The sequence below is a fragment of the Larus michahellis genome, chromosome W (genome assembly GCF_964199755.1).
Source record: "Larus michahellis chromosome W, bLarMic1.1, whole genome shotgun sequence".
Taxonomy (NCBI): Eukaryota; Metazoa; Chordata; class Aves; order Charadriiformes; family Laridae; genus Larus; species Larus michahellis.
The window spans coordinates 21,685,030-21,829,208 of NC_133929.1; the positions used below are offsets into that span (position 1 = coordinate 21,685,030).

Below are 144,179 nucleotides of genomic sequence, written 5' to 3' on the forward strand. Positions count from 1 at the left end.
GCTAGGGAAACTAGTTGTGAAGGTATGCCATGTAGATGCCCACGTCCCCATGAGTTGGGCCACTGAGGAACATCAAAACAATCAGCAAGGTCTTCAGGCAGCTAAGATTTTCCAGATAGATTTGGACTGTGAACATAAAGGTGAACTGTTTTTAGCTCGGTGGACACATGACACTTCAGGTCATCAAGGAAGGGATGCAACATATAAGTGGGCCCATGACCGATGGGTGGATTTAACCATGGATGCTATTGCGCAAGTATCGTGGTTTAGCCTCAGATGGCAACAAAGAACCACGTGCCGCTCGCTCGGGCTTTCCCAATACGGGAAGAATCAGAAGAAAAAGGCAAAACTCTGGGGTTGAGACAAAGGCAGTTTAACAGAACAGCAAAAGGAACAAGAAAAACAACAACAGTAACACGGACAGAGGAATATACAAACACGATTACGGAACTGCCGCTCACCGACCGGACCGAGACGCCCCCCGCCACCTCCAAGCAGCGACTTCCTGCCCCCTCCCCTGGCAGCTCAGGGTGGGCATGGCTGACATGGCATGGAATACCTGTGTCCCTGCCGGAGCCTGGGGAGAATTAACCCTATTCCCACCGGAACCAGGACATTATCCACCCCTTATTCCATACCATCTATGCCATGCCCAGATCTTACAGGTTCCAATCAACTGCCACCACTTTCCCCTGTCATATATATATATTCATGCAGATATAATGCCCTTAGTTTATGGGCCATCCCTCCAAAGTGTCTGGTGAGTTCATTTAGTCCATGGCTTTGGGCTCCATCTGTTAGAACAGTCTCTCAGGGCAGGTGAGATGCTGTGTGGTGCTGGCCTTGTTGCATGCTATATTTTTCGGAGCTTGTGGCTGGTGTACCCAGTGTGGCTCATGCCCACAGTCCATGGGCTGAGATGTAGATCTTGAGGAAGTTGCTGGGCGCCAGCTGCTGAGGTCAGTTCTGATCCCAGCATTGCTGTGCTTTACTCAGTTTGTCATCAAAGTCCATCTGTCCTTAATTTGGGTGATTCTTACTGAAGTACAGCTGATAGCAATTATAGTAACGAGGACATACAGTGACAGTGTTACTTAGCAATCAACAACACACAATTTGATTCATTGGCTATTCTCACCCAGAATCAGATCCCCATGAAGTACACATCGGACCTCCCCATCCTTCCGCATCACCCACCAAGTGCACCCAGGTCCTTGGGCAAAAGCAATCCCATGGATGGGTTTGCCTTTGCCTGAGGCCAACTGCCAGGCCTCCCCATATTTATATTTCAGCCATCGCCCTCCATACCAAAGAGGCTTCAAACGCTTGGCTTGCTTGATTGCAGCGCATGTCTCACATTCATGGATGACCTGTGCATTAGTGTCCATGGTCAAGTCCACCCCTCAGTCACGAGCCCATCTATGTGTCACATCTCTTCCTTGATGGCCTGAGGTGTCATGGGCCCATCGAGCTATGAATAGTTCACCCCTGTGTTGCCAGTCCAGATCCACCTGAGCCACTGCAATCCTAGCAGCCCAATCCACCTGCTGGTTGTTCTGATGTTCCTCCGTGGCCCGATTCTTTGGTACGTGGGCATCTACATGGCCTACTTTCACAACCAGATTCTCTATCCGGGCAGCAATATCTTGCCATAGGTCAGCAGCCCAGATGGGTTTGCCTCTGCGCTGCCAGTTGCCCTGCTTCCACTGCTGTAGCCACCCCCACAGAGCATTTGCCACCATCCATGAGTCAGTGTAGAGATAAAGTACTGGCCATTTTTCTCCCTCGGCAATGTCCAAAGCCAGCTGAATGGCTTTCACCTCTGCAAACTGGCTCGATTCACCTTGTCCTTCATTGGCTTCTGCAACTTGTAGGACTCCACACAGCAGCCTTCCACTTTCGATGCTTTCCCACAATCTGGCAGGACCCATCAGTGAACAGGGCATATTTCTTCTCATTTGCTGGCAGTTTACTATATGGTGGTGCCTCTTCTGCACGTGTCACCTCCTCCTCTGGTGACTTTCTGAAATCCTTGCCTTCTGGCCAGTCCATGATCACTTCCAGAATTCCTGGGCGACTGGGGTTTCCCATTCGAGTTCGCTGTGTGATCAGTGCAATCCACTTACTCCATGTAGCATCAGTTGCATGATGTGTGGTGGGGACCCTTTCTTTGAACATCCAACCCAGCACCGGCAGTCGAGGTGCTAAGAGGAGCTGTGCTTCTGTACCAACCGCTTCCGAAGCAGCTCGAACCCCTTCATATGCTGCCAATATGCTCCGCAGGGACACAGGTATTCCGTGCCACGTGAGCCATGCCCACCCTGAGCTGCCAGGGGAGGGGGCAGGATGTCACTGCTTGGAGGTGGCGGGGGCGTCCCGGTCCAGCCACTGGGGTTGGAGTAGCTGCAGTGGCTGCCACCGTGGTTGCAGTAGCTGCAGTGCCTGTCGCAGGGGTTGCAGTAGCCGCAGTGCCTGTCACAGGGGTTGCAGTAGCTGCAGTCTCTGTCAGTCTGGTCTCCATCTCTTTCCCCTGAGGGTGCTGCGTAACACTGAGCAGTGCCTGGTAGATAGTGGCCAGGGCCCAGCACAGTGCAGGGAGTTGTGCCTCTCTGGAATAGCCACAGCATTTTCCCTTCAGATATTCTACGACTCTGTCAGGGTCCTGTAATTGTTCAGGGGTGAAGTCCCAGGCCATGGGAGGTGAGAAGTTCTCTGGGTACCTGCCCATGTTCTCCCACATGCCATGCCACCCCTGACTATCCAGACTCAGAGCAGATCTCTGGGTGGTAGTCTTAAATAGCTGTTTAACCCTAAACAGGACCTGGAACACATTCGGGAGACATAACAATAGGACCAGGCTGGTTTGAGCATCCCAAGGATATTCAGAATTCTCAAAAGCTGTCATACCTGATAGAAGAATATAGAAACACAATTACGGAACCGCTGCTCACCAACCGGACCGAGAGGCGCCCCAGCCTGCTCCAAGCGGTGACTTCCTGCCCCCTCCCCTGGCAGCTCAGGGTGGGCATGGCTGACATGGCATGGAATACCTGTGTCCCTGCTGGAGCCTGGGGAGAATTAACCCTATCCCCGCTGGAACCAGGACAGCAGGTTATTCACGATTGTGAAGCATGCGCCGAAATCAAGCAAGCTAACAGGTTAAAACCTTTGTGCTATGGGGGATGATGGCCGAAATATAAGTATGGGGAGGCTTGGCAAATTGACTACATCACACTCCCTCAAACCCGCCAAGGGTAAGCACTACGAGCTTACTATGGTGGAAGCTGCACCGGATGGTTGGAAACCTATGCTGTGCCCCATGCCACTGCCTGAAATACCATCCTGGGCCTTGAAAGGCAAGTCTTGTGGTGACATGGTGCTCCAGAAAGAATTGAGTCAGACAATGGGACTCATTTCAAAAACAGTCTTATAAGCAATTGGGCAAAAGAGCATGTCATTGAGCGTGTATATCATACCCCATATCATGCACCAGCTTCTGGGAAAATTGAGCAATACAATGGATTGTTAAAAACTACCCTGAAAGCAATGAGTGGTGGATCCTTTAAAAATTGGGACAAGCATTTAGCACAAGCTACCTGGTTAGTTAACACCAGGGGATCCATCAATGGAGCTGGTCCTGCTCAATCAGACCTTTTACATAATATAGAAGGGGATAAAGTCCCTGTGGTGCATGAAAGGAATATGTTAGGGAAAACTGTTTTGGTTTTTCCTGCCCCAGGCAAAGGCAAACCCATTCATGGGACTGTTTTTGCTCAAGGCCCAGGATGTACTTGGTGGATGATGCTGGAGAATGGAGAAGTTCAATGTGTACCTCAAGGAAATTTGACCCTGGGTGAGAATACTCAATCTTGAGTCTGCTATAATAGCTGAAATTCTATGATTATGAACTAAATGGGCTTAACGAACTTCTATGTCTAAAGATAAATCATAAATGACTGATCTGTTTATATATATATATCTGTATATGTATACAGTTGATGGGTAAGATGTATTAGTTTCTCTTCTTCCTCTCAGAGCGAGAGGTGGGGGAGAGCATCTGTTGTCTTGGTATTGGCCAAACCATCTGAAACCACAACAGATTTATTGGCGGCCAGCGTGGGGCATGAGCCTATGACCTTGAGATTAAGGGTCTCATGCTCTACTGACTGAGCTAGCTGGGCGCTTGGTGCCAGAAGTGAGAGCGCCTACTAGGGCTCCTCCTCCCCCCCCCCCAGCCTCACTGGGTAAGTGAAAAACCGATCAGAGTATTAGAGTAGTGGTATTTCACCGATGGCTGGGATGCTGGTGGGCAGGTCGCACCGCACTGCAGAGCATGTGCCCAGCCTCCCACTTATTCTACACCTCTCATGTCTCTTCACAGTGCCAAACTAGAGTCAAGCTCAACAGAGCCTTCTTTCCCCACTGATTCTGCCAAGCCCATTCCCTTGGCTGTGGTTTTGCTGGATAGTAGGTAGGGACAGTGGGAAACTCATTCATCCATTCATGTGCCAGTTCTAAGCTAGCTGCTAGGCGCTGGCTGAGGCAGGGCGTTGGCCTGGGACCCCCCCCCCCAGGGACCCTCCACCACGGAACTGCTGTGTTGCCTTTCCAGCAAATATCAGTATCATGAGAACCAGGGCCTGTGATAGTGAGGCTGTTTTCATCTGTCTGTAGAAGGCCTCATTGACTTCCTCTTCCTTATCAGGTGGCCTGTAATAAATACCCACAACAGTGTCTCCCATATTAGCCTGCCCTTTAATTCTTACCCGTAAACCCTCGACTTGTTCTCCATCCACCCCTAGTCAGAGCTCGATACATTCCAGTTGCTCTCTCACATGAAGAGCAACTCTATCACCTCACCTTGCTGGCCTGTCTTTCCTAAAAGGTACGTAGCCATCCATGACAGCATTCCAGTCATGTGAGCTGTCCCACCACATCTCAGTAATTGCAATGAAACCGTGTCCCTGTGACCACACACAGATCTCTAGTTCTTCCTGTTTATTCCCCACGCCGCATGCTTTGGTGTATAAGCATTTCAGAGAGGCAGTCAAACGTGCAGGTTTCCCTGGAGGGGAGCAAGAGGATCCGCCACAGCCATACACACCCTTGAGGTGGTTGACCTTCTGACTCTCGTCTTGGGAGGCAGCTAAGGAAAAAATTTTTGCTGCTCTGGTTGGCCTGGCTTATTCCCCAGTTGGGTGTGATGGCATGAGCATTGACATCTTGGACCCCACCCCCTGAGTCCTTCAGTTTAAAGCCTGCTTCACCAAGTTGGCCAGCCTGCTGCCAAAGATTCCCTTGCCTCTTCTAGACAGGTGTATTCCATCCCTCCCTAACAGGTTATAGTCATCAAAGAATGTCCTGTTGTCATAAAAGCCAAAATCCTCACGACAGCACCAGCCACAAAGCCAGAAGTTGATATGCATTATACATCTATTTCTGGCTGCCCCCTTTCCCTCAACTGGTAAAATGGAGGAAAAGGTAACTTGGGCACCAATATTTTTCACTTGCACCCCTAGGGCCTTGTAGTCTTCCTTAATTCTGCTGCCCAGGTTCTGGCTTGCGGTGTCATTCATGCCCACATGAAAGAGTAACAGTAGATAGTATTCCATATTCTTGACAAGTTGTGGCACCCTCTTGGCAATGTTTTGAATCTTAGCTCCCAGAAGACAGCATACCTCTCGTGACTCCCTGTCATATTACTGCGATGACTGTCTGGGATACCACAATCTGATCGCTACTCTTGTGAAGACTTGTATGCAACCTGAAATTGCATCACTGTTAGCCTGATCCAGAAAAGACTGATATTAAGGTAGACCTTTTTCCAGCTGATGTCACAGACCTTTGGCTTGGGAATTGTGAACAGCCTTGTTGCCTTGGTTTTGTGAGTAGGGATTCTTTCACTGTATGAACTTAAATCATGAAGGTTATGACAGCACCACCTACCTGGGATATGTTGGGATATGTCAGCCAAAAGCATTACCAAGGAATTAATACAAGGGTGCTTTTTTTTTCTTGAAATATTCTCTTAATTTCTAATGTTTGCTGACATTTAATCTTACATCAACAAGAAACTTTAAATAAAGACAAACTGTCTATTTGGTCTTGTCTTCACTATTCAGAAATTTCTTAAGTTTTTCATGGGAAAAAAATAAACAAATCTGACATCTCAAACTTCTAAAGCAACCCATAAGCCTAGATGTGTCCATTTATTTTCTTTCTTTTTTTATTTTTCCACCAAAATGAAGCAAGTATGTTTTTCTGAAGGAAATAGCATATGAAAAATTTGTCACCATAAGATCTGATTCACCATAACATCATCTTTTTCCATTCTGACTAACATAAAGACCAGTGATGTAGAAATGTAAGCCCTCAATTTATATGACATTAATATTTTCCGCAGCTTTGATACTCAAAGACAAAAATTACAACAGAATCAGTTCTGCTATCTTTAGGTTTAATGAAGAAAAAGTTCAGTATTCTATATGATTCAAAACTTTTTTTTCTTTCGTAAGAGCTAAAAGCTAATTTGCCATGGCACAAACAGGAAAGAGAGAGAAAATTTATTTCTGAATGCATCTGTTGGTTATGAGCACAAATTAAGCTGAGTTTTTGTTCTTTTTAACTGATGGAAAAATTTTAAATCTCAAAAATACAGTAAGAGCAGAAAATAAAATATGTCAGTTTCTTCAATATTTCATCCAAAAATAAATGTCCTGAACTTAAACACTAATTGCTTCACTTTTATATAACTGGAACATCTTTTCATTGTTTCAGTTTTGATTTTTTGGTGGTAAGGCTATTGTATAGATTCATGAATTTCTAGTCCCTAAGCCAACAGATGTCATACTTGGGGCTTGTTCCTCCTCACACTGATGACTAGCATCTACTGTTGGAGGCTTCTGGAAAGTTACTTTTAACCACAAGTTACTATACTAGCTGCAGGAATTGTGTGGTAGATAGATATGTTGGATCTGATAGCCATAATAGTTATTCCTGTCTCTAACGTTTGTGAAAATAAAACAGTCTTTATCAAAACAGATGTAAATTTTATTCCATATTTTAAAGAAAGCCTATCATGTACTAAGCTACAGAGATACAAAGCTGGCAGCAGTTTAAAAAGAAAAGCAAGATGTAATTGAGAAATAGAGAAGCAAATTCAATCATTTATTTCTTAAAATTTTAAACTACATCACATGAGCAAAATAGCAAATGAAAAAAATAAGTAGAGTAGCAAAATCTTATTTTGTCAGCTATTTTACAATCCAAGGTAAGTGGACAGACACTACATGGGAAGAAAGAATTTGCTGCATAGATGGAGTAGCAGACTAGGATTCTGGAGATTTGTCTCTTGCATCTTCTACTGGCCTTCTGGGTTGTCTTCAGCAAGCCACTTCCATAGCTTGTACCTTTGTTTCCTAGTATGTAATGTGGATTTCCTCTGTAAAGCATTCTATGATCTTTTGTTAATGCTCTCATCGTTAAATTGTACTGTTTTCATATTATAGAATCATTTAAAATCCCAAGTTGAAAGGGACCCATAAGGATCAACTCCAACTCCCTGCTCCTTGCAGGACTACCTAAAACTAAACCATATGACTAAGAGCGTTGTACAGATGTTCCTTGAATTATGACAGGCTCGGTGCCGTGACCACTTCCTTGGGGAGCCTGTTCCAGTGACTGACCACCCTCTCAGTGAAGAACCTTTTCCTAATGTCCAGTCTGAACTTCCCCTGATGCAGCTTCATTCCATTTCCTCGCGTCCTATCAGTGGTCACCAGATAGAGGACATCAGCACCTCCCCTTCCACTGCTCCCCTTGAGGAAGTTGTAGACTGTGATGAGGTCACCCCTCAGCCTTCTCTTCTCTAAGGTGAACAAATCAAGTGACCTCAGCCACTCCTCATAAGTCTTGCCCTTGAGACCTTTCACCATCTTGGTCACCCTCCTCTGGAAACACTCTAATAGTTTGATGGCCTTCTTATATTGAGGCACCCAAAACTGCACACAGTATTCGAGGTGGGGCTGCACCAGTGCAGTGTAGAGTGGGACAGTCACTTCCCTTGACTGGCTAGCTATGCTGTGCTTGATGCACCCCAGGACATGGTTGGCTCTTTTGGCTGCCAGGGCACACTGTTGACTCATATTCAACTTGCCATCAACCCAAACCCCCAGATCTCTTTCCGCGGGGCTGCTCTCCAGCCTTTGTCCCCCAATTTGTATGTATAAACAGGATTACCCTGTCCCAGGTGGAGAATCTGGCAATTCCTCTTGTTAAATTTCATATGGTTGGTGCTTGCCCAGCTCTCTATCTATCCAGATCTCTCTGTAAGGCCTCTCTACCCTTGAGAGAGTCCACAGTTCCTCCTAATTTAGTATCATCAGCAAACTTAGTGTACATTTGACTCCTGCATCCAGATCATTTATAAAAACATTAAAGATCACTGGCCCTAAAACTGAGCCCTTACTGTGAGCCCTTACTCCTTTTTGAAGGCAAAAAGTAGTTTGGGCATGTGGGATATAATTTATCCCACAGCACTACCCTTGGGCAAATATTAACCGAGGGTTATTTGAAGTATCAAAAAAGGGGTTTAAGGCAGACTTATACATCTGATCAACTGAGCTTTTGAAAACATTTGCTCTGAGATTGTTTCAAGTTCATATAGGCCTCAGGCTTCAACAAAGGTGCACTGGCACCTACTTCTTGTGTGTACAAAAGCACCTAAGAACCTAAAACTGGACAGGACCAAGCAAGTCAGCACACCAGTGCATTACATATATATCATGTGTGAGCATATGTCCTGCTGGAATCCTGAAACTAAATCTACTTGTTTCCATGAGGGATTCAATCCAGTTAGCATTAACAATCATACCTATGAGAAGAGAGACTTGAATTACAGTGCCTGTTTGAACTACTGCTTATTTGTTTTGCATTAGGCAGTCATAAAATGCATAAACAGACCATGGAGCAGTGACTAGAACCCACATCTTTATTTTAAGAGGAATACTTTAACCCTAAGCTACTGTGTTACAGTTGGTGTTTTTCTGGACACTAGTCCACGCAAAGTGGAAAAGTGACATTAGAATTGAGTAAGAAGAAAAAGAGAGAAGATTATTTCACCTAACATGGCTCAAGCACTTTGTTGGACTGGAGACGTGGACCTAAATCCTCTTCAGGCAGAGAGATTTGAAGCAAAAAGTCCTATCACATTAGTAAGAACCCGTGGATGAAAGGCAATCTCCACTTGTGTTTTCACCCCTGTTTCACAGTACTGATTCCTACTTCATCTGAATGAAGTTTTACCTTAAGTGTCTATAAATTTGTGGAATAAGTACTAAATTGGATAAAAAATACAAAAGTACAGCATTGTTCACACATTAAGGAAAAGTATAAAATCAAGAGGCTTCTGAGGTAGAAAATAGCCGCAGCTGGCATCAAGGACACAACATCTGTGGTTCCCTGATAAGCTACATAAGGTACGGGACGGGATGCAATTATTCCGCGGCTTTACCTTATGATGTATAGCGGATACGGGAATGGGATGATACCATGAAACAGATAAGCTGCCAATTAGCTGCCCGCTAGATGCTCAGAGCCAACATTTTGTCAAATTTTGATGAAATGCTGTCCTTTGTGCGAACGTTGCTCATTATAATGTCATTATAATACCAAAACACACCTCCATCCCGAAGGCTACCTGCCTCCAAGGTGCGACCACTCCTTCTTGAGTCTGCGCCCTGAATTTCTCGTAAACTATACCTTTAATTGTGAAGCGAGAGAATTTTACACCAATCATGATAAAAGTATGTATGACTAAAGTCACTCAAACTCCACCTGGAAGATAACAAATAGTATAAAAATAGCCCGAGAGAGGGGGGATACCCAGGGAAGACACCATCGCAAAGAATTCCATCACTGATTTCCAGGATCAGTCGACGGGCTGAGCCTCTCTTCCCCCCCGATAGGGACGCCTTTGGGTAAGACTTAGATGATACCGAGTGCTTCCTCGGGAAACTTAGAAATTTCTCTAGAGACTCTCTTTCCTACATTTAGAGCCAGGCTGTATCGTTTATAACTTTGTCGCGCGTTTTGGATATGTAACAATACTTTCATTTGCACGTGCTTTGCAGACAGTGTATTTATCACCGGCAATCCTAAGAACCTATATATCTGTTGTTTAAATAAACTGCACTTTTTTTTGTAGCTAGTCATTTTGGTTTCTCACTGAACGCGACCAAAGACTGGAGAGTGGCCGTTCTAGTTCATGAGCACGACTAGACTGAAGGTGCAGTCCACTATTAGTGTATCCAAATCGTGATAGTTTAATACATATTAAACACGACTGGACTGATATAGTGCTGTATTGGGCATCACTCAGAATTTAAACCTAGCCGCACCTAGCCTCCCACCTCGGTGAGGAGTGTTAGAACGCAAGGGGGTTTATTTTCTGCCAAAACCGCTTTGCCCCTTTTCACGCAACAAAATTCAGAGGAGGAGAAAGCATCTTCCTCTAGTATGGAAACAGCACTTAAGTCTCCAACAGAGTGATAACCAGGTCAGAATGTTTTCTCTTAGATATACAGACAACAATCTAGATGCAACAGGCTGCAGCTTCTTCTAGAGGAGTCAAGCATCTGATACTTGGGGACCGTGATGATGAACTACACAGTGCCAAATTCCTTTATTATGAAAAGATTCTCATGGTAGTTATATTGCACCGAAACAGGAGCTCATTTGTAGACATAATTTTGTCTCCAAATACCCAGCAATTTCTGGCAGTTCTGACTGATTCAGTTTTGATTCCAACTTTGTAATGTGTACATTTTCTCATAAAAATATGTAGGAAGAATCTTTTAGACATCTTGCACTTACCAGTAAGAAACAACATTCTGACAGTCACATAAAGGCATAATCAGTAACTATTCTGACATGAGTAAAATGCTGTTCATGTCTAGTTTAGGTCCTTAGTACCTTAACCTGCTGTCATATTTATTACAGGTAATTTCAAGAATGTTGCAAAATACTGTCAGTGAAGTGGGGGGCGGGTAGTATGCACATACATTTCTGAAGAGGTTGATTCAGTCATGATTTGTGGCAGTATAAATTAAAACTTCCTGAGTTTTTATTATTGAATTATCTGTTTGAATGCCAACTATCTGAGGACATGATTCTTGGTAGAGTTCCCTGGTTCTCACATCTTTTATCTATACAGAAAATACCACAAAATCTGGTTCAATAAAAGACAAAGACAAGACTACTTGAAACTAATGGAGTGTTTACCTTTTTGACACAATTTAAAGCCAGCAGGAGCTCTACAAGTAAACAGGCTGCAGAATTGGTCCAGGACCATTTAGAGGACATGGATTGTTAACATAGCCTTGAGTGACAAATAAACAGCATCATGACAGAAGCCCTTTTGAGTCACAGAGCCTCTACTGACTTTTTTTTCTCCCCTTTTCTATAAAGATTGATAATATCACCAGAAAAAGATCCCTTCCTCTAACTCGGCACCAGAGGAATATGAGGACCTTAGTCTACCTATTCCATTACCACCATCCCCAGCTAAATACCTTGGTGAGTCAAGCACATGCACACATAGCTCCTACTTACCGCTGCCACGGCAGACCAATGTCCAAGACACCAGAATAAGAATAGCTGAAGAGGTCCTCTTTTTCTCAGCTGCAAGGATGCATTCTTCAGACTAATTGGTTACAAATGTTCACTTAAAAAGCAAAGTTATTCATATGTTACAGTAAAGCAATAGTGAATCTTGAAGACTTTAAATGTTGTTCACTTGTCTTTCCAAATCAAAATCACCCAGCAATTATTATGGAAAAAAACCCAAACATCCAGTACTTAAAGCAAATGTAATTTTTAATCTAGGGGAAATTTGCATCCCAGAATTTAATGGAGCTAGCATTCTTTTGATGGCCGCACCCAAAGAGTGGCTGTCGATGGATCCATGTCCAAGTGGAGGCCAGTGACAAGTGGAGTCCCTCAAGGATCAGTACTGGAACCGGTCTTGTTTAACATCTTCATCAGCGACATGGACAGTGGCATAGACTGCACCCTCAGCAAGTCTGCCGACGACACCAAGCTGTGTGGGGCATCTGACATGCTGGAGGGAAGGGATGCCATCCAGAGGGACCTTGACAGGTTGGAGAGGTGGGCCCATGCCAACCTCATGAAGTTCAACAAGGCCAAGTGCAAGGTCCTCCATCTGGGTCAGGGCAATCCCAAGCGCCAATATAGGCTGGGCAGCGACTGGCTTGAGAGCAGCCCTGAAGAAAAGGATTTGGGGGTGCTGGTGGACGAGAGGCTTAACATGAGCTGTCAGTGTGCACTTGCAGCCCAGAAAGCCAATCGTATCCTGGGCTGCATCAGGAGAAGCATGGCCAGCAGGTCGAGGGAGGTGATTCTCTCCCTCTACTCCACTCTCGTGAGACCCCACCTGGAGTACTGTGTCCAGCTCTGGAGCCCCCACTACAAGAGAGATATGGACGTGCTGGAACGTGTCCAGAGAAGGGCCACGAGGATGATCAGAGGGCTGGAGCACCTCTCCTATGAGGACAGGCTGAGAGAGCTGGGGTTGTTCAGTCTGGAGAAAAGAAGGCTCTGAGGAGACCTTATAGTGGCCTGCCAGTATCTTAAGGGGGCCTACAAGAAAGCTGGTGAGGGACTTTTTAGGATTTCAGGTAATGGTAGGACTAGAGGGAATGGATTAAAACTAGAGATGGGTCGATTCAGACTGGACGTCAGGAAGAAGTTCTTCACCGTGAGGGTGGTGAGACACTGGAACAGGTTGTCCAGAGAGGTGGTGGAAGCCCCATCCCTGGAAGTTTTTAAGGCCAGGCTGGATGGGGCTCTGAGCAACCTGATCTAGTGGGAGATGTCCCTGCTCATGGCAGGGGGGTTGGAGCTAGATGATCTTTAAGGTCCCTTCCAACCCTAACAATTCTATGATTCTATGATTTTATTTTTTATTTTTATTTTTTTTACCAGAGAGCAAATCCTCTGTATGAATGCACAGCACAGCTAAAAAAAATCAAGGCTTAGAAATAAAAGTAGAAGCCTTTTGCTGCGATGCTATTGATTTTTTCACTCAGTTTTGATCAAATAGTCATACTGTCTGACAGGTATTTGGTGCACTGTTGTCCTGGTTTCAGCTGGAATAGAGTTAATTTTCTTTCTAGTGGTTGCTGTGTTTTCAGATTTGGTATGAAAGGAATGTAAATAACGCATATTGTTTTAGTTGTTGCTAGGTGATGTTTATATTATTCAAGGACTTTTTTCAGCTTCCCATAGAAGCTGAGAAGGAGCATAGACAGAACAATGGAATGGCCAATGGAATATTCCATACCATAGACGTCATGCTCAGTATATAAATGGGGGTTGGCCGGGGGCGGCGGGAATCCACGATCACTGCTTGGGTCGGGCTGGGCAACCAATTCACCAGGCAGTGAGAGTGACTTGTGTCTTATATATTCCTTTACCAGTATTATTATTATTATTATTATTATTTTCCTTTTCCATTATTGTTCTATTAAACTGTCTTTATCTCAACCCACAAGTTTTTTTTCTCTTTCCCCTCCTTTTCTCCCTCTTCTCACAACCCTTCTGGTGGGGGAAGGGGGAGTGAGTTAGCAGCTGCATGGTCCTAGTTGCTGTCTGGGGTTAAACCACGACAGTCCTTTTTGGTGCCCAACGTGGGGCCCAACAGGTTGAGATAACGACACACCTGATCAGAGCGTGTTAGAACAAATTTATCATAAGCATTTATTGAATTGGGTTAATGGTCACAATGTTGATTTATTTGCTCTCAAAGTTGTTGTGCTTGCTGTCGGGGTTGTGTTTTGCAATACTTGATCTGCTGTATGTGCTCCCTGATGTGCTGTTTATCATCCCTGGGAAATGGTTTAAGATTATCATTTTGCTGTGCTTTGTAGTGCAGGCTTATGATATGATGAAATCATGTGTGCTGTGGTTGTACTCATTAATGATTAAGAGCAATGAACAAGGCAAAATGGCAGTGGCAGTTTCATCTCCGTACTTCAGGAACCTAGTGGAAACTTTTAGTAATTACACTTTTTACTTTTTTCCCTCAGAGAACCAATCTGTGGGCAAGAAACTTTCTTTCACCTCCCCCTTCTCCTCCAGGCTAATTGCAACGGCATTCGAGAATTTTGGGATGCTCAAACTAGCATGCTTCTATTGCATGCTTCTATTGAATATGTTTCAGGTCTTGCTTAGGGTTAAACGTCGGTGCATATGCAGGCACACTACTCCAACCCCCACAACGAGCACAGCGGCTACTCCAACCCCCGCGACAGGCACTGCGGCTACTCAAACCCTGGTGACAGGCACTGCGGCTACTGAACCAGAGAACCAACCCATGCCAGTATCAGTCACCCCTATACAGAAGAAGAAATACACGAAGAAATCAGTTCAGTTAGTAAGGGATGAATATGAACCAGGGTCATCATGAGAGCAGGAGGAAGAACCAGAGGTAATCACCATATCCTTATCCCTGGGCAAGCTGCAAGATATTCAAGACTTCAGTCATCGTCCAGACAAGCACATTGTAACCTGGCTGCTCCGATGCTGGGTTAATGGGGCCAATACCATAGACTTAGAAGGTAGAGGAGCTAGGCAGTTGGGAAACCTGGCCAGAGATGGAGGTATTGATAAAGCGATTGAGAGAAAGTCACACACTCTCAGTCTCTGGAGGTGACTTGTGTCAGCCGCAAAGGACAGGTATCCCTTTAAGGATGATATCAAATGCCGTCCAAGCAAATGGACCAGCATGGAGAAAGGTATTAAGTACCCGAGAGAACTGGCTGTGTGAGATGTGATTTATGGTGACTGGCGAGTGAATGTAGACCCTGATGAAATGCCATGCAAACGATCTATGTTGCGGAAGTTTGTGCAGAGTGCACCATCAATGTTTTCCCACACGTTGTCAACAATGGTCTGGGGAGGATCTGATGCTGACACACCAACTGCAAATGAAGTGGCTAACAGGGTACAAGAGTATGAAGGCAGTCTCTCTCATCCCCTCACTGTGGCAGCCATGGAAAAACTGGCTGAGAAAACCGAGAAAATGACCAAGAAAATGGCTGAGCAAAATGAAAAAATGATTGAGAAAATGTCTAAGAAAAATGAGAAACTGTTTGATAAACTGTTTCATAAACTGTCCAGGAGGGAGGAAAGATCCCACTCTTCCCCTGCATGGACCCACATCGCAGCTGTTAGGAGAAGATGCCCTCCTATGAGACCGGCTCAAGAGAAACAGAACACGCTACGAGATATCCTGTGGTTTTGACTCTGACTATGGAGAAGACATGTGGAAGTGGGATGGACAACCTACTTCAGCCCTACAAGTGCGAGTACATGAGTTGCAAGGTAAAACAGATGGAAGAAAGAATTTCTGCAGGAGGATGGCTGCTCCGGTCTATGGTGAGCAATTCTCCGGTCCAGGTAGGAATTCATCTACTAATTGTAGCCACTATGCTCAAGATTGGAGGGGCCCTGCCTCCATCCAGGAGGAGGAGAGGGATAACCGAGTGTGTTGGGCTGTGTGGATTCGATGGCCTGGCATGTTAGAGCCACAGAAGTATAAAGCCCTGGTGGACACTGATGCACAGTGTACCCTATTGCCATCAAATCTGTTGGGCAGAATCTGTTACTGTTTCTGGAGTGACAGGCAGGTCTCAAGAACTGACTGTACTGGAGGCCGAAGTGAGCCTGAGTGGGAATAAATAGGAGAAGCACCCTATTGTGACTGGCCCAGATGCTCTGTGCATCCTTGGCATAGACTACCTTAAGAGATGGTATTTCAAAGACCCACAGGGGTATCGGTGGGCTTTTGGTATAGCAGCTGTAGAGACTGAGGACGTTACACAGCTGCCTACCTTACCTGGCCTTTCAGATGACCCTTCTGTGGTGGGGTTGCCGAGGGTTAAAGAACAGCAGATGCCAATTGCTACTGCCATGGTGCGTCGACGACAATATTGCACCAATGAAGACTCCCTGATTCCCATCCAGAACCTGATTCATTGGCTAGAGACCCAAGGAGTGATCAGCAAGACTCGCTCACCCTTTGATAGTCCCATATGGCCAGTGCAAAAGTCTGATGGAGACTGGAGATTAACAGTAGACTATCATGGCCTGAATGAAGTCACACCCCCACTGAGTGCTGCTGTGCCAGACATGCTAGAACTGCAATATGAACTGGAGTCAAAGGCAGCCAAATGGTATGCCACAATTGACATTGTTAATGCATTTTTCTCAATCCCTTTAGCATCAGAGTGCAGGCCACAGTTTGCTTTCACCTGGAGAGGCATCCAGTACACCTGGAATCAACTGCCCCAGGGGTGGAAACACAGCCCTGCTATTTGCCATGGACTGATCCAGACTGCACTGGAGAAGGCTGAAGCTCCAGGACACCTACAATACATTGATGATATCATCGTATGGGGTAATACAGCAGAAGAATTTTTTGAGAAAGGAACATAGACAGAACAATGGAATGACCAATGGAATATTCTGTACCATAGACATCATGCTCAGTTTATAGTTGAAGTTTGGCTGGAGGACAGGAGTCCACAATTGGGCAACCAGTTCACTGGGTGGTGAGAGTGACTTGTGTCTTGTATATTCTTTAAACATTGTTATTATTGTTATTTTCTTTTTCCATTATTGTTCTATTAAACTATCTTTATTTCAGCCCATGAGTTTTCTTTTTTTCCCTTTCCCCTCCTTTTCTGCCTCTTCTCCCTACCCTTTTGGGCGGGGGGGAAGGGGGAATGAGTGAGTGGCTGCATGGTGCTAGTTGCTGGCTGGGGTTAAACCACAACTGTGTAAAACAAACTGCTAAGTCAAGCTCTTAGTGGATGTGCACATGTGACACAAATTTAGTACACCGGAAAAACTATAGGCAGAATGAAAAAAATCAGTACACATTGAATGAGCATTAATTACTGTCTTCCTTAGTCTGCACTTGGAATTCCCAGGGAATTTCTAGAATTGGCACGCCCTGATGTATTTTCTGCAATTTGGTCAGCGCAGGAAAACCACATAGAATCTGTTGAAGTCAGCTGCCCAGAATCAACTGAAATTTGAGTCCTGTTTATTCTCTAATTTTTGCAGAATTAAAGTTTTAGAGAGAAAGGGTCCTCATAAAAAGAAATGGAAAATAAAGTAATGTGAAAGGACAAGAGAGCTTGCTCTGTTCTTTCTTATGCTGTAGTTTCCAGATGTCACTTAGTAATGCAAGCATTTTGTTAAGCTTTTAATTGAGATTTATTTGGTTTCTTCAAAATAATAAAAACTATAGAAAAAGTATCCAGTAATCATCTAAATTGATCCCTGCCTCCGATCAGGTCCACCTAGAACAACCCAACTAATTAATGTCTTTCAAACTTGCTTTTGAAACTTCCAATGAAAATGATCATACAACCTACCGGTTCCTTGTAATGCTCATCAAAAGCACCAAACATTGTGTCCATAATAATGATCTTCTCTTGGGAGGATATATAACAGCTACTTTGGTACCATTCTTTCCAGTTATTAAAATGTTAGTATCTTTCAGACTTGAAAAAGTGCCATGCAAAAATATTTTTTCTTCTATCATTTTGCGTAGTTTTTAATCCCTTAAAAGTCTTTATAATCTCATTCCTGATACCCAGATTTCCAGAAGAGGATTTCCACACCTGAGGAACTTTTTATAAGCCTGCTGAAAGTCTAAGTAGGAAAAGCTGAATAATCCTGCCCTAAGAGTACTTAAACACACATGTAGCTTTAAATATATGTACGGTCATATTGAAATGTATTGGAATATTCAGATGCTTAAACACATGCATAAGAAATTGTCTGGTTGGCTGGCAAAGGGCTCAATGCTTTGTAGGGCCAAGCCCAGTTTTTCTTGAAGACTTCTAATAGATTAGAGGGTCTTATTTATGGATAGTGTTTTCTATGTCATTTTACTTAGCAGAATACATTATGTTTTGGTGAGTTGACTTGCATTTATTTCCCTGACATTAACCTCAATAATTATCTCTTCATAGATACGACTTGCACATTTGCTCCTGTTGCAGAGAACAATACTTTTTACACATTAGCTGATATTCATTGATTTGCTTTTGTCAGAAATCCAGGCTGGACATAGTAATTCTTGGTGCTAGGCCACTCCCTACCCCCAAATCTGTTCAGTGTTCAGAAAGGAGATCAACACGTGTCAGCCATCAATCTAAAAACTGAGGAGAGGACATCCCAGCCATCACTTCTCTGCAGATGCTCCGTGTTGGGAATAGGATAGACTGTTTTCAGGGTCCACAGAACTGTGCATTTCTGAACAGACCTTCAAGGTCAAGTTTACATTTTGGAGGAGGTATGGCTTTTCCCTAGCGCTCATTTGAGGATACTAAGAAATTACAAGAGAATGGAAGGATACTTCTGAAAGCCACCAGGGAGCAACTTGTCCAGTGGAGCTGTGCATGAGCTCCCAGTTTTAGATTTCTGGAGGAGCACCTTTTACTGCAAACTGTAGAGAAAAAAGAGCTTTATTCCCCTCACACACACACACACACAGCTCAGAGCCTAATGTTTTTCCTTTCAGCAGTGAGAGGAGAGAGAGATGACTTCTGGTGGCTTATCTGATGATGTGATTTGTTGACAAATTTGAATGCATGTCCATAGGGAACCAGGACAAAAAAGACTGTTTGGTAATTAAATTGTATGGTCTGAGATAATATATTATTTGTAAATGTTTTTTTAATTTTTCTGAGTAATTGCCATTCAGTTACCATGAATCTAACTAGCTGACTCTCATGCCTAGAGTTTTTTGTAGGAAGCATTTTCTTGCCACTTTAAAAACAAACTAATTAAATTATAAAATTGTTAATTAATTGAAGAGTTTTGCTGCCTTTTTGTGTATGCCTGACACAAGCACCAACAAGCCAAGCTGACATGGGGCAGGCTGAAGCAAGGGTCACTACTGTTTTGTTAAATCGTTTGTACAACAGACTCACAGAACTTCAGAAAGCATTAAAAGCACTAGTGTTGAATGCCTCAGAAATTAAGCAAATATTTTTATCCCTGTATTATCTGTGGAACTTGTAGGTTGGCCTATCTATTCAGCCCTTCCATATGCTCCCCTCTGTTTAGATGACATTTTGTATTAAGTAGTGCTTTTCCACAGACAACAGTCAACATTTGCCATGACTAAGTAACTTGCTCTTTGCTGTTTATATTTCTATCATTCAGATGCACAAAAAAGGGTCCAAAATTATATTATTTTCCTGATAATCACATGAATAGGATAACGTGATGATTCAGGGCTGGAAAGAATAACAGAGGCAAGGCAGCATCACAAGCAGAGTAGGAGAGAAAGAAATGGAGGTGCCTTTCCTTTTTTTGCCTCCTCCCTCCATTCTTTAGGTGCAAGACGCTCTTGTATGCTTTTGAAAACTGCTCAGAATGAGCTTATATCATATATAGAGACTTCTACTGCTTGTTATGATCAGTAACATCTCTTGGTTTGGCAGATTCCAGCCTGGTTTAGGGGCTACGTATTCCTGAGCTGCACTGAAAAAATGCAGCAGTATTTTTTAATATTTAGAAATATCCAAGGAAGGTATTTTACTAATTATGCAAAAAACAATGTGTGTCATTTTCAAAGTTTCTTGCATGTAGGGTACATGAAACATGATGTCAAGTTTAGGGAATCTGGCATTTAGGAGCTAATTATTATCATCAGTAACTGGCAACATGGTTAAAAATTGTAATAATTTGAATCTATGTGGCCAGTTGTTACCCCCATGCTGTAAAGAAAAATAATCTTTTTAAACCTACCAGAACAGATGACTGTTCTTCAGAGAGCTGCTTAAATATTTAACATGCTCTAAACATTTTAAATAATGCTAGAAAGAAGAGACCATATTGTTATCCTTTGTCTCTGTGTTTTGATCTTAATAAATATAGAACTACTTAAGCTGCATTTCCAAAACCATAATCAGCAGCTGGAGAGTATTTTCTAACAGAAGAAAATCATCTTTAAAAAGATCACAATTCAGCAACAAACTGACTTTGAGGGACTTGTTCTTTGATACAGAGCTTAGCACAGCAGTAGAGCCTGGCTATTCTTTCTGAAATCCAGGACTAAACAATAAGAGTGTATCTAGCTGGGCAATTATAGCTGAGTCATGGCGTTCTTACTAATAACATTAAGGGTACTAGTATGCCCTAAGCTATGAAGTGCTAAGGAAAAAATCCCACACATTTCAGCTGACTCCATTCACATTTATTTTTTGTCTTCATGGTATCTTCAATGAAACATATTTGTCACATATATGCCAAAAGGTATGGTTAAAGTCTTATGAAAGGTGGTATCCAACCCTGCACAGCACTTCTGTGGAAACACAGGTGGAATGTACCCTATAAGATATACTGCACTACATATCTCCCAAATTATGCCATATGTAGGAAGGCTGACAGGTGCCCAGTCTAGCTTGCAGCAGCTTCAGCACTGCCCACTCAGCAGGAGGCATGGCGAACTGTCCCTTACTTCCCATCCCTGCCCCACACTTCTCAGCTAGCAAAGGACTCACTTCCATCACCCTTCCTCATGCTGAGAGGCGCTTACTCACAGAAATAATTCCAAATTAACTACAAATTAACTGACAAAAAAGAGGCAATGTGTGAGCTATTAACTAGCTCAGAGGGAGCCCAGCTGGCTACCCTGGTTGCCTGTGGTGAGGCAAGCATGTTCAGCTGTTGGGCTGATGTTCCTAGCTGTCAGCTCTGTTTCAAATAGCTCCACAAGCAATGCCTAGAAGTGACTTCGCTCCCTTCCAGTAGCACTCAAGGAGGATGGAGCCTAGTAGAGCTGCAGAGTTTTGGTTTGGCTTTGTTGCCTTTGTAAAAGGGATCTTGGTTGGATCCAGAAAGGGTACTGGATGATTATCACCTTTCAGGGTACACATCCTTGTTCATAAAAAAGCTTGTATAACTTTTTTTGGTTTTGTCTCAGTTACATCCCATACAAAGACCTTTTCCAGTACATTAATAGATATAATTCAAAGATGATCTTACATATTTAAGTACCAAATTATCTCTATTTCCGGAAAGCTTCCTCCAGGGAACAGGAACTTCAATGTCACAAATAAGCCAACACCTTGTTTCAGCTGAAAGTCTGTATCCCAGGAACGATTAGTGAAAATGTTTATAGTGTATCTTCAGAAGAAGAGAAGTTGTTATATAAACAGTTAGAATAACCGGGGGGGGGGGGAATTAATTACCATCAGCATTATCCATTACAAGGAAAACCCACAGGTGTATTACTTTATGTGGAGGGAACATATATCAGAATGCACAAAGTATTTCCTCAGAGCCTTGATAGATTTCCCCATGGTAAATGCAGGCTTAGATGAGATTGGGGGAGGGGAAGAATTCTGTGTAGACCTGACTAATATTTGACTCTTCCTGACAGTTTTGTTCTCAATCGTTCACATTTATAGGAGTATTTAAGTGCTCTGCATTCATGGTAGTTCTGTATGAAATGAGAAAGAAAAACAAATCCTCTAATATTAAAGTAACTCCTTGAAAATATAACCTCTTTAATTATGTTTGTGCTGCAGAGTATGCAAAATGCTGCCAGCAGACCATTACTAAACACAGTCAGTATCCAACCCATGCACACTGCTATTTATGGCACTGCAGCTCAGTATCTGGGGGTTTGTAGTCGCCTCTAGCTGACCTCTGTAGAATGCATTTTTTTTTACTTATTTCTTCTTTTTTTAATAGCTGCGTTTATCAAACAAAAATCACACAGATATTTTCAAAGTTGTCATACATACATTATTCACAAATCTCTCTGTAATTTCTTTGTCAGGCATAGCATAACCATAAACATATTCTAAGATAATAGCTGTAATTAGCATTTTAAGAATAATAAACTTAATAATAATAAATAATAATAAATAATAATAAACTTAATTGTCTGCTTGAAGCGCAGCATTCAGACAGCTTTGCCAGTACATCCATGATAGAGAAACACATCCTACTAATCTAACAGGGCAAATCCCAATGACCAAATCCTGCCTGGTCCCACAATTTATATGTCTGTTCACAAGATGACCTGTGTGGTCCTAAGAGTTGCCATATTCTGATTCTGTTTCTTAAAAGAAAAACATAAAACATGGTATATTTCAGGTAATCATTACTTATTGCCAGCGGCAGTGCAAGCCCAGACAATCCTTCATTCTTCCACCAGATCTCAGAGAGTGAGGATCATCTTACTCTTCCTGAGGACTAGCCTCAAACTAGCACTTGGCCATTCTCACTAGCGATTCTGTAGGCTGGGTGGAACCAGGTCTGTCTGAACTAAATTTTGCTTATCTCGGACTCATTTTGCACATGTCTGTTGTTATATCTGACCTAGAAACACAAGTGGGTTTGAAATAAAAAATAAATGCTGAAACAAGCATTTTATAGCTGTCTATCTCTCCTAAACTCTGCTTGAGTTCTTTTTCAGTTTTGGATGCTTAGTTGGAGAGGAGTGTGCACAGAGGAGCTAAGGACTATGTTCCATACACTACCGAATCCCACTACAGGCAGCTAAAACAGTATTCTGGCTTTATATGTCTTATTCCAGCTACATATGGCACACGGATGAGTTACACCTCCTTCAGTCTTGATCTTTGACAACTTAAGAGCTTGTTTTATACCTCATTCTATACATAAAATTAGAATAGTATTAGTATTTAGACACTTTTTAAATTACATGGAGGTACATGAAAAGGTGAAAAATAAAGACAAATACAACAATGTTGATTTTGCAGATTTCTCAGAAGAAAAAAATTGTAATGATGATTTTTTTTTTCAAGCTTTAAGATGCACTTAATTCAGGTAAAATGCAATGGCCTTCAGTCCCTGTGGTTGGTGGGAATGAACTCCACAGTGTAAAGATTTCGGCAAGTAGCACTGCATCTTGAATCAAATGGCTTGTCTCATTGCTGGTTGGTGATTGTGGACATTATGTGCCACTGCCTTTTCTTTATAACTGAGATTAGTGTTTTACAACACTGCCAAGTTCTACAGTTCAGAACTGACATATAGACAGAGGCATCTGAGCCATCACTGACATTTGGCATTCCTTGCCTCATTTCTGGCAGAGCTGCCTCTCTGGCAGTGACATTCCTGGCCCAAATCTCTCTCAATGAAATCACTGGCAAATTTCCCAACACCTTGAATAAGAACAGAATTGGGTCCCATAACCAGAAGATGCACGTGCATCTCTCATCATACTGTAAGCAGCAAATGGTCATGATTGCTATCTATCTAGCAATCCAAACTGAGGGGCTGGTGACATCTGAGAGTGAGTTGATTATATTAACACTCAAAGGCAGAGACAGAACTTATTTACAACACCAGAAAAGATAATGCCTTGCCTAAAGGAAATCATACAAGGCAAAATCTATTCTACCTACCTTAAAATATTCCTTCTCTGATTCAAGTCATCTACTTACCAAAGAAAAAAAAAGGCAACTTGAAATCATCCCTTCTTGCTGATCAAAAGACAAAAACATGACGTAAGCGATTACTAAAAGTATAAAAAATTTTTTTGTTTAGACTATTTTTTATTAAAATCCACCTGTGTGATTCATTTCCCTGAACATTCTTTGAAAAGAAAACAGCCCAAAAAGAAAACAGCCCAAAAAGAAAACAGCCCAAAAAGAAAACCTGTTTTCTTTATTTCATTCTGGATGAGTCAATGTAATTCAGCATTTATAAAACTGTAGTGCAGGAAACTTTTCACAAAATCTTAGAGCAGTAAGAGGCAAAACAAAAACATTGTTTTAGAAGCAGCAGGTACCATTTCTAATCTAGGACCTGTACTGAAGGTCAAAACTTTGCAATAGAACAATTAATAAAGGAACCCATTAAGGTCTGATTGTTGCTGCTAAAAAGGAAGGTTGAATTTCAGTACTTTGAAGTAACTGAGAATGATTCAGGCCTCATTACAGAGATATAATCTACATTCATACATTTATGTTAGTGATTCAAATCTATTGGGACAGATTGAATTCCATTTAATAGTGCATCTTTCCTGTGGTACTTTTCTCAGGCTAACCTAAGAGGTGACCTGACAATACAAAGTAGTGGGGTATTTAGGGACTCAACTGTGCTATAAAATAAAGGCTATACAGAAAGTAGAAAAAAGAATAAGATATAATCTAAAAAGCTATGTCAGCTTTTCATTTGGACTGTTTTGTAAATGCCCTCCCTGTCATCACACGGGACTGAAAAGGACTCTACGCGTTGTAGTAGCTTTAAGTACTGCACTGAATATTGCACCTGCCAGAAGCAGATTTAATATGAAATTCTGGATATGTGGGTTTTGTTCTTAACCACAAGATCTTACAACCAACATACAGCCAATCACAAATTAGAAATAGGTCTAAGCAGAACTCTTCTTGAGAAGAGTAAATTCAAGATGGTACCTATTTTTTTAAAGGATTAAGGGTTAAATATATCTGTTTGACCCCCACACTGCTATTTTCTCCTGCCACCAGAGATCCTAAAATGCCAATTCATTGTATTTTCCAGCATTTGACAGGAAAAAAGCAAAAAAATGAAAGGTTTCTTCAAATGCATAGTTTTAAGACATTATGGTAATTATTTATGATTTAAGCTGTTGGGATCAAAAGAACTTCAATTTTAGAAATAACGTGTTGTACCTTTCCTGACCTAGACAGCAAGCAAACACTGGCATCAGCTTTGTAGATGTACATGTAAACAGTCAGGCATTCATCGAAGAGCAGACTTTTGCTTTTCATTTTGGTTTTTTTTTTAATTATTATTATTAGTTGCCACAAAAGGAAAGCCTAAATCAGATTCACCAAAAATTTTCTGAAATGCTTTGCACTCAGTGTAAATACATGCAGAATAAATACTCTGAAGCACCATAAACAATATCATAAAACATATTGATTCTAACATTAAATGGTTTCGTATTTAAGGCTGTTTAAATGTCACCCACCAGAAGCTGAACACATACATTTAGGAGATAATGCTCTCCAGAATAAACACCATAGTTGGAGAAAATAATTTCTAATTTCTGTTGTGAAGTTATTTATATTTATATTTTATATTCTAAATATATTTAACACCCTAATCTAATGAATCAGTCTAATTTTAGAACTATTTGTTCTTTTCTGCATTTTCTGTTGTTTAAATTAAGATTGACTCCAAATGCCAAATGTAATTGCATAGGCTGTTTTCCATTGCATTCCACTGATTTGTGTTATTAAACTGCCTCTACTTCAAAAAAGTTCTGGTTTTATGTATTAATTCACTGTGTTTCTGTACCGCTTCACTTCTCTGCTACTCCATTCTCTTAGTGAATGTTCCACCTACTTGCATTTCAAAAGTTATTTTACAATACTAGATACTGAACCAAAATTTAATGTCTTGCATGCTGCCCTTATCCTGTCGGTCCCCGATCCCTTATTCTGGTGTTAAAAAATAGTAAGTACATCATATGGAAGATGCCTGTTAATTACTGGGAAAGTTGATAGTTCAGTGATAGGCTAGAAATATGAATCTGTCATAACATTCAGTATGTGAAATGACAAATCCATTAGGAGAGATGGAATCAAAGGAAAAATCCCTCCAGGAAAATACCACCTTGAAAAATCGCTTTAAAATAGCCTTAAAATGGAAAATTTGTTTCTTTCTGGCAAAGGAAACTGCATTAGTTAAAAAAAAAACAACACAGCAAAACATTCAGACAGATTTTATGGGGAAACCTTTGCAATCCCAATAAAGCCCCTTTGCTTTGAAGTCAGACGTGTGATTCAGTAAATGACTCATGTTAGCAATTAGAAAATGGTCATTTAGGGCCCTGATTTCTTTTGAGACAAGGAGGGTGAGGAGACACAATAAATCTTGAGAGGCTTAAAAGGAAGAGCAGGCTAAAGTATGAACTTTTTATTTCAGCAACGGAAGCAAGAAAACAGTGATTCATTAAAGGAGGGAGAAAGACCTCCATGGAAGTTAGTAAAGAAGGGAAATGAGCTAATTACCTCTCTTCCCTTTTCTGACCAGCATATAATCTGCTTTTCCAGGGTCTGCCTGTAGTATATACTTCTTTCCAACCTCTCCACCCAACCACTCCTCCAGCGAGGGGGGAGGAGGGGGAGATCTAGCAGGCAACAAGCTTCAGGTTGCTTTCTCAAGCATTTCACTGCCGAAAAAATCCTCTGCTAGAAAACAAGTTTCTCTTGCGGGGACGGTTGGTGAACAGGGGGAGAGAAACCTCCTCAGAGGGGATTGGTTCAGCCTGGAAAAAAGGGAAAGTAGGAAAGCATGAGTCTCCAAGCCATGCTGGTAGTCGGCGCTCTGAAGAGAAGAACGCTTTAGGAGCAATTAACAGCAAGCTGGCGGCGGCGGCAAGCAACTCCTAAGACTCCCTCTGCAGCAGCAGGCACCACTTGCTCTAACTGTAAAAGGATTTCAAATGTCCCACCCCTGCTTGACCCCCTGCAAATAAGGGTTGATCACCAGAGCTACATCCCACCTCTGACTTGTAATCGCTGATATTTAGGCTACAGCTTCCAACTTGTTTATAACCAAAGGGGGAGAGACAAGTTGAGATTTCTATTTCTCTTAATATTTTTTTTAATACTGTTCTGGAGAATTCAAAGCAAAACAAAGAAACTGTCTCCTCTAGGGTCGTCAGTGAGAAAGGACAAGTTGTGCAACTGGTTTGGGATTTGCAAAAAGGCGAGGGGGTGGGAATCAGAAGAAGGTGCAAAACCACAAAGTGTGGGTGCGTGTCGGTAAAGGGGTGTGTGTTTGAAAAATCCCTTCCAGCACCCTTTTCTGCTGGTTATTATTTATTTTTGTTGTTGTTGTTCACTTTGCTGTCATCTGTTTTTCAGACCTTTCTGTATCTAAGATGGTGAAGAAAGGAGCGAGGAAGAGAACAAAATAACTACTGGGAAATCTCAAACCAGGTTGGGGAGTGTGTGTGTATGTTGGGGGGGTGGGGAAGGGAAAAAGGAAAGAGGATTAAACACAACAACCCCCCCTCCCCAAAAAAACCCAACAGCTCTTTTTTCTGAGGGAGGACTCAAAGGATTAAAAGGCAGCAACTTCTGAGGTGATTTGTCCCCTGAGTTATGGATGTTGGTACACTTACTTCAGGCCAGATCAGAGCTCAGAGGGATCTAACCAGAAGCAGCAACCACCGGCTCTCCACTTGCCTTTTACCGGGTTTTACCCTTCCAGTATGTTCCATTTGATAAGACATTTTCCAGCGCCCAGAGTTTCAGTACAATGTGCAAATGGATACTGACAAATGGTGTCTCAGCCTTTTCCCACCTGCCTTGTTACTGCTTGCTGCTTCTCTTCTTGGTGTCTTCTGTGCCTGTCACCTGCCATGACCTCAGCCAGGACATGATGGCCCCAGAGGCCAACAACTCTTCTTCTTCATCCTCCTCCTTTCCCTCGTCCTTCTCCTCTCCTTCTAGTGCGGGGAGACACGTGCGGAGCTACAATCACCTCCAAGGAGACGTGCGCAAGAGGAAGCTCTACTCTTACAACGAGTACTTTCTCAAGATCGAGAAGAACGGCAAAGTCAGCGGCACCAAGAAGGAGAACTGCCCCTTTAGTAAGTACGCTGCCGGGCAGCGGTTGCTGCCCCCCACCCCGAGCGCCCCGGTCACGGTGGCGCGGCAGCCCCGGGCCCGGACCGCCCGAGTACCCTCCCTGGGGAGGGAAGGGGAAGGTGACGCCTCGGCGGGGAGGGGGCGCGGGGCAGAAATGAGATGGGGTGGGGTCGGCTCGTCCGGGACGCCGCTCCCTGAGAGCCCGTATCTGCAAATCTCTCCGGTTACATTTGTTTTGCAAATGGCTTCGCCGAGCAGTTTGTTTCTTTGCCTGGCAGAAGAGCAAATTAGAAAGATTTGTAAGGATGTGGCGGGGAGGAAGGGGGTGGGGCAAGAAGGCCAACAGCATCCTAGCCTGTATCAGGAATAGTGTGGTGAGCCGGACTAGGGAAGTGATCATCCCCCTGTACTCGGCACTGGTGAGGCCCCACCTCGAGTACTGCATTCAGTTTTGGGCCCCTCGCTACAAGAGGGACATTGAGGTGTTGGAGCGTGTCCAGAGAAGGGCTACAAAGCTGGTGAGGGGCCTGGAGGACAAACCTTATGAAGAACGACTGAGGGAGCTGGGGTTGTTTAGCCTGGAGAAGAGGAGGCTGAGGGGAGACCTTATCACCCTCTACAACTACCTGAAAGGAGGTTGTAGAGAGATGGGGGCTGACCTCTTCTCCCTGGTGACAAGCGATAGGACGAGAGGAAACGGGTTCAAGTTATGTCAGGGGAGGTTTAGATTAGATATTAGGAGACATTTTTTCACTGAAAGGGTTATTAAACATTGGAATAGGCTGCCCAGGGAGGTGGTGGATTCACCATCCCTGGAGGTGTTTAAAAAAAGGGTAGATGGGGCACTGAGGGACATGGTTTAGAAGTGGCTTTTGTCAGGGTAGGCTAAAGGTTGGACTCGATGATCTTAAAGGTCCCTTCCAACCTCAACAATTCTATGATTCTATTCTATGATTCTATGGGGGGTGGCATTGTCTCCGGAATCTGAAAATCATTATCCCCTGTCATTAAAGTGCCTTGACAAGAACGCTATAGTGAAACAATGCATCCATTTCTCCCACACACACTCTTCCCCCCGAGCCGCACAAGAGCTGTATGCTCCGCACTCCCTCCTCCCCGAGCCCGGAAAACGGGGTTTTCCTTCGGGCTGGGATTTTGCCTGGGTTTGCTCTAGGAGCCAGTGCGCGGCCGCCGGTGGTAAGGCGATGCTCGTGCCTGCCGCGTCCCTGGCATGCGCGCTGCGCCCTGGCGCTCCCGAACTACTTATTACTCACTCCGTTGTAAACATCTGGGGCTGGATTCGCACAGACCTCACACACATTTCATTGTCTCTCGGGTTGTTTTTTTTTGTTGTTTTGTGTTTTTTTTTTTATTATTTCAAATTAAAAGTCATATGGCCGTTTCCATGGCTGCAGTTTCAAGCTTTCCTGTAGGCTTTTAGTAATAGCATGCTTCTAGTAATGTATTTTTGGCTGTCAGTGCTAGAAATGTACTTTTTTTTTTTTAAAGTTTTCCTGCCTGTGCAATCTCAAATTGAAGTAACTGTAGTAAATCACAATATATTGCACTGTAATTTAAGTGACTGCATCCCACTATAGGAGCATGTTGAAAAAGCTCTGTTATGCAAGTGTTGGAGGAAACTCTCTAACTTGCTGCGCTGGTGGAGAGCTGCATTTTGGTTCTTGGACTGTCTTACATAAATCTAGATAAACCTGGGGATAAATCTTCTGTTAAATTAAAACAACTTAAAGTAACTTAAGTAGATCCCTTGTTAGCTAATGCGTAAAGTATGGAGTACTTGAGCAGGTTGCCATGCTGTAAGATAGACATTGCTGTTAATCCCACTGTATTTTTATTAAATACCCATAATATAGGCTTGCAAACAGGGAGGAGAGGGCTGCTGTATCGTATTGTCGCTACTTCACTTGCTCCACCTTGCAACTTCATACTTTATCATGCAGTTAATATTTGTAAAAGCTTCAGATGTCAAAGCAACTTGTAATAAATAGCCAGATCCCTTAAACAGAAATGGCACTTATTTTATTATAGGGACAAAGCCAATAAAGCAAAAGCACAGCGCTGGGTGCATGACTCAAGTCAGAGGCACACCAGCTAACACTTCAACCGTGTCTTATATACATTCAATATTGCATACGTATTCACTGTTTTAGGCAGAGTAATTGTTTATGATGATTGATTATCATTAGTCCTTTTTCTCTTCTATTTGTGTGTTTCCTTCTGACAATTGTTTCTGAGGATCGATGATCTTCAGTTCCCTTTTCCCATGCATGTGTTTCCTTCTGGTAGGATCAGCTCCCTTTTCCCATGCATCTGTTTCCTTCTGGTAGGATCGATTATCATCAACTCCCTTCTCCTATGCATCCGTTTCCTTCTGTTAATCACTTGTGGGGTCTTTTGGAGTTGTTCTCTTTTGTTTCTCTCGGATGTTTTTCTTCATAGCTGCTGTTAGTTGTTATCTTTGAGGTTTCTCTGTTTCCTAATTTACTAAAGGTTAGTTATCCTTATAAGTCAAAGATTTATAGCCTTGTTATTATGGCGAAAGCCAACAATACCTTCACTATTTTTCACAAACTGAATCCTACTACCTCTCTTTATATATTTCATAGAAAGCCAAATTCTTGAAAAGAAGAGCTATATGATGAAGGCTTCACTTTGATGAATTTGTGTGGAACTAGGTCCTAGCACTGTATTTCTTAGATTACTTTTATTTGTGGAGGAGGACAGCATCATTCCCCTAAAATGGGATTCTTAAAGCTTTGTGTGCATCTCTGAACACCAAGCCATTCTATACAGAGTATCACTGCCAAAAAGGCTTTAAGGGGCCCAATAGTGTACTCAGAGAAATAACTACTCATCTGAGCAGTCCCACTTAACCAGCAGAACTGTTCAGTGAGTAAAGTTGCAAACATGCATGAGCTTCTGCAAGATCTTGCCAAGAAGAGGTAGAATACACTGAAATGCACATATACATCTTTCTACTCTTTCAGTCTACATGCAAGAACAACCCCCTGTAACTATAGGGTGTTATTTTTATTTTTTTTTTTTAAATTTCCCTAGTTTTCCAGGCAGTGCATCAGAAAGAGAATTTGCATTCTTGGTGATGTGATGGTTATTGTCACATCTGCAGAGTATCTACTGAGAGAGAGAGAAAAATGTAATTTTTTTTTCATATAAATGCAAACCAATGCCCTTATTATACGTAGCTGTATCCTGTCCCTCAGGTTTATGTCCATGAAGAAAAGACTCACGTTGTCTTAAAACTTGCAACTTGCTAACCACACATCACGAAGTCAGATGTAGTGTACAACTTCTTTAAATACAAAACAATTAGGATCTTGTAGCAGAAGACAGGTCAAACAGTTGTATGTTCTCCTTTAATAGTCATTATAATTTGCACTGGGAAATTGTATTTTCTGTAAAAGCACATAGGCTGAGACCATTTAAGTAAATATTTACTGTGCTTTAATTTCAAGGGTGTCTGTGTAGCAAAATGTTGCAAGTGATTCACAAAATCTGCGCTTTTCATAACCTCACATGTAGCTGTGCAATCAGAATGCCACTATAATTCCCAGCTGGACTGATTCCATGCAAATATGTGGTATCATTAAGGTAGTCTAAAATATGCAATTACATGCAAATAAATTTCTGCCATACATAAAGGGTTAGCCAGCCAGCCCACTAAACTGTAGCCTGTTTAACATTAAAGGCTATTTAATCTCTAAATTTCTCTTTCAAAACCATACTTTCCTAAACAAATAATAGTGACTATTGACACACAAGACTTTGAAATATTCTAATTTGGGGGCTAATTTTCTTTTTCTCATATGCTAATGTTTAAAATTCACTTATGCTGCAGTGGCGCCTTATCCGTAGTGCTGTAAGATCATGATATGTTGTGTAATTAGACAATAGCTTTCATGGCTGGCTGCCAATTAAACCCTGTCAAGTAAGAACAACAATTGGAGAAAGTCAGAATAAACATTCAGAAAACAATTTAGTCCATGGTCTTCAAAATGGCTCAAGTAGCATTCATAGATTTGCTCTATAAATATTGCATTGAATGTACTAAATGAGTTTACTTTGGCAGATGTTTTCCAACTTGATCACTTGGAACTATTCCATCAGCCTTTCTCTACCTATAGGGTAATGGGAACAAAGGTGTCTTCTGACTGCTCTGTCAGGAGGCTGGGGGAACTTGCAGCATTTGGCATAGATGGAGGATGTCTGTCACTAGATAGAAGTAGGACACTTTTTAGGTCTTGTTTTATTGCTCCTTACATCTGGAGTTTTCTCCTCAAAATGAGACTAGCTCATCCCTCAGTACCAGAGCTGTGAAGTCCCTTGCTCCTGTTCTTGATAGGGCCATTTGCATTCATGAATAAGGACAGCTGTACTGCTTTCTGGTGACTTAGGTATTTGTGGGGGGAAAACAAAACCAAAAAACCTCCAAAGAGTAATTACAAAAGCTTTTGCTCCAACTTGGGATCTGGGCTGACCAAGAGGAGCTTAAACCGTATGTAAAAATGGAGAGAAAACTGCACATGTGCAGATTCTGACTTTACTTGCACCCAGAAAGCTTTCTTGAAGCTAGTGAAACTCTTTGGGTTTAATGAACAGCATGCATTGGGCTACATGATATATGATAAACTGGTTCAGGAAAACTTGAACATGTTTTTTTCAATTTTTAATTGACTTTTAAGGCAATTGTTAAGTGTTATGAAGAACACACTTCAAATTTACAGGACAGATCTTAGTAGCTGAAAAACAGTAACACAATATGCGATGCTTAATTAGCAGCAGCTAACCTGCAGTCTGTAGGGGAAGTTCTGTCTGAGCAAGGATTGCAGGGTCAGGCCATTATTTAGGTATGCATTTAGGGAGTGGAGTCTGTGTCATTGAGTCTGGATATTAGTGGGAAGAATTGTTGGAGTGATTCGTGCGGGCTTTGGACTAAGCAGTGCTGTGCAAAACCTACAGTAGATGGCGGCACAGCCACCGTCTGGTGTCACCTGCTCGAAGTAGGTGGACAAGAAGGGGATGGATCCTCAGCTGCGTGAGCTAATTTAGCTGAAGCAAAGCTAAAAGGGCTTACACCAGCTTAGAAGCTATTAATTTGCCTTCTGAGCATCCACAGTGGATTAATCCAAACAGTGCAAAGGCACTGCAGTTGCAGAATAAGAGTGTTTACTGGAGGAGCTAGCATGAAGTAATTAGCTACTTCTCACAGACTAACCTATTCCAGGCTTTTCCCTGAGTATGCGATTACCTTTTATGCATAACTTCAGGATCTGCTGAAGTCTCTGATAGTCTTTGGATTTGCTTTAGTTAATATGGGATCAGATTAGCAACATAGTGACTAATAGCAAGAAAGTTTTGAGCCTCATTCTGTAGCCCAAAAGATTGTAAACCACCACTCTAATTGCTAGAAATGCTGAACATTACTACTGTTTTAAGCATGTGCTTATGTGTGACATATAAATACAGATTTATACTATATATTGGGTTATATACATAACAATAGCATTAAAAGTATGCTCAGTTTGATACTCAGTTTTTTGATTATACCTCAGGTGTAATAAAATCATAAAGCTCGATAGGTACGCTAACCTCAGATGTACAGCTCAAACCAGATTAGAATACTTGGTAAAATATATTTTTCACTACTGAACATTTTTAAGCTAGCTCTTTGGGGTTATCAGCTCTTCAGAAGCTGGTGTTTGTAAATTAATTAGACCTTTTCTCCATTTTTCTAAAGACTGATTAGTGGGTGTATGTGTTTTGTTGTTCTACTCTCCATAGAGATCTGGTTTAATTTTTTTACTGATTAAAAGAGACTTAAAGTAGGAAATAATACTGTCTTAGTGAAGTAATTTGATCTTAGGTTCTATAATATGAAATTTATATGTTCTTATGGAGATAATTTCTCACTTTAAGTCATTTTTTTTTCCCCCTGCAGAACTCAGTTACATACTTTATAATCAGCAGTATACAACCTTAGGTACTTAGGATTTATGAACATGGAAAGAATCATACTATTTAATGTCTACATGACACTCCCCTATTACCCTTAATGCATTCCTGCTTTGTGGACCCTCCATGCTGATACTGTAGCCCTGTCATAAAACTATTCAAAATATACAGTTGTAAGAAGTCTTTTTGTCTTCATAAATCTAACTTATAGCCACTTGCAAAAAAGAAAGAGTTAGGGGCAATTGGAAGTTTGTTCTTAAAACCTCAGAAGGATGAGACCAAGGGGGGCATATAGGCTTATAGATGCTGTGCTGCTTTTTTAATGGGAAGGTTCTCAGGTAGTGGCTTAGTCAAAGTTTCCCTTGAAGATGGCATTAACTGAGTGAACACTATAGAATGTCATAGGATAAAACCCTGTTTTGAAATAAGGCTTTTTAAGATGACTTTCAGATGTCTTTGAGCTGTGTGATGCATTTTCACTTCAAATGTGAGTCAGATTAGATCCTACAGTAGGGGAGTTTTCTTCCACAGAGCCTTTTATTTTGGAAAAAGAAAAACCCTCCTATGAGCAAATCTTGTTAATCTATGTGTCTTAAGTTAAAAATATTAGGTACCTGTATGAACATAGGACAACCTCTCCTCTCATGGAGGATTCCTGACTTTTCCTCTGAGCAAGTAATATAATCACAGAAGAAAGGTTCTAAATAGGGAAAAACCTTCATAAACAATAATGTATTTTTAATCTTAAGCTTAATATTTGGGATAATAGAAATAGTGTCAGCAAAGCAGAGAAATAATTCAGTCAACTTGGGATTTGTTATAATACTCCTTTCATGGGCTGATTGTTTGTTCTCTCAGTTTCCTGAAGAGCTTTCTGAATCAAGCACTTACAGTCCCTTCTTCCCCAAAATAGCCCTGAGTTGAAACTTCAGTTTGCACATTTTGAACACTTGGTACCATTGCATGCAGTCACCATAAGACACTCAACTACCTTATCCTAGTAATCTGAGGTTTACCATCTAATTACCTCTGACATCTTGAGCAGCATAAGTAGTTTGAATATTTATCAGCATTACCAACCAACATCAGTGTCACAGTTTGGGCCAGATTAGCCCATGACAAGACAACAGATGCTCTCCCCTACCTCTCACTCCAAGGAGAGGAAGAAGAGAGATAGAGTTATAAGTTTAGAAAAAATCTAAACTAATAAAATATTAACAATCAAATAAAGAAAATAATAAAATAAATACAATACACACAAATACATATAAAACCATTTCAAGCTCCCAAGGAGATATCACTTGCAGCCACTGGGAAAGTTCCAGGCTTAACTCAATGACAAATGGTAACTGGAATACACTTACCAGGATCAAAGAGCTGACAGAAGCACACACCACTAAAAAAAAAACAACCAACCTGACCCCTTTGATCCCTCAGCTTTTATACTGAGCATGGCACATGGGATGGAATACCTTATTGGTCAGTTTGGGTCACCTGACCTGTCCACTCCTCCCCACAGGTGTGACCCCTCCACAGGGTAAGCAACCAAGTCAGCTGACCCTGGTTGCCACAGCAACAAGTAAGAGCAAGAGCCTCTCTCACTGAACAGAAAGTTGGCTCTGTTCTACCTCAAACCAGGACAATCAGCTTGATAAGACTGCATGAAGTAAGCTTTGCTTGCTTTAGGCTATGAAAACCAAATTATCAGATCAGAAATGGGGTTGTCAATATGAGCATATGTATGTTTCTTGGTCGGTAGGTATACTAGTACTGCTAGTTTAACTGTGTGTACTTCTCAAACAATTTTTCCTTCTTTTGCTTCAACAACTTATTTTGATGCATTATTTTAATATCTTGTAGCCTTTCATCGTTCAGATACTTCAACTGCAAAAAAGTAGTCAATTGTACTTGCAACCATTAGTTCTGTTAACTGGAAAGATCTTTTCCTAGCAGTATTAATTGCTTTTGTTGCTAGCGCCAGTTTGTTGAAAAAACGTCTCTGTTATAACATGGTAAAAAGGAGACAGGAAATGCTGTTATATGAAGTTTTGAAAAGTCAGCCTGGGAAAGCTCTCTGTCATTATGAATAAAATGAAAATATTCAAGGGGAGAAGTGAGGAGGAAGTGGTTTACACTTTCATCATTGAATGGATATTAAAATTGAATTCATTAGCCAAGTGGATTAATAAAACTGATTATGCTACTTTGTGAGTACAGTGCAACAAATGGAAGTTGTAGGGGAAAGAAATAGTTACAAGTGAGCCAGGTCATATGCTAAATAATGGCTTTAAAGACACTCTTTGCTTTTAAATTAGGTCACTCATGTTCTTTCTTTGAACATTCAGTTTTAATTGCAACAGTAAATCAAAGAATACATTCAAAGGAAGTTCCCATGTAAAGTGGACAACCGGACAGTGCCTTTTTACTGCTACTAACACGTGCATCCGATTACTGGGTTGATATACTCACAGTGTCAGCTGTAAAGCATTCCCCTATTTTATAGTTAGCCTAAAGAATTATTAGCCTGTCCCCTTTCACATTTACTTCTAATCTGTCAGTAGTGTATATCTTCTATAGTTAAAGAGGAATTTTCACACACATCGAAGCTGACTTTCAAAAGAAAAAAAAAAAAAGGAAATGTTGAAACTACACCAAAAAGTTTCATTCCTTTTCCCCCTCCCCCCTTTCACAATTTCTAATGTGAAAAGGCTACAGATTCTAGAAACACAAATATTCATGAATTTTATATAAAAACAAAGATCAGATCTTTCATAAACCTTGATTTAGTAAAGCAATATGATGCCTACTCCTTTCATGGTGGAAAACATATGTGAAGGACGATAAACTTAGTTGGTTTTTGCAGCACCTGATGACTCCTCCTACATGGAGAGCAGAGGTGAAAATGGGGGGCCTGAGGAGGAGTCTAGTTGCTCTTCCTTCTTCTGCCACTGATATTAGAGGTTCAAAATATTGCCTAGAAATAAAGGAAATATAAGTTTTCTTTCAGGTTTCTGGTACACATCTGTGCAGCTATAGTCAGTGCATGTGTGGGACTTGGGGAGGGAATGCTGAAGCATTCAGGATGTTGTTTAATTTGAATTAAGGCATGGTGCTAAGTGGAAGTTGGGTGTAAATCAATGATATCGTGCCCGCATTAGAGGAAGGAGATGGGAAGTGTGACAAGTGCCAGAGCAACACTAGAAAGGATGATAAGAAAGAAATAGGGTCATGAATAGGAGAGAAGTGGAGAGGGGCAGTAATGAACTGCTGGTGATATCGAATTGTCCTGTCTCATCTCACTGCATCATCAGTTTGCTCACAGCCTGAACTTATGAAGCCATTAAGGTGCCTGTTGAATTTGTCTAAAAGTCTGTAATTGGTGTTGGGATATAAACTCTTCCCACTCCCACCCTCAACTTGATTGTATCTTCTCTGACCCTATTCTAGAGATATTATTTGGTAGGTGCGCTGGCATTCTCTTCTTCAGATTATCCTCTTTAAGAGGATTAACAACCTGCTTTATTCCTAATGTCAAAGTCAGTATGGACTACTTGCAAGCAGAAAGGTGGGCAAACTTGCCTTTGGAAGTAATAAGCTAGTTACAAGCTCATGTATTCAGTAACTGTTACTACAGTGAGCAAGGGAATATATGCTCTAGAATAAGATACAGGATGACTATTTAATATGAATTGGATTTTATAAGACTGCAGTTTTAGTGCTGCCCTTTCATACATTTTTATGACATTTTAGGAGATGCTACAGCTCTTGATGTTCACTGAAACAGTCTTTTGACTTGAACAGAACAAAGTTTGTTCTCTGTTTAGTTCCCAGATACTTATTTTTATCGTATGGTAGTATAAACCGTGTTGATTTGGAAATATCTCTCCCATCCACATGAAGTATCTTAGTACATGTGGCACCTGTCCCTTGGAGTCAAGGAAGGTAACAAAAACCTTGCCCGAACTTTAACCTTAGCTGACTTCACTGTGTCCTTCTCCCCTGCCTCAGGGGAAGGAGAGCAGTGCACATGGCCTGTGTTTTGATGACAGGACACCTTTCCTTTGTCAAAACTCTAGTGCTAATAACTGCAATACAGAAATTGCATGCTCACTGAGGATCCGTAGCTGCAAAATTAAATGGTAACATGAAAAGAAGCAGTAGAAAGTCTAGAGCTAACAGCATGAGCTGAGCTGTGTCTGCTTTTTGCTAGTCTGCTTCGAGGTCTAGTCCTGGTTGCTCAGCTAACTCTTTAGATGCTGAAAAGATAACCTCCTCCCGTAAGAGATACATGTGTGGTTTTCGTGCTACCCTTACCAGGTATCTGGGTCAGCAATAGATAATTTGGCCAAAGGGCTGTGCTAAGGCACCACCATGTGTAAACTGGAGCAGAAAGTTAGTACGAGCTGAGTTTCACCAGATAGTACAACCAGACATCCAAACCATTGCAAGCTCTTTAAATTATCAGTTTTCCTGATTCTGACAGAAATAGCTTGGAAAGTGAGTCGCATGTAAGAAATGGAAGGAAAATGTGATTGTTTCAGCTTTTTTCTTACAGGTGAAGATAGTGCATGAAGGCACGTGTTGCGCAAGTATGTTGATTATTACAAACAGTAATAATGTTAGCTTTTATTCACAGACCAGCATCACCTCTGCTTCCAAAGACCCGTGAGCCCACACAAGCAATGACTCACTTCTTAGGGCAATGCATAGTTTAAACCACTTAAGCAGCCAAAACAAAATTTACTAAAGTTAGCAGTGGGAGGTGCAAATGATGCCCTTTCTGAGCCCCAAAAGTGGATTCAATTCAAGCAGTTTTGATGCTTCTTCTTGGGTTTTGCTGCTTCCCTTGGCTTTTGCTTTGTGGGCAGCCCTAGTCCTAGGCCAAGAAGGATGAAGGGAGATGCTGAGATCATGTAGACTGGCAATTCTATCCATCCTGGCAATGATGTTTCCTATTGCCAACATACTGTGGGAGATGCTGCAGGACAGGGGAAGGGGGACAATACTAAAAAAACCTCTCTGCTTCTAGTACTATATAGAGAAATGGACCATTTCTCTCACAGCTTCACGTGCCCAAGTAACCTGAGGAGTGGTAATTGGAACCCAATCTGTACATCCCATGGCATTTAGATTATGTAACAGCTCTATATTACTTAGTTATTCCTTGGTATTTCCTTTTCTCATATGGCATAAACCAGTCAAGAACAGTGACTGCCGATTGCTTCAAAGCTGATGATAATTGTGTATTAAGGAGCTACAAGACTGCCATTGCTAAAAACATTTTAAGACCACTGTATGGAAGACACAGAAAGATTACTATTAGTAGTAAATGCAGTGTGTAAAATACCTTGCTGTGTAGGGCTTTGGATGAGAAAATGCATTTCAGCAGGATGGTATACCTTACAGAACAACCTTTAAGGCTGCAACTAAATTGGTGGGAAAGAAAAGGTCCAATACCAGCATTCTTTGTTGGAGAGTTTGGGGATTTTTTGAACTTTAGAAAGGTTCTTAATGACCATGATGGATTTTTTTATCAAAACAAGACTGAAACACATAAGGGCTGGAATAATGACCTGGGACTGTAGGAAACTAAAAGCTCATGTCCTTCACCACAAGCTGTGAAGATATGGGCATAAAGGGAGCTGGGGGACTCTTCTGAGTTCTCCATACTCCTCCTGGTGATGGTCAAGCAACACAGAGGAGGAATTTACTTAAAGGGAAAAAGACTGAACAATTTGGCGTAAGGATAGTCTGTGGGAACTAAACTTTGAGTATAGGAAGTGCCATAAAGTGTTAGGTATTATGAAATATCAGATCCTATATATGTTTGTTATCTGTTGTACCCCAAAATTTATAAATGTATTTGACTCTAATCTCTCTCTGACTCTTTGCTGCTTATAAAATGAGGATAGTAATACTTCCTACGTGAACACAGGTGTTATGAAAGCAAATTATTTGTGAAACACACCAGTAACGCTGTGATGAATGCCAGAAAAAAAGCCCACCAGGAGAATAATAATTCTCTTTTTACAGAAAGGTTTGGATATAAGGAATAGCAAGGGTAGTTTTGTCCTCTTTATAGAATGGGAGAGTAAGATACTCCTTAAATATAGCAGAGGTAGTTTTTTCTAGTCAAAGGACAAATACCTTAAGATCCACATCCCCCCCCCCAAACGTATTCTATAGCTTCTCTTGCAAGCGCTCTGTCAAGGTTACTCAACAAATTTGTTGCATAGCATGATACAAAAGTTAATAGTAAAATAGCTCCTAAAGAAACAGCATGGGTGTAGGTGCAAATTGGATCTGTCCTTCTGTCAAGCTGAGCTCTAGATCTGGTTTTGCTGCTTGACCATTATAGTTGAGAGATGTCAAAACTGACTTTGCTTCAAAGGTCTGAACATTAGGATGTTTCAGCTCAAGGATTTATATAATTTCCATGATTAAACAGTTAAAATATAATTGCAACTTCACTCTTTTCTCTTTACTGTCAGGCTCAAAGAAATTTGAGCATGATCCCCGCCTAATATTTATAGTATTTGGCCTTATTATACATTTTTGTGACTGCCTTAATTTCCCTGAAATGCTATCTGTGTTGGAGTTAAGCTACTGGAATTATTTGTTTGGGTTTTATTTCTTTTCCTATCTTTTTTATTATTGATACTTCACTTTAGTGTCACGGACATTATTCTTTCAGTTTAATTTATTACAGTTACTTTTACATGTCACAACTTCTCATTGAAATGAAAGCCATCCCGGTTACAGTCTTTTCAACTTTAGTGAGAACACATATAATGAGGCTGACACTTGGTTCATGGTATTAATCTGGTCTCTTGGTCATTTCTATGTCTCCTACTGCAGTCTGCTCTGAAAAAGACATATCTGCAGCTGGGGAGTACATAAGATTAACTTCCGCCTCTCTGTGGCTTCTTGCCTCAGACCACACACCAAATAATTTCTCAAAGCATTATCCAGATTTGCTCAAAATTCACCATGCTTGGTTCATTCCTTCAGTTCTGCCACGCATGCATTTGTGGACTCTGCTTGCAGCTGATTCTGCTTATGAAACAGGAAACATTTTGCAAAGATGAGGATTTTGGAGACAAACACTATTGTAAAATATCTATAATAATTTTCCTGTGGAACTCTTCCCTCTTTGGTTTTGCTGATTTTGTAAATGTACACAGTATACCATAAAAGTCAGCAAGATGTAACCTTTTTGTTTTCAACTATACTCGGGGCATAACAAAGCCTGATCTAGCTTTTCAGTACAGACTTAATTATAGTAACTCCTGTGTCCAAAGTGAAATAAATAAAAAAAGCAAACTACAGTGTTTATATCCAGGAAGATCTTTAGTGCTGTCTGCACTATTAAATTCAATAATACTACAAAAAAATTACCGCTGTGCAGATGGAGGAAATGTTAGTCAACGCTCTTATCCAGGGACCTCCAAACCTTAATCACAGTTTAAAATCCTTAAAAAGGGAGCCACAGGTGTGAGTGGTACAAGTATTTGTGCTCACACACCAATGCAGATTCAGGAAATATCTGTAATGATGAGCAGGAAAACCAGTACATAAAAACATCTAACTACTTTCTATTACCTTGTTCTTAATACAAGAAGTTATAGCTGAGCTTACCAGACACTTCTCAATAAATCCATAATGGGGATGGGAACGTATTTTTGGTGTTTGAGTAAACTGCAGTCTGTCATTTTCTAATATTCGTATGTTGGCTTTTCAACTAAATATTTTGTAGTGTTAGTTTCAGAATCTTTCTCCCAGTGCATGAGACCTAATAATTTTCAGAAATATTTCATTGGAAAACCACCAGCCAGATCACGCTTTCTGCTTTTCACAGTAGTCAGTCATAAATATATATAACCTCTTCATTTATAGATGTGTTTTGTGTGCCAAGCTATGGAAGTTCTAAGTGCAAAACTCCTGTTACACACTTACAGATGTACTGATAATGCAAGAGTAGATTGCATGACGATGCAACTAATGTACCACATAAGATGAAGTTTCCAAAGAATCTGTAAGGGCCCTAACAACTAAAGAGCACACTTATATTTTCAGGTGTAATCCTTGTGTAGCTATTGCTGTAAGCACCTCTGAGAGCTCTCTCTATCAAGTGTATGATGTAAAACCTCTCACAATGTGAAACATCTTGAGAATAATTAGAAATCTGTATTGTTATTGCAGAATTTGGACACATTAGATTAATGCTTTTAGGAGGACCATAGTATATGCTTTACCCAGCAAAAGATGACAAACGTTAGAGACTTCTAAATATCTAATAATAATCTCAGAGTTTACTCAGTTAAAGAACTTATCTCATTCTCCTGTTCCAATAAATATGTTGCTAATGAAGTCTAGTTAACATGACCTTGTAGCAGAGTTTGTTGTTGTTACTTTTTTTTTTTGCATTCCTCATCCAAATGGTAGATTCGTATTATGATTTTGAAGGAGAGCTGATGTTCGTAAGTCATATGTCACAAGCCACTAAAAGGCTCAAAATCTTACGGCAGGCCCTTGGTGGCTTGTTAATCTCTCTTTTTTTCCCCCCCTTTTTTTTTAAAGGAAACAGACTAATTCGCTTAAATATAATGAGAGCCATGCCTGCCATAGCCTACTTTTTAAACAGTGTAACTCCATGTTTACTTTTGATAAGTAGTGTCAGAAAGTTTGTTGAGTTGCAGCAAAAAATGAAAGTAACAAGTAGTCAAAATTCTCACTTGTTAAAGAAAATCTAGAAATACTGTGCTACAGATCTTAGGTTTTCTGTTCAGTGTTAGACTTTTTCATCTCTACAGACATTAGCTAACCAAACCTTGAAATATGGCTGGGTTATTTTCCCCTCTTTCAGAGACAGGGACTAAGGCAGAGAGTTTAAAGACCTGGATTTTCTCTCTTTTATCGTTATTCAAGCTTATTCCACCATAAATCCCTGGACTGATGATTCTACTCTGTTCCTTATTTTGTGTTCACAACACAAAGGATGACATTCATGTTCTTAACAGAAATGGGAATCAAAGGGTAAAGTGTAATTCTGTTTATTTTGTATAGTAGAGTATGTCTCCAACATAGATGTATATGTATGATAGATTAAATGATGACTTTAACACTAGTTAAAGATACAGAAAGTAGAAGAAAAGTTAACAGAAGTGATTGAAAATAGACAATATGCAATTCTGTCAAAATACAGAGGTATTAGAATGTGTCTCCTCTTGGTAAGATGCCTTTCAGCCAGTGGAGTCGAGAAAATTAACAACATTTGAAAATTAATTGTTCTTAATAAGCAAAGCTAGGAGCTGCTGGTAACCCATAAGCTATCCTTTGGAAGAGTTTGGGAACTGAGTTTGTTTTATCATAAAAGATAAATGTTTTAAGTGCTGTTAATGTATTCATCACTGATACCAGCTGGAAAGAGTCTGTCCTTTAGGGAATGCACAGTCTGAAAGCTAGCAGATTTTGCATATAGATTCTAAATTCATAATTTTAATTGCTTGCTTCTCACATTGTTAAGCTTTTATGGAGGAGTTAGTGTTTAGGAGAGTTTTAACTGAAGAAAAGGTATTCACTCAGGAACAAAAGAAAATTGCCTACAGAAAAGCATGAGAAACAGGTCTGACATTTAAAAAAATGAAGAGACTATTGCAATCAGGGATTCAGGGATTCGAGTAGTTATTTGCAAAGACACTGAGAAATCTAAGACTGTGAATGCCTCACCAGAAGCAATGCCTCTACCAGTACCTCTGCTGGAGATTACTAAATCTCATCAGCTCATGTGAGCATTCCATGCAAAATCACCCAGGTTAGCTTTACTAGCTTAAATACAAGATTTCAGCCATCCTGGTTGATATTATCTAAAGCAAGCGTACACTGTAGTGTTTGGAGAGAAGCTAAGCTCCATCTGGGGCCAGTGACGAGTGAAAGGAGGCTTTTCTGCCAGTACAGGAAAGAACGTCTTCATTCCTACTGAAATCAGGGATATTTGAATATCTGGATTTCTCAGCAGTTGAGATCTAAAAGTTTCTAGGGACACTGAGATCAGACTTCATCAAGGTGTAGCCAGGAAGAATTTTACAGCAGAATTTTTCAGGCCTTTGAAATATCTGGTACTGCCATTGAGAGAGGTAGGACATGAAGTCACATAAAGACTGGCTGGTATAGATTTTTTTTCCCTTTAGTCATGATTCATAACAGATAGAGGATGTTTTAGAAGGAAAAAAGTAAAGTGAGTGTTAAAAGGAGTGACATTTGATATAAAATCACCAAAATCATTTAGACTTTGAACAGAGAGGATGGAGTTTTGACCCCATACCTAAGTGCAGCAGTCCAGGATCTGTTATGTATTCCTTGTATTTCTCTCAAATTGACAATGTAAAGTAGCCAATTCATTCACACTGTGATTTCAATTTCTATCAAGAGTATAATTTCAGCACCTCATAAAAGTAATAATACCACCTTAGAACCTAGTCCAGGAGAAAATACCTATTGATTTTATGGGTTGTGCCAATCCTGGAAAAAATTGCAGATATCAGCTCTACTGAAGGCTGAAACAACCAAAGGAAAAAGTCAGTTGTGGGATAAAGAGGAAAATAAAATTAAAAAATAATTCTTTGTACTGCAAGCTGCAGTGGGGAGGCAGGAGCACTCTGAATTCACACAATAAGCTCCTCATCTTCTGTGCCCTGCAACTACCTTATAAACTCTGTTTTCTCTTTATCTGCATAAAGTTCAAATCTAAAACACTAGTATTGGAACCATTCCTACTGGCTAGCTTCAGCAGACAGTTTCTGTGGAACAGCAGTCTATGCATGGTATCTGACATCTTTACTACACTCCCAGAATGCTCCCTCTTCCAAAAGATGGGCACTTCCAGACGGCCTCTCTCACCTACAGACATTCAATCTGTGGCAGTTTGAGAGCTGTAGGTAGGCGGGGAGTGGTCTGTGGTTCTTGGCCTAGAACAGGGAAGTCCTACAAAGCCACGTCATATGTAACCAGTGAACTTATGGTACCACAAAAAAGTCTCATCTTTCTCTGGCGGTTTCTATTAACATCTCCTTTTGGTGGATCACTTCAAAGTGGTTGAGCAGGCCATGTGTCCCAGGGTCAGCAAGCAGCCAGCATTGCTGTGTGGCTTATGACTGGGGAGCTCTGCTGCACGCACAGCCTCGCCACGGGCATTTGTTACACTTGGTTGGTGTGTGCCTGTTAATTAAAAATGTGTCAAGGCACAGGAAAGCAGGACCAAATAAGACCTTCTGGGAATCCTAATATAGCCCCTGTTATCACCAGTGCTTGTCATATAGATTTGTTCAGAAGTTTATCAACTTCAGTTAAAACCAGGTTGGGCTGAAGGCTATTCCACAATCTCACTCCTCTAAGGGCTACAAATAGTTCTTATTTTCAGTCAGAATGCATTCATAGTCAGTGCTACTCTTCCTGCTCTTTTGCCAGTAGCGTCCTTCACTGCCCCATAGCTTTTCTTCTTTAGAGTTCACCACCACAATGTATGTGTGGGGAACAGTTATATTCGCTTCCTTTTCTTTTCTTCTGATAAACTTAATATGCCAAGTTCATTGCTAAACAGAGAACAGTGTGGGGAGATGTAGCTCACCATCTTCCTGCTGGTTACGGACATGAAGCAATGTAGCTATATCCACGTAGGCTAATAAGCTATACATCTTGTTGGAGCATATTAATTCCTGTGTGACACCCTGGAAACATAGCTATCTCAATTTCGAAACCCAAGTTTAATATCTTTTGGGGGGCAGTTTAATTTGAAGTATTTTTTTGTGGGTTTTCTGGTTGGTTCTGTGTAGACATGCCCTTTTCTTGTAAGATAATGCTTTCATTCTCCTGCTTTTCTAGAACTGCTTCTAGGTGCCTGGTCTTAAACCAGAATTGCACACTGTCCCAGGCCTAATAAGAAGAATTCTAAGATTGCCAAAACTAACAAATCCCCCCAAAAAGTCTTACATGTGCCACTTGGCAAAGGCTACCCTCCGCCTAGTAAGTAAAAGAAATGTGGAGTATAGAAATGGGCCTGGTTTACAGTGTGTTTGACAGAGCAGAGTGTTGGAAAGGTTGAAGTAATCTGTTAAGAGCGATGGTCAGAATATACCTGATGTAGACAAAGGTGAATTGAAACAATTTATCACGTAATGTTTTACTCTCATTGATTTGCATATGAGGCTTCTCTTTAAATTTGAAAGGAGAGTATTGGTTTATGGGCATTTTTTGGAAGGAACTAATTTTTCTCACTTTCTGAAAGATGTTGAAATGTCAAAGCATTTTCCAGAGTGAATATGAAATACTGAAACAGACTTTCCTACAAAATCAAAGTCCAAAATAATGTCAGTTTAGATTAAGCAGGGCATTTTGTGGGAATTAATTAGAAATATATAATGAAAAGTGTCAAAACTGAAATATTTCTTTACTATATTAAGCTTAACAAGATGTTTGTCTTTTTCTTTTAAAAGTATAAAAAATAAATTTTATTATAATTTTTAGAAAGTTAAATTGAAAAATTGGTTGAAACCCATTATTTTTATAGGAAAATGAAATTTAGTGATATTTTCAAATGAAATAATGTTTGGTCTTAAAAGTTCTATATATAGCTTACTAATTTCAAAATGAGAAAGGAATTGGAGAGTGAGCAGATAAATGCTCAGAAGAGAGTTGTACTATTTGCCAAAATAATCAGACTCTTCACTGACATGATGCTAAACACAGAGAACAACTATGTTTTCTTTTGCACAGGCCTATGTCCAAGTCCTTGGTCCAGGCAAGCAGTTTGACCGTCAGTAAAATGTCTGTTAATACTTGAGGCTCAATGGACTGATGTCTATACAACTGAAGGAATAGACAGTTCCAGACAGTCCTTAGGTAGCTTCAGTGCCTAAGAGTTACTGAATTATTGAATTAGAAATACCAGAGGATTAGGGGGCGTACCTGTAATGGCTTAACACTTCACACAGAACTGTTGCTTTCCATGAAGAAACCTACCCATGGGTCATTATCTCTCTGTCCCACACGTAGAAGGGAACAGGCAGTGCTCTACATTCACTTCCTTGGTTTCATTCCCCAGTATTATCAAAGGTTTTAGGGTAAACATGCTTGTTTTCTCCTCCCCAGGCAAAGCATTGCTTCCTTTTTTTTCAGGAGTAGCAAGACAACTGCCATTTGTTCTGGATACAGTGCAAGCTGAGGAACCAGGACTTTTATTAATGACGTTGTATCTTTTTTTATGCTAAACACACATTTGTATTTAGAAAAGCAATTTAGGAAACTGTGTTTTATGTGGCTGTGTATTTGCATTTAATATAATCCTCACTGGTCTCCTGCTTCTGTGTTGAGGAGGGGTGAAAAGAATGTGTTGACAAGTATTTTTTTTCCAATTGTGACAGATCTTTTCACTATAATATTTCCTGATGCCTTTAGGTATAATTTCACTTTTTCCTGCCATTTTAAGATAGATATATCAACCAAAGCTATTCTTAGCGCTCCCTTGATGCATCAAGATGTCATAGAAGTGTGGACCATTGCAGCTGATATATGGAGATAATGGTCACCACATGACAATTTTTTTTTTTCCTGTTTTCCTTTTCTTTTACTGTCTGTATGCCTGGCTTTAATCAGCGACTTCTCTGTGAAATGTTGCAATTGGGCCTGAACAAGCTCTTTGCTCTTCTCTGATATGGACCTGTGGATTATAGGGGAAACTGCATTAAGAGGCTACAAGAGGTTAATTATGCCTGAAAGTTTCCAGTACTATCTGTAATAAATAGCCAGATCCCTTAAACAGAAATGGCACTTATTTTATTATAGGGACAAAGTCAATAAAGCAAAAGCACAGCGCTGGGTGCATGACTCAAGTCAGAGGCACACCAGCTAACACTTCAACCGTGTCTTATATACATTCAATATTGCATACGTATTCACTCTTTTAGACAGAGTAATTGTTGATAATGATTGATTATTATTAGTCCTTTTTCTCTTCTATTTGTGTGTTTCCTTCTGAATTGTTTCTGAGGATCGATGATCTTCAGTTCCCTTTTCCCATGCATGTGTTTCCTTCTGGTAGGATCAGCTCCCTTTTCCCATGCATCTGTTTCCTTCTGGTAGGATCAACTCCCTTCTCCTATGCATCTGTTTCCTTCTGTTAATCACTTGTGGGGTCTTTTGGAGAAGTTCTTTTTTGTTTCTCTCGGATGTTTTTCTTCATGATGTTTTTCTTCATAGTTGCTGTTAGTTGTTATCTTTGAGGTTTCTCATGTTTCCTAATTTACTAAAGGTTAGTTATCCTTATAAGTCTAAGATTTATAGCCTTGTTATTATGGCAAAAGCCAACAATACCTTCACTATTTTTCACACTATCCACATCAGTTGAGACTCTCAGCACACTACATAAACAATCTGGGAGAAGCTATCATTAGCAAAGCAGGAGAGCTGCGCTTGCCCAGCCCCTGCACTATCTGCTTGCATTTTGAAGCCTTCACACATGGCTGTGTATTTTGGATGAGTCATTTATGCATTCAGATAAGTTTGTTGGTCAGCTACACATCTTGTGTGTGGTATTTCTTTCATATATACAAGAAAAAAGATTCCTACTTATCCTCAAAAAATTGAACACCAAAATTGACCTTTCTAAAACCTTTCTTTTTATTGAAAGTACCTAATCTTTCTTTTTTAATAATAACTGGAAGTAATTTTAGTAGAACACCTGCATGTATTGTACTTGTCAAGAACTTTTGAGGTTCTGTGATCACATTTTGCTAGTTTAAAAACCATTTTTTCTGTTGTTCTGTGAAAATTTCATATTGACCCGGAAGCTAACTTTCATTGGGAAAATAATAAAACTGATTAAAGAGAGGTGTTGTCAAGAGTGCACTGTAAACATACTGATAAATCATGGCTCTCTTTTTAATAGAAACCTTGTAGTTGTTAGGTTAAAACCAGAAAGCATAAGGTTTTCAAACAAAAATCAGGCAATCGGGTCTCATTTAAGATTTTTATTTCAACTCAAACTCCAGTGAAATTGGTTATCTCCTATGCAAAACAGAGAAGTGAATGTGCAAGTACCTGCTTCCCTCCATCTCCTTACGATGTTTTCTTACATTCCAACACCATTTTCTTTACTCTTTTTGAAGAGAAGAGGCAGCTTTTATGCTTTGGAGTGTGCAGAAACAAGTTGAGGAGGGGTTGGAAGGTCAGCCATTGAGCTTAAAGAGTGGCAATTCACTTCTGTCTCACCTCATTTCTGCTTCTTCAGAGCAGCAGCACAATAATCTTTTAAATCTGTTTGATATGGCTCTTATGCTTGAAGCAACTTGGACACTGCATAGGAGCTGTCTTGATTTGCCTATATGAGATAACAGCAAAAAAAATCATAGGACACTAAAGGAATTTTCCTGGTTGCTAGATTTAATTACCAGAATTTCTAAGGAATTATTTTGTACCAAAAATAATTGGATCATCTTTTTTTTTTAAGTGTATTAGATACAAAAATATAATGTAAACAGCCATTACATTGAGATATCATGCGAGACATTTTTAGCTGTCAAAATGTGCTTAGAAAAGTGTAACAAATACCAGCATAATACTGTGAATTGTGAAAAAGGCAAGACATAAGTTCTGCTGTTTGTTGTTGCCAGTAAATGTCTACTTTTGCTTAGACATTATGACTACAAAAACCAAGATAAGATTGTCATTTGCCAAATGTTGCATTATACTGTCCAACTTGGGTTTTGAATTAAAATACACGTATGCCAAAAATTATGTTTATATAACACGTTCATCTAGTTCATTCTATATTCATCTAGTATGTTGTGTAATAAAAGAGTGTTAGGTAGTCCAGTTAATGAAATTATTAAATTTTGTCAGAGTGTTGTTAAATTTAGTTTATATTTAATATTGTCTTGGGGGAGAGTGGGTGGAAGGAGAGTTGAATTTACTTCATATTCATTGAAACAGACTAAGCTGTTGTTGATATAATAATGCCTGTAAATAGCAATTAACTGCTATGCAATGGTTGTTTTTTCTAAGAAGATAACTTGGAAATAGTTTGCTTTAGAACAGAACAATCTAAAGTGGGGGGTTTATTCCCTGTAAGCAAGAGTCTGTGTAGCTGACTTCTCTTTTGGACAGATGACATGTTGCTGGGCCCAGGACAACCATGCACTGGGAAAAGGGTCTTTTAGCTCATAGTGCAAGTCAAAAAATGAGAGTTAAATATTCTGTGGTAGAAGTTGGCCCATGGGAATTAGCACACCTTATTATCTTCTTTCAAATGAGATCTTGGTTCTCAAAACAAGTGTGGCCTTTTCCATTTTTTGTAAATTAGAATCATAGAATGGTTTGGCTGGAAGGGACCTTTAAAGGTCATCTAGTCCAACCCCCGGCAATGAGCAGGGACATCTTCAACTAGACCAGGTTGCTCAGAGCCCTGTCCAACCTGACCTTGAATGTTTCCAGGGATGGGGCATCTACCACCTCTCTGGGCAACGTGTTCCAGTGTCTCACCACCCACATTGTAAAAAAATTCTTCCTTATATCTAGTCTGAATCTGCCCTCCTTTAGTTTAAAACCATTACCCCTTGTCCTATCGCTACAGGCCCTGTTAAAAATTCTGTCCCCATCTTTCTTATAAGCCCCCTTTAAGTACTGGAAGGCTGCAATGAGGTCTCCCCGGAGCCTTCTCTTCTCCAGGCTGAACAACCCCAACTCTCTCAGCTTGTCCTCATAGCATAGGTGCTCCAGCCCTCTGATCATCTTTGTGGCCCTCCTCTGGAGCTGCTCCAACAGGTCCATGTCTTTCCTGTGTTGAGGACTCCAGAGCTGGATACAGTACTCCAGATGGGGTCTCAGAAGAGCAGAGTAGAGGGGCAGAATCACTTCTCTTGACCTGCTGGCTATGCTTCTTTTGATGCAGCCCAGGATGTGGTTGGCTTTCTGGGCTGCAAGCGCACATTGCCAGCTCATGTTGAGCTTTTCATCCACCAGCACCCTCAAGTCCTTCTCCTCAGGGCTGCTCTCAATTCCTTCATCCCCCAGCCTGTATTAATACTGGGGGTTGCCCCAACCCACGTGCAGGACCTTGCACTTGGCCTTGTTGAACCTCATGAGGTTCACATGGGCCCACTTCTTTAGCCTGTCCAGGTCCCTCTGGATGGCATCCCGTTCCTCAGGCGTCAACTGTACCACTCAGCTTTGTGTCATCTGCGAATTTGCTGAGTGTGCACTCAATCCCACATGTATGTGTACAGTTTAAAAGATCTTATTCTTTATATCAAAACTCTATTGTTATCACTTGGATAATTTTCTCGTGGATAAATATCACTTGGATGGGGAGTTTCCAGGATCAGTTTTGGTCTCCTTGCAAGTTGCCCAGGCACTTTCAGTTGGACAAAATCTGCACATCCTAGCTTTTATGAATTATGTTTATTTTTTATTTTTCCATTATCAAGATGAACAGTCATATATTTCATAAGTAGTTTTTTGATTAAGAGTGTGGCAAACAAGCTCCATTCATCCCTTGTTTGGTTTTGACACCCTTCCTGGATGCTAACACTTAATTAGTCATTGTCCAATCTGAGGAATTTGAGTAGCTTGTTGGTTTTGTTTGTTTATTCCATCCCATCAGTAAGTAGAGCAGTATAAGATGTATCTTGAAACAGAACATGATGTGAAATGTCCATGTTGTAAAATTGCTCGTTATGGGTAACAGAAGTTAAACTATTGCGCCATTCTTAAATTCATGTTGATTGTGCAATGAGAGACAACACTCTTCTAAATTACATATCAGAAAAAGAGAGGGGCAGATTGAAAATGTAGCTAGGAATATCTCTGAAGATTGAAGGGCAAATTAAACTCTTTTCTAGGAAAAAAGAAAGTAGGAAAAAATTTGAAAATGCAGTGTATTTAAGCCAGTTTCAAATAAAGCTGTCTGAAAATCAACAACTGCAGTTGTAAAGGGCTTATGTAACTGTTGTCCTGTCAGCCTAGACAAATACTACTCATTCTTCCAAGCATTAGTTTTCTAGTTTGGGTTTCACTGAATAAAAACATTAAAAGAAAATTCATATTCTAGAAAGGTTTCTACGTAGACAAAAATACCAGGCCTGTTCCCTTTTGAATAATTTATATAAACGCTTGCAACAACTCAATCCTAAAATGTTCATTAAAGTCAACGTCTGCTAAGCTTCACAATTCCTGCTTTTACTGTGAATATTTCCAGTTATTGCAAACTAGGCAATGGGTTTTTTTCACACTTTTATTTAGCATATTTTGCTGTAGCAATAAGCAAAGAGGCAGGTAAAGATGTTTTAAAGTATTATTTTGTTTGGATCAATTCAAGCCAAACCTTGACAGCTTGTATTTGTATGAAATCTTTCCCTTGATATGTTTTTAAAATTAAAATAACTTTAAAATATTTGATGGCAGTTAAACCTTTGGGTATCCACTGATAGTGTCCAAATGTGCATAGTTTTTTGCACATTCAAGTATTTATAGATGCAGTCCAGAAAAATATGCCAAATAATTTCACTCTGCTCACATATATTGCAACAAAATAGCTAGGAGTAGATAAGAAAGGCGAGACAAGGCCCAGAACTATAAGATAAGAGAGATGTGGTTATTTAAAATTATATAAAAAAAATCATTGTTGGCATGCATCTCATGAGTATTTTCTTAGGAGAAATATTTATATAAGATGACCAGATCTAACTGCCCAGCTGTAGGAGAGTATTAGGTGTCTTGTAGCGCTACAGGTGTAGTGCAACCATGAGAATTAAAAAGAGTAGGTGACTATGTGTGAGTGTGTGTATGTATTTACAAATAATACATTAAATAACAGGTCTTATCTTACTCAAGGTGGTTTACTGCAAAATAACTTCTTTTTTTTATTAAATAATCATTTGGCTTGTTATTTAGCTGCATGGTTTTATTGTCATGGCTACAGTTGTTTTGCACATGCATGAACATACATTGTAGGGGATTTGGAGGAAGGATTTAGAGTAATTTACAGAATTTAGCCACATGAAATGAAAGTGGGGGCATTCCTGTTAGAAACCTGGCTTCAGCTAGCATCTGCCTAACCACTGTTGAGTCTAATGAATAACAATGGAGTCTGGTATGAAGAAGTGCAGGGAATCATCAAAGGCAATAAAATTGAGATTAGACCAAAGTAGAATCTGGAAGTGACATTTTAAGTAGCAGACAGGAATGTGTACTAATTATTGCATTGTTAATATGTTGCATGTGTTAGTTGAGTAGAGATGGTGTGACTAAGGGCAGGTAGTAGCATGGACAGTAGCCCTGGATTTTATCCATCACAGATTCTGTATTAAATCTCCAGCTGCTTTATAACTTTTCCAATATGAGATATTCCCATGCAAAACCTGTTTGTCCAACTGAGCACACCACTTCTTTCAGATGTCACCAAATTTATGTAACAGCCTAGGACCATTTTTCTTCCCATTAAACTGGATTGAAAGCTTAGAAGAGACAGCTGGACAATGTTTCACTGCTACTAAAATATTTGCATTGTATATATCAGACACTCAAGTTCATCAGTGTGCTTTGATGGTTTCTTTTCTATATATACAGGAGGAACATTTAGTTGAGATGATGTTGCAGTGTTGCCTTTAAACACAGCATTCCAAGGTGTCTTTTATCCTTAGAGAAGACTGTTCTTCAATCTGTTCTTCCTTTTTATAGATCAGGAGGCTTTGGAGAAAGTATTGTTTTGTTTTCTTTACAAGATGTGCCAAAGAAATACAGACCAAGCACACTTCACCAGCCAAAAAAACCTCTTCATCCTGAATTTAACATGTATATTATCTGAAGTGTCAAAGTTGTGAAATTAAGTGTAATACTAATCAGCATGTTGAACAGAATAATATTTAGTGTTTGTACCTCAGGTTTTCAAAGCTATAGCGACAAGCTAATTAATGTTCTTGCAGCACAGGAAGCAATAAAATTCCTGTAGTGCTTTGAACGTGATGTAGCAGGATAACATAATCAGCTTACATGTCTGCATGAGAAATAGTCTTGAATATTAGCTGGAGTAATAGTGTAGTAAGTGAAGCCATCATTTTTCTCTATGAAGTCTTCCAAATTTGATGCTTTTGCCATCAATATCTTTTTAAAATGCAGAAAATTCACCTGTTACCATCATTGCTGTTTGCATCGTTCTCAGTTTATGTCCTATTCTTCCCCCAAACTTCCTCTGGCTATCTGCTATCAATGAAAAACCATAGGGTTATGCCAAATGTCAAGGGAATTTGCCTCTCACACCTAGTAGTCTTGTGAAGCTCTTATGGAAAACTTTTATTTCTCATGTCAGTCTGAATGCTGCCTTCATGTTAGGGAAATATTTTAATTGCTTTTAAGTTGTATCAAATACTTCATGGACAGTCTGCTAATGTAGTTGTCAATCCACGATGAAAACATTTGATTAGAGTGAGTGAAAAGTAGGGAGTCACTGAAGGACCTCACATCACCATCCCTTTGACCTGGGAATGGAATTGGATTTATGATTTGATCAAGAGCATATCGTTGTGGCTCCTGTCACAGGGCCATTGAGAAAGAAGGCAGCAGGGTGCAGGCCACCAGCTTGATTATAGTGGTCTGGATGTGCCCTATGATATTCAGGATTTCTTCACCCCAGTCTTAAGCTATCCAATGACCAGATGCTACCACACTAAAGAATTTACATTTGAAAAGAGAAAGGGTAAGTGTGCTGTAGCTCTTCTGGGCTCCTGTACATTATTTTTGCTAGGCTACTGTGACTATGATTAGGTTCTTCCTATTCTCGTTTTGCTCTCAGACTCTAGTAGTAAGAAAGTGTGATTTCTTTTCCCCAACTCTGTGGATTTTGAAACATATCTTGTCACTATCTGTTTTCCTTTGTAACATATTTTACTTTGGATACAAATACTCACCCATCTGATTCCAGTGGTAGCAGTGGCTTGGTCAGCCTCCTTGGTGCAGAGTGGGAACGCTTTTGAAATCTTGAAATGTTTCCTGAGCTAGAGCGATGGTTTCCCACCCAGCTCTCGCTATCAGTCACATATTTATCCATGGAATCCCCATATGGCTTTGTGGGTGGTGATGTGTAGAGGGCAGCTTTCCCACCACAGCAGTTTTCCCCAATACAGATTTATTTCTCTCTTGCTCTGCAGAATTTTCAGTCTTAATCACTGCTAAAATTATGCCTGGTGTTCGTATTAACTGTATGAGGAAATAGCCTATGTTGAACCTTACAGCTCCGTGGATACACATTTGTTACTTTTTGTCTTTAAAACTGGATAATTATTTTGAAAATTTCCTCATCCTGACTAGAGGCAGAACAGAACGTACAAAATCCTGGCACCAAAACTTTCATTACAAACTCCGGCCTGGAGGCAAATTGGTGACTCTCTGAGGGTTGAAAGCCTCATCCATGCAGAAAGCAGAGAAGAACCAACAAAAGCAGAGTCCTCTGGCTGTCTCCTGTAGATGAGAGCACTGCAGTGCTCTGTGTACATAGCAGGGGGCAGACAGCAGTCAACTTTTGGCATCTTTGTCAGCTCTGAAATAAGCACTCCTCAGAAATTCATGGCACAAAAGTATGAGAGCAACAGGGTCACCCTGAAATTGATAAATACCAGTTTGAAAATATCTTACATTATGTAAAGATTGTCCAGAACCAGACCGGGTGTCACATATCTTGCCCTGTTAACTTGTGAGCTGAATCCAGGAATTTGAGATGTGCACCTGTCTTTTGTTATTAATATGCTCCAAGGAGCTGAGAAGTCTTTTGGTACCAGTCCAGTAGATACAGATCTTAGCTCAGTTAGAAGATGCCTCTCTGGCAAATACCGTTTATTCTCTTACTTTGAGGAAATATTGTTCTTATATTGTGGGGGGAAAGGGAAAGAATAAGGCATGGTTTGTATATCCCGTCCTCACTTGATACCTAGGGTGTGAGAGGCATTTAATGCACACTGTGGCCTTCCACTGCAGCCTGGTCCAAAAGCAAATGTTGTGGCTGGAGATAGCAGGCACTCACCTCTCCTTCTCTTGTAAAGTGCATGGAGTGGTACTCCGAGTTTTTCTTCATTTCATGGTGTTCATTGGAGGCTTCATCCCCACAGAACAAAATTCTTTTTAAACCAGTAGTTTTTAACAATATTATATGATGATCTCATATGAAATGTAAAAGCTGTTAGAGGTGTGGGTGTCCATGGAAAAACCTCACAATGGCACGCCAATGCATATCATCTGTCTCAAGTCTGGATTTTTGTTTTTAATTTTAGGATTGCCTTCAAAGTATTTTCCTCCTTTAACTGCTTAAAAATACATGATCATATACCTTTTAGTTGGACTTTAATTGGCATCTCACCATGTTTTGTTATTTCATAAATGCTACTGCCTAGCATAATGAAAGTACAAACAAAACAGGAGGAAAGATTGGTTGAGTCTAAACTATACGGGAGTGCTAAACGCTGCCATTCAACTTTCTCTGATGGATACCATTTAAGCAAAAAAAGTAAATAAATAGGACCAGTTACTAAAGTACATGAAAGCAAATCAATCAGTTGTAATTCATAATTTTATTTTGGGTCACGTCAATAAGTTATCCCTACATTCACAACCATTAGAAAACCAAAGTTGTGAATTAAAACTAGGTGCAAGTGTGTGTGTAAGCAAGCACCTAGTGAATGCAACTTCCTTTTCCCTAATAAAACAGCCCATCCAGTAAAAGAATTTTATCTGCTGCTGCCACAAAAGATTACCCTAAATTCTGTATGTTGTTTGCAAGCTAGAGACGTTAGATAGGTTCTCCTCTATAGTAACGTTATCCTGATTTAATCTTATCATAAAAAGAAGTACTGAATATTTTTGAAAGTACATCTAAAAGAAGTGAGGCTGTTCTTTCATTGTTTCTAGTTGTTTGGTGGGGTTTTTTTATTTTCTTTGTATGAAGAATTTGGATTCTGGGACCACAAGGGCCACTTTGAGAGGTGCTGTGCGAGCACTTAAGCAAGCATAATCTCATCACCGTGACATTGGGAAATCTTGAAAACATAAAGCAGTAGTAGTATATGGGAAGTATTTTATGAGATTGGTGAGTGGAGAGGTGGGAGGAAATTTGATAGTATAAAGAGCAAGACACTGTTATGGGCTAGTAACAAGAATATATATTATAGGCAACTATTGATTAATCTGTAAGCAGCATTTCAGCATACAGCTTCATCACAGAATGAATAAGAATTTCTAATGTGATGCAGCCATGGAAAATATAAAGACAAGACTCTTGTGTTCTGCACTAGAGATTTCCTGTAGAGGTAGGAGTAATTATGGGTCCATTCTACAAAGCACTGTTAAGAGCTCATCTGAAATAAAATGCACGATTCTAGTCAAGAAAAAATGGAAATGGGAGCTGAGGCAGACAAGAATCTGTGGATAGCTCTGCAATGGAGAGGCACAGTTTAACCAGGGAGTCTGAAAAAAATGGGGTTGTTTAACCAAGTAAAAGAAAGGCTGAAAGAGGTTGTAAGACTTCTCTGTTAATATATCTAAGCAGGAAGATAAAGAGGAGTGTCGTGGTTTAGGCCAAATCAGCCAATGACGAGGCAACAGATGCTCTCCCCCCACCTCTCGCACCAAGGAGAGGAGGAAGAAAGATAAAGAGATTGATGAGTTTAGAAGGAACTAAACTACTTTAATGAAATATTAATAATAAAATAAAAAGGAAAACAATGAAATAGATACAGTATATACAAAACCATATTAAGCTCCCAGGATGATGTCACCGGCAGGCACTGGGGAAGTCCCAGGCTGAACGAGTGAGAACTGGGTTCCAGAGTTGGAGTCAGGAACACACGGATCAGGATCAAAGGCAGATGAGCAGACAGAGTCCTCCTCGGACGTCGGCCATTGAAGAAAAGGAGGCCTGACCCTTTGATCCCTCAGCTTTTATACTGAGCATGGGGCAGATGGGATGGAATACCCCTGTTGGTCACTTTGGGATCACCTGTCCTGTCTGCTCCTCCCTGCAGGTGGGACCCCTCTACGCTTTTCCCTTTCCGACCCTCCAACGGGGCAAATAACGAAATTAGCTGACCTTGGTTGTTATAGCTATAAGTATAAGTAAGAGCCTCTCTGCGTACCACTTCTTGGCATTAACTATAAACACAGGTCTTACCACTCTGAGAACGAACAGTTTTCTGCACAATATGCTGTTAATTTCAGAGAGTTAGAAGAGGCCTAGCTAAGAAGTAAAATTACTGAACAGAAAGTTAGTTCTGTTCTACCTCAAGCTAGGACAAGGAGTAACCCTACAGATATGGAAAGAGACAAGATGATTGCTTACAATAAAAGAGACTAATGATACAGAAGAAAATAGGTAAAAACTGATCCTTTAACATTTTTGCTGGAATTTATATTTTTTAACTGTAAATATATGAGATTTTTGAGCTGCACTTCCAGCAAAAGTCTAAGCAGGAATCAAGGTTTATCAGTTTATGAACTGAATATATGATGCAGTTGCTTCACATGGTGTCCTGGTTTAGCCTCAGACAGCAACAAAGAACCACGTGCCGCTCGCTCGGGCTTTCCCAATACGGGAAGAATCAGAAGAAAAAGGCAAAACTCTTGGGTTGAGACAAAGGCAGTTTAACAGAACAGCAAAGGGAACAAGAAAACAACAATAACATGGACAGAGGAATATACAAACACGATTATGGAACTGCCGCTCCCCACTGCTCACCGACCAGACCCGGGACGCCCCAACCTGCTCCAAGCTGTGACTTCATGCCCCCTCCCCTGGCAGCTCAGAGTGAGCATGGCTGACATGGCATGGAATACCTGTGTCCCTGCCAGAGCCCGGGGAGAATTAACCCTGTCCCCGCCGGAACCAGGACACATGGGAAGTAGCTTAACTCAGTTTTACTACCCCATTCTATATTATCATGATTTAAACCATCCAACAGGAATATTTAATTTAAAAACAATAATTTTTCATTTTTTTCGTTTAGTCATTTTGTTAGTTCTCACTGCATGGTACTGTTTAACACTTCTTGCTTACCACAAAGTATCTGCAGATTTGTATATACATAGTTATGGCTTAATGAACAATTTTTCAGATTCTTAGTTTTTCCTTTTTCATTTTGCTAGAAAATGGTGGAGGATAAATTATTTACAATATAATTATTTACATATGGCTTTTGTCAAGCCACATTTGGAAAGAAATTAGTGTGTAACTAAAGAAACTTAAAACCTGGCAATTTAACATTGTTTTGTTAGTTAAATTATATTAAATGACATTATGTTGGAAACATAAAGAGTAATTTGTTAAAACATGCTTCATGCTTTGCATTTAGTATGAACTAATTTATTAAGCAAAAGAAGTGTATGCAATTAGTGTACTAAACTGTCTGTTTCTGGTTACTGTTTCCTTTGAGTTTTTAAAAGTAGTATAACTCATCTTCTGACACCTTATTTTTAATAATTTATTTATTTCCTGATACAAATTTTACTTTCTTTCAAAATCCCAACCACTTCTTAACTTCGAATGGATGACTTACTGACATGAATAAGTTGAACAAATCATAATGAAGTTATTTTCTCTGCTAAAACTTTGATGCAAGATATTTCATCCATGTCCTTTATTACTCAAATGTTTGACACCTAATTTCATTAGCAAATGTACTGTTTCATTTAATATCGTTATTTTAGTGATAGCCTTAATATGTTGTCATACAGCTGAACATTCTCATTAAATAATATTTATTAAATGAAAAAGAAACTAGATAAGTAAATATGTTTAAATAACATCTTAATATTGATTCTTTTTTAATTAAAACAAATCTAGTGCTACAGATTTGCTTTTTTCCAATTATACAAAAGAGAGACATGGTGGACATTTTAATAATGGGGAGTGCTGTAACATTGCCTATAATAATTACTTAAGCAACTTAAATGATTCAAAACTGTCATGGTTTAACCCTGGTAGGCAGCTAAGCACCACACAGCTGCTTGCTCAGAATTGGAGAGGGTAAAAGTGACAAAACTCATGGGCTGAGATAAAGACAGTTTAATAATTAAAAAACAAAACAATCAAGAGGAAAAGAAACAAAACCAAGAAAAGCAAGTGATGAAAAAGCCAATTGCTCACTACCAACCGACTGATGCCCAGACAGTCTCCGAGCAACAGCAGCCCCAGCCAATCTCCCTTATTTGCTGAGCATGACATCATATGGTATGGAATATCCCTTTGGTCAGTTAGAGTCAGCTGTCCCAGCTGTGTCCCCTCCCAATTTCTTGTGCACCCCCAGCCTACTCACTGGTGGGGCAATGTGAGGAGCAGAAAAGGCCTTGACTCTGAGTAAGCACTGCTCAGCAATAACTAAAATATCCATGTTATCAACGCTATTTTCAGCACAAATCCAAAACACAGCCCCATACAAGCTACTATGAAGAAATTTAACTCTATCCCAGCCAAAACTAGTACAAAAACCAATATTGTATTCAGATTTTTGTACAACCCACTGCAATCAAAGAAATATCTGTTTATGTATCTAAGAGATCCATAGTGCATGGCTTGGATGTCCAAGAAGCTTGCAGGCATTTGAATCTCTTGATAAAGCCATATTTGAGGGGCAGCTGCTCCCATCATCAGCTCCCAGCATTTTGAGCTTACACAGAGATGAGATGCTGGCAGCAAGGTGAGCTGGAGCTATGAGTCCCTGTCTTACATCAGTAAAAACCAGCGTCTGCTGGTTCTTACTGATGGCATGCTTAGCCCCTAATCTAGAGGAGTGAGGTGACTATAAGCCACCCTTGAAAAGTTACTCTGCACCTGATACACTCAGTGAGTCCTTCAAAGCTAAATGCTCAGGGATAGAGGGATGCAGGGTTGAAAGACATTCAATGTTGATTTTGATGGAAGCAGATTTAGCATGAATGAACTTTTTAGATTTAGGCCAATCTTAAATGTCACTGTGTGTTTATCTTATTTGCCCACTCTACTGGCAAAAATAAAATATTACTACAATAAACAAGGCAAAATAATGTTGCCTTGGAAGTTGTATGATGAACTGTAAATGTTCTTGTGTACTATAATATCTACAAATTCTGCATTATTCACTAAACTCTGATTTTTATTATTCATGATGTTTTCAGGGATCTGAGCCTTTTTTTCAAGCAGTAGATTGTTTCCAGTGTTGGCAAGACTTCAAGGCTGTAAAGTGAAAATATTTTATGTGGAGAAGTCAGAGAGCAAACTTGAGATTTTACTATAGCTGACACATCTCTACTAAAACTGCTGTCTCCATTGTGTTTGCCAGCCCTGCTTATGGCTCACAGGAAGAAAAACTATAATCTCCAGCCATTTCGTACACCCATTTTCAGATGCTGCATTTCATAATTACATTACATAATTACATTTCACAATTCCTTTTCAGCAAAGCCAGCCAAATGTTTAATCGCGATCTCTTCTTTATTAATGAAGTGTCCCTATACAGACCAATTTTTGGGTGATATATCTGTGGTCAGTCTGTGAGCACACTGCGTGAATACATTTCAGCCCTGTGCTGAAGCACACACTGCAATGTAGTCCATCAATTTCAGTTTTCATTATTTATTCTCTTTCATGTCACTTGACGGTGTTTCTGCTTACTTATAGGATTAGTGAAAAATCATGCATTGGGATATGTGTCAGAAAATTTCTGTGGCATGGAGAGTGATGCAAACACCTGCGTTAATGAGTGTAAAATTAATCAATTAGATTATTAGTAGTAGGTATTATTATCTTTAGGGATATATGGATGTAAACATGTGTTATCTGACATCACCCCCAAAAAATCGTGTTTTTCATAGATGTTTCCTAAAAGTTGGCTAAACACAGCTGAGCTGAAAAGATACTCATAATTAGTGAAAAGCTTTGAATACTTTCTGAAAGACATCCTTCTCTGGTTCTAGCTGTTATTTCTTTTGTTTTGCCTGCCTCCAGATGGGAAATAGCTTAGACCAGATCTATCCATTAGATAACATTGACATCTGTCTTGTAGGTAGAAATATGAGAAGGGAAGATGAATGATGTTTCATGCCTGTGCTGAAATATATAAAAATTTAAGAGAAGCAAATTCACCCTTTGATCCTTGGACTACATGAAATATTTACAAGAGGTCACTATAATTTTGCCTGCATGTATGATCCTGGTTTTTTTCTACATCATTTTACGTATCAGAAATATTCATTATCAGCTAGTGTGCTTTATAAATGTTCAATATAATCTGAGAGTATGAACAATTTGATAGATATGCAACAATTTGACTTCTGATGGGAAATATACCAGGGATCTCGCATCCAGTTAGATGTACTTCAGAGTTTAGGAATACATTGCTAAATTATATGTGAAATGCTCAATATATATAAGAAGCCTTCATAAACAGTATTTTAGTAGCTAACATTCATATGGTTGAATCTATATTCTTACATCACAGACATAGTGAGGTACATATATATACAATGATATATATATATGTTTAGTACATATGGATAAATATACATGTATATACATGTGAAAAAAACTTTTTCCGACACACACTTTAATGTTATGAACAAGATAAATGTAGATACTTGCAAAGTTAGATAAAGATTTCACCTCTATCAGCTTAGTAGTTTTGTTGCTAAACCTAAAAGTAATTTGTTTTTCTGGTGTCTTTTAAGTAAAGGGACATGTAAAACTGTTCATGGCAAATTAGTCTTTACAACCAGATGCCAGTTCATAAATACTATCTGAAGACATAGGAACAAAAGTGGAAAGATCATTGGTCAGCTGGACCACAAAAAGATAGCATCTAATGCAGGAGAGTGACTAAGCACAGAGAATCAGAATGAGTCAAACAGAAAGGGTGAGGTTTATTCTGGAGAAGAGACAATGTATTTCTTCACCATAGTATTACAGAGCTGTTCAAACTAGCTCTAAACTAGCTGCCTGAGTACCAGCAGCAGTCAAGTCACTAGGCTGAATCCCTCTGCAGAGCTAACACATTGCGTGCTGAGCACCTAGAAATCTGTGGTGCTAATCCCGTTATGCTAAGTACAGTACAAATGCAAAATAGTTCAGTTCCTCTGAACAGTGTGATGGCATTAAACATATTTGCCTGGGTTTTATTTTTGATCCGATACAGTGTAATGCCTCTAAGGGTGTTACATTCAAATCAAATGATTTAGATAAATCAGTTCAGGCTCCTAGCCTGCATGGGAGTTTGTCACATAGACAGGGCTGTTTTCTCAGATGCTGAGCTGTCCAACAAGTTGACAAATCATGTTTCCTTTTTAAAAACTCTCTGTACTGCCTCAACTGTTGCAAAACCTCTGTAGTGTTGTTTTAATTGTTCTGGTAAGTGACATTACCCAAGTTTCCTAGTCACAAACACTAGTGAATTCCAAGGATTTCAGTTTCCAGTTTACACTGTAGTATTTTCCTTCCTCTCTAGCATGCAAACTCCTACCTCCATCACCTACACATGTGATTTTACATGTTCTTTCTGCACATCATATGTATGTATTACTTTGAGTTTTATTGTAACAGATGTTCAAAAAACTATATTTGAAACCAATGCTTGTTTGAAGGAACCGAATGCCAAAGTTACTTTAGATTAAATGCAAGTCAGTATTCACTATTTTAGCCTTGGGTACCTAGAAGTAATTGTAGATGTGCTGCTTTGTTTACGATACTGATTCATCCTGTGGTTTCAGGCAAAGCAACACAGGGAGAATGGAGGAGAATCTTAAGGGGTAAAGATGGCAGAATTAGGCTCCCTTTCTATTTATCTCAAAGGAGCAAACACACTAAATTTTGATATTAAAATTAAAGCATATACTAACTAGATAAATCTAATAAGTTGTTGATTAACTTAACTTAAAAATATGTACACTTGGGGAAGGAGACTGTGAAAATGCCTTGCCTCTTGGATTTTGCAAGTTATATTCTCTCTTCCATCTCCACCTCCTTTTTGTGGGGTGATATTTGACAGTGGCTTCAAATTTTTGCATCTATTTCTACCTTTCCTAGAGTGTTACCTACATTTAGTAGTTCCTTCATACATGAGTTATGTATATCACTTTTGTGAGGAGCAATGATATTCAAATACAGTTGTAGGTAAAATAATTATTTTTATCTTGAAGCAAATTTTTGCATGCTTAGGGTTTTCTGCTTTCTTCTGGCTAATCTTGCTTGTTACATTTGATTTATAGAACTTAATTTTTCACAATAAATCTTATAGCCAGTATACATCCTGTATACTCCTGCTGTCCCCAAGCATCTATACTTTATTTCCACCAGTCTCATTTATTTTTCCTGTGGTAGATAAATGGTCAACAACTATCAAAAAATGTTTAGTGATCTTAGCTCAGATATTATAGCATTTCTTATAAATAAAGTTATGCTAAAACTGTATGTGGCATTCAAAACTGATAGGAAGCTTTTGTTACAATTCAGCTGTTATATAATGTTTTCTTTGACCTTGAAATGCAATAGGGAAGATGAGAAAAAAGGCTCTACTGATATTTGAAACACATCAAAGGCTTAAGAAACTAAATATGCGATACAGATGCTTTTGTTAACCTGTACTGTATCTCATTTCACCATCTTTAGCAGCATATACAACTTCATTATTTGAGAGACTTACTATTTTGCTGCTTATTGATGTGAAAATTTGATATAGTAGGAAATACTTGTTTCTGGAGGGAAATTTCTTTTTTTTTAATACCAATTCTAACTTGAAAATACAACTTTGAAGAAAAAGAACAAATAAATAAATAAATAAATAAAAAATGCTAATATACAGCAATTTTTAGAGTTCTTAATTGTATGGAAAGATCCATAGCATCTAGTCTGACTACTTATATATCCCACCCTATTGCATTTTCCACAAAGAGAATAGTAACTTGCACATTGAGCATAACTAATCTTTGGCTAATCATATATCCCAGAAGGGCATTAGTCTTGGTTTAGGCACATCAATATATGGAAAATCTTAATTTTTCTTTGATAGCTGGTATTAAAGGCTGATCAAAATTTTTAATTAAAATTTTGTGCTTGCTTTCTTAATGAATTTTCCTGGCTTCAGTTTCTACAAACTGATCTCTGCTCAGTCTCTGAGTATTTTACATTAGGCATTCATTGGTTTATTTTAAAAATGAGCAGAAACCTCAACATAGAAATAATCTTAGGAGTGAGGAAAGTTTGCCAGTATGACTGTAACAGCAAATCTTTCCTGTCATAGGCCCCAAATCTTTCCTAACATAGGCCAAACTTTAGACTTGAGTTATGAAATTTGAGTTGGAAACAGAAAGGGAAAGGGAGTTTGGATCTCCCTGTTCCTGCATGTGGATAGCCCCATCTGCTCTTCCCCTTGAACTCCTATATGTACCAGCATCTGACTTCCAATATTTTTTCTTGAAGTAAAACAATAATGATGGTGATGATAATCTCATAAATTGTCTAATGAATGTTGCCCTCTACTGCATAGACTCTAGGGTATGCATAGGTCTAGCCTGTTTACACTTAGAGACAATTCTTCCTAAGTTCAAGTGATAGAGAGACCTGTTATAACAGGAAAATCTGGGTCCTATCCCCACTTCTGCTTTGTAACCACAAATTTGTTACAGTACTTTACACATACTGCTTTTAATTTGTAGACCTCATTGAAAATACTAATCTCTAAATATTCCCAGCTTTCCTCCTCTTTCAGAATATGATATACCACTGGGATTTCCTTATCTTGTTTTAACTGAAAATGGGCATGGGCTAAGACTGTCAGTTTTGGTTTATTCCATTATAGTTAAAGTAACAGCCTTTAATCATAACCAGCAATATTAGTGCCACAACAGTGGTTACATCTCAAATACGCTTCTAATTTTCCCAGTCAAGGGCAAATTGTTGATAATATCTTAATGTTTTTTTAGGTAGCTAATACCAAAATGCAAGGTTATGATCTTGATCTGAATATTTCCCAGATGTGTGGTAAGGTGAAAGGTGGAACACCTAACAGAACTTGACTTCCTATGCGGGTTAGTCTAAGTTAAATGAATTCTGAGTCAGGCATAGAGAATGAGACCCCTAGAAGTCTTCACCTTCACAACTGTTTGAGATGAAAGCTTAGCGCTTTGGTGGATGTAACGTAATCCACATGTTGGAAGAGAAATCAGAATCAGCTGTCACTCTATTCTTGCATATGTTTTACAGTGCCCCATTATCCACCTTCTTGTCAAAAGTCAGTGATCTCCAAGCTTAATGCTTCTAATTAATTTTCAGTGGAATCAGGACCAGATTCTGAATCTGATGCCAGTTCTACCACAGTGACTTCCACTGAGGTTTCAGTTTGCATATGGCAGATCCAATTTTAGAAGAGTTTTTTGATAGAGATGGATTCTAAGGATCCTCAGTCATGGAAGTCACTTAACTCTTTTCCAGGACAGCCAAGTGAGAGATAATATAGATGCCAAAAAGAAGGAATAGAGCAACTTAATGAAACTTTGAAGTTGTCCTTGTTCTGAGCAGGGGGGTTGGAACAGATGACCTCCTTTTCCAACCTAAATTATTGTATGAATCAAAAAGACATATGGAAATCTTTTCTGTGTCCCACAACACTGGAATTGTTAAGCTGAGAATCAGAGATTGATATTCAAATCAGTTAAGATAATTATAAAACATTGCTCTTGTTAAACATTGTAACCTCACTGGATAAAACACTGAAATAGAACTCAGATACCTGAGTCCTATTTCAAACTTTGCTATTATTCTGCTAGGTCACTACTGCAAATCTGTCAGTCTCCTGAACCAATGAGGTTTACTGGCTTCTCAAACTGATCTTACTGGTTCTGATACCTAATGATCTTGAAATGAGGGTCACACTCTTTCAGGGTATTATAATATGTATACTAAAACGTACATAAAGGGGAAATGGCATTCAGGGGTACGTCTGTTAACAGTAAACAGGTAATAGCCTGTTTTTAATGTATACGATAAGAAAAATTTTATGAGGGCTGAGTAGGAAGACATTATACAGTGGTCCTATAACAAATTCATCAGTGATTTGCTTTAGCCCACTTGTTACTAAGGGGTAAGCCAGATTTCTTGAAGAAGTAAGGTTTATGCATTCATGCTAGTTGTCTTCTAATAACTTTTGCATCTGCTGGAAATTTTCATTTAGGTTTGTTAATGAATAGCTTGGAGGTTTCATGTAAACAAAGATATAGCACTTATGAGATAATAGGCAAGCAAGCGGAGAAGAGACAAATTATTAGTTCTACCCTAAGAAAAATGGTAGATTTAATCAACCACAGGCCACAGATCTGCAAGAACATTTTTTGTTAGTTTTCAGAGCTTTTTATATTTTGTCAGAAGCAGCACAGCCATAAAGAATTTCTGAAGTATCAGCTGATGATTACAGTATATTTTGGGTCAGTACTGATCACTGGCTCTACACGTCATACATTAACTAAGAAGAAGAGATAAGGCTTCATAAATTTGAGCATACTGCTCATTAAAATCTTTCCATTTCTGAGCACTGGACTTAAGATATTTTCAAAGAAATAATGGCGAACCAGCAGAGAACTGTGCCAGTCTGGTCACTTATCGATTCGTCTGACATCTCCTGTTGAAATGAGATTTAAGGAGGAAGGATATATCTGGCATATACTTAGGTCAGCCTGTGGAAACTTCCAGTCTTCCTGACTGTAGGTAGTCTGACTTGATTTGAGAATGTGACCACGGATCTCCCTTTTATGTGTCCCACGCCACTGGAATTGTTACGTTGGAAATCAGAGATTGATATTCAAATAGTTAAGATCAATTAGAAAGATCTGTGTGATTGCTGAGGTCAGTGGCCACTGGGTCTTCTCAGATGACATTTGCGGCAGTGGCACTGACAGCTTTGAAATCCTTGCTAGAACTCCTTGCACCGGAACTGTTCCACTTTGATACTAGAGAATTGAGAAGGTGGTTTGCCAACTGGGATTTCTTCATCTCGGTCTTATTAAGGATTTTACAGAGCACTAGCTGTTGCTTAGTATGTACATGAAACATATGGGACATGGAAATTACAAATCACTTGGAAATAGTGTCAGTAATATATTGATGTTACTCTATTGTCATAAAGAAGGAAATATTTGCAATATGATTTCTATCCTGATACAAAAATTTCATCTTTTCTACCAGAGACTAATTTTGTTATCTTCTGCTTTCTCCGAAGGCTTTCATTTTTTCATAGGCAGCTGATAATGCAACTTGTGGGACTGAGTGGGGTCAGGCAGTCCAATTGCTCTGTAGTGGCATGGAAGTGAATTATGATTGTGCAGATGCATGACAATAGATTTAGCAGTGTCTTGTAACTTTTGATTATTGTGTTAGTTTATACACAGCAAGGAGCTCCCAGAGCATGGTCTTGGCACACACGGATTTCATAACAGCAAAATAAATAAAGTAAATAATAGACTGACAGTTTAAAGGCAGCCGCTGGGATTCTTAGTCATATGTTTCAACTTACTCTTTTTCTATCAAGCTGTTTTGTTAGTGGCTACAAGGAGAGAGGAGGAGATTAAAGTGTGGGCTTGAGGGGAAAAAGAAGCACCACAAAAATGATGAATAGAAAAAAAGTATTTCACCAGAGGTGGGCAGAAGAACATGGGCACTGAGAATCAAAGTTTCAGATGTGGTTCTGTGATCTTCATAGAATCACAGAATCATAGAATGTGTTGGGTTGGAAGGGACCTTTAAAGGTGCCTCATGCTTCGCTTTAGACACTTGCTGTCTATGAGCCTGATATGTGAAAGGAGCCCCACAAATTTGTAAGTCTTGTAGGAACTACAGTTGGGAGTCCAGCTTTCAGATACCGAATCCCAAGTTCTGTAGGATTTACCAGTATACAAACTCAGTGTTTATTTTTTTTTAAATAGAGATCCCTTCAAATTTCAGTATAACAGGCCTAGTATTGTTGTCATAATTATGCTTTTCATTACATAAATAAATAGGTGTCTCATTTCTAAACATCACTGACTACACTGGGTGGTTTCTAATAAAACAAAAAAGAATTATGATTAGTATGTAATCAGATATCGATTAGGATCAATTAATAAGCACAAACCTGCAAATGAAGAACATGAGGATGAGGGGTGTAAAGTTCACAATTTAGAGGCAAGATCTCCAAAGTTTATACATCATCTGTAAAGACTATGCACTGTGCAAAGATATGAAGTTTTTGTGAGTCTTGAAGTTTTTGTGAGACAAAGCTAAATGATCACACTCCTACTCTCGCCTAGAGCTACCGCATATCTGAACTGATCTCTTTGGCTGTGTGGGACTTTTAATGATTCTTTGCATTTCTTTTGGAATTCCAATGCATTGATCAGAAATATCAGACAGTAGTTCTGACTGGGTAACCAAAAATCTTGAATATTTCTCAGCTGCACACCATGTACACTGTAAGTCCATACATTTCTGGAAGTGTTGGACTTCCTATGCAAATACTGTACAGAATACTGCTGTGTAGCACAGGAAGTCCAACATTTTCAAAAACATTTGACTGACTTCTTGTATGTGGAAAACAGAGCTTTATAGGGCTGGAAGAAATCTCAAGAGGTCATGTGGTGTGTCCCCTTGTCCCACAATGTACATATGGATGATACCTATTATCGACTCTGCCAAACACGTTTATCACCTGCTCTTAAAGACCACACACACTCCAAAGCATCTTTAATGAATACAAAGTTTTTACCACTCTTATTAAAATCTTTTCTTAATATCCTCTCTTACTCTTCTGTGCTGTTGAGTCCATTTCTGTTGCCTCTAGCATGGAATATTCCCCTCCTCTTTCCAGATATTTTTTAAGTATTTGAAAGTTACTGATATGCTTTCTCTTCCCAAATATCCTCTTCTTAAGAAAAACAGGATGAATTTATTTAATTTTCTATTGCAAACCATATTTTCTAGACCTATGGCCATGCTAGTTGCTCTTCTTTAGACATATCTTAAAATGAGCAGAGAGCCTAGATGAGGCCTTCCAAGTGCTAGATGAAGTGGAAAGATTTTCTTTTGTGTTTCATACACTATATTCATGTTTAGATGTGTTAGGAAGATGTTTGTTTTTCATGTCGTTCACTCAAGCCTAGATTGTGGACCCAGAGGCTTTTCTGCAAAACATATATCTCATTCTTCTCCATCTTGTATTTGCATTTCCTCAATATTTCATTTCATTTTGTCGGTGAATCATTGAGAATGAGTCTCTAAATATGGTTTTCTAGCCTGTTTTTCATCCTGCTTAAAATACAGTTTTATATGAATCTAGTGTATTTATGGTAACATAATGTGATAGTGTCAAAGCCTAACTACATAGCTCTTTTCATGATATGACCTGTTACGTTGTCATAAAATGAAATTAGATTTGACAGAATTTGCTCTTTATAAATCTTTGTTGGCTGTTTATTTGCTTTCTTCCATTTCCCTATATGAGGGGATGTATATGTAAGAAATTAAAAGTCAACCACACCTCTTCAGACTAAAGGTCAGTCTGGCTTCCTGTCTCTGACGGTAGTAGTAGCAGAAGCCTGAAGAGGAGAAAAACAAGCATATAGTGATAACTGCCTGTATGCAATTCAGAGACTAATGATGGTACCTATTCAATGTCGAAGGAACATATTTTTTGAATTAATTGTTCCAATTGCTTTTCATGTAAACTGACATCCCACCAATGACTGCTGTAATCTAACAAATGTGAAAAAATATCTTATTTTGTTTTAAACATTTGGCCAGTAATTTCATTTGGGAGACAGCGCATAGTTGTTCCTTCTTCACTTTCTCAAGGTTGCCAATTTTATAGATTTCCCCCCTCCTCAAGCCATTTCTGTTCCACCCTAGGTTTTAGTCATTCCTCAAACAATAGTTAATCCTTATTTCTGATCATGCATGTTGCCCTTTCCTGTAGCTTTTCCAGTTCTACTCCACCTTTTATGAGATGAGAGACTAGGGCAGTGTGCATGTTCAAAATGCAAGCACAGATGGATTTAAACTTTATTGCTATATTTTCCATTTCCTAAACATTCACTACTCCTTTCCTGTACATTACTAATTTTTGTTTTGTTATTTGTTATAAGGCTGAGAAGTGATAGCTGGGCCATAAGCCATTCTGTAACACATTCCATGTTTATAAACCTAACATTAATCTTCCCTGTATGCATCACTTTACAACATTCATCTACATGGAATTTTATTGCACAAACCACGACACCCTGTCAGCTTGGATCCTGAGATTCTTCTGCAGTTACTCCTAGTTCCCTTTCAGATTTATCATTCTTAATAGTAATAATATAATATAATAATATAATCATCAGGGTTTGTCATGGCAGTATTCACCCATTACTGCAGATCATTAATGAATATGTTGAGCACAGACAATGCCAGGACTTTGCTGATTACTTTCCTGGGAAAACAGATTTCTTTTATTCCCTATTTTTAACCCATTACTAATTTATTTGTTATCTATACATCAGATAGATACACAGCATGTGTATAGAAAAGTTGATGCTTCCTGGAATATAATTGTGGAGTTGGTTCATGCACAAGCAATAAGACACTGTACATAGCAAGTTTTATATTTATTGTCTGTGCACAGGCTGTGCAAGCAGCACACGCACCATAGCTCTGACATTTCTCAGAAGTGTCTGTCTCCACATGCAAAATCCCAGATAAAAATATGGCAGCTCTGTTCTTCAACTGCTCATCTCCATATCTGTCTAAGGCTAGGTCTACACTGTCAAATAACTTAGCTCCCCAGGTGGCTTTTGGATCCAGCACTCCTGACCCTTCACACTGCACATATGTTAGTTCACTCTTAGCTTTTTTTTGGCATAAACTATTTCCTCCTGAGATGAACCTCTACAAAATTCTCAGCATAATTCACTGCAGGGACCACTCCTGAGAGGGAATATGGACAAGACCAAGCCAGGCTTTGTTCCTTAGGTTTTATACACTCTCATGCCAGACCCTGCAAGAGGATGTCTACATGACCTTGGCATCGGACTATACAAACAGCACACTGGTGGGCTGCCACACCGTCTTCACAATGTCAGACACTCAGAACAGAAAAACCACAGATATATCTGAGGGCTGCGGGTAAAATCTCTAGAAGTAATAATCTGAGGAAAATTAAACCAAGCACTCTCACAGATGCACCAGACAACTCTAGAAAGTGTGAATATGATCGTTAGCCAGTTTTCACCAACTGGCCTAGGGGCCGGATGCTCTTTGCAATGTTAGACAGTAGTGTAAGCGAAGGTATCTCTGAGCATGACATAAAAGTATATAGAGAAGATGGGAGGTTCTTTGACTGCCCTCTACATGTCCTCTGACAAGGATTCTGATGGGATCGCAGTAGAAATCAGAGTCGCTGTCAGTTGAGTGACTGACTGAAGTTGAATGGGATTTTGTGCTGTTTGACTCCAGTAAGCAGAAACCCCAATTTAAATACAGAAGGTTGAGTAGAAAAGGTGGAAAGAATGTATCAAACCTTCTGAATCATACTGTCCATTAACTGTCCCAAGCATAGTTTTGTGAGTATTTGTTCAAAAGACTTACATATTTCAAGGAAAGGAAAAACAAAAAGACTTCAGCAACTCAGGCTAGGGAATCAGAGTTTGTATAAAAGGACAAGACATGAGGTGCAAGCACATGCAATAAGATCACATAATCCTGAGTGTAAAATATGCTTGTTAGCTGCTATCTGAGGATGTCAGCAGGCAAGATGGGAAACAATATAGAAGGAGACTTGAAGATAATGAAAGCAGAAGGATGTGAAATGATTGTGCTCTGCAGATCAGCCTTTTAAGTTTCTGTGCAAGACTGACGATTTTGTCTTTCTGCTTTTTGATGAGGTCTTGAATGAATGTTTAAGATGATAGCACTTATCACTGCTCATGAGAGATTAAAAAAACCTGTTTGTACTAGGAGACTGAAGATACTGGGTCCAGCCAGGTTAGGAGACAGTTAAGTATTAAAGATGAAAACACTGTGAAAGACATATATCAGGTGCTTGCACTATAGCGGGCAATAGTTTACATCTGTGTGCTAGAGTACAGACCTTGTTACTTGCTTTAATGTTTCAGCATACCTTTGATGTTGAAGGAAGCGTACAGAATATGTAAGACAAAGTACAAATCTAGCTTTACAAATGAAAAGCTGATCACATAGCTTTATAACAAGAATAATACATGCAGTTATTGAATGGTGTCTCTGATTAGCTGTAATTTAGGATTAATTAAGTACACAGAATTATTTATGTCAAGAAAAACAAAAAATGAATGGGCAAAGAAATGAATAGGTGATTGGAGGTCATCTAGTTCTTTTCAGTTGCTAAACTATTGGCTTTAACATCTTATAGAGTAACAACTTGCAATTAATTTCTTAGTCCATTCACTTTGTCTGTGTTTACTCCAAGATTGTCCAGTAACAAGTGCCAATATTAATTGTTTCTTTCAATAAATATTTTGTCTGAAAAAGTTTAGACAGTAGTTTGTTTGCAAAGCACCCACCAGGGTTATGAGCTACTCATAATCCATGACTGGTCATCTTAAATCATACATAACATTGACCCAAACTATGTAAATGAGAGCATTAGAATCAGAGACCTGCCTTTTATTTGACTACATCCAGGTCAGTCAAGAAAAGAATTTGGGGAGAAAAAAAAGCTACAAGGGACAAAGAACTGTTAGGAATTTTAAGATATACTGAGATACTGTTTGCAGTCATTTTCTTAACACTGACCACCCGTACCATGCAGCTGCCCTAATCTACACTTCTTATATGTTAATTCTGTCCATACAGTCATTATGAAGTTTCCTTAAAAAAAGTGATTATTGTGACCAAGCAATATTAGGAATATTTGTGGCATTGTAGAAAAAAAACCAACCTGCTGAAAGTGTTGATGAGTAACTGCCACCTAAGATAATTATGTGAAAAAGAGCTATCATTATCCAGGGGTAGTTTGCATTATAAACATGTGGAACCCATATTTTAAAATACCATGGATTCCTTTTTCCTGTGTGAGGCAAAGACAGACATAAACCATTAGAACCAACAAATAATTGAAGTGCTGGATTAGTGTATTTGGCAAGTTTCTGATTTGCAGGGAAAACACTAAAACATCCTTTTTTGTTTCCAGAGAAACATAGCAGTACCACAATACTGCTAGGAACTGTACCTAGCCATAGTCCCTTAAAGAGGAGTCTGCAGAACTTTGTGATTTTTCTGTTTTACCCCAAAACTAGGTGTCGGAGGATGTTGGAGTGGGAGACGGACCCGGAGTAATGATGGAGTCTCAATACGAGTATGATCGTTCTCCCTTTATTCAAGTTTTCACAGAGTATATATAGACAGGCAATAAGAGCACGCGCTAGCGGCAGCTATATGATTGGCTTACAGTCTCTGTTCACGCACTGTCCATGCAGTTCATTCACAGATCAGGTTGGTTACAAGAATTCACATAGTAAATTGCTTAGTCATTAGCACAACATGTTTTCTACCTTCTCAGTCCCCGTTTTTCCCATGTACTAATTCCATCTTCTACCACCTGTTTTGCTCTTAATCTAATCTCTCATAGTAGGGAGGCTGGCTCACGTGATCATTTTCTCTCAGACACATTCCTACAATCCCCCCTTTTTCTTCTTGAGCCAGCCAGACCTTATGCATGGCATTTTCTATCATGTCAGTCACTTTGCGGAGAACACACGAGGCTACCATAATCAATAATAATATAACCAACAGTAGCATGAGCCCTTGCTTTAGGAAGTCTGATAACCATCCCGTTATACCCCATGAGCTTAACCAATCGAAACCCTTTTTAACCGCTTTTAATTTGGACATGTTATCCTTGTTGTGACGCTCTTAGCAGGTTATATACTAAACACAATTAAAAACAGAATCAAAAAGAACCCTGCTAAGGCAATAAATACCCAGATTCCTAAATTTAGCCCAGAAAGCCAATTTCTTTGGATTTACCCACGAGAAATCCTTTTGTAATATTTCAAATACATTGTGGTTGCTGACAGCACGAGCGACCCTGGAAAAACAATCGTGGTAACATTTCAATCATCATAGTTACTGGTTTTGAAAAGGTATGTGGCAAAAATACCCACTCTAACGCAGTCAGGCTCTTTGCGAGTGCATCATCCCACTGTCCTATCAGGGCATAAAGTTGAAATTCTTGTAGGAAGGTGTTCAGTGTGTCTTGCAGCAGTAGTAGACTATATCTTATCTTGCAACATACTGTAATGCCTTCAGAGCTGTTGGGGTTAATGAACATAGAACTCGGGGGGGGGGGGGGGAGGGGCGCGGGGGCAGACACAGTGCTTCAGGGCATCCCCTGTACCTTCAAAGTGTGCTCATGTCTCTCTCCCCCTCTCTGACCTGAGACAGCCTCCTTATATCCTGCACTGGATTGACTGGAGAAGTACAGGCTAGAGTCGCTGCATGCATGGCCAGTGCACGCAGCCAGTCCCACCAGACTCTCCTGCGCTGGATCGAGTAGAAAAGTACAGGCCAGAGTCACTGCACACGTGGCCAGCGTACACAGCGAGTCTCACCAAACTCATGATCCAGCTTTGCCAACAGCGGCTGTCTGATACGTGACTACATTGTTGTAATCCCTTCTTGTTATCTTCTTCTGTGAAGGTCGGGTTCTCATGGATACACACATAGTTTTTAGAGCAACATATTCTACAACTCGTACAAGGGTACGATGCAAAGCGGCATTTACAGCTGATCGTATAATGCTTATTAAACACGGCAAACAGCATACTAAACATAACAGACAAATTCCTTCCACACAGGCGATGAGTACAATTTGCTTCAACCAACCCCACCCCCAAGTCCATCCAGCAAAGAGATTTCACCCAGTGGTCTCCACAAGTTGCTGGTTCAGTCGGTGCAGTTCCTGCAACTGGGCATGGATGGATTTGGAGTGGTCACTTAGATTCATACAATACAGTCCTTTAAAATCTTGACAACCATGTCTGTGAGCTGAAAGCAAAAAATCAGTAGCAGTTCTGTTTTGCAACATCGCATATCGAATACTATCTACATCTAGCAATAACTCAGAAATAGCGGTACTAGTAGCATTGTTAAACTTATCCTTGGCAGCAAGAGAGTCCTTGTTATCACAAATCCTTGGCAGCAAAAGAGTCCTTGTTAGCAAGAGCGCATGCGGACTCCCTGTTCTTGCTGGTACTGTGCTTTGATCTTCTTCCACAACAGGCCAAGGTTCTCAAGCAGCTAGATAAGGTGTCTGTGAGTCCATTACAGGCTTATGTCATCCAAATGTTTTTCTTGCCAGCACCCGAGACTGAATAACAATTGGTGTGATATATGTGTTTTCCAGCACCCAGGTGCGAGTCCCTTGAGTGTATTTACAATCCTCCTCGCCAATCTTCCGTTGCTTTCCCATATTCCACCCCCTTGCTCAAGAGACCGCTTCTGCTGGGGTTCATTTTAGTCTCGCAGGGTATAACACAGAGCAATCTACTAAGGCATGCAATAACATATACACATATAGGAAAAAAACAAAAACATATCTCTATGGTACTGCTTTGAATCAGGTGTCCTATTTCTCTTTTTCTGATGCTTTCCCGTAATGCTTATGGCACACTTTTGTGCTAACGTGGCACATTTCCCATCTAATTGTTCCTGTTTGGATTTTTTTTTCTTTTTCTTTTTTTTCCCTTTTTTTCCTTTTCTTTTCTCTTTTTTCTTTTTTTTTTTTCATCACTTACGACTGACATAAAAGTCTGCCTTTGCAACAAGAGCTCAGTTTCTCATTTTTCCTTAAGTTTCTCATTTTCCTACAGAGCATCCTGTAGATTTTGGCTCAACTCCTTTTCCCAATCAACCATGACCTTATAGACAAACAACAAACAACCAGCGATATGCCCTGCATGGACGAGCCGTTCCCGAGACCGTAAACGTGTCGGCTCGTGAAAACTCCCCCAATATTTCAGGACTTCCATCGGTTCTACAGCCCATCCTGGTGTATCTACCTGGGGCACGCTCGCCTTACGTCTAAACATTGTGTATACACAAACTTCTTCACTTGACGGAGTGTCAGCCCTAGTTGCATACGAGAACAGCACCACACCGGGCAGAACACCTGCTCAAGTGGAGTCACCTAACGACACTGCACACAACAAAAAGCAAACAGTAGCACACATGCTGATCAGCAGGTATAAGCCGGCGCCCACACACACTTACACAGCAGACATACAAACACAGCACTTTTATCTCAGGGAGACGACTGGGGAGGGGAGGGGGTGAGGTGGGCAATGTCAGGAGCAAACAGCTCCGGCTCTGTCCTTCTCTGCTGACATTCTGCCTCCTCCATCGGCCTCAGGTGGAGCAGAGGGGATCAGCAGGGGATCGTCCCAGACCTTCGGACCTGGCCTGTTCGATCCCCCTCCCGTGGGTTGTAACGCTGCAAAAGCCCCGGCTGCCGTGGCTCGCTCCGCCTTCATATCTTGTAAGGTCGATAACACCAACCACCATGTCATCGCTAACGGTGATGCCTCTTTGTCTCCTTTACTTATCACTTCCCACAGTTTATTCCCAACAGCCTCCCATATTTCTGGTTTAAAAGCTGTCTGGGGCTCTGGTGTGAATCCGTTCTCTCTGCACCAGGTTAACAACCTTCGGAGCATACGCTCATCGTATTTCACCCCTCTCTTGGAGAGGATATGCAGGAGAAGTCTTAATATTGTCCCTTCTTCTTTTGTTACTTTTTGTCCCATCTCCTGCCCCGGCTTAATCAGTTTGAGCAACAGTTTCGCTGGTGTTTCAATCCCTCTCTTAGAGAGGATTCCAGCGAGTAGCGTGGCCGCAGCTTCTGTTTCCATAGCTGCGCCTGGGAGGTGAGGAGCGACCTCACGCCGTTGTCTGCTCCCGCTGATGCGCCCAAGCAGCACGTCTCCCAGCCGAAGTTTCCCACTCCCCTCCTCTAGTTGCTTACCGCAGTCTCGGAGAACTCAGTCGCGCTGAACCATCCTCTGCTACCAGATGTCAGAGGATGTCGGAGTGGGAGACGGACCCGGAGTAACGATGGAGTCTCAATATGAGTATGATCGTTCTCCCTTTATTCAAGTTTTCACAGAGTATATATAGACAGGCAATAAGAGCACGCGCTAGCGGCAGCTATATGATTGGCTTACAGTCTCTGTTCACGCACTGTCCATGCAGTTCATTCACAGATCAGGTTGGTTACAAGAATTCACATAGTAAATTGCTTAGTCATTAGCACAACATGTTTTCTACCTTCTCAGTTCCCGTTTTTCCCATGTACTAATTCCATCTTCTACCACCTGTTTTGCTCTTAATCTAATCTCTCATAGTAGGGAGGCTGGCTCACGTGATCATTTTCTCTCAGACACATTCCTACAACTAGGTCATTGTGCCCATACGGATTTAGGAGAGGATCCTACCTGTCTGTCCTGGTTTGAGCAACACAGGATTAATTTCTTTCAGTAATTTTACTTTTCAGTAAGGTCTCTTCTAATGCTTGGGAAAACTCCACTTTTAGAAGACTCCAGTGTCTGAATTCATGAAAATATTTACTTTATAGCCAGCTAAGGTATGCGGGTTTCAAGGTCTCAGTGTTTTCAAGCTAGCCAGGTGCAGGGATGAGGAGGAACAAGACCCGGGCACTTGACCCAAGCTGGCCAACAGGATTATTTCATACCATGAATGTCACATTCAATATAAATTAGAAAAGTTTGCTGAGGAGTCTCTCTCTTCCTTGATGGCTGCGATCCCAAGAACTTCTTGTCCCAGTGCCAGACCCCTGAGGCCTTCCCTTCCTCCCAAAGCCATAGCACTCGCGGTGTCCAACATTTGCTGTCCACTGCTGGGAGTGCACAGCTTCCTACTGATATAATTGTCTGAGTATAATTCTTGTATATTTTATATTGGTATCGGGATCAATATTGGTTCTTTAGTGTTATGAATGTTAATTATCTAGTCTTATTCTATTAAATCTGTTTATATTTCAACCCTTGTGTTTCCTTGTTTTTTTCCTGGTTCCCCTTCCTGGGTGGGGTCATCAGGTGATAGAATAATTGTCTAAACATCAATAAATTGTTGTGGGTTCTTCAAACCATAACACTGCCACAGGCAGTTCAATGCACATTCCCAAGTTTTGTGGTACAGTTATGCAGTGAGTTTCCCCCTGTCTCCTACCTTCCACAAGAAGTATTTGAGACTAGCAAATGAGAGACCATGTTTTTCCAGTCCTGTTGTCTTGCATAATAGGGAGTCAAGTTGAGATCCATCATAAGAACAAATGAGGCCCAAAATTAAACATAACTGTTGAATGAAACTGTCATCTCGTTTTGATGTGCAGCTGAGCAACCTTAGCTAGAACAATAGCTACAGTATGTGACAGACAGTCTCAGTAGGAGGAAACAAACCTGTCATTTGGATAAAGATTGTTGAGAGAAAAGTAGCAGAGGCCATCTGCAGCACACTGTGGTGGGTTGACCTTGGCTGGACACTAGGTGCCCACCAAGCTGCTCTATCACTCTCTCTCCTCAACTGGACAGGGGGAGAAAAATATGACAAAATGCTCACAGGTCGAGATAAGGATAAGGAGATCACCCAGAAATTATTGTCACAGGAAAAACAGACTCGACTTGGGGAAATTAATTTAATTTATTGCCAATCAAAATCAGAGTAGGGTAATGAGAAATAAAACCAAATCTTAAACCACCTTCCCCCTACCCCTCCCTTCTTCCCGGGCTCAACTTCACTCACAATTTCTCTACCTCTTCTCCCTGAGTGGCGCAGGAGGACAGGGAATGGAAGTTGCAGTCAGTTCATCACATGTTGTCTTTGCCACTCCTTCCTCCTCACACTCTTGTCCTGTTCCAGTGTGGGGTCCCTCCCACAGGAGGCAGTCCTGCACAAACTTCTCCAACATGGGTCCTTCCCACAGGCTGCAGTTCTTCATGAACTGCTCCAGCGTGGGGCCTTTCCACGTGTCATTTCCACGGGGTGTAGTCCTTCAGAAACAGACTACTCCAGCATGGGTCCCACACTGGGTCACAAGTCCTGTCAGCAAACCTGGTCACAGCCTCCTTCGGGCACATCCACCTGCTCCGGCATGGGATCCTCCACAGGCTGCAAGTGGATATCTGCTCCACTGTTAACCTCCATGGGCTGCAGGGGGAAAACATGCCTCACGATGGTCTTCACCATGGGCTGCAGGGGAATCTCTGCTCCAGCACCTGGAGCACCTTCTCCCCCTCCTTCTTCACTGACCTTGGTGTCTGCATAGCTGTTTCTCTCACACATTCTCACTTCTCTCCTTTGGCTGCTGTTGCGCAGATTTTTTCCCCCTTCTTAAACATGTTATCACAGAGGCGCTACCACCATCTCTGATTGGCTCAGCTTTGGGCAGTGGCGAGTCCGTCTTGGAGCTGGCTGGCATTGGCGCTATCAGACATAGGGGAAACTTCTCACAGAAGCCCCCCCTGTAGCTGTCCTGCTAACAAAACCTTGCCATGCAAACCCAGTACAATAAGTCTCAAAATGTCTCATAGGTATACCCTTTTCCATCTGTTTGTACATAGACTGCTTTAGCACCCAGGCTCACTTCTGTCTGCTCCTACCTGTCAGTGCCTAAGTAGTGATTGGCTCCATTTAATTGTAATTTGTGCCCCATTTGTGAGTATATGTACTGTATCTGCTAGGAGCTTCTGACTGAGCAGCAGCTGACTGCCTGAGCAGTGAAGACCTGCCTTTCCCGATACTGCAGGTGATGGACAGCTACTTCTCCTGGCAGTCACCATGTGTTTGACTTTCTTCTGCAGTGCCACTGCCTGTATATTCCTTGTGTGTTAGGCTGGGCAATAAATGGAACACCCTTAACTTTGAGAAGTTGTGGCAGTCTGGTAAAGTTCCCACTGACTGGAAAAGAGGAAACATAACCCCCATTTTCAAAAAGGGAAAAAAGGAAGACCTGGGGAACTACAGGCCAGTCAGTCTCACCTCTGTGCCAGGCAAGATCATGGAGCAGATCCTCCTGGAATCTCTGCTAAGGCACATGGAAAATAAGGAGGTGATTGGTGACAGCCAACATGGCTACACTGCAGATAAATTGTGCTTGACAAATTTGGTGGCCCTCTAAGTCAGCGTTACGGCACTGGTGGATAAGGGTAAGAGCAACAGACATCATCTACCTGGGCTTGTGCAAAGCATTTGACACTGTCCCACATGACATCCTTGTCTCTAAATTGGAGAGATATGGATTTGATGGATGGACCACTTGGTGGATAAGGAACTGGCTGGATGGTCGCACTCAAAGAGCTGCAGTCAGTGGCTGGATGTCCAAGTGGCGAGCAGTGACGAGTGACGTTCCTCAGGGGTTGGTACTGGGACCAATACTATTTAACGTCTTTGTTGGTGACATGGACAGTGGGATTGAGTGCACCCTCAGCAAGTTTGCTGATGACACCAAGCTGTGTGGTGCAGTCGACACACTGGAGGGAAGGGATGCCATCCAGAGGGACCTGGACAGGCTTGAGAGGTGGGCCTGTGGAAACCTCATGAAGTTCAACCAGGCCAAGTGCAAGGTCCTGCACCTGGGTCAGGGCAATCCCATGCACAAATACAGGCTGGGCGGAGAATGGATTGGGAGCAGCCCTGAGGAGAAGGACTTGGGGGTGCTGGTGGATGAGAAGCTCAACATGAGCAGGCAATGTACACTTGCAGCCCAGAAAGCCAACCACATCCTGGTCCGCATAAAGAGAAGTGTGGCCAGCAGGTCGAGGGAGGTGATCTGCCCCTCTACTCTGCTCTTCTGAGATGCCACCTGGAGTACTGTATCCAGCTCTGGAGTCCCCAACAGAAGAAGGACATGGACCTGTTGGAGCGGGTCCAGAGGAGGGCCACAAAGATGATCAGAGGGCTGGAGCACCTATGCTATGAGGACAGGCTGAGAGAGTTGGGGTTGTTCAGCCTGGAGAAGAGAAGGCTCCGGGGAGACCTTATAGCAGCCTTCCAGTATGTGAAAGGCACCTACAAGAAAGCTGAGAGGGACTTTTTACAAGGGCATGTAGTGATAGGATGAGGGGTAATGGCTTCAAACTGAAAGAGGGTAGATTGAGATTAGATATCAGGAAGAAATTTTTCACTATGAGGGTGGTGAGGCACTGGAAGAGGTTGCCCAGAGAAGTTGTTGAGGCCCCATCCCTGCAGGTGTTCAAGACCAGGCTGGATGGGGCTTTGAGTAACCTGGTCTAGTGGGAGGTGTCCCTGCAGGGGGAGGTTGGAACTAGATGATCTTTAAGGTCTCTCCCAACCTAAACCATTCTACGATTCTATGAACACCATCCAGTTTCTTCCACTTTGCTGTTATTCGCATCGAAACTTATACAAGTGGCAAAATGCTGGAGGTGAATGTAATGATTATGAATGTGAAAGATAACTTGTGATTCTATATGGGTTGAAATAGGCATCTCTGTATACCCCTGAGAAAATTTACTGAGCTATACTATTCTTATAAGCTTTTGACTGTCCTGTGTATTTCTGTGAAGACCTAGAAATTTAAGATTTGGCAGAAATTCTGAGTGCCTGGTCCTGTCTACTAAATGGAAACATATATGGACTGCCAAGTTTCAATTAGGATTTGGATTGGGATCCAAGTTTCCTTATAAACACATGAAGTAATCTTTCTGCTCAAGTCAGTACCCATCAGACTTTAGAAGACCATAGGTCCATTCTTGGGCACCCCACTTCAAAAAACTTAGCCAATTGGAAAGAGACCAGAAAGAGAGCAATAGGTCTAGAAAACACATACTACTAGGAATGACTGCAAAAACTTGGATTGTTTAGTCCTTAGGGTTTTAGGTCGATTTGTTTTCTGTTGAGAGTTATTTCCAAGCCAGATCATTCCAATGATTTTGTTTATAGTGCTGCTCCACAAACAGTTGCATTTGAAGGGTTGGTGAACTTCAGCACAGAGGAAGGAAAAAGTATCTAGGGGAATGGAGAGTTGAAACTCCTTAAGCCATCTTTGTCAAGAGAGCTAACAAATCAGATATACTAGGTGGGGGGTGGAGTTTTTTTGTTTTCCTTTTTTTTCCTCTTGGCATGTGAATTGCTACCATTCCTTGGTCAGTATGAGTCATCAGTTATAACTCCTCCATCCCAGAAACAGTTCAGATAATGAATTCTAACACTGTCTGTGTCTAATCTACAAGTTATCAAATCTTGCAATGTTGGGGTCAAGCACGCTGAGATCTTCAGACCCTTATAGTTTCCATCGACATTCAGGTAGCTGGTTGTAACCTCTTCCTGTCTTGGCTCAAAGCATGGAGCTCAAGAAATCTGAGCTTTCATTAACAGAGCTAGATACAGTTGGCTCTACCTGTAGCCATCCCATCTCCACAGCATGAATTAAATCCATGTGAAGGAATCAAACATGTTTATCTTCCCTCCCAGAAGGTAGTTCCAGCACTTCAGCTAAATCTGATTACATGCTTGCATGTAAGTGATGAAAGTGATGGACAAGGTGAGGGCAGATCTGAACTCATCTTAAGTGACAGTATAGATGTGTCCACAAAATCACTTCTTGCATTTCCTTTGCTTAAGTTTAACCCATCTAACTTTGGACATTTAATGGAGGGAGTGGTGGTATTCAGAACTGTTCTTTGGAGTTGCCCATCTCTCTTCACTGACTAGAGGGGAAAATGCAGAGTAACTGTGCTCCTGAATTAATTATTTGTTACATGTAAAGATGTATACTAGCGTAAATTGATTCCTGCCATTATTATAGCTAAACTTAAACTCCTCCTTTGGAGGACTTTAAATTTGTACTCGTGGCGGTGTACTCTCCCCTTTTCCTCCTTTGCTCTCACTATTGCATCACTAATGAGATTCTCTCTTCCCATATATCCTATTGCTGCCACCCTTCCATTTACTTGGTCTACAGAGGAGTGTTGGTTGAGTGGTCCTTGCTCTGCTCTGAAATTAAAGTCATAAAAAGGCAGTAGATAAGGAAAGGAGAAGCAGTTTATTTTCCTTTAATCCCCTTGTGAGTCTGAGAAAGGGCTCTAATAATTAGTCTTTTATATGGTCTTTATGCACCATGGAGATTTCGCATCTTTTCTGATATTTTCTAAGGTCCTGTTTCCACAGCCTTCCACAAGTTTGAATACTTATCTGAGGCTTATCCAAATGCATCAGATGTGGGAATTGGACTGGAAAGCTCATGGGACATTCACATTTTGGCTATAGTTGATCTAAATATGACACATTAGCAGCTTGCTTTATGGTCTTTCAGTACTTTCACTTCTGATTTAGAGCAGGAAGGGTGGAGGTCTCAGCAAATATTAAATAATAATTAAAAACACTGAACTGATTTTAACTTCAAACTTTTAGTTTTAAGTCAAAGCTCAGGTTATGGTTCAGGTTCAGGTTGGTTCTTATTTGAGATTTCTGCCTATAACTGTGTCATCGTGGGTTGTGAGATTTGTATCTTAAGCTGCCTTCCAAAGACAATCGCAAAGTCCATAAGATTACATTTCAGTGGAACTACTTTGCTTCATCGAAAAAGCTTCCAAAGGCAAGTCTTGCTTAGCCCATCTTCAGTTTCCTAGGTTTGTTTCATCTTCTACTCCATCTTCTTTCTGTTGTCAGTATTCTTATGCAAAACAAATAAAAGATAAGAATAACAATAGAACTTCTGATTTGGGGATGTTTTCAACTTGCTTTGCACAAAGAGAATGGAAATAGTGGCACTTCACTCTTCTCTTTCAAAACCACATCCAACCAATCTTCTTACTGCCTCAAACCACCCTTTTTCAAGCCACCTACTAAGAGCAGCTTTTTGAACTAGCAAATCTTTAATGTTATGCCTTATCACCAACTTTGTTTGACCCAAGCCAATGCCAGTCAAAGGAACCCCTTCAGAGAAGCTCCCTGGAGGGTGACCAAACCAAGTTCTGAAAACTCCATTTAGAAGAACATTACCAAGTTCTCCCCTCTCCAGTTACAGGCCCAGCAGCTTCTTGTCACAATTTGGGAAACTGGAAAGTTTTGGAAGCTTTCAGTCATCATCACATTCCATCCAGCTGAACTCACTCTTCATCTGTGGTATTTCTGCAGACAGAGGAAAAGGCAAGGGAGGGAGGGTCTGCCTGTGGATTGCCACGTATATGGGATCATCTCTGAAAGGGGAAGGCTCAGAATGGGGGAGGAAGATACAAGGTGGCCCTGTTCCTCTACATTAAGAGGACTGCAACTAGGGTTGCAAATGTTTAAAGTGCTTTTGAAGAACTTATTACACAAATGACACAGCTACAGAAAAAAGGTCACTGCCTCATACTGCAAAGAAGTTGAATTTGGTCCCAGAATCCAGTGATTCTCATTGCAGGGTATGTTTGGATCCATTGCAGTACTGCCTTGATAATATATCTGATACTCTGTCAAATTGTCTGTTTCCTAACAAACTGTTTGACATAATTTCACACAAGTTCTAGGATATTTTGTAATTTTCTTTTGCTTCATATTACCAGCATTTTTATAAGAAATAGGATATTTGGAATTAGTGTACATAATTATGTAAGAGCAATTTTTCACTTTTATTTTTTACAGTCCCTCTGTGTGGAGCAAGACAGTCAGTCTGCTTTCTGTTGTCTTATTTATATAATGATCACTTTTTTAAACTATGAAAATACAGTTTATTTAAGTTAAATATATTTGGTTTCTATTGGAAATATGTTTCTAGCCTTTGGGACCTGTAAAGAGAGCACATGCATAGCTACAGGGCACATATCAAGTTGATATTTAAAAAGTTTCTAATTATAATGAGTTGGAAATGGTTTGGGTATTGAAAACCATGCTTTTAAAGTGGATGTGGTCAAAGTGAATTAGTTGTAATTGTTGAAGTTTACAGAGTTATGGCTGTAAAATAATAGTGTGTTATCTGTTTTAAAACCATAATGGAGGCAGCAGAATTTTCTTTCTTTTTTTTTATTATTATGTTTTCCTTTCCACATTCCTAAAGAGCATGGAACCAGAAACAATTAACTACTAATGAGAATTTTCCCCCCAAGAATATTAAGTTTTTGTAGTGCTTATTATCAAGCCTAATTACAAGTCAAATTATACCATGGAAATTATTTACTTTACACATTTTCTTGGAGTGAAAAGTTTTAAACCATGGAAATGCCTGAGCCCAAGCAATGGTATAAAATCAGATACAAGAAACATACAAAGTAGTATTTGAAATGCCTTTTTTACTTCAGACTTCAATTGAAATGGTCTAACATGGTGTTATTGTTACAAGGATAATATGACAACATATAACTCAGTTTAATCCATTTCAACATTAAAAAAATTAATAATGGCACAAGTGATGCCAGTATCTTCTTTTTCTTCTTTTTTTTTTTGTTACTGCTGTTGTTAGAAATAGACCCAGCCTAGTTTTACTGGTTTCACAGTTCACTTACAGCAATTGACTTCTGTAGAAAGAATTAACTAAATTCTTCTCATCACTTTTTGGCATGGAAAATACAAAAAAAACATGTCACTCGTGTAAAAAGAAGTGGACGTTGTAGCAGTGTTCACACCACATACTTACCCTCTAATAGCTTGTCATCTATATAACTTAAGACACTCAACTGTGTGTGATTTTGAGCACAAATACTTTAGGGGATGACCCATGGGAGAGAAATTTTAAAGACCACTGCTCTGTATTAATGCTCTTGCAGGAAATCAAGAAAGCAACTTTGGCTTTTCTTTGCTGTGAAATTGAGCAACATTTTAAGAGTAATACTAACATAATAAGCCTTGGCTGGTATGGACTCACTGATCTGCTTGTATCAATGGCATGACACTGGTATATATGAGCTGGCTATCAAGACCTAATTAAGGAGCCCTCACAACTTTTCTTGAGGTTAGAGAATATAATTCTCTTCATTTTACATATGGAAAACGATACATGGCTCCTTTGCAACAGCAGACAAGTTAAAAGTTGTAGGTCTTAACTGACTCTTCCCTCACATTTTCTGGGTCTTCCTAGATTACAGAGGTCCCCTAAGTTATAGCTCCTCTTATTTCCACCTAAGCATCTTGTGCTAATTCTCAAGCTAACATTACACATAAGTAACTGCTGGAAGTTATGTTTAGAGTTTTCATTCCTCTAACTGGCCATATCTTTTTCTGCTTGGCAGTAGTTAGGCAGCTCCAGATATCAGAGGGGCCTTTGCTGCTACTAAGTTGTATACCACTGATGATGGAGCGAGCTGATTTTGGGAACTGTTGTTCTTACCCCCTCACAGGTAGCAGATTTGCAGTGTTATATGTAACTGTGTCTTCACTCTGTTCAAGTCCATTGGGTTTCAAGCCTGAGTGGTGATTAGCACAGAATTGTTCTCACACAACTGTAAGAAACTCAGTGGATATTCAGATCTGTCACAGCACGTGTGAAGTATTTTTAGTTTATATGTGCAACTCCATCCTTAGCAATGCTGATTTTTCACGCTGCAATTAAGAATCTTACCACAAAAACCTTATAGCAGAAGGCTTTATAATCGTGTTTTTTTTAATAATACATGATCATTTGTGCCTATCAACATTTATATTTGCATTTTTATATCGATATTTGTATTGTGAGGCACTCACAAAGAAATTAAAATAATCCTCCTCTTTCAGCTCTTTATAGGTTTGGACAAGAAACTTTATTATTATTATTATTTCTGGTTTAATATGGCCCATTTTCTGAAGGGCTTTACTAGATCCTAGACCTATTGTTTATCTTGCAGTTCTCACTGAAGTCTTTCTCATATGCAAAGACTCTAGACCTTGTAGTTATGGCCAACCTAATGCTTCTTGATAAGTAAATACAAAGCCTCTGGTAATTGCACTAGAATTTATATATCTTCATATCAAAATGTATGTAATTTTTATATATTAAAAAAATCTGTATTTATATATTAAAAAATGCATCCAGGAAAAGCCACCTCTCCTTTCTTGACAATAAAAGGAGGTCTTTCATGTTAAATTGCTTAGTTTGATGTTCTGTCTTTTCCATGCACATAAACTATGTCATCAATTTGCTTTCCAATAAAAATCAGTTATTACTTTGTCATCCTTGATTCACAGCCACTGCCCAGCTACCATCAAAGCCTCTACTTTTAATCACAGAACAAGTAACACTCTCAACTCCTCGGTTAATCCTGAGTTGCATAGACTAGTACAATTGCCATACAGAATGGCTTTTGCATTGTATATAAAGCAGCTATTTAAAAAAAAAAAATCAGTGAAAAACCTTCCTCCTCACCTTGTTGCACACTAAAATCCATGTGTCTGAACAGACTGCATTCAGTTTTCAGGGACAGAAAATCAGCATTTCCAGAAAAAGCACTGAATACCAAGTTACACTGTTGGCTTCAGTTGGTATGTGGTTACCATAAGGAATTTTTAAGTAAATGGAAAAACATATGGATTTTTCAGTACTTCTCTGCTTAGACAAAAAGCATAGAACAGATTTAGGAGGATATTATTGCAGATTCCTTTTTTTATAAGCAGTTGGCAACTCATCAATGTTTTTCCATCTGATCTATTTGTCACATTATTTGTTGGCTCGGTCTAGGCTGTTTTTCTTTAAAATTTCTTAACAGTTTTGCCCCTCCTGTAATTTCCTCAGTGGTAGACCTGTCGTGACCGCTGAGTTAGATGGACTATTGTTCTGACCACTACTACTTTAAAAATCAGAAGAAAGGTTGGAGCCAGGCATACTACCTGGATAAACCATTTTAGAAGATATTTCTCCTATATTAAGACACAATGCCCAAACAACGTAGCCATCCAGTTACTCCAGTAATAGCTGAAAAGGGATCTCTAAAGTCACTATGTAAGTTGTAGTAACTTCTACTACTCCCAAATCAGTATGCTCTTGGGCAGAAAATATAGAGATGAAAAGTTCTGTCTCCTATTACTGGCCCCTTGAGCCATCCAATATCCCAGAAAGAGCTTGTTTTAAAGAAAAAAAACCTTAATCATATTAATAATAAACACAGTAAAATGTTTCTGATATCTAAAAGACAAAGATAATGTGGCTGTTAGGGTTAGTCTTACTATATCCCAAAGTTGCAACACATTTGCCAAAAATGAATTTTATCAGCTCAGTGCAGCCAAGGGATTTAGTTTATCTAACTGTCCTACAAGGAATAAATAGTTTACCACTGTTTTTGAAGACTGGGGTAAATCTAACATTCTATTGACATATGCTATAGATTTAATTTAATGCTGTGGTTCAGATGTCTCTTCTGATAAATTTTAGTAAAATCTATGCTAAGGAGAATGGAGCTGTTTAGGTATTTATGGGATTTAAAATGCAGAATTATCAAAGGAAACATATTAATTGAAACAATGTTTGTGTATATTCTTGCAGTGATTTGGAGAACATTGCTAAAGTTTGTTGGTCAGTTGGTTCTGAATATTAGAAGTTTAGTATTTTTCAGGTTTATTGGTCTTCTATAGTAAGAAAATCCTCTAATGAAGTGATTAAATAGCTCAATTTTTATTTTTTAGGCATATTAGAGATAACATCTGTAGAAATCGGAGTTGTGGCAGTTAAGTCCATTAAGAGCAACTATTATTTAGCCATGAACAAGAAAGGAAAAGTCTACGGCTCTGTAAGTATTTTTTTACCTACCAAATGGATTGCAGTAGTCGGCACAGTTCCCTCTTACCTACTGAAAACCCCACTTGACTGTGTATTACTACTAATTAGAGATGAAATGAGCTGTTCATCAAAATTTCATCCTGTGGTAAACCAGCAGCCCCTCTCTCCACAAGCTCCCTGGTGTTTTTAGGCTTATATCATACCAAAGCAGCTGCTGGGGGATTTATCATGCTTACTGCTTCAGTCAGGTTTCATATTAAGTAGCAGCTGATGGAGAGGATCCTACAAAATGTAATCTTTAGGGTTATTTTTCCCTGTTTTTTCTGCAGTACAGCCACATTTATCAGTAATTCTGGGGGAATAAAGTGTACCTAAAATCTTGTAAACTTCAGCTGATAGAGGAGACACACCAAATTATCAAACTATGACTGCCAAGAAGATTTCTAGAGTAGCCAGTTTTAAGTTGAGATTTAAGTTAAGATTATGGTCAGTACAGAGAGACAGACATAGATCAGCAGGCAGATAAGCTTTGACTGAGCAGAATTTGAATATAATTTGAAAACTGTCCATATATACTCTATTTGTATTTGTGTAAGTTTGGGGTTACTGATACTTTCAGTAAAAAAACAAAACAAAACGAAACAAAACAACAAACAAAACCCAGTAACTATCCAAATATTGTTCTGGTATTACATCTAATTTGGTTTGTAATTTTGCAGCTTTTTGCCAGTTCTAGTGAGTTTGAGCCCACATAAATGTAAACTTATTCGTCATCTGCAAAGGTTATGAGCCAATCTTCAGATTGCTCAGTATTTAGAAGATCCATAGGCTTTAAAGAGAACACTTCACAGATAGGTACTGGGGCTGGGTTTATCCTCGGGGAAGTGTAGCTAAGCCCACCTCTGCTGAAAATTATGAAGTAATGTCAGTCTGAGACTACCATCAGAATCAACTGAGATTTGAGGGAGCCGAAGTCATTTGGCCCTCTTTTTTTTAGGGAAGGGTGTAAACCCCATAGAAATGCTTCCTTAAACCCCACTGTTGAGGTTTGGGCCGGACTGGCCACTGAGAAGAACGACAGATGCTCTCCCCCATCTCCCTCTCCAAGGAGAGGAGGGAGAGAAAGAAAGAGACGTATGAGTCTAGAAGAAACTAAACTACTTCAATGAAAATATTAATAAATTAATGAAAATAAAATAATGAAATATATACAATATATACAAAACCGTATCAAGCTCCCAGGATGATGATCACATCACCGGCAGGCACCGGGAAAGTCTCAGACTGGACTCAGTGATGGACAGGAACTGGATTCAGGAATGCATGGATCGGGATCAAAGGCAGACAAACAGACAGAGTCATCCTTGGACGCCGGCCATTGAAGAAAGAGGCTGACTCCTTTGATCCCTCAGCTTTTATACTGAGCATGGGACAGATGGGATGGAATACCCCTGTTGGTCAGTTTTGGGTCACCTGTCCTGTCCGCTCCTCCCCACAAGTGTGACCCCTCTATGCTTTTCTGCTTCCGACCCTCCAACGGGGCAAATAACGAAATTAGCTGACCTTGGTTGTTATAGCAATAAGTATAAGCAAGAGCCTCTCTGCATGCCATTCCTTGGCATAAACTATAAACATAGGTCTTACCACTCTGAGAACGAACAGTTTTCTGCACAATATGCTGTTAATTTCAGAGAGTTTCAGAGAGTTCAGTTAGTTAGAAGAGGCTTAGCTACAAAGTAAAATTACTGAACAGAAAATTGTTTCTGTTTTACCTCAAACAAGGACACCCATTCATGCAAACTATATGAACTGTCCTCTCTCATCTGCACTACGGCTAGTCACTCCTGGTTTATAAGGTTACTTATGACCTTCTAAACTGCTGGGCAGTGTCAAAGAATCACATTAAGAAAATACCAGAACAGAGAAATTTTTCTTAAGCTCCTGTAAATGTAAATTTTAATTTCTAAAATTACACTGGTCAGAAATACAGGATGATCAGTGCCCAGTCCTGCACCATTGAGAGGTATAAGGGTATACTGAGTTGCTGACAAAGTTACCATTTGTCAGTTAAGCTCCATACATTGATCGTGGGTATGCTTCTGAACATAAGTGAAGTTGTTAACATAAATCACCATAGTCAATTCACATGTCTCCGTGAAGAGTGATTAACTTAGTTGTTTGTGATGATCCATCCGAAAGCCTGAAATAAGTTTTCCTACTGAAGTTGTTAGCCGTGGATGATGTGATGAGAGTTCATTCCAACCCTATACACACACAAAAGAAGGCAAAGCAGCTTTCACGTACCATAAGTAGAAAATGCTGCTATAAGATTCAGTAATTCACAGTGTATTAGGGTCCTGGTTCCGGTGGGGACAGGGTTAATTCTCTCCAGGCTCCGGCAGGGACACAGGTATTCCATGCCATGTCAGCCATGCCCACCCTGAGCTGCCAGGGGAGGGGGCAGGAAGTCACAGCTTGGAGGGGGCTGGGGCATCTCAGGTCTGGTCCGTGAGCGGCGGGGAGCGGTGGTTCCGTAATCGTGTTTGTATATTCCTCTATCTGTGTTATTGTTGTTGTTTTCTTGTTCCCTTTGCTGTTCTGTTAAACTGCCTTTGTCTCAACCCAAGAGTTTTGCCTTTTTCTTCTGATTCTTCCTGTATTAGGAAGGCCCAAGCGAGCGGCACATGGTTCTTTGTTGCCGTCTGAGGCTAAACCACGACAGTCCTTTTTGGCGCCCAACGTGGGGCTCGAAGGGTTGAGATAACGACAGAATCCAACTAGAGCTTGAAAAAACAAATTTGTTGTATGCGTTTATTGTATTAGGTAAATAGTCACTGATCACCATGTTGCTTGGTTTGTTCTCATGGCTGTGTTATGTAAATTCCTATATGGCTTATGTACTGCCTGCGATGATGTTTGTTACTTCTGGGAGAGGGATGAGGATTATCATTTTGCTGTCCTGTGCAATATCGGCTTATGATATGATAACATCACTTGTTAGACAGTTACTTTGGGGCGTTTATGTGGTATTGCTGTCCTGCCTGTACCTTGGGCACCGTCTCTCAGAATTTATTAATAATCACACCCAGCCTATGGGGGAAACGGGGGGGGACACTTTCCCCAGCTCTTTTGCCTCCCTTTTCTCCTTCGGGTCAGGTATGACAGCTTTTGAGAATTCTGAATATCCTTGGGATGCTCAAACCAGCCTGGTACTAGTGTTATGTCTCCTGAATGTGTTCCAGGTTCTGTTTAGGGTTAAACAGCTATTTAAGACTACCACCCAGAGATCTGCTCCAAGGCTGGATAGTCAGGGGTGGCATGGCATGTGGGAGAACATGGGCAGGTACCCAGAGAACTTCTCACCTCCCATGGTCTGGGACTTCACCCCTGAACAATTACAGGACCCTGATAGAGTGGTAGAATATCTGAAGGGAAAATGCTGTGGCTATTCTAGAGAGGCACAACTCACTGCACTGTGCTGGGCCCTGGCCAGTATCTACCAGGCTCAGTGTTACGCAGCACCCTCAGGGGAAAGAGATGGAGAGCAGATCGGCAGACACTGTGGCTACTGCAACCCCTGCAGCAGCCACTGCAGCTACTGCAACCAAGGTGGCAGCCACTGCAGCTACTCCAACCCCAGAAGCAGCCACTGCCGCTGAACCAGGGAACCAACCCGTGCCAGTATCAGTTGCCCCCATACAGAAGGAGTAGTACATGAAGAAATCAGTTCGCTTAGTAAGAGATGACGATGAACCAGGGCCATCAAGAGAACAGGAGGAAGAGGCAGAACCAGAGATAATCACCCGATCCCTATCCTTGAGCGAGCTGTGGGATATGTGAGAAGATTTTAGCTGACTTTCAGGTGAGCACATTGTCACCTGGCTGCTCCGATACTGGGATAACAGGGCCAGTAGCCTGGAATTGGAGGGTAGGGAAGCCAGGCAGCTGGGATCCCTGTCTAGGGAAGGCAGCATTGACAAGGCGATTGGGAAGAAGACCCAAGCCCTCAGCCTCTGGAAACGGCTCCTGTCAGGCGCAAGGCCCATGTGGTGGAAGTTTGTACAGAGCGCACCATCGTCATATGCCAACTCCCTGGCAGTAATGGAATGGAAAGGCGAAGAGGGACCAATGGTGGATGAGGTAGCTGGCCGGCTCTGGAGATATGAAGAAAGTCTCTCTTCCCCCCTTGTCTCAGCTGTGGAGAAACTGTCCCGGAAGGTCCAGCCACTTGAAGAGAATATGTCCTACTCCCCACCTGTATGGGCCAGCGTCTCAGCTATTAGGAGCAGGCATTTCCCCACTCAAGAGAGAGAGTACAGAGGGTACACGCCACGAGGCACCCTGTGGTTCTACCTGCGGGACCACGGAGAGGACATGAGGAAGTGGGATGGACAACCTACTTGGATCCTGAGGACACGGGTACAGGAGTTGCAAGGAAGGACCACCACAAAAGGGGATCCCTCCAGGAAAAGTGCCGCCCCAGTTTCCAGTGGGCCGTTCCCCAGACAGAGCAGAAGGCCTGATCTTGCTTCTGATCCTCTTGAGGGAACTTCCAAGTCATTTCTGCAAGAAGTGAGTAATGGATACTATGACCAGTATTAGAGGGGCCCTGCCTCCGGCCAGGTGGAGGAAAGGGACAACCGGCTTCATTGGACAGTGTGTATTTGATGGCCTGGCACATCAGACCCACAGGAGTATAAGGCTCTAGTGGACACGGGTGCACAGTGCACCCTAATACCATCAAGCTATAGAGGGGCAGAACCCATTTGTATTTCTGGGGTCACAGGGGGATCCCAAGAGTTGACTGTACTGGAGGCGGAAGTGAGCCTAACTGGGAATGAGTGGCAAAAGCATGCCATTGTGACTGGCCCAGAGGCTTGATGCATCCTTGGTATAGATTACCTCAGGAGAGGGTATTTTAAGGACCCAAAAGGGTACTGGTGGGCCTTTGGCATAGCTGCCTTGGAGACGGAGGAAGTTAAACAGTTGTCTACCTTGCCTGGTCTCTTGGAGGACTCTTCTGTTGTGGGGTTGTTGAGGGTCAAAGAACAACAGGTGCCGATTGCTACCACAACGGTGCATCGGCAGCAATATCGCACTAACCGAGAGTCCCTAATTCCCATCCATAAGCTGATCCGTCAACTAGAGGTTCAAGGAGTGATCAGCAAGACTCACTCACCCTTTAACAGTCCCATATGGCCGGTGCGAAAATCTAATGGAGGGTGGAGGCTAACTGTAGACTATCGTGGCCTGAATGAAGTCACGCCACCGCTGAGTGCTGCCGTGCCGGACATGCTAGAACTCCAGTACGAACTGGAGTCCAAGGCAGCCAAGTGGTATGCCACGATTGATATAGCGAATGCATTCTTCTCAATCCCTTTGGCAGCAGAGTGCAGGCCACAGTTTGCTTTCACTTGGAGGGGCATCCAGTACACCTGGAATCAACTGCCCCAGGGGTGGAAACACAGCCCCACCATTTGCCATGGACTCATCCAGACTGCACTGGAACAGGGTGGAGCTCCAGAACATCTGCAATACGTTGATGACATCATTGTATGGGGAAACACAGCAGAAGAAGTTTTTGAGAAAGGGAGTAAAATAGTCCAAATCCTTCTGAAAGCTGGTTTTGCCATAAAACAAAGTAAGGTCAAGGGACCTGCGCAGGAGACCCAGTTTTTAGGAATAAAATGGCAAGATGGACGCCGTCAGATCCCAATGGATGTGATCAACAAAATAGCAGCTATGTCTCCACCAACTAGTAAAAAGGAAACACAAGCTTTCTTAGGCATTGTGGGTTTTTGGAGAATGCATATCCCAGATTACAGTCAAATTGTAAGCCCTCTCTATCAAGTAACCCAGAAGAAAAACCATTTAAAATGGGGTCCTGAGCAACGACAAGCTTTTGAACAAATTAAACAGGAAATAGTCCATGCAGTGGCCCCGGGGCCAGTCCGGGCAGGACAAGACATTAAAAACATGCTCTACACTGCAGCCAGGGAGAATGGCCCTACCTGGAGCCTCTGGCAGAAAGCACCAGGGGAGACCTGAGGTCGACCCCGAGGGTTTTGGAGTCAGGGATACAGAGGATCCGAAGCCCGCTACACTCCAACAGTGTCGTGGTTTGTCCTCAGACAGCAACAAAGAACCACGTGCCGCTCACTCGGGCTTTCCCAATACGGGAAGAATCAGAAGAAAATGGCGTCTCGGGTGCGGTCGGTGAGCGGCGGTTCCGTAATCGTGTTTGTATATTCCTCTGTCCGTGTTATTGTTGTTGTTTTTCTTGTTCCCTTTGCTGTTCTGTTAAACTGCCTTTGTCTCAACCCCAGAGTTTTGCCTTTTTCTTCTGATTCTTCCCGTATTGGGAAAGCTCGAGCGAGCGGCACGTGGTTCTTTGTTGCCGTCTGAGGCTAAACCACGATACTTGCGCAATAGCATCCATGGTTAAATCCACCCATCGGTCATGGGCCCACTTATATGTTGCATCCCTTCCTTGATGACCTGAAGTGTCACGTGTCCACCGAGCTAAAAACAGTTCACCTTTATGTTCACAGTCCAAATCTATCTGGAAAATCTTAGCTGCCTGAAGACCTTGCTGATTGTTTTGATGTTCCTCAGTGGCCCAACTCATGGGGACGTGGGCATCTACATGGCATACCTTCACAACTAGTTTCCCTAGCTGGTCAGCAATATCTTTGCCACCATCCATGAGTCAGTATAGAGATAGAGTATTGGCCACTTTTCTCATTCGGCAATGTCTAAGGCCAGCTGAATGCTTTTTACATCTGCAAATTGACTCGATTCACCTTGTCCCTCAGCAGCTTCTGCGACCTGTCGTGTAGGACTCCATACAGCAGCTTTCCACCTTCGATGCTTTCCTACAATACGACAAGATCCATCAGTGAACAAGGCATACTGTTTCTCATTATCTGAGAGCTCATTATATGGTGGGGCCTCCTCAACATGAGTTACCACCTCCTCTGGTGGCATTCCAAAGTCTCTGCCTTCGGGCCAGTTTGTAATCACTTGTATGATTCCTGTATGATTGGGGTTTCCTATTCGAGCTCGCTGAGTGATTAAGGCAACCCACTTCCTCCAGGTAGCATCGGTGGCATGATGAGTAGAAGGAACTTTACCCTTGAACATCCAGCCCAGCACTGGTAATCGGGGCGCCAGGAGGAGCTGTGCTTCAGTACCAATTACCTCTGAAGCAGCTCTCACTCCTCCATATGCTGCCAAGATCTCTTTCTCAGTTGGGGTATAGTTGGCCTCGGAGCCTTTATATCCTTGACTCCAGAATCCTAGGGGTCGACCTCGAGTCTTCCCTGGTGCTTCCTGCCAGAGGCTCCAGGTAGGGCCATTGTCTCCGGCTACAGTGTAGAGCACATTTTTAATGTCCCATCCTGTTCGGACTGGCCCAAGGGCTACTGCATACATAATCTCTTGTTTAATTTGCTCAAAGGCCTGGCATTGCTCAGGACCCCATGTAAACTCATTTTCCTTTTGAGTCACTTCACAGAGAGGTTTCACAATCTGACTCTAACCTGGAATATGCATTCTTCAGAAACCCACAACACCTAAGAAGGCTTGTGCTTCCTTTTTGTTAGTAGGTGGGGACATAGCTGTTATTTTGTTAATCACATCCATTGGGATCTGGTGATGAACATCTTGCCACTTAATTCCCAAGAACTGGATCTCTCATGCAGGTCCCTTGACCTTACCTCTTTTTATGGCAAAACCTGCTTTCAGAGGAATCTTGATTATCTTCTTACCTTTCTTGAGAACTTCTGCTGCTGTATTACCCCACACAATGATGTCATCAACGTACTGTAGGTGTCCTGGAGCTTCAGCCTTCTCCAGTGCAGTCTGGATCAGCCCATGGCAAATAGTAGGGCTGTGTTTCCACCCCTGGGGCAGTCGATTCCAGGTGGACTGGATGCCTCTCCAGGTGAAAGCAAACTGTGGCCTGCACTCTGCTGCTAAAGGAATAGAGAAAAATGCATTAGCAATGTCAATTATGGCATACCATTTGGCTGCCTTTGACTCCAGTTCATACTGCAGTTCTAGCACTCGCCGAGGAGACCAGCTCCAGCGCAGGTACGTCCGCTCTGGGGAAGGGAATCTCGGCACAAAAAGGGCCAGCAAGGGGCTCGTTTTTAGGGCTTTTCGAAGCCGGGAAAAGCGGCAAGCCCGGGCCGCTGCCCGGAAGCTCCGGGGGGCGGAGCCAGCACCCCCGGCGGCAGATCTAAACGAGGCGTAAACTTCCCCCCCCCCCCCCGCCCCTCTCCAAAAAAAAAGCCGCCTTTCAAGAGCAGAGCGACCAGGTCGCTGCGCACTGAGTAAGCAAGCAGCGAGTGGGTGTCGCCCACACCCAGGGCGTCACCTGAGAGCACCACAAGGGCAGTCATCCCACTCGCTAAGGAGTTTAGCTATGGCTTCCACCTGGAAGAAGGTTGTGTGCTCAACAGCACCCACAGGAACATACAGCCATCCAGGTCACAGGCTGCAGGGAGCGCCAGAGCCTTTCACTGGCAACGGGAGGCAGCTATGAGAACTGCTGTGTACGTTGTAAACAGGTGAATGATCCGCTCAGCCTGGTGGCAGAGCTGCAAGAGAAATTTGAAAGGTTAAGGAGCATTAGGGATGCTGAAGAAGAAATAGACTGGCGGAGCCAGGCTCTGCCTTCCTTGAAACAGGAGCACCTAGCAGAAAGTAACCAGAATCAAGGGGCCCCTGTATCCTGCCCCTGTCAGGCAGAAGCCTAAATGAAAGGAGCGAATGGAGGTGAGTTCACGGTCGGGGCAGTGGGTGAACTCCCTCCTTGCCCCCCCCCCCCCCACGCCCCCCCGGTACCTCTGAACAACAGATATGAGGTTCTGGTTGAGGAAGGCCAGTCAAATGAGGATGTGGATGATGGGCAATGTACACCAGAGACATCTCTGCAGTCAGAAAGGCACACTGCCTGCATTACGACCACATCCACAAGGAAGAAAAGACGGGTTATAGTCGTTGGTGACTCCTTCCTGAGGGGAACAGAGAGTCCAATATGCCGGGTAGACCCTTCTCATAGAGAAGTCTACTGTCTTCCTGGAGCCCAGGTTAAGGACATCACCAGGAAACTTCCTAGTTTGATACAGTCTTCAGACTATTACCCATTACTGATCTTCCATGTAGGTGAAGACGAATCTGCGACTCATAATCCAAGAGCAATCAAAGGAGACTTCAGGACCCTGGGAAGGTTGGTGAGGGAGTCTGGGGCGCAGGTTGTTCTCTCTTCACTCCTTCCGGTTGCAGGCAGTGACACTGGAAGGAACAGACGGATCCAGTCCATTAATACATGGCTCTGTGGCTGGTGTCGCCACCACAATTTTGTTTTTTTTGACAATGGGGTGGCCTACATGGCACAGGGTTTACGAGCATCCAATGGGAAACACCTTTCTCAAATGGGGAAGAAGGTCTTTGCCCAAGAGATTGCAGGGCTGATTGACAGGGCTTTAAACTAGATGGGAAGGGGATAATAGTATCAGGCTTGTCTGTGACAAGTTGTGGGATAACGCATCAGGGTTAGAGGGACGGGGCGCTAGTAAAGGGCCTTCGACCTGTTGCTCCGAGGCATGCTGGGGGTGCTGCATCACAGTCAAAGTCTTACGGAGATGAGACAGGGGCTCCTGAGGTAGTCGGAGTCAGCAGGGAAACACCCGAGAAACACCCCAAGGGGTGCTCCTCTAAGAAGGCATCACAGCCAACAGCCCAGCTGAAGTGCCTCTACATGAATGCACGCAGCATGGGCAACAAACAGGAGGAGCTGGAAGCTACCGTGCTGCCAGAAAGCTATGATATAGTGGCCATTACTGAAACCTGGTGAGACGAATCCTATGACTGGAACGTGGCTATCGATGGCTACAGGCTGTTCAGAAGGGACAGGCGAGGAAGGAGGGGTGGAGGTGTTGCCCTCTATGTTAAGGAAGGGATAGAGTGTGAAGAGATGTCCCTAAAGAATAGCCAAGAGGAAGTCAAAAGCTTATGGGTAAGAATTAGAGACCGAGGCAACAAGGGGAACCTTGTGGTTGGTGTCTACTACAGGCCGCCTGATCAAGGGGAGCCTACTGATGAAGCCATCTTCCTCCAGCGACAGGAGGCATTGCGCTCGAAGGCTCTCGTCCTGCTGGGGGATTTCAACCACCCCGACATCTGCTGGAAAAGTAACACAGTGAGCTGTAGAAAATCCAGGAGGTTCCTGGAGTGCCTCGACGATAACTTCCTAAGACAGGAAATAGACAGCCCTACCCGAGGGGATGCCATACTGGACCTCATAGTCACCCAATGCAAGTGAGCTCATCTGGGATCTCAAGATTGGAAGCAGCCTGGGCTGCAGTGACCACGCACTGGTGGAGTTCACAGTCCTAAGGGATACGTATCAGACAAGGAGCCTAATCAGGACCCTGAATTTTAGGAAGGCAAACCTCTGCCTCTTCAAGGAGTTAGTCAATAGGACCTCCTGGGAAATGGTCCTCAGGGACAAGGGGGCAGAACAGAGCTGGCAGATCTTCAAGGATGCTTTCCACAGAGCACAAGAGCTCTCGATCCCCAGGTGTAAGAAATCAAGCAAGAAAGGGAGGAGACCAGCATGGCTGAGCTGGGACCTGCTGGTCAAACTAAAAGGCAAGAAGGAACTGCCCAGGCAGTTCAAGCAGCATCAGGTATCCTGGGAAGAGTACAGGGACGCTGCCTTGTTATGTAGGGATGAGGTCAGGAAGGCCAAGGCGCGTCTGGAGCTGAACTTGGCAAGGGATGCTAAGAATAACAAGAAGGGCTTCTACAGGTATGTCAGCCAGAAAAGGAAGGTTAAAAAAAGCGTACCCTCCCTGATGACCAAGAATGGCAAACTGGTAACAACAGACGAGGAGAAGGCTGAGGTTCTCAACTTTTTTTTGCCTTGGTCTTCCCTGCCAGCCTCTCTCCTCACGCCTCCCGAGTTGAAGGACTGCAAGACAGGGACCTGTGGGACAAAGTCCCTCCCACTGTAAGTGAAGACAAGGTTCGTGACCACCTGAGGAACCTGAACATATACAAGTCCATGGGACCTGATGAGATGCACCCCAGAGTCCTGAGGGAATTGGCTGATGGAGTTGCCAAGCCACTCTCCATGATACTTGAAAAGTCATGGCAGTCAGGTCAAGTCCCTGGTGACTGGAAGAAGGGACACATTGCACCCATTTTTAAAAAGGGGAGAAAGGAGGACCCCAGGAACTACCACCCTGTCAGCCTCACCTCTGTGCCTGGGAAGATCATGGAACAGATCCTCCTAGAAGCTATGCTAAGGCACATGGAGGACAGGCAGGTAATTCGAGACAGCCAGCATGACTTCACCAGGGGCAAGTCCTGCCTGACTTCTACAATGGAGTGACTGCATCAGTGGACAAGGGGAGAGCTATGGATATCATCTATCTGGGCTTCTGAAAGGCCTTTGACACGGTCTTCCCCAACATCCTTCTGTATAACTTGGACAGATACGGATTGGATGGGTGGACTGTTCAGTGGTTAGGGAACTGGCTGGATGGTCGCATCCAGAGGGTGGTGGTCAACGGCTCGATGTCCAGATGGAGAGGGGTGACAAGTGGTGTCCCTCAGGGATCCATACTGGGACCGATGCTGTTCAATATCTTCATTGATGATATAGACAGTGGGATCAAGTGCGCCCTCAGCAAGTTTGCAGATGACACCAAGCTGAGTGGTGCAGTTGACAGGCCAGAGGGACGGGATGTCATCCAGAGGGACCTGGAGGTGGGCCCATCCAAACCTCATGAAGTTCAACAAGGCCAAGTGCAAGGTCCTGCACCTGGGTCAAGGAAAAATCCTCATTATCAATACAAGCTGTGGGATGATGTGATAGAGTGCAGCCCTGCAGAAAAGGACTTGGGGGTACTGGTGGATGAAAAGCTGGACATGAGCCAACAATGTGCACTTCCAGCCCAGAAGGCCAATCACATCCTGGGCTGCATCAAAAGAACTGTGGTCAGCAGATCCAGAGAGGTGATTCTCCCCCTCTACTCTGCTCTCGTGAGACCCCACCTGGAGTACTGTGTCCAGCTCTGGAGCCCTCAGCACAAGAAGGACATGGACCTGTTGGAGGGGGTCCAGAGGAGGGCCACAAAGATGATCAGAGGGCTGGAGCTTCTATGCTATGAGGACAAGCTGAGAGAGTTGGGGTTGTTCAGCCTGGAGAAGAGAAGGCTCCAGGGGGACCTTATAGCGGCCTTCCAGTACCTGAAGGGGGCCTACAAGAAAGCTAGGGAGGGGCTGTTTGCAAGGGCATGTAGCAATAGGACAAAGGCCAATGGTTTTAAACTGGAGCAGGGTAGGTTTAGATGAGACATTAGGAAGAAGTTCTTTTTACCATGAGGGTGGTGAGGCACTGGAAGAGGTTGCCCAGAGAGGTGGTGGAGGCCCCATCCCTGGAGACATTCAAGGCCAGGCTTGATGAGGCTCTGAGCCATCTGATCTAGTTGAAGATGTCCCTGCTTAGTGCAGGGGGGTTGGACTAGATGACCTTTAAAGGTCCCTTCCAACCCAACACATTCTATGATTCTATGGTGTCTGGCACAGCAGCACTCAGTGGTGGTGTGACTTCATTCAGGCCACGATAGTCTACCGTTAATCTCCAGTTTCCATCAGACTTTTGCACTGGCCATATTGGGCTGTTATAGGGTGAGCAAGTCTTGCTGGTCACTCCTTGGGTCTCCAGCCGACGAATCAGGTTCTGGATGGGAATCAGGGAGTCTTGGTTGGTGTGATACTGTCATTGGTGCACTGTGGCCATAGCAGTTAGCACCTGCTGTTCTTTAACCTTCAGCAGTCCCACCACAGAAGGGTCATCTGAAAGGCCAGGTAAGGTAGACAGCTGTGTAATGTCCTCAGTCTTTACACAGCTGCTATACCAAAAGCCCACCGATACCCTTTCGGGTCCCTCTCTTGAGGCAGTCTATGCCAGGGATGCACAGAGCACCTGGGCCAGTCACAATTGGGTGCTTCTCCCATTTATTCCCACTCAGGCTTGCTTTGACCTTCAAGACAGTCAGTTCTTGAGACACACTTGTCACTGCAGAAGTAGTGACAGATTCTGTCCCTTCATGATTCGATGGCAATAGGGTACACTGTGCACCAGTGTCCACCAGGGCTTTATACTTTTGTGGCTCTAATGTGACAGGCTCTAATGTGACTTCCTCAAGATCTACATCTTCATCCCATGGACTGTGGGCATGAGCCACACCGGGTGCACCAGCCACAAGCTCTGAAAAATATAGCATGCAACAAGGCCAGCACCACACAGCATCTCACCTGCCCTGAGAGACTGTTCTAACAGATGGAGCCCAAAGCCATGGACTAAATGAACTCACCAGACACTTTGGAGGGATGGCCCATAAACTAAGGGCATTATATCTGCATGAATATATATGTGTGTGTATATATATATATGACAGGGGAAAGTGGTGGCAATTCATTGGAACCTGTAAGATCTGGGCATGGCATAGATGGTATGGAATAAGGGGTGGATAATGTCCTGGTTCCGGTGGGAATAGGGTTAATTCTCCCCAGGCTCCGGCAGGGACACAGGTATTCCATGCCATGTCAGCCATGCCCACCCTGAGCTGCCAGGGGAGGGGGCAGGAAGTCGCTGCTTGGAGGTGGCGGGGGGCGTCTCGGTCCGGTCGGTGAGCGGCAGTTCCGTAATCGTGTTTGTATATTCCTCTGTCCGTGTTACTGTTGTTGTTTTTCTTGTTCCCTTTGCTGTTCTGTTAATCTGCCTTTGTCTCAACCCCAGAGTTTTGCCTTTTTCTTCTGATTCTTCCCGTATTGGGAAGGCCTGAGCGAGCGGCACGTGGCTCTTTGTTGCCGTCTGAGGCTAAACCACGACAATTAGAAAGAGTGTCAACAGGAGGATACGAATGAGGAAAGCCTTTTTTTTTAATTGCAACTGAGATAATTTTTCAATATTCACATCATAAAATCACAACATAATTACTTATCAAAACCTATTCCGTAATACTTCAGAGATTTCAAGAATGCTTCTGCTGTCATTTTTCCCATCCTCTGAAGACTTACTTGCAGTTACATTCATATTACTACAATGTGGCAGCTTGCAGATGGATATGAAAAACAGAACCAATACAAATTGTAAAAACACTCTTAAGCATGTGCACAATAGACATTGGATCACGGTTATACTGATATTTGTTTGAAATGAGCAAAGCAGTCCTGGGCTAACACTCAGACCCCTGCCAATAAGACTTCTTAACCACATCACATCATCTGTTCTCTCCGTATTATCTAAGAATAGAGATAAAAGTTTGCATTTGAGTACAATTCTGCATTTGGGAAAACAATTCAAGACAAACTGTTTCTATGTTTATCAAATAGGTTGCCATTTGACTGACTTTGGTTTGAACAAGAGAACAAAGGAAGACTTACTATTTGGTTACTTTAACAAAATAAGGTGCTGGCAGATAGGAGAAATTACTGCAATTTAGAACTGTGATTGATGGTCGCCTGCTGTCTTAATACCTTGAAGCAGGAGGTGGCATACTGCAGCAAGTAAAAGTTAAACGATCTGTATGTAGCTTTTTGAATACAGGCAGTATCAAGGGTCATTTTGCAGAGAGCCTTTGCTTGATAGTGTCTTCCCCAACAGTCATTGTTCAACTAACTACTAATCCCAAATTTGAAGTGCATTTTGTGAGCCAAATTGAGTTTGAATATGTGCAATTCTGTTAGGAAAACATGTGTTCTGTAGTCTTGGCAGCAACTAAGTAAAACATTGATTATAGACCTGAAAATTCTTACTGTATCAAAGTATTGAACAATAACTAGTTTAAAAATTCTAATTTAAATTAATAGGAATGGAAAATATATTCTTTAAAATATTCTTATTCTTCATTTGATTAATGTGGATACTTTATATCTTTATTAGCTGAATATCTAAGGATTTTGATCATAATAAAAGATAAAACATCCCTGAAATTCTTATCTGTACCATGAAAATTCTTTTATTATTCGGACATATTTCTCATCTTGTTCATAGACACATTAAAAATACCACATGTAGTTAGTATATCATACTCTGAGATGCTTTTGCCCGAGCCGTGAAATAACATCTTGTTTTCAGAAAAGCAGAAACAACAAAATGCTAATTTTTGGCTGTTATTTAAGTATGTTATAAATGTCCTACTTTCAAAAGCTTTCTAAGTGGAATATAAGTAACTTGATCAAACTGGGTTTTTTATATCTAGGAATTACTTGTTTGTGAAAACAAAGCATTCTTGGCTTCATTATAGAGAAGATGATCTGCATCACAGTGCATTTAACATTATAGAAAAAAAATAGTCTTCCCCCACATGCTTCCACATGCTTGTATTTTTTTATACTTTCTAAGAAATTGACAACAGTTTCTCCTTTTAAAATAGAAAACCTTCATCCCTGGTACCCTACATAAAATTGCTTTCGAGTTTACTTAGTTTACTTATTCTTTTTTAGGCTAAGCCCCTCTTCAGGTCAGCAAAGTAAACAGGCCTCACATCCATTGTAACAGCAGCATAACAGTGATTTGCACCCATCCAAAAAAGCCCTTTAAGCTCTTTTTCATGGCCAGCGTGGTGTAAAGGATCTTACTTTAAATAAGAAGTAGGCCTATGCCATGCATATTTGTTTAACATATGGTATCAATAACCTGGTTCAAGATATTTAAGGGTTATATTTGTTAGAACTGAAATATGATGAACGATTCCATTGATTGTTACCTCATACTTCGAATTTATGACTAAGAATTTGATTTAATATTGTTGCCATATTCCAACACAGGGAAGTTTCATTTTGGCTGTGAGTGAATTATATAATTTTTCTGCAGTAATTATGTGCTGAATAACTGATTATGTCTTTTGTTGTTTCCACTTTTTGCAGTCTAACTGATGTTGCTTTAAATGCTATGGACACAGTTAAACTTTAAAACATGCTGTAGGATCCTAAAAGGGCATCACATACAGAATACTCAAATTTCCAAAACATTTTTAGAAATTATTTACCTTCAGTATGCTGCAACTCTGAGAGATTATGTTTATTCTGAATTTGTGTATTTATTTTCTTCTTTTAACAGAAGGAGTTTAACATTGATTGCAAACTGAAGGAAAGAATAGAAGAAAATGGATATAACACATATGCATCCTTAAATTGGAAGCACAACGGAAGGCAAATGTTCGTGGCCCTGAATGGAAGGGGAGCCACAAAGAGAGGACAGAAAACAAGAAGGAAAAACACTTCAGCTCACTTTCTTCCAATGTTAGTAATGCCATAGATGAAGGAACTATTTTATCAATGCAGTTGAACTAAAGGCTCTTATGTCAAGAATATTTGGTAATGTTCTTGAAGAGTAAATGCAAAGAAATAGTGCAGACATCTGCTTTTTTGTAAAGAGAGCAGGGAAAGTCTTTGAAGGTTTTTTACTCATTGCTGGCACATGAAATACTTTTATTTAGTTTGAGATCATATCTTATAATCAAGATAAAAGCTGGATCAAATGGGATGCCAGTGTGAACAATTTTTTTTAACCTCTGCGACAGACCTTAAGGGACTTGAGACAATCTGTTGAATGACCTTCGTGAGGAAAGGTATTTATAGAATACTAACTCATATCAAAGACCTTAATTGCTCATTCAAGCCTAATGATCCAATGAACAGTTAGACACACTAGCATTTACTGGAAGCACTTGGATCACATGCACAAATAATGACATTTCTGGAGAAGCTTTGTGAAAGAATGGATAGGATTAAGGAATATAAGCAAAGTAGTGTAAAACTGTTCTAACAAAACAAATAGTATGGTTTACTTGTATGTTCTAACTTCATTCCTTTTTATTTCTAAGTTATTTATTTAATAGGATGTTAAATATCTTTTTGATTTGAAATGTTTTCCTTATTTGCTTCTTTGTTATTTCCCCTTTTTCTCAGTACTTCACACAGAGGTTGATAGGTTAAAATGTCAAAACCTCATAAGTACTCTGAGAATAGGTATTAGACAAGGCTTTAAAGGCAGAATTTAATGTGTATAATCCATTTTTTTCCTAAACTGTCTTGCACTTAAGCAAAAAGACCAAACAAGCAGTGCTCGGATTTATGGTATTGAGTGTCTGGTGTCTATGTTGGAGAGGTTTTTTTACTTATCAGCACTCAAGAACAAACTTCAAGAAATACTTTTTTCAAGGGGTCTTTCTGCTATTTTGAAATTGAGAGAAGGGGACACATCCATACTTGGGTGTCAATGCATCTGTGTGTATATTCATCTGACTGATTTCAGTTTGGAACTGAGATCTAATACATTGCAATCAGTGTGATATTCTGCAGCAAGCATTGGGCTGGAACCTTGATGTGGACAGCCACTGAGATTGCAAATATTAAAATTAAACAGCGTGTAATTCCCAAGTGTAAAATTTGGCCTCTAAAAGGTAAATAAGAAGGCAACACAGTTCTGCACTCCTTATTCAGTTAATATGCCCATTCAGCATATTTACCCTTGTTACCAGCTTGTAGAAACACAGGCATATAGTGGGAGCAATACCTAAGGACTGAGGGATAGGAGATCCAAAATCATGCTTGTGCATTTATCAGAGATTATTACTCACATGTATATTATATATGAGAGCTAACCAAAAAGCCGTGCTGGTATCCAGCTTTAGCATGCCTTTCATATCCATCATAGTAACTGAAGACTCAAAATACATAATATCCAGCACATTTTTATGAAGTGTTACCAGTCCCATGGCTTAACTTGAGCAACTGCAGTGTAACAAAGTTAAGCATAATATGAAGTCTGTTCAATTAAAGGTCCATAAGGTTTGTTTTATGCTTTGCTTTACTCTAAAATTAGAGAGCTCTGGATAGCTCACCAATGTAACCGTATTGAAATTCATTTTGTTGGAGCAGATAGATAAATAGAAAACAGTACATCAAACAATTTGTACCACTGTCTTCACATTGTATTTCACTAAATAAATAAATAAGCCTTTGCAGTATCTGTAGTAAAAAACAAAAGTAGTATAATATTATTTTGTTCCAAATACTTTAAGTATGAGATTATATTGATGCTGCAGTTTTATCTTCAATATTTCTTGTCATGAAAAAGGTGTTATTTTTATTGTTTTGAAACTGTATTTTAGTACAAAGGAGAGCCTTGCTTAAGGTGTCTTTTTGAGAATGTTTAACCTCTATAAAGGCAGGTGGTGTTGGAATCTTCCATAATTTATTTAAGTCAATGTCTAAGCAGCACTTCAATCTTAATCTGTTATTTATATATTAGCTGTTTTTTTAAAAAAGCAAAAAATAATAGCTTTCCCATAAAATACAAAATGGTCAGATTGTATTTCCTGACCTTAAATCAACTGTTTCAAAACCAGGAAGTCATTTGAGAGACAGCATTTTAGCTGATGGCTAACATTATATTTCATAGTACTTTATTTCCAGCTTGCTTCTTCACAAATGAGGGAAATAAGAATTTCAGATTTTAAATGTTAGTGGAGATCACAGCAAAACTTAACTGCCATGATAAAAGTGAGTTTGTGTTGTTTAAAATTTGTAACGATAATTAAAACTGTCAAGACATAATGGACTACCTGCAGTGAACATTCAACGTGAGATTGGACAAATGCAGTATTGGATGACCACTTAAAGAACATCTAGGGTACAAATTAAGTTCTCTTTTGACAGCATTACTTAGACGAGTTGATCAGGGGAAAAATCATGCATAAACATTATCATAGTATTCAAAACATCATGCTTCTCAGAGGCCAAAACCAGGAAATATCACTTTTCCAAAGTGAGGCAGAAGCCATTTGTGACATGAATAGCAGTGAAACAACAACAACAACAAAATCCTTGAAAGAATCAATGATTCCTGCATGATTGACATACTGTAGTACCCACTGTGGTGGGAAAAAATGCAGACTATCTATCTAGTTTATAACAGATCCTCAACCATAAGCTCTGTTTTCTGTCACCCTCAGCATAACAGACTCCTGAGCAAAAGGAAAATGGGGGAGGGATTTAAAAAAGAAAAGGGAAACAAAAAATTACTGAGCAACAATGTATGGTATGTTATATTGAAATAAAAATAATAAAATGTGGGGAATAGAGAATAAGAATATTGTCCCTTGTTTGTTTTATTAACCTGAAATGGTACTGCACAATAAAAATAAAAAGGGAAAAGATCTGTTGTACTACAGGATGTGGTTTGGTGCTGTATAGCCCCAAAACAAAACAAAAACAAAAAACAAACAAAACATCACTTTAAAATTTGCAAGTTTCTTTAATTTTTTGTATGCGCAAATCATCTGTCTCCACACAAATAACAACCAAATGCTTTAGATTCTCCCTGTAAGCATTCAGATCCACCTAGCTTATGCAGTGGAAAAACCAATGAATTTAAAGCAAGCACATTTGATGAAAGAATGAAGGGGTTTACGAAAAAGAACACGTATTCACATTTTTAAAGTAAACTTTAGATATGGAAAACTAGTTAAATTTTATATAAGACTTCATTTGAGACATTTCAGGTTATAAAGTTCACTAAAGGTTAGTAAGCTTTAGTAATACGATAATACCAGTTTATGAGCACTAATTGGTAATTCATGCCCCTGCTGAAACGTATTGTCTCTGTTCACACAATCAGCCATAACTGCTTCAAGGAGCGATCTTGAAACTAATGCAGGAAGACAGCTCAGCTCCTCTTTTAAAGTACCTCTTTTGAAGTATCATTATTTACTCTCCTAAGTTAGATTGTGAGGCAGAATTTATCCTCTTAATTTACTATTTCATTAGAGAAAGAAAAGTACAACACATTACATAAACACATTTTCTGCTGCAGATAGTCAATGTATGATTATTGATGGTGTTTTGAGAAAAAGCTCATTGAAACAATTTCAGTGCAACTGCAAATAACAGACAAACACATGCAAAAAAAATTTGTTTCCCATTGCATTATGAACAAGAAATGGGATATGAAAAATTAATTGGTTTTGGACCGATTGGATTATGATTTATAGTTATGCTTACCCACTCAAAATATCTGAATCTCATGTTTAACTATATGCAAGCTTTCTTGGACTAAATTTTGGGACTGCCATTTTCTTATGAAGCATAGTGAATCTCAGATATCTGACTGTTGTCTTTTCACTCACTAATCCCAGAAAAAAAAAGTATATCCTTTGCCTGCCCCAACAATGTAATGAAAATACATTACTGTAAAAGGCAAAATAGAGAAACCATGATTAAACCTCAAGTAACTGATTAGGGAGCACAGTATAAATTTATACCACAGTATAAATGAGGAGAATTTGCACTCCTGAAATTCCTCACCAGGATCATTAATGAAATTGTATACAGTGGCATCACTAATGCAAAATACTAACTTGTGCAATTGAATAAAGGGATACACTGGTGGTGACATCAGCAATACATGTTCTATCAGACCATTGCCCAAATACAAGGCTATGAGAATTGCAATACCTAAAAAAAAAAGCACAGGAAGTAGCCACTGTATAGTTCTGCATGAAATACTTAGGGTACTGATAGTATATAGATAATATACCACAGTGGAAAAAACAGAGTCTATGTTTACATCAAAGCTCAGATTCTACTTATCTTGAGATAATGTAGTAAATGAAGAATCAAGATATTACAGGTTCTTTGTTACTGCTGAAATATAAAGTGTGTGTATCTTTGGTGTAGCCATTCATCCAAGCTCCAGGTGTACTATTTCACCATCCAAGTTATTTTGTGGCTTGGTTTAAATGATGTTATATGATTTATTATTTTTTTTTAATGATGAAACTGTTTTACTAATTGCTCAATGAACTTTTAATCCTTTCATCTGCTAACCACCTTCACAGAAGTTTGGGACAAGGACAAAAAATGGTCTACACCTGAATCTGTACTTTTTGTCTAGCTATAAATAGCTGAAAAACAGATTATATTTAATGTGGTACATGCAGGAACTTGTCTTATTCAGTGAGGCATGTCTGAGTGGATGAAATATGCCAGTCGCAAAACATTCTCCCCAATTCATTTATCCATTATTTTCATGATGCCCAGCTAATTTGCATACTTCCTTGCATAAGAAATATTCTTGAAGTCTCACATTGTCGCCATGTTTCCAAAATGTATGTCACAAAATTGTATGAGCACTTTAGCTTTCTCTTTTATCTCTTTTCTTTTTAAGAAGTTGAAACAGCACCCAGAAAAGGAATTGCCTTATCAGGAGCCTATACACACAATTTAACATACTTTCCAAATTGTACTGGAATAATCCATTCAGGACAATCAAAATGTTTTGAGTGTGGTATTCTAGTATCCATATCAGTATGCTTCCAATAGAATTGACTACTTGAAAAAAGGAAAAACTATTTTATTTTTAATCAATTATAGAAAGACTTGTCCAAGAACAGTAGAATCTTGGAAAAAAACTCAATAAGCACTTTCTAGATGTTAGGGCAAATAGGATGGGACCTTTCAGGCAATATTTCTAACAAATCACAACAAAAAATGAGAGTACTGGGTATAAATAAAAAACACAGTGAAAGTATTCACATGAGGTGTTTTAAATTTTGCACTAAAAATGTGAAAATGTAGTTTATTTTTTCCCCAGCTCAAAACTCACACTCTTCATTTGATCTTTTTGAAAAAAATATAGTTTTCAGTTTACTCTTACACTAGTATGTGAAGCATATTTCTTGTCCAGTTATGGTAATTCCTTCCTTCTTTTACATGTAGTGATGCCCCCAAACAACAAGATTCATAAAAGGTTCACTGAAGGAGTCTGCATGACTGATATCTGCAGTATGCTGTCATTAAGGCCACAAACATAAGACACTCATTTCTGGTTCTGTGTAACACATGACACAGAGATCCAATGATGCTGTAGTGTTTTGATAACCCTTGACTCCACAGAAACTACCCATATACTTAATAGTAAACATGAAAATTAGGTTCAAAAGTTAAATATACATTGAGAGAACAGCTTGGCTTTTATAACAACCACCATGCACAAGATACATTGCAAATGAAAATTTATTTTGCTCCTTCTTTCTCTTTCCATGGTTCATTCAAGAAAAGGGGAACAGAAGGAAAGGATACAATATCATTATTTTTATTTACAGTCTTCAGTACTGTTCTTAACCAGTAGCCAATATATGACCTATGCCGGTCTTTGACTGGATCTTATTTCAGTGATGCAACAGAACAGAGATATCAGCAATCTTGTAAAAGAAGGGTCAGCCTCTCCCTTACGGTCAGCCAATTTGACTTACTGAGTGCTACTGATATAGCATACAGTTTATGGTCACTTAAATATAGAGTAAGCTGAAAGATTCGCACTTTAGAATAGTTATGGCCCTGCTTATCCTATTAAATGAGTACTTTATCCTTTACCTGACAGAGACGGATAAGATTTAATTAATTCATTTATTTAACTGATTGCTTATTAAATGCTCTGAGGTGAATGATATAGAGTGAGAGAAAAGTTTTGTTGATAGCTGTAATTATTACATTTCTACGGTAATTGGTAAGTGCAGTGGGAAGGTGCAGCATCAGGACAGTTAAGGTACTTCAATACAATATCCTGCAGCAAGGTTCAGCCTATATTCATACTGAAAGCTACCATCAAGTTGCAAATTAATGCCTGGGCCTCTGAACTGAGGAAGTCAACTATCCAGAATCAATGGTAGGCCCTTTGATCCCCTGACTGCTCTAATGTCTTAACCATTCTCTACATTAAAGTCACAACAAACTTGACTCTGATTACATGTACAGATGTAGAATGGGAGGCAAATTCTATTCAGAGTCAGAAAGTGATAACAATCAAGTTTAAGTCACCTGTGGCATTAACATGTTTCTTCTCTTTCATTCTTGTAACATTTTCCCTGGACTTCTTGTCTGAGTCCTGACACAAATACAGTTTTTCCTCATCGCACTTCAAATGCAATACAGCATGAGGTTCTAACACCAAGTCCTATGTATATACCAAGTATTTAGGATTAAAATTCACTTGGGATGGGGGGGGGATCAAGTGAAAAATATCAGGTGGAACTCTGCAAGCACAACCATTGCTGAAAACTGCCTGTGACACACAGGACTGGATGTAAGAGCAAACTACTACTCATCACTTATGTAACAGGTATTCTGCTTGGGGTTAAGCCTTACATATATCAGATTTTCCCCATTCTTGCCATATATTTTACCAAAAAGGACTTCAGCGAGCTTCAGACAGTTGTATCAGCTTGTCCACTGAGGACTATTAATACAAGACACCAGATTTTGGCCCAGGAGGTACTTTAGCTTCTCAGTGCTGGACTTTTGAAGCGTACTTTAAGGAAATACTATCAAATTACTCCATTCTTCTCTTCTTTCTTGACACACTTTTATGCTCACTGTTGGAAACAGAACATTTTAGAGGATAGTTTTTAGTCTGGCACAATATGTCTCTTCTCATACTTTATTTAGCATGTCAGCATTTTGGCTTGCAGACTTCCAAAAAAATTCCCACCTAGCCACTGTTCTTATGCAGATCAACACATAAGCAATACTGCAGTAGCTGGACACACCCAGCTCCATTCAGACTGACTACATATATGTAAGTCACTTGTGAAACGTAGCCATGGTACATACAACATACCCTAGAAAGCCAGACCCTCAGCTTCCACTCTACATGTAATATCTGTGTCCAAGAAAATCAAGATACTATGGTGCTATGTTAGAAATACTTAAACATTTCTGCCCAAAATGTTTATATTAAACTAAATCAAACTGCAATGAAAGAGGTATCCAGTAACAAATTCAGCAAAATAATCCTGGATTGATAATCCTAGAGTCTGAGCTCTTCTCAAAAGCCACAATGCTTGTGACCATCATATGACAGCATTCCCATACCACCCTGTAAATCTGGCCTCATCTGACTTTGAGGTAGAACACCTGCTACTGAGTAAGCTGTTCTATTTCCAGAACCATCAGATTAGTTCTTTGAATATGTTGAGACCAGTCAAAACTTTTAGTGTTGATTTTGATACCTGTCCAGTTGGGCTATTCGGTTATGTTGAGGAATGCTCAATGCTTGAGAGGAGCCATGGTAACTATCCTGAAATATATATGTATGTAAAAGGATTCTGCAAGTAGGAAAGGATTCCTATTTTCACCACATAGTTTAAGAACAAAATTATCAAACCGAAGTAAGGGAAACCTAAGTTTAAATATCTGGAAAAACCTAAACACTAAGGGCTCCGAAGTAAATTGATTAGGAAGATTGTACAACTTACTTTCAGAGTTTTATGCATGTAATAGCCATCAGGAATGGTTTAGGTTGTTGATTCTACCACAGACAGGAGAATGGACTAGCTCTCTTCCAAGGTCCTTTATAGCAATATTTTCTATGATTCTATGAATCATCAACTGAATCTATATAAAACACTAGGCAGTCAGCTGCAATCATAACTTTCAATTATTACTAAGAGGCTCAAGCTCAAGCCAGTAATATGTAAAGACCCTATAAAAAAAACCCAAGAAGCATCCAGTCCCATCCATTCCCCCCCAGTTACTTTACATAAGCGCATTGCAGTGCTGAACAGGAAGGAAACATAAGTAGCTAAAATCTTTCTAACTAAAAGAAATTAGACTGACTAAAAGCAGCCCAAGTGTAAGTTTTTTCCAGCAGAGCACAAACTTGTCCAGGAAATGTCAACAAGATGATATTTGTCGCCTTTTTGCTAAACATTAGAGAGAGATGCAACCTGGGTCTGACTCACGCTTCCATTGCACACTGATTGCAGGAAATGAGACTGACCCAGACAGTTAAGATATGCAAAGGTCAGTATCTACCTCCTTTTGACATTTAGTAGCTTGCTGTTAAAGCAACAGATAATTTTCATAGATAATTGCTATATTATTCAGTGGTCCTTGAAAGAATAATGCCACAGTGAATAAATCTCTCCAGTAACCCACTCCTCCTCAAAATGTGTTATGTACCAATATCAGTTGACTTGTGGATACTGTCCAAGAACCTTTACTTATTTCAGCTATCACTAACAGCATTATAAATTAATCAGCAAATAAATTTGTTCTATTTAATACAAGTCTTTGATCTGTTGGCACCTTAATAATTTATAATGCTCATTTCATGTTTATTTTCTTTTGTTCATTTTTAAAATAACTGTGGCAGTTGATCAAATGACAGACTGACCCTGCATTATATGGAGCCATCTATTTATACTAGGGACAGCTCAGCCACTCACAGTTTCTTCTTCTCACACTCTGTGTTGCCATTTTATGCAAGCACTGAAAAGAAGGACTGTTCTACAGAGGAGGGAAAATATACAATGTTCATTACTATTCTGTTATTGCTTAGAATCTGCAAGTGTGACAAGGATTCAGCATAATTAAAATAAATGGAGAAGAGGGTAAAATTATTCTTCCAGTTAATTGTAGCTCTAACAAGATATGGATATATCATAAAATATATAGTATGTTATATATCCCAAACTCCATTTTCTTAAATTAATTCCACAGTAATGTATATAACATGTAAAAATATTTATACACTGTAGTCTTAAATACCACACACATGCACACAGACTTATACCACTGTCAGTTTCCTACCAAACTCACTATGTTGTTTTCATTTTTTTCACCCCATAGAAACACTGAAGTTATCCCTTGCTCTTACTTTCTATAACTTAGGTAGGAAGTTAGCTTAATCAGCATCCTTCAAAGATAATGTCCATCTCTAAAGTTCACAGCTCTTACAAATCTATGTACTTCCAAGTCATTAAGGCAGGTGTTCCGATTTCTCTATACATTTGGCAGCTATCAGTTTACTTTTCATAGCAAAAGTACAATTGCTAGCTACAGCTACTGCTGTTATCAAAACTCCATTGTTTTAGGTACCAAACAATAAAAGGTAAGAGAGAAATGTTGCTACTCCAGTATGATTACACCTCTCTTGTCTGAAATGGTGGAATATGACAGAGAACAATAAATAGATGAGAGTTTTATCATGAAAGTATCATTATGCATACCTGTAATCCATTTCAGGGAGGATGGGGTTGTTGTCCTTACTGAAAAGGTGTGTAGGAATGTATCTGAGAGAAAATGGCCACGTGAGCCAGCCTCCCTACTGTGAGAGATTAGATTAAGAGCAAAACAGGTGGTAGAAGATGGAATTAGTACATGGGAAAAATGAGAGCTGAGAAGGTAGAAAACATGTTGTGCTAATGACTAAGCAATTTACGATGCGAATTCTTGTAACCAATCTGATGTGTGAATGAACTGCATGGACAGCACGTGGACAGTGTAACTAGCTAATCAGAAATAAGCGAGTTGCGTGTACAGCTACAACGCAGGGTATAAAAGATGATGATCTGTGCTTAATAAGAGGCTTCTGTTGATTCACATTGGATCGTCTGGAGTCCAGTTATTTCTCCTCAAAGGTGTACTTCAAGGAACGATTTATAAGAAAATAAAGTAAAAAATATACAGATTTTCATGTGGAGGATTTTTTTCCTAAGTCCAATGGAAGGAACATGAAAAAAACTTGCAGACAATACTGAAGGAGGAAGCAACAACCACAGCTAGAATCATGAGACCGCTAAATCATATAAGGCATATCAGACAAAGCTTCAACAGAGCCCTCTTCTTTAAGGGTGGTCAAAGACAGAAAGAAAATAAAAGGATGCTAAGCCTTGTGATGGAAGAATGATTTCAGTAGCTGTGTCCTTAATACTAATAATGAGGGGGCTCAGCACAGTCGGCATCCGAGCCAAACAGCAATAGGACATAAAGTATGTGATCTCAGAACAAGGCACATCTTTCTCAATAAGAAGGAAGGAATTAGAAATAATTTTATATTTACATGTCATTATTTTAACTTAGAAAACAAAGTTACTGAGAAAAACATAGTAATAATGCAAATACAGTTGTGTTTTGGAAGAAAATACTACATATATTTTAGAGGAGCATAAAATGAACCTTGCCAATGTATTGTAATAACCAACATAAATGCTCAGTGTTGTTCACAAGTGTCATGTTCGGCTGTGCTGACTAAGAGCTGCAGGAATGAGAGGGTGGATGGATCTAGAGCCACACATGAAACTTTTATTGAAAATGTTTTACCTCTAGTTACTTCTTCTTTAAACAAATAGCTAGCTCAGAACTATATTACATGAGAATAAAAGGGATGATAACAGTGTTGTAGAGCAAAATTAGAGCCTTAATCTTTACTTAGAAGGTATGCCCTAAGTCCATCAACATGATATAAGGAGTTTTCTGCATAGGGGATCACTGCAAGAAGCTCCTAGGCAAGTATACGCATCATATCACAGAAGCAACAGAATTTAAATGTGGCTAAACCAGGAAGTACAGAAGTGGAAATATGGAGCATTGGGAAGAATGAGTTAAATTAACTTTGCAGAACATCACAGAAAAGGTTCAATTTAAGTTTTGGGAAGTGCCTGAGCCTGAGGGAGAAATTCAAACTTCCTTCAAATCCAGTCCTAGAAGCAAGCTGCTATTTGGTTCTAATTATTAAATTAAATGTCATTTTTGCTTGTTTCAGTCCATGTTGTAAACACTTTACTGGTAACATTATTGTGTTTTATGTAAACATGGAGAATTTTCTTAACTTAAGCCAGATCACATTTAAAACAGCACCATGTAACAAGGATGGCCCTAATTAAACAGAGGACAGCTGTCAGTACTATTGCAATACATAGAAATCTTGTGCTTTCCTGTCTTTTTTTTTTATTGAGCATGAAATTCACAACAGATTTCTTGCCACCTAGGAAGAACTGAACAAGATACATTCTCTTATTCTTCCCTGCAAATGCATATAGCCAGTACTGTATGGAGCCACAGCATTGACTGTGGGACAGTGCAGTGGTCTGTGTCTCCCCAGGCACATGATATGGAGCTCTTGCCAACCCAGGCACTTCTACATCGGAACATCGAGACAGTTGAGCATGCATGGTAAACCAGATCTCTATAATTGAACATGCTTTAAAAAATCCATTAGGGAAGAAGTTTTTCACTTTGGCAGCTGTTCTCAGCTAACACAACATCATACTTCACTCTTTGGAAGAATGGCAACATAAAACAAGAACGGAATTAGTTTATACAGTGGGAAAAGGGCAAATAGAGCTTATGCAGTCAGTGTTTTATGTGACATGTTCAGGTAAGGACTCCACTCTGCTCTAAATGTTGCTTCCTACAAAGATCAATATAAGCAAGAGGAGAGAAAAGATCAGAAAAAATGAATGAGGTCAAGACGCAAGAGGAAAAAAGATGAAGTAGAAAATGCAGGAAGCTGGCTGCACAGTGGGCTGGCAGACCTGGGTTGGTGCAATTATCTGTACATTAACATACTGTCTACAGTGACCAAGAGAACTCCATCAGTACAAGAAATGATCTAATCATTCACTGCAAACACTTGACACTGTTTAATGAGCCACTGCTTCCACGTTCCCATAACTGTTGTGCCTTCGATCATGAGTAATTATTTGACCAATAGTTTTACACACATATTCAGATATATAATTTTTCAGTAGTCACTCTTGCAAACAAGGCAATTATCTTGTTCATCTTTCTCTCATGTACCCAAAGAGCATGAAACTAGAATCATAGAATTGTCTAGGTTGGAAGAGACCTTTCAGATCATCGAGTCCAACCATCAACCTAACACTGACAAAAACCATCACTAAACCATGTCCCTAAGCACCAGGTCTACCCGTCTTCTCCCTTAGAAGGAAATATCACTTCATCTTCACAAATTTCTTAGTCATAGTTATATTTAGCTCAATCAGTTTGTAACTGACTGCAGCCTAATTTGTGTTTCACTAAAGCGTATCCTCTTAAAAATGATCTTGTCTTGACGGGAGTACCTGAAGAGAGAATGAGTCCAATTTTGTCCCAATTACATACTTTATTTAAAATTTGTGTTTGTCTGGCTTAAATGTGAATCTTTGTTTCAATTCTACCTTTTTTCCACTGGAGCTAAAAGGCCGTAATAGCCAGTGTTTTACCCTCTGTGAAGGACTAGAATCAAGTCACTCAACATTTCTGAATAGACAGAATTCTTCCAGTTACTGAGTGTAAGGCACATCACTCTTCCACTGATGATATTTAAGGCACTTTTTTGCATGGCAGCATCTATAGTGTCTACAGTATACTACTATGCAGAAACAAAACAAAACTTTCTAGTTTTATCACCCCTACTTATAAGTCTGAGGATGAGACTAGTCCATCTTTTGCCACAGAATGCTTTTTTATGAACTTAGTTTGTACAGCTATGTAGGAAGTGTATGTTTATTTCCAGGTCATTAATTAAAATTCTGAATAACATCAGGCCTAATATGCTCACTTCTGGAACTCCTGTGTAAACCCTCTATTCGGTTTCTCTGATTGCTACTTTTTGCCAATTGGTACATCATTTAACATGCATTTTACTGCTATTTCATAATGTTGATTTTTGTAACTGCAATATGATATGATGCTAAATGGAAAGTTTATAAAAAGTAGTATATCTATACAATTACTTTTCTCTATCAATCTTATCTTATTAAAGAAAATCTAATTTACTTCATAAGATCTAAATTTCTTTTGAGGCCTATTAGCTATTACTGTGCTTTCATTCTCTGGTTCACAAATCCTGCAGCACGAATTATATAATGCTGACTGGCTTATATACCCCTAAGTTATCCCACATGCCTTCCTGATAATTACAGTTTTGTATCCTACATATAAGGACTCTGATTTAATTCAATAATTTTGAATGTACTCTGTGTAGATAGTTCACAAAGAATCCAAAGGATTAAGAAAAACAAACTTATCAATATGCCTAATTTGCTGTTCACGTCTCCATTTCCATTGGATCTGCAAATTGGCTGAAAATTATTCATCTAATCATTAAGACAATGGCTTGCTGTAGGAACATAACAAATAAGAAAATCCATGTTGGTTTTGTTGTTTATGAATCATTAATGAGTCACAAAATTTGGCAGCTTATCCAGTAAAACCACTGTACAGGCTGTACAGAATCACAGAATGGTAGGGGTTGGAAGGGACCTCTGGAGATCATCTAGTCCAACCCCCCTGCCAGAGCAGGGTCACAGGAACGCATCCAGGTGGGTTTTAAATGTCTCCAGAGTTGGAGACTCCACCACCTCTCTGGGCAGCCTGTGCCAGTGCTCTGCCACCCTCAAAGGAAAGAAGGTCCTCCTCATGTTTAGGTGGAACTTCCTATGCTCAAGTTTGTGCCCATTACCTCTTGTCCTGTCACTGGGCACCACTGAAAAGAGCCTGGCCCCATCCTCCTGACACCCACCCTTTAAGTATTTATAAGCATTGGTAAGGTCCCCCCTCAGTCGTCTTTTTTCCAGATTAAAAAGACCCAAGTCCCTCAGCCTTTCTTCATGAGAGAGGTGTTCCAGTCCCCTAATCATCTTGGTAGCCCTTTGCTGTACCCTCTCCAGCAGTTGTCCTTCTTGAACCGGGGAGCCCAGAACTGGACACAGTACTCCAGATGCGGCCTCACCAGGGCAGAGTAGAGGGGGAGGATGACCTCCCTCGACCTGCTGGCCACACTCTTCTTGATGCACCCCAGGATGCCATTGGCCTTCTTGGCCACAAGGGCACATTGCTGGCTCATGGTCATCCTGTTGTCCACCAGGACTCCCAGGAAGGGAGACTGGGCATGGGGTCACATGGTATCGAATACCTGTGCCCCGGGACAGATCCTTGGGGAAATTAACCCTATCCCTGCCAGAATCAGGACAACAACCAAGTAATGAATTACTGAATCTCTTAAAATTTACAGTTAATTATCTGTTTGCCTAGTACTTATTACTTTTATCAGTGAGCTGGAGATATAAAACTGATCCTGAAATTTTCTATCGCAGGCCTTTTGTCTAAGGTATTATCCGTTATCTAGACTATCCCTGACAGAGGTTCATTCAACAGTTTTAACATACCTACTTATGCAAATTCTGCTGCTTCCTCAAGTTGCCTGCTTGGGTATTGAACTGGCCTTTTGATGTGAAAGTTTTTCCTAATATCTAATATAAATTGGCCTTGCTACAAATTAATCTAACTAATTCATGTTCTGTCTTCTGCAGGGATGAAAACACTTGATCACCATCTTCTTTGTAACAACCTTTTATGCATTTGAAGCCTGTTATCATATCCCTTCTTCATTCTTCTCTTTTCCAGGCAAAACAAGCTACATTCTTTCATAGTTGCTTTGGAGGTCATGTTTTCCAAACTGCTTATCATCCATATTATTTATGAGAAGTTATCTCCAATTTCTGTGTCTTTCAGAAAACGTGTCCCCTCCCCCAGAAGTGCTCACCAATACCAGGTATCATGAAATAAACACATCCTCATTCTAAGAAGTGATATGCTTTTAATAACTTTTTGGAATGACATTTGCCTCTTTTATAAATGAACATTCACTTACATCTGTGTCCCCATCTTGTTTCCTGCATTTGTCAAGCCAGTCCTTGCCCACTCCCTATATGCATTCATGTAGTCAGTGAATGATAGGTAAGATGGGTTTCAAACAGCTATGACCTCACTTTACATTAGTTTCACTGAGACCATATGTCCCTAGTTTGCTCAAGCATGGAACAGAGGACTGCATAGAAAGCATCCAACCACTGCAAATAAATATTAACCCAGACTCTGATAATTCCTATCCAGAGCAAAAATTCATATAAACTAAGAATCTCCTCTCTCTGCCCTCCAACCTTACTCTCTACAGACTCCTATCTATCCACTCCTATTCCTGCTCTAACAATTTAGTTAACAGGTTTGCTTCTTGAGATTCAGAAAATAAGAATCAAGCTAAATTGGCTGGGTTTTCATATAAACCCCTATAGGCAAGTGTTTAGTTAGTTTACTCTAACATGTAACATGTTTACTTTATTCTAACTTTCACCAAGCCTGAGTGTTTAACAGACAACTAACTGCATCTAATAACCTAAAGCAACCCTACAGATCCCAGGTATCATGTTTTAAATATCTGGAAATAACTAGTTAGCCTGTCTGTAGTAACAAGCCATTTTCTGAACGTTACTGCCAATATTATATAATACAGAAAAACCAGGAACATCTGCCATAGTTACGAGCAGCTAATTACCTGAGGTCAGTACTAGAAAGCCCTTTAGGTTTTTGCCTCTCTGCCTTAGGACAGGAGTGCTCAGGATGCAGTACATCTGTGAAATGCACCCTGTACAGCTCGTGAGTGCACCCATGGTTGTTCTTATGTTTAGTAAGAAGACACAAATCACAGGACTCAAAGCTCCAGCAATAATTCCATATTGATCTCATCAAAGAAACAGAAATTTCAAGATGGAATAAAATAACACACAAGCAAAGATACAGCCATACATGGTCAGACCAAAAAAGTCCTTCTTTTTGGAAACACAGGTACATCATACCACACATGTACTGTGCATCAATTAAATCTCATTATTCATAGTTTTGTCATAAAGGCAAAACTTTCCCTCTACAGTATCCATGTTGTTCTCCTCCACTCTTATTATATTTTCCTTGTATCTACTAGTCCTACTTGCCAGTATAATTGTAGGTTCTTCTGGAAGCTTTTTATAGAAAATTAGTGTCACATTTCAGGATATTGATCTTGAACTCAACAGAGAAGAGAAATGAAAAGAGTTTTCATCACTGCATGCCATCCAAAAGTTTTGTTTGAGAACATCTTTTTCTGCTAAATTTTTTAATCAAAATGCAAATTACCTCTCATTAGATTTAGTAAACAAGAAGCCAAATGTCATAAGTGAAAACCAAAATTGTTCAGACAACATTCCTCAGTAAAATTATGCTGGCTTAAAAAGACATTACAGCAGCTTACTTTGAGCAACTCTAGCACTGCTATGCTTTGAAGAAGGAGTTTGAAGGTTGGCAAGAAGTTTGAATTTCATTCTGTCGTTCTCCCTATGAAGATATGTCCAACTCAGGCCAATTTATAGCTGCTACTTATGCCTACATCAAGCTGCTTTTTAATGCAAAGAATGTCCTGGAATCAAGGAGCAGAACCTAGGACTCTTTCTGTCCCTGAACACATCCTCATCCTTGAAATGGATACCTGTTTCCACTTGCTTCCTTCCTCTCTAGCCACACTAATTTGGTCCCTTGGCTCTACAGTAGCAATCCTCATGGTGAGAGGTGGGACAATTGCCACTTCCTACATACCTTCTAAACTGATGATTAGGGCACTTTCTTAGGAGCCAGAGGATGGTAAATGCCCTCAGATTATTATATGAAAGGTGGGGCTATTTTCTTCCCTGGCTGGGTTTTAAAAGAAAAAGTAGATGCAAAGTCAATGGCATTTGAGGTATAAAGCACTTAGCCAAACTCTGACTCTACCTATAAGGGACTGGTTCTGACCTGTGAACCCTACTCTCACACACACGTTGAAAGCAAAGGATATGTATGTATGGCCAGGAGACCAATGGGATCTGGGACATCTCTTCCATGAATCAGCTTGGGCTCCACCAGACTGATGTGCAGGCCATCAAGAATCCCTCTGCATCCAAAATTCTTCCCCTTAATTTTTAGGGAACTCATATCCTTCATTTAGGTTTTGAACACTACTTGCAAGGCCAAGTGCCAAGAATTCACCTTGTTTACCTGTTCTCCAGAACTGGTAACTATGTAAGTCACCAAGTAAGTCTTATAAGTAATGTATTATTCAGCTTTCTTTTCTTTAAGCTCAGACCCCATACACTTCTACACCTGCACCCCTGCAGCGTCAATCCCCCATATGCAGATTCAGAGTATCATTATCTGTTTGCATTATTCACAGAAACAAATAAAAGAAATGTTATTTCTGACAATATTTTTTTTTTCATTTTCTGTTGTTTAGTGATCAACTATTCTTTTTTACTCCAAAAAGATACTTGGAAGATTCAGTTAGCCTATTGAATAAAAGCAGCAAGTCATCAGCTGCAAGCTCTTTAACTTTTTATAAAATTTATAGATAAAATAAGGTAGCATCCAATTTTGCAAGATGTGTTTTAGAAAACATTGTAAATATATCTGCTAACAATTCCACTGCATATCATTTGGGATGTTTTCTCTGCCACTGTTCCAGTAAAGCAAAAGGTTAAGATACTCATGATACAGGGGAACAGGAGGGACTGGAAGATAGATCTTTAAAACACATTGAACTGTGTTTGGGTGATAAAGGAGCAGTATGAAGATTAGCTTATCTTTGAGACTAGAAATGCACAGAGGCTCTGATATTATGGTGCATACTAAAAGCAGGTTTCTGAATATAAATGATGTCTTACTGAAACCTGCTTGATGCTGAAACGAAGATGCCGAGGCTAGTGTCCTGATGTGATTTAAATGCGTGTCTTCAATTACAAAATGACTAGTTAGTTTTGCAATTATTTAATGCTGAACTTAGGGCCTCAAACAAGTGTGTTTTTCAACTGGTTTTCAGCCTGTTCTTAGAGTCATATGAATACTGAAGTACTAAGGAACCTCAAGTGAAGAAAGCAGGTTAAATAATAAGAAACTTCTATTTTATTTGGCTCTGATGGAATTAAATTCTCTTTCCAGCCTAAGCTGGGGAGAACAGGAGAAAACCCATATTAAATGTATTATTACAGCCTTATGCTCCACTTCTGAAGGGCAACTATTGAGTGCTGGATCCTCATGTCACCTCAAACCAAAAGCTGTCTGTCTTTGAAATGTTTACTGTAGAAGACAGGAAATCTGTTTGCAATCTTAACCACAGACAAAACTTTTCAAAAGATGTCTCTAGTGTCTAAGCATAAAGACAATCTTGTGGGTAAGGCACTGGACTGGAATTATGACCTCAAATCTCAGCTGCCAGAGTGGCTATATATGACCTTGATAAGCCATGCAGAGCCAGATATAAATAAAAATGCCTAAAATAAAGATTCAAAAGTATGTCTGTGGCAGATGATAGGTGCCTACATCCAAATTTGTAATCTGGCAACCTTCATTTGGCTGCTGCTTCAATTCCATAGGCACTTTTCTCTTTTTGGTCAAGATTCCCTAAACTGTATATGTTGTACCTCTTATTGTGATCCACCATCTCAGTTTCAAGCTCCCTCCTAAGCATGTTTTTCTTCTGGGTAGGGCACTCATGGGAGCTGAGGATTTGGGCAGCTGATCTTACATCAGCAAAACAAAATCAACAAAAAATATGTCTGCTGTCTTCCACAACACAGTGACTGTCAGAGCTAATGTTTTCCATATCTATCCCTCAGAAGAGTGTTCTCAGAGCTTTGGTAAGTATGACCTTTTCAGGGATTCATCTACCCTTGTGGGACAAACCCCCTCTTGCTGTCCATCATGTTGCAGTTGTAATTACTAAGAAAACAACTAAATACTTTTAATTTAACTGGCAAAAGTTCAGTTTCCTTAAGAAAGAAGAGCAACAACTGGTTGCAAATTTTTGCTTCTGATACTTCATAGTAGTTAGCTGCCCCTGGCTAGTATAAAAATTCTACAACACCCTTAGACCCACCTATGGCCCATTAGGTGATTAACTTACTGCTTAGACTAAACTACAGATCAGATCATCTGCCAAGGAAGTAGAAAATCTATATTCAGGTCTGTTATGTTTTATTGTCCTGCACATCAAACAAATTGACATTTCTTATAGAATCAAATGCTGAATTGTGAAGATTTTTCTTGAAACTGCAGACTTGGGCACAGCTCTGTTTAAGTGCAAGTCTTTCCTATTAACTTGTTCTTCCCGTATTGCAGCCTTTTCCTCCTGCCACAGATAGGCTCGTGTGTGACAGGGATGTTTTCAGGGCTCCCAAGACTAAAAATCCCAGGGGGTTACCACTATACAGGTTAACACTAAGCTCTGCAGAAAATTCTCTCAGCCTGAAATGTGTGTCCCAAGAAGTCAGCTGTCTCCCCCTTGACTGCAAAAGAAGTATAGATATCCAGCTTGGACTAGATGCTAACTTTCATAAGGCTAAATGTAGACCATCTTAAGATTTTAAGCCTGTCGTGGTTTTGGACGAATTGGCCAATAACCAGTGACAGATGCTCTCCCCCCACCTCTTGCTCCAGGAGAGGAGGAGGAGAGATAAAGAGATTTACAAGTATAGAAGGAACTATACTACTTTAATGAAATACTAATAATAAAATAAGAAGGAAATAATAAAATAGATACAATATGTACAAAACCGTATTAAGCTCCCAGGATGATGTCACCATCAGGCACCGGGGAAGTCCCAGACTGGACTCAGTGATGGGTGGGAACTGGATTCCAGAGCTGGAGTCAGGAACGCATGGATCAGGATCAAAGGCAAATGACCAGACAGGGTCCTCCTCAGACATTGATCACTGAAGAAAGAGAGCCAGTGAAGAAAAAACATTGGAGAAAAACCAACCTGACCCCTTTGATCCCTCAGCTTTTGTACTGAGCATGGGGCAGATGGGATGGAATACCCCTGTTGGTCAATTTTGGGTCACCTGTCCTGTCCGCTCCTCCCTGCAGGTGGGACCCCTCTACGCTTTTCCCTTTCCGACCCTCCAACAGGGGAAATAACGAAATTAGCTGACCTTGGTTGTTATAGCAATAAGTATAAGCAAGAGCCTCTCTGCGTACCATTCCTTGTCACTAACTGTAAACATTGGTCTTATCACTCTGAGAATGAACCGTTTTCTGCACAACATGCTGTTAATTAAGGCACAGCTAAGAAGTAAAATTACTGAACAGAAAGTTAGTTCTGTTTTACCTCAAACCAGGACAGCATACCAGTCCAGCATTTATTACAGACACAGGACAATACAAATTCAGCAGCAGGAGACAATATGTTTTATATGTGCAGTTAACTTTACACAGTTCTGGAAAATATTGGCAAGTGGCACTTAATTATGGTACCCCTGCATTCTTAAAATGTATCACAAAGAACACAAAGGCACAAAGCACTTATTTACTGTAGTTACTTTTAGGGACTACTTTTCAGAGGTACAGGCTTTGCATCTTAGAATACAATTTCAAGATGTTCTAATTTTGCTAATACAATTATTCTTCCTTGTTTGCATTCTTTGTTTACTTTAAAATAATTTCCAATTAATAATTTTATGGAAATTTGTTTCATTTGTGACATCTGAGAAATAACTCCAGTTAGATGTAGTTCCAATTTTTTACCATGTTGCCTCTGGGTCTGTAAGTTTCAAACACCACTAAAGTTAGAGGATTTTCTGCTGCACTGCACAATACCTAGATCTGGAAATAGGATCAGTGATGGAAAGAACCCTATAAAAGGAAAGGTGGGGTACAGAGATAGCAACAGTAAAACATTTAATTTTGTTGCCCATCCTAACATGAAACTGCTGGAAATGCTGGGCTGAAAGTTCTTCAGAAAAAGAAATGAAGACATGATCTGATGGTCAAACCTTCTTATTTTCTACTTAGCAGTGCGCTCAAAGTCCACTGCTTTATCCCCACCAAACTAATATTGACCAAACTTGTATGCAGAAACCATATTCCATTTATTTCACATCCTGAAAAAATGTTCTAACGAGAAATGAAACTAGCTTAGCACAGTCATATTGCTAACTAAATGCAATGAGAGCAAAAATTTAACAGCTGACAGTAATCTGCTGCTTTAGTAGCTTATGCAAGAATAATTTTATATATCAACATAAAGAAAAAGATTTGGGACAGTAAGTACCTTCTAAAAATTGTAGCTACTGCCTACACTGTAGCATGCCAGTGTACGGTGTATTCCCTGACTTTCTGAAAAAGACTAGTCCAGGGTCTGATTCAAAGGTCCCTGGAGGCACTAAAAGAAATTCTGAAAAATCTTTGATCACAAGCTTTCACCTAAAAATGAAAATATTAAAAAGGAATAGTTGTAAAATACCTCATTCTCATTTATTAAAAATGTTCCCACTTACAAAAAATCATCTAAAGTAATTGACTTACTTTTTTGTAGATTGTTTCATAAGGCTGACAATTTTCTTAGTTTTGTGATTGAATTTTATCAGGAAAGTAAATCTGTAATATGATAATTCCACATGAATCCTGCAAAACTTCATAACGCTGTACTTTCAAAAGTATGAATGTGCCTTTACTTTCACTGAGTGCTACAGACATTACAGCTCAGACACTGTGTTTAATAAACAACCATATTTCTTGCTTCTCTGGGAGCAATGTGCTATTGAGTTATTATTAGACTCAATACTGCTAACTTTTGAGTCACTGTCGTGGTTTAGCCTCAGACGGCAACAAAGAACCACGTGCCGCTTGCTTGCGCCTTCCTAATACAGGAAGAATCGTAAGAAAAGGCAAGACTCTTGGGTTGAGACAAAGGCAGTTTAACAGAACAGCAAAGGGAACAGGCAAACAACAACAACACGGATAGGGGAATATACAAACACGATTACGGAACCGCCGCTCCCCGCCGCTCGCCAGCCGGACCCGGAACGCCCCCGCCCGCTTTTAAGCAGCAACTTCCTGCCCCCTCCCCTGGCAGCTCAGGGTGGGCGTGGCTCACATGGCATGGAATACCAGGAAAAATTAACCCTATCCCCACCGGAACCAGGACATTATCCACCCCTTATTCCATACCATCTATGCCATGCCCAGCAGGTTCCAATGAATTGCCACCACTTTCCCCTGTTATATATATATATACACACATATAATGCCCTTAGTTTATGGGCCATCCCTCCAAAGTGTCCGTTGAGTTCTTTTAATCCACGGCTTTGGGCTCCATCTGTTAGAACAGTCTCTCAGGGCAGGTGAGATGCTGGGTGGTGCTGGTCTGTTGCATGCTGTATTTTTCGGAGCTTGTGACTGGTGCACCTGGTGTGGCTCATGCATGCAGTCCGTGGGCTGAAGATGTAGATCTTGAGGAAACTGCTGGGCGCCAGCTGCTGAGATCAGTTCTTATCCCATCATCCCTGTGCCTTACTTGTAGTACAACTGATAGCAATTATAGCAATGAGGACATACAGTGACAGTGTTACTTAGCAATTAACAGCACACAATCTGATTCATTGGCTATTCTCGCCCAAAATCAGAACCCCATGAGGTACACATCGGACTTCCCCATCCTTCCGCATCACCCACCAAGTGCACCCAGGTCCTTGGGCAAAAGCAATCCCACGGATGGGTTTGCCTTTGCCTGAGGCAGGACTAACCCAGACTGTCGTCCCTAGCATATTCTTCATGTGCACTACGGGGACTTTATCCCCTTCTACAGTACGTGGAAGTTTTGACTGGGCAGGGCCAGCTCGATTGGTAGATCCCCTGGTGTTAACTAGCCAGGTAGCTTTTGCTAAATGTGTATCCCAGTGTTTTAAAGTCCCACCACCCATTGCTCTCAGTGTAGTTTTTAACAGTCCATTGTATCGTTCTATCTTCCCAGAGGCTGGTGCGTGATAGGGAATGTGATACACCCACTCGATACCATGCTCTTTGGCCCAGGTGTCTATGAGGCTGTTTCGGAAATGAGTCCCGTTGTCCGACTCAATTCTCTCTGGGGTACCATGTCGCCACAGGACTTGCTTTTCAAGGCCCAGGATAGTGTTCTGGGCAGTGGCATGGGGCACAGGGTATGTTTCCAGCCATCCGGTGGTTGCTTCCACCATTGTGAGCACATAGCGCTTGCCTTGACGGGTTTGTGGCAGTGTGATATAATCAATCTGCCAGGCCTCCCCATATTTGTATTTCAGCCATCGTCCTCCATACCAAAGAGGCTTCAAACGCTTGGCTTGTTTGATCGCAGCACATGTCTCACATTCATGGATGACCTGTGCATTAGTGTCCATGGTCAAGTCCACCCCTCGGTCACGAGCCCATCTATATGTCGCATCTCTCCCTTGATGGCCTGAGGAGTCATGGGCCCACCGAGCTATGAATAGTTCACCCTTATGTTGCCAGTCCAGATCCACCTGAGCCACTTCAATCCTAGCGGCCCGATCCACCTGCTGGTTGTTCTGATGTTCCTCCGTGGCCCGATTCTTCAGTACGTGGGCATCTACATGGCGTACTTTCACAACCAGATTCTCTATCCGGGCAGCAATATCTTGCCATAGTTCAGCAGCCCAGATGGGTTTGCCTCTGCGCTGCCAGTTGCCCTGCTTCCACTGCTGTAACCACCCCCACAGAGCATTTGCCACCATCCATGAGTCAGTGTAGAGATAAAGTACTGGCCATTTTTCTCGCTCAGCAATGTCCAAAGCCAGCTGAATAGCCTTCACCTCTGCAAACTGGCTCGATTCACCCTGTCCCTCACTGGCTTCTGCAACCCGTCGTGTAGGACTCCACACAGCAGCCTTCCACTTTCGATGCTTTCCCACAATACGGCAGGACCCATCAGTGAACAGGGCATATTTCTTCTCATTTTCTGGCAGTTTATTATATGGTGGGGCCTCTTCTGCACGCGTCACCTCCTCCTCTGGTGACATTCCGAAATCCTTGCCTTCTGGCCAGTCCATGATCACTTCCAGAATTCCTGGGCGACTGGGGTTTCCCATTCGAGTTCGCTGCGTGATCAGTGCAATCCACTTACTCCATGTAGCATCGGTTGCATGATGTGTGGTGGGGACCCTTTCTTTGATCATCCAACCCAGCACCGGCAGTCGAGGTGCTAAGAGGAGCTGTGCTTCTGTACCAACTACTTCCGAAGCAGCTCGAACCCCTTCATATGCTGCCAATATCTCTTTTTCTGTTGGAGTGTAGCGGGCTTCGGATCCTCTGTATCCACGACTCCAAAACCCTAAGGGTCGACCTCGAGTCTCCCCTGGTGCTTTCTGCCAGAGGCTCCAGGTAGGGCCGTTCTCCCCAGCTGCGGTGTAGAGCACATTTTTAACATCTTGTCCTGCCCGGACTGGCCCCAGGGCCACTGCATGAACTATTTCCTGTTTGATTTGTTCAAAAGCTTGTCATTGCTCAGGACCCCATTTAAAATCATTCTTCTTCCGGGTTACTTGATACAGAGGGCTTGCAATTTGACTGTAATCTGGGATATGCATTCTCCAAAAACCCACGATGTGTTTCCACCCCTGGGGCAGTCGATTCCAGGTGTATTGGATGCCCCTCCAAGTGAAAGCAAACTGCGGTCTGCACTCTGCTGCCAAAGGGATTGAGAAGAATGCATTCGCTATATCAATCGTGGCATACCACTTGGCTGCCTTGGACTCCAGTTCGTACTGGAGTTCTAGCATGTCCGGCATGGCAGCACTCAGCGGTGGCGTGACTTCATTCAGACCACGATAGTCTACAGTTAGCCTCCACTCTCCATTAGATTTTCGCACCGGCCATATGGGACTGTTAAAGGGTGAGTGAGTCTTGCTGATCACTCCTTGAACCTCTAGTTGACGAATCAGCTCATGGATGGGAATCAGAGAGTCTCGGTTAGTGCGATACTGCCGCCGATGCACCGTTGTGGTAGCAATCGGCACCTGTTGTTCTTTGACCCTCAACAACCCCACAACAGAAGAATCCTCCGAGAGACCAGGCAAGGCAGACAACTGTTTAACTTCCTCTGTCTCCAAAGCAGCTATGCCAAAGGCCCAGCGGTACCCTTTTGGGTCCTTAAAATACCCTCTCCTGAGGTAATCTATACCAAGGATGCATGGAGCCTCTGGGCCAGTCACAATGGGATGCTTTTGCCACTCATTCCCAGTTAGGCTCACTTCTGCCTCCAGTACAGTCAACTCTTGGGATCCCCCTGTCACCCCAGAAATACAAATGGGTTCTGCCCCTCTATAGCTTGATGGTATTAAAGTACACTGCGCACCCGTGTCCACTAGAGCCTTATACTCCTGTGGGTCTGATGTGCCAGGCCATCGAATCCACACTGTCCAATAAACCCGGTTGTCCCTTTCCTCCACCTGGCCGGAGGCAGGGGCCCCCTAATACTGGTCATAGTATCCATTACTCACTTCTTGCATAAATGACTTGGAAGTTCCTTCAAGAGGATCAGAAGCAAGATCAGGCCTTCTGCTCTGTCTGGGGAACGGCCCACTGGAAACTGGGGCGGCACTTTTCCTGGAGGGATCCCCTTTAGTAGTTGTCCTTCCTTGCAACTCCTGTACCCGTGTCCGCAGGATCCAAGTAGGTTGTCCATCCCACTTCCTCATGTCCTCTCCGTGGTCCCGCAGGTAGAACCACAGGGTGCCTCATGGTGTGTACCCTCTGTACTCTCTCTCTTGAGTGGGGAAATGCCTGCTCCTAATAGCTGAGATGCTGGCCCATACAGGTGGGGAGTAGGACATATTCTCTTCAAGTTGCTGGACCTTCCGTGACAGTTTCTCCACAGCTGAGACAAGGCGGGAAGAGAGACTTTCTTCATATCGCCGGAGCCGGCCAGCTACCTCATCCACTGTTGGTCCCTCTTCACCTTTCCATTCCATTACTGCCAGGGAGTTGGCATATGACGATGGTGCGCTCCGTACAAACTTCCGCCACATGGGCCTTGTTCATTGCACCTCATCAGGGTCTGTGGGTAAGTCTGCATTGTCCAAGTCATAATAAATCATCTCCCGCACGGCTAATTCTCTCAGGTACTGGCTACCTCTTTCCATGGTAGTCCACTTGCTTGGCTGACATACAACATCTTCACTGAAGGGGTACCTCTCCCTCACGCCTGACAGGAGTCGTTTCCAGAGGCTGAGGGCTTGGGTCTTCTTCCCAATTGCCTTGTCAATGCCGCCTTCCCTAGACAGGGATCCCAGCTGCCTGGCCTCCCTACCCTCTAATTCCAGGCTACTGGCCCCATTATCCCAGCACCGGAGCAGCCAGGTGACAATGTGCTCGCCTGAAAGTCGGCTGAAATCTTTTCGCATATCCCGCAGCTCACTCAAGGATAGGGATCGAGTAATTATCTCTGGTTCTGCCTCTTCCTCCTGCTCTCGTGATGACCCTGGTTCATCATCATCTCTTACTAAGCAACTGATTTCTTTGTGTACTTCTTCTTCTGTATGGGGGCAACTGATACCGGCACGGGTTGGTTCCCTGGTTCAGTGGCAGTGGCTGCTATGGGGGCTGCAGCAGCCGCAGTGTCCGACGCGGGGACTGCAGCAGCCGCGGGGGCTGCAGCAGCCGCAGTGGCTGCTGGTCTGGTTTCCATCTCTTCCCCTTGAGGGTGCTGCATAATTCTGAGCAGTGCCTGGTAGATACTGGCCAGGGCCCAGCACAGCGCGGTGAGTTGTGCCTCTCTAGAATAGCCACAGCATTTTCCCTTCAGATATTCTACCACTTTATCAGGGTCCTGTAATTGTTCAGGGGTGAAGTCCCAGACCATTGGAGGTGAGTAGTTCTCTAGGTACCTGCCCATGCTCTCCCACATGCCATGCCACCCCTGACTATCCAGCCTCAGAGCAGATCTCCAGGTGGTAGTCTTAAATAGTCGCTTAACCCTAAACAAGACCTGGAACGTATTCAGGAGACATAGCACTAGGAACACGCTGGTTTGAGTATCCCAAGGATATTCAAAATTCTCAAAAGCTGTCATACCTGACCCGAAGGAGAAAAGGGAGGCAAAAGGGCTGGGGAAATTATTAACAAATTCTGAGAGATGGTGTCCAATGTACGGACAGGACAGCAACACCACATAAACACCCCAAAATAGCCGTCTGAACAGTGATGTTATCATATCATAAACAGATATCGCACAGGACAGCAGAATGATAATCCTCATCCCTCTTCCAGACATGGTAAACAGCATCGCAGGGAGTACATAAGCCATATAGGAATTTATGTAACACAGCCATGAGAACAAACCAAGCAACATGATGACCAGTGACTATTTACCTAATAAAATAAATGCATACAAAAAAAAGAAACCAAAACCGTTTTTTCCACGTTCTAGTTGGATGCTGTCGTTATCTCAACCCTTCGAACCCCATGTTGGGTGCCAAAAAGGACTGTCGTGGTTTAGCCTCAGACGGCAACAAAGAACCACGTGCCGCTCGCTTGCGCCTTCCTAATACAGGAAGAATCGTAAGAAAAGGCAAGACTCTTGGGTTGAGACAAAGGCAGTTTAACAGAACAGCAAAGGGAACAGGCAAACAACAACAACACGGATAGGGGAATATACAAACGCGATTACGGAACCGCCGCTCCCCGCCGCTCGCAGGCCGGACCCGGAACGCCCCCGCCCGCTTTTAAGCAGCAACTTCCTGCCCCCTCCCCTGGCAGCTCAGGGTGGGCGTGGCTCACATGGCATGGAATACCAGGAAAAATTAACCCTATCCCCACCGGAACCAGGACAGTCACATATGGAGGAAGAGGCCAGCATTTTTCTTACCAGACACATAGTTTGACTTTATTGACAACATTTTAGTTTTGCCAGCTTGATTTAAAAATACTGACATTTGTCTCATTGCAAAAACTTCAGAAAAACAGCCATTCCTGCCATTCTCTGTTTAATTTTCTTGTTACTACCAGGACTATACATAGCCACAAAATTGTTGTTGACAATTCAGAAGCACATCTCCCACCATCTGGAGATGTGCAGTGTGCACGAGACAAGACCAGTTCATGGGGTCTATAGTCCTGTTAGCCCCTCCTGCTGAATCCATCCTGACTAGCAGCATAAAGTGTTGGGATTTGTTTCATGTTTGGATGTTTTTTAGTAAATTTACATTTGGTTTTGGTTCTAAAAGAAACATCAGAGAAACCTTTGACCAGACCCTTCTCTGACATGAGATACTGTTCCACTCGCCTTTGGGGCACCTATGCTGATTTATACCTGCTTAGGATCTGGTTCAGCATAACTGTGTTAACTCCAACCCAGAATCTGAACCTTTGTTGAGCTCTCCTGCACAATGAAAGCTGCAAAATGGGAGTAATGAAAAATAAATTGCCTTGTGAGAAACTGGTACATGTTTTGTCTTCTAGCCTCACTCAAAGAAAAATGGCTGTTGTCTGCACACAAGAATGTGTTTTCGAAGCTGAAGATGCAATTCACAGAAAATGAAGACAGCACAGATTTAAAGTTACATAAACCAAATACCTTTTAAAAGATTTAGATTCTTCATCCAGAAAAGTAATGAGAAGTTCTTTGTGATGAGCTTGCACTAAAAACTTAGAGGAAAAGAAAGGAATTCTGCCCTGTCTCAGCCTGCTAGGAACCTCCCAGTGTGTACCTGGACTCATAGAAGAATATGGCTCAGGGAAAACTCACCCTCTTATATTCTCAGTCTCCTTCTTATTAAAAAAATAAAAAAATTAAAAATGCCACTGGGAATTCTCTGCCCTCACGAAGTAAACAGTACATGCTGAGCCAGGTATTTTACAAAGAATTTGTGGTTAGGCTGGCAGCCCAGAAGATGAATCTTTGTTTTCCAGACATTAGTTTAGTGGATTATGGCACATCAGTAAAAATTATTCTTTTTTTTTAATTTATACTCTACTAAAAGTGAATTACAATTTCAGAACACATATATACTTCAGACATTTAGAAGAACTGTTGCAATATAACCAGTTAGCATAATTTCACACTACCAGAAAAGCAGGATGCAAATCACACAGAATCAATATTGATCCTTACTCTATGAACTGATATTAGCCAGTCTGGCATTTGTTTATGACATATCTGGAAGAATGGTATCCTCCTTTGCAGGAATGATATTGTAATGCTGTGGCTTTATCTTACTTTAATTACAATGGGCAGTCTGTCAAACCACAAAGATGTAAATAGTTATACTTTACTTTGATCCTTTAACATGGTTCTGTCTCATTAAGTAGATATATTTGCAGTCTCCATTTCCTTTTCAGAGATGATATGTCTTTGGTTTTCCTACATGTTAATTAAATATCAAGTGTGCTGGATAGGAAACTCTTTCTTGAAGTACATTTTTTTAACCTGCTAGTTCAGATGATATAAATATATTTATAGATATTTGCCGAGGTGCATCTGATTTGTCTTTAGCCATCTAAATGGCAACTGGGACCCCCTCCTTAGTCAATGTACAAAGATAAATATTTTCATTTTAGTATGGTATGAGTCACTCTCCGGAGGTGACAACCTCCTTCCATTGACCATCAGAGGGAGTCGCTAAGACTAAGAGAATAGGTGAGAAAAATCTCACCCTTAGTTGAGAATGTGAAATGAAATGTGTACTTTCAGGTATACTGACAGGCCTTCTTTGGACACAGGCCACTTCTGTGTCCACGAACAAAAAAAAATCATTAAAATCAAGTGATGCATTATTTCACCACTCTACGGTTTCTGTGGGAAGCATTTTGCAGAAACAACATACACAACTTCTCCGCAAAATTTACAGTTCATGAGAAAAAGAGATTGCAAAATACCTCTGATATGTCCACACTTCGGATACCCCTACGGAAGTCACTTCTAAGCATATATCTATTCTGAAAACAAAAATCTTGTTCCTACTACTTCTTACGTACAGTCTCAAGAACCAAACAGCTAAGAGGAGTTCTGTTCTGCCCACAAAGAGGCACACAGCAGGTCAATAGACTGCATTTGCAGGAAGTTAAATCTGCCTGAAGCATTTGCAGAGCCTTAAAGGTAATTTTAAATCTCTAATGTGGAAATTACACTGAAATATAACAGTGAGACCATAATAAGAGTAAGCATTAATAGGCAGTTAAATTTACACAAGCAAAACCTGAAGTATCAGCTGTTGCATCATCAACTACTATTGAGAGGACAGGCCAGCTTCAAGGGGCAAAAAGAATTCATCAAAAAGGAACTGAATAAGCCAAGAAAGCCAAGAAGAAAAATGGTTAAAAATCAGAGAGTGTATTGAAGATCACAGTTAATTTTTCTCTTATTCTTCTACTGGTCTTTATTGTTCGTAGTGAAAACATACAGTATATGAAACTCTAAAGAGATGAATGAAATATGTTAGCAGCAAGCTGCATTTAAGACCAATGTCTTAAAGACCTTGTCAAGATGTACAGCAGTGTGCTATTAACCCACTTCTGAAGATACTGAAGTCTCTCAGTCTTTGGTCTCCAGGCTCACATCACATCCAAGAAGTATACCAGCAATCTGATAATGCAGACCCTTATTGTGGCATATTATTATATGTGTTGGTGCAGCTTCCACATGTTCCAGTTTTAAAACTGTCTGACTTTTTGGTTGAGTAAGTTGCGGCTAAACATGTCCAGGAGCAGTTTTTCTACAATGATGCATTTAGTTATTTTAAAATGTTTGTTTCCCTGAGTAGCCAAAAGTACCAGTCTGCAACCATTACAGGGTGGATTGGGAGGACTTGCAAAATATAATTTCAAAAAGCAATGCAATGTTTGAGTTAGAGAAGTGTGGAAGAACATCTGAAAGCAGTAACTTCCTTTTCTTTTTTTTTTGTTTTATTTGTGTTCTTTAATTTTCACTACTGTAATTTGATAAAGAACCAGTCTGCAAAATACCCTTGCTATAAGTGCACCAATCACTGGAAACAAGATATTTGAGAGAACTTAGTACAAGCTCAAGAAATTCAGCACTCATCAGTGCACTCATCATAGAATCATAGAATGGTTTGAGTTGGAAGGGACCTTAAAGATCATCTAGTTCCAAACCCCCTTCCATGGGCAGGGACACCTCCCACTAGACCAGGTTGCTCAAAGCCCCATCCAACCTGGCCTTGAACACTTCCAGGGATGGGGCATCCACAACCTCCCTGGGCAACCTGTTCCAGTGCCTCACCACCTTCACAGGAAAGAATTGCTTTCTGATATCTAATCTAAATCTCCCCTCCTTCAGTTTAAAACCATTACCCCTCATCCTATCACTACACTCCCTGATAAAGAGTCCCTCCCCATCTTTTCTGTAGGCCCCCTTTCAGATACTGGAAGGCTGCTATAAGGTCTCCCCAGAGCCTTCTCTTCTCCAGGCTGAACAACCCCAACTCTCTCAGCCTGTCCTCATAGGAGAGGTGCTCCAGCCCTCTGATCATCTTTGTGGCCCTCCTCTGGACTCGCTCCAACAGGTCCATGTCCTTAAAAAGCTTTTTTTTTTTTCAACTGTAAATGAAGCAAAGGAAATTCCACTACTGAAAAATAGAGATGTGATTAACCTGTCATGTACAGCAGCTGATTTTGGCAACATGGAAGGGGTGAATGCAACACTTTGAGCTCCACCTTTTCCCCATACCTCTGCCAAAACCAGATCAGTTTTTACCAGCCATTTTTTACTATGCCTGATTCCACACATTAGAAAATCCTCACTGATTTTTACAAACTTTCTCACGAAATATACATAAAGATGGGTGTAAGCACATCATCAGGATTATATATGATTTGATGATGACTGTTCACTTTTGCTTGATGGCCATAAGGCAAATTAAAGCAAAAGTCATCAAATATGAAAAACAGAGAGCAGAGATAAAATATGAAAGAAAAGGAATACAAAGTCATTGCTGTGGGTAATATGTGACGACTTCCATCCATAAAAGCAGACAGAGAGAGTATAAATATATAGAGATGCACTTGCTCCTTTGGAAAATAAAGCAGATAAAGCAGCAATAAATCTAAACTGCCATCTAAAAATATGAACTTTTTCAAACCTTATGAGATTCGGGTGACAGGCTTGCTAATCTGTTTTTTTATTTTTGTATATTTCTAAAATTAATTTCCTTTTTAGGTCTCATTGTAAAAATCACATTAAGACAGGCATTCTCCACAGGTTTTGCATTTCTGATTCTGGAAAGACAGACAAAAATAACTTATTTCTGACATATCTGATTTTAATATTTTTCCAGTTTAGTTTTAGTTTAAATCAGAAAATACAAATATTTCAGAATGTACAAGCCCTCTTGTTATTTTAGGTATTCATTCTCTGCTAATCACTATGGTATCCCAGTTGCTTTTAACACTAAATATATCCCTTGGGTATTCTTTTCACACTAAATATATCCCTATAACATGGGATTCTCTATCTCCTGCCCTTTACCAGGAAAAAAGTAGGGAGAAGTGGATACACTTCATAAGAGGTAAGGTAAAATACAAGTGAACATAGTGCTTTTGTTTTCTGTTAAGAGAGTAACAGAATCGTAGAATACCAGGTTGGAAGGGACCTCAAGGATCATCTGGTCCAACCTTTCTTGGCAAAAGCACAGTCGAGACAAGATGGCCCAGGACCCTGTTCAGCTGAATCTTAAAGCGTCCAATGTTGGGGGATCTACTACTTCCCTGGGGAGATTATTCCAATGGCTGATTGTTCTCATTGTGAAAAATTTTCCTCTTGTGTCCAATCAGAATCTCCCCAAGAGTAACTTGTACCCATTACCCCTCATCTTTTCCATGTGACTCCTTGTAAAAAGGGAGTCTCCATCTTTGAAGCCACCCTTTAAATACTGGAACATGGTGATAAGGTCTCCCCTAAACCTTCTTTTCTCAAGGCTGGACAAACCCAGTTGTCTCAGCCTTTCCTCATATGGCAGGCTTCCCAGTCCTTTGTTGCTCTTCTCTGGACCCTCTCCAGCCTGTCCACATCTTTTTTGCATAGCAGGGACCAAAAGTGAACACAGTATTCCAGGTGTGGCCTGACAAGCGCTGAGTGGGATAATGACTTCTTTATCTCTGCTGGTGATGCCCTTGTTGATGCAGCCCAGCATCCTGTTGGCTTGCTTTGCTGCAGCAGCACACTGTTCACTCATATTGAGCTTGTTGTCCACCAGGACCCCCAGGTCCCTTTCCACAGAGCTGCTCCCCAGCTGGGTAGATCCCAGCCTGTGCTGCACTCCTGGATTATGTTTTCCCAGGTGCAAGACCTTACACTTGTCCTTGTTGAACTTCATAAGGTTCTTGTTAGCCCACTCTTCCAGCCTGTCCAGGTCTTCCTGCAGGGTGGCTCTCCCTTTTGAAGTGTCCACTTCCCCACTCAGTTTGGTGGGGTACACTTGATCATCCAGATCACTTATGAAGATATTAAACAGCATTGGGCCCAATATCGATTCCTGGGGGACCCCGCTTGTGACAGGTTGCCAGTATGAAAAAGAGCTATTTACCACCACCCTCTGGGTGAGGCCTGTCATCCAGTTCCCCACCCACTGCACAGACCACTTGTCTAGACCATAACGCATCAGTTTCTCTAGGAGGAGGTGGTGGGGAACTGTGACGAAAACCTTGGAGAAATCCAGGTAGATAATGTCCACTGCTTGCCCCTCATCAATCGAGCAGGTTACTTTGTCATAGAAGGTGATCAGGTTTGTCAAGTACAATTTGCCCTTGTTGAATCCATGCTGGCTTTTCCCAATCACATGCTTCATTGGACTTGTCCCCAGGAGGATTTGTTCGATAACTTTCCCAGGGACTGAAGTAAGACTGATGAGCCTATAATTTCCTGGATCCTCCTTTAAGCCCTTCTTATAGATGGGTGTGACATTAGCCTTCTTCCAGTCTTCTGGGACATCCCCCAATCTCCACGACTTCTTAAAGATTATGGAGAGCGGCCTCGCAACAATGTCAGCCAGCTCTCTTAACACCCTTGGGTGGATAGTGTCAGGGCCCATCAATTTGTAGGGGTTAAGCTCCTGTAATAGGTCACATACAAACTCTTCCTTCACTGACAGTGGGTCTGCATTTGCATCAACCTGGATTGTTGTTTCCAAGGCCTGGTAATAACTGCAATAACTACCTGCAATATTCTAGCTTTTGGTCTCATTCTGTCATAAGTCGACTGAGTGGTCCATTGGTCAAATCCATGTCTCTCCAATTTAGAGACAAGGATGTCATGTGGAACAGTATCAAATGCTTTGCACAAGCCCAGGTAGATGATGTCAGTTGCTCTTACCCTTATCCACCAACGCTGTAACGCCGTCGTAGAAAGCCACCAAATTTGTCAGGCATGACTTGCCTTCAGTGAAGCCATGTTGGCTGTCACCAATCACCTCCTTATTTTCCATGTGCCTTAGCAGAGTTTCCAGGAAGATCTGCTCCATGATCTTGCCTGGCACAGAGGTGAGACTGACTGGCCTGTAGTTCCCCGGGTCTTCCTTTTTTCCCTTTTTAAAAATGGGGGTTATGTTTCCCCTTTTCCAGTCGGTGGGAACTTTACCAAACTGCCACGACTTCTCAAATATGATGGATAGTGGCTTAGCAATTTAATCCGACAGTTCCCTTAGGACCCACAAATTAATCTCATCAGGTCCCATGGACTTGTGCACCTTCAGGCTCCTCAGCTGGTCTCGAACCTGGTCTTTGCCTACAGTGGGTGGTTCCTCAGTCTCACAGTCACTGCCTTTGCCTTCTGCAGTGTGGCTAGAGCCCCTGCCAGTGAAGACCGAAGCAAAAAAGTCATTGAGTACCTCAGCCTTGTCCATGTCCCAGGTGACCAGGTCAGAAGGTTTCCTTCTGGAGAGGGCCCACATTTTCCCTAGTCTTCCTTTTGTCACTGACATACCTGTAGAAGCTTTTGTTGTTGCCCTTGACATCCCTGGACAGATTTAACTCTATCTGGGCTTTAGCTTTCCTAATCTTATCCCTGGCTGCTTGGACAATTTCTCTGTATTCCTCCCAAGTTACCTGTCCTTGCTTCCACCCTCTGTAGACTTCCTTCTTCTGTTTGAGTTTGTCCAGGAGCTCCTTGTTCATCCATGCAGACCTCCTGACATTTTTGCCCAACTTCCTCTTTGTTAGGATGGATTGTTCCTGAGCTTGGAGGAGGTGATCCTTGAATATTAGCCAGCTTTCTTGAGCTCCTCTTCCTTCCAGGGCTTTATCCTATAGTACTCTGCCAAGCAGATCCCTCAAGAAGCCAAAGTCTGCTCTCCTGAAGTCCAGGGTAGCAAGCTTACTGTGCGCCCTCCTCGCTGACCTAAGGATCTTTCATTCCATCTCATGGTCAGTGCAGCAAGGCTGCCCTTGAGCTTCACGTTCCCCTCCAGCCCCTCCTTGTTGGTGAGAACAAGGTCAAGCTTGGCACCTCTCTGTCTTTGTTGGCTCCTCGTCCTGGTTTGAGGTAAAACTTATTGCTACAACAACCAAGGTCAGCTAATTTCGTTATTTGCCCCATTGGAGGGTCGGAAAGGGAAAAGCGTAGAGGGGTCCCACCTGTGGGGAGGAGCAGACAGGACAGGTGACCCAAAATTGACCAACAGGGGTATTCCATCCCATCTGCCCCATGCTCAGTATAAAAGCTGAAGGATGAAAGGGTCATCCCTTTTTCTTCAATGGCCAACATCCGAGGAGGACTCTGTCTGCTCATTTGCCCTTGATTCTGATCCATGCGTTCCTGACTCCAGCTCTGTAATCCAGTTCCCACTCGTCACTGAGTCCAGTCTGGGACTTTCCCAGTGCCTGCTGGTGATGTCATCCTGGGAGCTTAATACGGTTTTGTATATACTGTATCTATTTCCTTATTTTATTTTTATCTTATTATTAATATTTCATTAAAGTAGTTTAGTTTCTTCTAAACTCATAAGTCTTTATCTCTGCTCCTCCTCTCCTTGGAGCGAGAGGTGGGGGGAGAGCATCCGTTGCCTCGTCGTTGTCCAATTTGTCCAAAACCACGACACTCCTCTATCACTTGGAGAAGGAGGTTATCATCGATGCATTTCAGGAACCTCCTGGATTGCTTATGACCTGCTGTGTTATCCCTCCAACAGATATCGGGCTGGTTGAACTCCCCCATGAGGACCAGCTCTTGTGAACATGAGGCTGCTCCTATTTATCTATAGAGGGCCTCATCTGCTCGGTCTTCCTGGTCGAGTGGCCTGTAGCAGACCTCCACCGTAACATCACCTGTCCCTGCCTTCCCTTTAATCCTGACCCATAAGCTCTCTGTCAGCTCTCATCCATTTCCAGGCAGAGCTCCATGAACTCCATCTGGTCCTTGACATAGAGAGTGACACCCCCTCCTCACCTCCCCTGCCTGTCCTTCCTAAAAAGCCTGTATCCTTTCATTCCAACACTCTAGTCATAGGAGTCATCCCACCACGTCTCTGCGATGGCAATAAGATCATAGCCCTGCAGGCATGCACACGTCTCTAACGCCTCTTGTTTGCTTCTCATGCTGTGTGCGTTTGCACAGAGGCATTTAAGTTGGGCCCCTGATGAAGCTGACTTACTGGCTGGAGTGGCTGGAATTCCTTTGTGCTGTACTTCAGGTGCTCTCCTGCTGACCTGTGATCCTTCATCAGGCTCTGGGCATCTGTTGCTGGCAATGGCATCAAACTGGTATGAGTGGGATGGATTGAGGTTCCCCTCCCCCAGCAACTCTAGTTTAAAGACCTCTTCACCAGCTTGGCAAGCCTCTGACCAAAGATGCTCTTCCCCTTCTCTGACAGGTGGACCCCGTCAGGCCCCAGTAGACCAGGTTTCTCAAAGCAAGTCCCATGGTCTAAGAAGCCAAACCCCTGGCTGCGGCACCAGTCCTGTAGCCATTTGTTGATTTGCCAGCTTCGCCTGGCCCTATCAGCCCCCTTCCCTTTGACTAGGACGACTGATGAAAAAACTACCTGCGACCCAGAGTCCCCAACTGCCACTCCCAGGGCTCTATAATCTTTCTTGATAGTCTTCAGGCTGCTCCTGGATGTATCATTGGTGCCCACGTGAAACAGCAGCAGCGGATAATAGACTGAGGAGTGTACGAGGCTTGGTTGTCTCTTGGTGACATCCCTGATGTGAGCCCCCAGCAAGCAGCATACCTCCCTAAGAGAGTGCATCAGGACAGCAAATGGGTGCCTCCCTACTTCTCAGAAGAGTCACCTACTACTATCACTCATCATCTTTTCTTAGTTGGACTGGTTGTTATGGTTTTCTGTTGACTATTTTTTTTGACAATGGGATGGCCTACGTGGCACAGGGTTTACGAGCATCCAATGGGAGACGCCTTTCTCAAAGGGGGAAGAAGGTCTTTGCCCAAGAGATTGCAGGGCTCATTGACAGGGCTTTAAACTAGATGGGAAGGGGGAAGGGGATAATAATATCAGGCTTGTCTGTGACAAGTTGTGGGATAACGCATCAGGGTTAGAGGGACGGGGCGCTAGTAAAGGGCCTTCGACCTGTTGCTCCGAGGCATGCTGGGGATGCTGCATCACAGTCAAAGTCTTACGGAGATGAGACGGGGCTCCTGAGGTAGTCGGAGTCAGCAGAGAAACACCCGAGAAACACCCCAAGGAGTGCTCCTCTAAGAAGGCATCACAGCCAACAGCCCAGCTGAAGTGCCTCTACATGAATGCACGCAGCATGGGCAACAAACAGGAGGAGCTGGAAGCTACCGTGCTGCCAGAAAGCTATGATATAGTGGCCATTACTGAAACCTGGTGAGACGAATCCTATGACTGGAACGTGGCTATCGATGGCTACAGGCTGTTCAGAAGGGACAGGCGAGGAAGGAGGGGTGGAGGTGTTGCCCTCTATGTTAAGGAAGGGATAGAGTGTGAAGAGATGTCCCTAAAGAATAGCCAAGAGGAAGTCAAAAGCTTATGGGTAAGAATTAGAGACCGAGGCAACAAGGGGAACCTTGTGGTTGGTGTCTACTACAGGCCGCCTGATCAAGGGGAGCCTACTGATGAAGCCATCTTCCTCCAGCGACAGGAGGCATTGCGCTCGAAGGCTCTCGTCCTGCTGGGGGATTTCAACCACCCCGACATCTGCTGGAAAAGTAACACAGTGAGCTGTAGAAAATCCAGGAGGTTCCTGGAGTGCCTCGACGATAACTTCCTAAGACAGGAAATAGACAGCCCTACCCGAGGGGATGCCATACTGGACCTCATAGTCACCCAATGCAAGTGAGCTCATCTGGGATCTCAAGATTGGAAGCAGCCT

General features: G+C 41.1%; 1 protein-coding gene across 1 annotated transcript; it reads left to right on the forward strand.

The window, feature by feature from the left end:
• The first annotated feature begins 27,115 nt into the window (after positions 1–27,115).
• FGF10 (fibroblast growth factor 10) lies at positions 27,116–105,803 on the forward strand. The gene is made up of 3 exons (XM_074568357.1): positions 27,116–27,673; positions 89,296–89,399; positions 105,534–105,803. Exons 1-3 carry the CDS (start codon positions 27,340–27,342, stop codon positions 105,729–105,731), a joined length of 636 nt encoding a protein of 211 aa, XP_074424458.1. The 5' UTR covers positions 27,116–27,339; the 3' UTR covers positions 105,732–105,803.
• Positions 105,804–144,179: the final 38,376 nt, after the last annotated feature.

Coding starts and splice junctions, on each gene's coding strand:
- FGF10 (XM_074568357.1), top strand. CDS start 27,340: ATGTGCAAATGGATACTGACAAATGGTGTCTCAGCCTTTTCCCACCTG. Junction 27,674..89,295: donor GAAGGAGAACTGCCCCTTTA/GTAAGTACGCTG, acceptor TTTATTTTTTAG/GCATATTAGAGATAACATCT. Junction 89,400..105,533: donor AAGGAAAAGTCTACGGCTCT/GTAAGTATTTTT, acceptor TTCTTTTAACAG/AAGGAGTTTAACATTGATTG.